Below are 144,179 nucleotides of genomic sequence, written 5' to 3'. Positions count from 1 at the left end.
CTCTTACTGTATGTTTCTGTGTCCTGAGTTCAGATCAGCTATTAGAGACGCCGACGGTCTTTTTGAAGATGCTCTTTTAGGAGTTTTGACTGAATGTTCATTTTCACGCGTGGGGCACATTGGACATAGACTGGCCCTGAGTCACATCAGACTCTTCCAGACACACACACACACACACTTGTCTTACTTCACATCTGAGGGATGATGCAAATTTTAATCCAAATGTATTTTCGCTGAGGGGGGTTTAGACTTTGACTGAGTCTAGCCATATCAGTGTATTAGTTCTGTCAGATGTCATGAACATGTGTGTGTGTGTGTGTGTGTGTGTGAGGTCATTTCAGTATTTGAGGTAAAGCTTGGGGTAGATGTAGATGGTGGTGGGCGGTGCGTCCGATAGAAATGGACTCATTATGCCATACTGGCCCTTTTCTTACACTGACACCCCCTCTCATCCCCCTATCATCTCCTGATAGACAGGCCTCATTCTCACCAGGAAATGAATAATCCCACCCCAGCGAGAATCCAATCAGAGAAAATAAAAGAAGTTTTAACCTACTTACGGGCTTGTCGGCTAGACGTAATAGGAATATGATTTAAGGAGTAATTTGCCGTGTTTGAAATCGGCATTCATTTTAATTTTCTTTTGCCTGGCCCGCGCCTGGACTTTATGGTGCTAATTACGTCCATTACTCTGTCATTTAGCTCCGAGCCACGCAGCGAATCCCTCCGGCGCAATAGAGAATTTCCTCGTTTTGCTTAGTAATGAGGAAAGTTGTTCCATCTCCAGGCCTTTTTACACCCGACCGGCCAACCCCCTTCACCACCCATCTACACTCTAATTTGCTTTTTAGATGATGCATTGGAGTGGGCCAGGAGAAAAGCGGATGTGATTAAATGAGAAAAGGAGCGTAAGAGAAAGTGAGAAAGAAAGAAGGAGAGGGAGAGAAAGAGAGAGAGAGAGAGAGAGAGAATGAAGAGAGTGAATGAAGCGAGGGGAAAGTTGAAGGTGAGAAGAACGTTGGTGACTGTGAGAGGGAGGCGGAGGAGGCTCAGGGAGAGGAAGTGAAGAAAAAAAGAGATTCTCTGAAGAAGAGCTAAAGAAGCCGCTGGAGCAGAAAGAACAGAGGAAGTTTTTTGGAAGAAAAAAATGGACAAGAGGAGAGTAAAAGAGTGTGTGAGAAAAGGACACCGAAAGTGAGAGAGAGAGAGAAAGGGAGAGGAAAGAGAGAGAAAGGAGGATGAAGTGAGTTCTGCATATGTTCCGCGGCGATAAGCTGTGCTCCATCCATATTCTTCTTAATGAGAACGTCTTGCGGAACCATCCGGGGTGTTGTGGGACCCCTTTGCCGCAAAAAAAAGATAGAGAGAAAGAAAGATGAAAAAAAAAAAAAACAGAAACCGGGGGACGGGGACACTCGGCAGTGCATCGCTTCATCGTGTTTAATTGCTGTCTCGTACATGCAGGTCCCTCTAGGCCTTGGCCACGTTCTAGTAGCAGCACTCGGGACCTTTCCCTCCTCCTTCTTCCTCACACTCCTCCTCCTCCTCCTCCTCTTCCTCGTGTTGTCCTTGTTTTTCCTTCTGGTTCATTCTGTTCAGATCGCTGCCTTTCTTTCACTCGTGGAAGCTACTCTCAGACGTCATTGTCAAGCACGACATTTAAAAAGAAACACACACACACACACACACACACACACACACTGACACTGGGTCTGTTGGTGTAGGGCTTCTGAATAGACAGTTGATTAGCTTGTGGGAGAAACAGGAAGTTTCTGTGAATAGAAAAATCTGCATCTGCTGCTGTAGGGAGGACAATAAAAGAGAGAGAGGGGGAGTCAGAAAGAAATAGAAAGAAAGGGAGTGAATCAAGAGAGAGAGAGGGAGGGAGTCAGAAAGAAATAGAAAGAAAGGGAGAGAGTCAGGAGAGAGAGAGAGAAGTCATTTTCAAAGCAAATACGAATACAGCGATGTGTCTATCAGCTCAACATAAAGTAAAGTCGCCACACTAAATCCTTTCGTACTGCAGAAGTAGCACACCCTTTAGCCATGTAGCCATCCCTTATCACTGATCTAAATGTGTGAGGGGCATAATGTGTGCTGCCGTCCACTCTTCCTCTTCATGTCAGCCGTGAAGAACGAGGCTCTCTGACCAGCCCGTGTGTGTCTTTATGACCCCTTCATCACACCTGTAAATATGACACACACACATGACAGCAGCATCCCACCTCTTTATGGCCCACACTCACGTGGTTCATAAAAATAAATATATATGTATATCTGTGTGCGTGTGTGTGTGTGTGAGAGAGAGAGAGAGAGAGAGAGAGATGTGTGTGTGTGATGTGAGAGAGAGAAAAAAAGAGAGAAAAAGGAGAGCGGGACTATGCCTTGGGTGTGTGTGTGTGTCTGTGTGTGTCAGTGTGCATGTGTCTATGTGGAGTGTGTGTGTTGACCAATCCAAAAAAGAAATGCGTGAAATGTGGCTGTGGCGGAGCCAGCGGGCCTGCAGCCTGGCGATGCCCTGGTCCGTTAGTGCTTCTCGGCCGCTGGCGCAGCATGGTGGTTGGGCAGCAGCAGTGTGACTGGCACCACTGGCGCGGCGGTTGGGCAGCAGCAGTGTGACTGGCACCCTGGTGAAAGCAAAGCCCAGACGGGTCCTACAGTGCCTCATACAGATGTTGAACCCGTAAACAAGGGTCTATCTCATGCCTGGCACCATAGAAACAGCAGTGGCAGACTGTTGTGTGTGTGTGTGTGTGGGATTGGGTGAACATGGCACCCTGGTCTGCAATCATGATGCCATGAGGGAAGTGAGAGAGAGAGAGTGTGAGAGAGAGAGTGTGTGAGAGATAGAGAGTGAGAGAGAGAGAGTGTGAGAGAGAGTGAGCAAGTAAGGGGTGTAAAGTGTGTTGGCACCTTGGCATCCCCAGAACGCCGACAGGGAAGCTCGACCAAAGCCAACCTTGGCAGGCGAGCAAACAGGCAATGCCGGGGCGAGAAGTTTAGAGGGCAAGCTGTAAAGAGCAGGGGATATGCTATGTCCTTGTGGGGTATTTACACTTGTTATAGCTTCAAGAGAACATACTGCAAGTTTTTTTTTGTGATATAGAGACCCCCATCCACCCACCAACCATATGGACATACAGTGGGGAAAATAAGTATTGAACACGTCAACATTTTTTTCAGTAAGTATACTTCCAGTGAGGCTATTTGCATGAAATTTTCACCAGACATTAGTATTAATTAAGGTAATCCACATATATAAAAAAAAATCCAAACATTAATGTCCATAAGTAGAGTTATGAGTAAAAAAGTGGAATGCCACAGGAAAAAAGTATTGAACACGCCGACTGAAATTTCTTAAATACTTTGTGGAAAACCCTTTATTTGTAATGAGAGCTTCAAGGCATTTCCTCTATGATGAAACTAATCAGTCGAAGTATTCAGGTGTGATTTTGGCCCATTCTTTTAAATAGATAGTCTTTTAATATTGAAGATTCCAGGGGTCCCTCTTGTAAATCCTGATCTTTAGGTAACTTCCAAAACTGTTCAATTGGATTTAAGTCAGGGCCTTGATTTCCTTTCTCTGAAACCAATTGAGAGTTTCCTTTGCTGAATGCGTTGGATCACTGTCCTGCTGGAAGGTCTAGCCATGTCTCATCCTCATTGTCCTGGTAGATGGCAAGATTCTCCCATAAAAAATGGCTCCATTCATCATTCCTTCAACTGTATGAAGTCTGACAGTACCATGAGATGAAAAACAGCCCCATACCATGATGCCTCCACCTCCAAACTTCACTGTTGGTATGGTAGTTTAACAGTGATGCAGAGTGCCATTTCTCCTCCAAATATGGTGTGTAGTATGACATCCAAAAAGTTACATTTTGCTCTCACCTGACCAGAATACATTCTCTCAGTATTTCATAGGCTTGTCAAAAGTAGCAAACTTTCAATGAGCTTCGACATGTTTTTCTTCAGTGATAGAGTCATGCGGGGTGAGTGTGCATAGAGGCCATGGCGGTAAAGTGCATTATTAGTGCATGATTTTCTCTGTAACAATTGAACCTGCTGCCTCCAAGTCTTTCTGGAGCTTTCTCCAAGTGGTCCTTGGCTCTTAGGCTACACTTCTGACTATCCTTCTGACTTCCTGGTCAGAAATCTTGTGAGGAGATCCTGTACATGGCCGATTGATGATGCAGTGATGTTCCTTCCACTTGCAGATAATGGCTCCAATACTGCTTACTGGATGATTCTGAAGTTTTGAAATGCATCTGTAACCAGTTCCATTGATATGTTTTGCAACAATAATGTTGCAAAGGTCTTGAAAGAGCTCTTTACTTTTACCCATCATGAAAAGTTTCTTGTGTAACAACTTGGTAATGAAAAACCTTTTTATAGCTCATCAATATGTACTAACCCAGCTTATATTCATTTGCACAGATAGGAGGGATAATTACTCTCTAACTATGTATAGATTCCAGCTCGTTCCTTGCCTTTATGTACTGCTTTTTCTTAGCGTGTTCAATACTTTTTCCCTGTGCCATTCCACTTTTTTACTCAACTCTACTTAGGGACATTAATGTTTGGATTTTTTAATGTGTGGATTACCTTAATTAATACTAATGTCTGTAGAAAATTTCATGCGAATAGCCTCACTGGAAGTATACTTACTGAAAAAAATGTTGACGTGTTCAATACTTATTTTCCCCCGCTGTATGCTAAACCTTATGAATATCCTAAACCATATGGACATACTAAACCATATGGACATATACTAAACTTTATGAATATATACTAAACCATATGGACATATACTAAACCTTATGAATATATACTCAACCATATGGACATACAGGGGCGTAGCACCAAATTCTGGGCCCTATGCACAAGTGGTGGCCATGCCCCCCCCCCACCAACCAACCACCGGCTGTAAGCATGAGGTTCACAACTAACTACTATCTAATCACACATTGAATTAATCTAACAACTCTTATATGTACTGTATAACAGAAAATAATCTTATTACCCAAGACTTCACTGAATTTCTGTTTTATTTGAAGAATGTTTAAAAGCATGACAGTGTTGCTAAATATACATTGCAGTATAGCCTTTTGTGTGATTTCATTTTAAACTATAGGCTCACCTTGTCTCAAGTCCACATCAGATGGTGAGAGGTCTGCTGCTGCTGCATCACCCTCTGTGACAGTTTCTGAAACTGAGTGTGATGCGTTTCACAAGTTAGCTTTGCTACTAATTTGACAGCCTTTCCTCATGAACCTATATAACATTGAGCCTACTAAGTTAAGCTATTAGCTCATAATAATTTTCGAATTAGTAGACTATTGAAATGTTGTGGTAGGCTATAAATCAGGCATCATGTTATTTCTAATTTTGTGTTAATGCTGTTTCAGCACTGATAATCGCGGATTCGCGGTGGTATTGAAGTGTTTTGTAACCTTCAGGAGTTCATTTCATTTGTAGACTATTGCTTTCACATTGGGCTTACCTTTCTTGGGAAAGAGGGCTGTTAACACTTGTTTTCCCTCATTTCTTTTTTTCTCCCTTTCTTGCCTCTTTTCTTTTCTGGGAACCGGATTTAGCTTTCTTAGACTTAGACATCTTCACACCGTGACCGTCTGCATTGCCGCTTCGGCAGAATGAACGTTACTTCAAAAATGCGCCTAGCTGGGGAAGGCGGACTGAACCATTTCATGCAAGGGAGAGGGTGCCTGCCCTCAAACAATGTTGGCTTGGACACAATTTAATACATCAATCAACTGATGCATTTACCCGAAATAGTTGCATCTATATTAGTTAATAACATTTATTAAGATGTTTAAATTAAGGAAATTATTTATTATTAAGGAAAATAAAATTCAACTCCTTAGGGGCCCTCCTCCCACTTGGGGCCCGGGTAATTTATTCCCACTTGTCCCCCCACTACGACGCCCTTGTGGACATATACTAAACCTTATGAATATATACTTAACCACATGGACATATACTAAACCTTATGAATATATACTCAACCACATGGACATATACTAAACCTTATGAATATATACTAAACCATATGGACATACTAAACCATATGGGCAGCCGTGGCCTACTGGTTAGCACTTCGGACCTGTAACTGGAGGGTTGCCAGTTCGAACCCCGACCAGTAGGCACGGCTGAAGTGCCCTTGAGCAAGGCACCTAACCCCTCACTGCTCCCCGAGCGCCGCTGTTGATGCAGGCAGCTCACTGCGCCAGGATTAGTATGTGCTTCACCTCACTGTGTGTTGGGTGCTGTGTCTGTTTCACTAATACACGGATTGGGATAAATGCAGAGACCAAACTTCCCTCACGGGATCAAAAGAGTATATATACTTATACTATACTATATACTAAACCTTATGAATATATACTAAACCATATGGACATTATGGACATGGACAACCATATGGCCCTTTGACATGCTAGCAGTGTTTTTCAAACAAAGCTACCAGTGGAACATAAAACAATTCTTCCCGTCATATATTGTAATCACTTACATACATTTACCATGATTCTTGACAGTCCTTCAGCAATATAGACCTCTGCCCATCACAATTCAATTCAGTTGTTTACCATCTATAAAAGAAAGACATAAACAACTTATATTAAACTTGCAATCACAAGCAGTAAAAGCTTTTTGAATGCTCCCAGAATGGGAAACCGTAATAATGTTTACAGGGCACATTAGGGTGTTGATGGGCAGTGTTGTAGCCAAGGCTGCTGCAGGAAGTGTTCCCTCCATTGGCTCGGGTGGTGCCTGGTGGAGAGGGCTTAACAAATGAGTGGGGTCACTTGTGCCAGCGTCATGTCGGCATGAAACAAAATGGATGGCCGTGGAGCGACACCACTCTGTCCTGGTCGGCCCTCTAGGAAAGCGAGGCACACGGCTGCCAAAATCCACTTCCGAAGCTGTTGCTTTTTCCACTCCCTTTAGAAAGCCATGTAGAGATTTAGCCTAGCAGAAATAGAAGAAGACAGGCCTGTTTCAGTTCTCCAACCTCCATTTTGTGTTTAAAATGGGATGGCGAAGGCAGATGAGAAATGGGGTTAATTGGTTGTCTGCGCTGGCTTTTCTTCATGGCTTCCTTCCATCCCATCTCAACATCTCTGCTTGCCCATGGAACACATTCATTTGACAGGATTCTGTTTCGAGTTGTGAGACTCGTGTTCCACCTCTCAGTGAGTAAGTAACTTTCTTCAAATGAGCGTATGTGCTCATTTTTAGACACTGTAGAGCTTCATGTCTTAAAGGCAAATGACCATTAGTTTCAATTACTCTGGACACCGCACTGTCATGGACGTTTCCTATGTGCCGTAGCGGTACCCTCAGGCGTCATGTCTTTGTGTCTGCACATGTACAGTAGATGTGCGGTAGTGCGCTGGCTGTTGGTGGAAGTCTGTTGGGTGTGAGAGTGAGTTTAATTGTGTGTGTGTGTGTGTGTGTGTGTGTGATGAGGTATGCACCCAGCTCACTGTGGGAGCGCACTGATGAAGAAAAAGGGCAGCTTTACGGGGGTTTGTGCTCGGTGCTGATTTACGCCCGTCGTGTTTGATACCTGATCCCTTTGTTGAAATTGCTGCGGCTGCCGCGCTCGCTGAACCATTAAATCCCAGCCACCCCGGCGCTACTGCTAACCGCTAACCACCCGCCTGCCCGCCCGCCCTCCTTCTCGCCGTAAAATGAAAAAGCGCTAAATGAATGAGGAGAGGAATTCCCGAGGCAGCAAGGTGCATGGCTGCTGTCTCTCTCTCTCTCGTGCCCACACACACACACACACACATTCTCTCTCTCTCTCTCGTGCCCACACACACACACACACACACACATTCTCTCTCTCTCTCTCTTTCTCTCTTCCTATCCCTCCTTGTGTCTCTCCTGCTCTTCTCCGTCTCCAAACTCCATGATTAATGAACGGCTTCATCAGCCATTCACGCGTGAGCTCGATTCGAAATCTGCCCCTGCCCCCTGCTAAAAGAACCCCCACACACACACACACACACACTCCCCCCTCTGCTCTCTGAATCAGCTGAGTTAGTCACTAACCTCCTGGCCTCCTCTACTACTTCCCCATACTGCCAGGCTTCCCTTTATCTTCCCTGAGTCCAAATGATGTCATTATTAATTTGACGTTATGTTGGCTCTTTCTTTTTTTAACGTGCAACAGCTTGACCTGGGATTAGCATAATTCAATTCAGAACGGGTGTGGCACGACCGGTTTAGCATAATGATCACCTCTTCTAATGTGGATGTTATATGATAAAAACTGGGCAAAGGCTTTTGTCACTTTTAATCAGCTATGTTTTGCCATTTACCTTCCTCATAATGTTTCTGAGGTGTTTATGACATTTTTGCTTTGCATGTCAAAGCTAAATAAGGCAATATGGATATTCCTTAGGCTGCACTTTGGCTGCCTGAGTAGAATGCTTGATATGTCCACCCATCCATGTGTGGAATGTGGAAGTGTGTTGCATGGCTTTGCTGGTTTGAAGAGGGAAACAAAATCTAACTACTTAACATGCCAAAACATTACAAACAGCACAGGTGGCACTGATAAAAGGCTTACAACTGTGCCAACCAATGCCATTTTTTATATAGTTGGTGCTGTGACAGCTTTTTAGACTTCATAATGCATTGTGTAGGCAGCTAGTACAACAGGTGTGTTTACTGGTTCTTGGCCTGATCATATACCATGAAAATGTATATGAGGATGATACACATGCTTATAAAAACGAATTGCTAGGTAACTAATTACTAGTTGCCTGGTGTTTATTTAAGATATGCATTTGAAAGGTTTGTCAAAGAACAACAAAGGGACATCTTACGAACTGCAGCTTTTAGGCCGTAAAGAAACATGGACCCTTTTCCCCTCATAACACGGCTCTGGCACTGTTCGCTTTCTGTCACCCTGCATTAATTTGACACCTGAACTAGACGAGGAGGGATGAGAGGCGCCCGGCCTGCCAAGAGCATAAGCTGGCCAATGAGGCGTAAAAAAAGCAGGAAGCCGCCGTCAAAATGACCGGTTCTGGGCCTGACCCTCCCAGGACCTTTCCGGGCGAGAGAACAACACCGGCAACACAGCGCAACCAGGACACCACGGCACCACACGTACGGAGAGGGAAGATGGAAAGAGAGAGAGAGAGAGCAAGAAAGAAAGAGACTGAGAAAATGATAGTGGAGTGCGGTAAATGAAGGAGGAGAGAACTGAGTGGGAGAGAGGACACAGCATTGCATGTTGCACGGATTGAAAAAAAGGAGGGAGAGAGAGAAAAAAAAGAACACAAAAGGAGAGGGGGAAGTAAGAGGAGGAGAAAGAGATGGAGACAGAGAAAAAGAGAGAGAGAGAGCGCGGGTGGAATGAAATCACGCAAATTGCAGGGTAGCAACTCCTCCAGACGCATGGCGAAGCGCCGGTCATGATCCCCACTCTGGCAATTAACCGGCGAGAGGCGAACGATTTCCTTTGAGTGCAGTGTTTAGCTAAACCAGCTGATCGGTGCGCGTGTTTGTCTCAGGGCGACAGTTAAATGGCAGGTTATGATGCAGGGGGATCATGAGAGTCGATCACTTGAGTGCGCGTGAATCAGGAAAAAGTCACTGGTCTGTAACTACGTTAAAGTGAGGTGATGAAGGGGAATGGAGAGGCTTTGTGGCAGAGGGACGGCTGTTCTCTGATTTGATGGGGACTCCAATGAACTGACCAAGACGTCCCAATGGAAACGATAAGAGGGAGAGAGTGTACTGTAGGGAGGAGTCTGAATGGGTAGACCGGAAGGGGAAAACATGTTGCATACAAACCTCGGGTTTGTGGTGGAAGGCAAAAACATGAAATGTGAATGAGTACCTGCACACAAGAACACACACACGCGCGCGCGTGCGAAGTTCAGTTCTGTTCGTGTCGAGCCAAGTCGAGATGCGACACGCCAAGCACAGCAAGCACTGCAGAGTGCTTGAAAAGATGCTTTGAAGCACAGCCGGGGAGACAAAAGACTGTCCTTCTCCTCCTCCTGCGTCTCTCCTCCCAACAAAGAAAAAGGAAAAGTGAAAAAAGAAAAAAGGGAAGAAAACCCAGGTAGGTCTAAACAATGACGGTGTGTCCTTGAGTAATAAATATGTAATACCTAGAGGTGCAGCCTGGAGACACAGCCCTGTTTGATTGGCTTTGGGCATAAATCATTCATCGCGCCTTTCATCAATAATTAATATTCTCCCAAAGCTGTAGTCCTCTATGTAAATAATGTCATACGTACGAAGGTTACGATTGTAAAAGCTGCACTGACAGCACTTTCCCAACTTTTGATTGTGCGCTCACGGCGCGACATTTCCTGTCCTCTTCCTTTATCCCCTCTCCTCCTCCTTCTCCTCCTCTCCTCCTCTCTCTCTCTCTCTCTCATCCCTCTCCACCTCCCTCCATTTCTCTAGGGCTTATGTTTTTTTAAACAGGACTTCAACGTGTATGCTTGATCAGGTTTGGATTATGAACGAGTCCGCCAGCGCCGATTGTGCTGCTCTGAGCCTTCCTGTTGTGCTCAACGCCAGCTTCTACCTTTCATTTGCAGTTCCATGTTATTTCTTTCCTACCCCCACCCCCCCTTCCTACCCCCACCCAACTGCCTCCACACAGGGCTTGCCGGCTCCTACGGAGGATGATGAATCTGGTTAGTTCTCACAATGGCACCCGGCACAATGGCCTCGGACATCGGTACAAGCCAATTTCTTTTACAAAAGCTCGCGGTCAGCAAAACTTCCCACGGAATTAATCTTTTCAGGCCTCCGAAGACAAGCAGCCCCCGCTCGCCTGTACATTTGTACAGCAACTCCCCGCGCCGCCACCCCTGCGCACACAAAGGGTTGAATTCAAATTGGAGCCAGCGTGCATAATGGGCTGTTTACAAAAGAAGCGACGCAGGCATAACAGCCTCACAGACGACAGGACACCTGTTTCTCAGCAAGGACGCACACGGGGGGAGGAACGAGGGAAAGCTTCTGCCACACGATCTGGTGTGTGTGTGTGTTTGTGTGTGTGTGTCTGTGTGGGTATGTGTGTGTGGGTATGTAGTTGGGTTAATGGTCACTTATGTCTGTGATTAGGGACTGTTGGGTTGAGGGGCATGGTAATGACAGGCAATGGCCAATCAATCATGGGTCATTACCAGGGTTCTAAATTAACTTTTTTGATCACCAGCCAATGTGGTTGGTAACTTTCTAAAGTTACTAGCCAATCAGAATTTCTACTAGCCAATTTTTTTCCGGTGAAAATAAGAGAATTATGAGTTTATGAGATGAGTGTCACTGAATGCATTTGATACATTGTTGGCATGGATACTATCTATATCTATTTCTCTGTCAATATCCTCATCCCCTGCTCCATTCCTCTTCTTGCCTCCATAAGTCTGTCCCAACCACCGCATTTAGTTTAATCTTAACTTAATAAAAAGTAGATATCTATTATGATCAACAATGACAAGCCAGCTGGAAGCTGCTACTCGTTTTCTCTCCCTCTCACGTGTGCTCAGACGCGTTCTCAATTAAATGCAGTAGCATAGGGCCTATACGTTCAAGTTAGATCTTTATAGAGAGGACCCGAAAAGCATCATCTTTATGTAGGGTTGGGCACCGAAACACGGTTCTAATATGGCACCGGTGTCGACGCAAACGGTAGTAACTGCATCAAATAACAACGTGGATTTCGGTGCCTCATTTCGGTGCTTAAATAGCGTTTTTTTTTATTTTTTTTTTCATAAGCGTTTTTTTTATCTCTAACGTTTTTGATAGCAACATCCAGATACAGTTAGCTAACATATGATAAACACTGGATATAAACCAGAGGGGTGCACCACATGGGCGAGTGGACAGTGTTTGACAGCTTCATGTGGAGCCCAAGTAGCTTACTTTTAAAGCGATATCGCGAGCTCCTGTCAAAATCTAGCAGTGGGCCTAACTACACACAAGCAAAAGGCTATGAAACAACATCAACAGTAGGCTAGCTTATATGTTACACAATATCCTTGCTAATGCGCTAACTGACATTTATTATCCTGCATTCTCTGGGGGTATGCCAAGTGTGTAGATTTAGTGACTGTACACTCATTGGCCTGTAGATGGCGGTGCACACATATAATGCACACACACACGGGCACCCACATACTATCGGTATTAGAACGGCTAATACATAATTACAAATTCAGTAGGATTAAAAGAAAGCCAAAATAAATATTCATCATCATCATCATGGCTGTATTTCCAGTATTGGCGATAAGTAGTCGTTTGTCCACTAGATGGCGCATCGTTGCAGTGAGACGTAATTTTGTTGGAAGTTAAAAGTGGGTTGGAAAAACAACGGACGCTTCCTACAAGGACAGTAGTTTACCGCAGAGAACGTCTAATACTACACACAAGCAAAAGGCTATGAAACAACATCAACAGTAGGCTAGCTTATATGTTACACAATATCCTTGCTAATGCGCTAACTGACATTTATTATCCTGCATTCTCTGGGGGTATGCCAAGTTTCGTAGAATTTCATCCATGGGGGGGTCTAAAAAAAATTAGGTTATGTGTAGATTTAGTGACTGTACACTCATTGGCCTGTAGATGGTGGTGCACACATATACACATGCACACACACACGGGCACCCACATACTATCGGTATTAGAACGGCCAATACATAATTACAAATTCAGTAGGATTAAAAGAAAGCCAAAATAAATATTCATCATCATCATCATGGCTGCATTTCCAGTATTGGCGATAAGTAGTCGTTTGTCCACTAGATGGCGCATCGTTGCAGTGAGACGTAATTTTGTTGGAATTATTCTGTGCAATGGAAGATTTACCAACGTTACACACTGGTCTGATACAGTTCTGCCTATACAGTACATGTGTGAGACTAAGACGCCTGTTTATTTTGTTTTAAGTGCGTGCAGGGTGTGAGAGGGGAATCGATGTGCTTTGATTCCAGCTTGGTAGTTGTAGTCTGTGAAATTAAAAAGCATGTGTGTGTGAAGTATCCAAACAATGACACCTTCATTTCATTATGGCTGCTTTAGCAACACACCTTAATCTACTGTGTAGTGGGTCCCATTTAGAAGTGGCTACTTCATTCACGCTTTCCTTGACTCATGGAGCTGCGTGAATTTTATTACAAACTTTTAAGCCGCGATATGGCAGTTAAAGTCCGCTTGATACTGTAAAGGCGTAAGCCATTGGTTTCAAAGGACATTTTATTTGTGTAAGCCAGCATAGCCTATTGACAATTTATGTTGTAAATAGGCCTACCTTTCGCCCTAAGCCTAGCTAACAGCTTTCTATTGGGGATCTAGTTTTGTTGGTTACAGTTTTGTCATAACTCCCTGATGCATTTTTGCATTTAGAATAGCCAGGCGTGGATATCTCAATCGGAAAATTAAACAATATTGGGTGCCTATGGACTAGGCTGGGTGAACCCAGCCTGATCTGCCCGCTATTTATTTTTTGATTTCTTTGTTTTTTTATTCTTCAAAGATTTAGCTTGGTCTGGTGAAAGCCAGACTAGCCATGGACCTCAGTTACACAATGCAAGGGAACATGAATCAGCCTATATATGCACGAACAATAACGGACAACAGCTCTTCAACTTTGGCCCGTTAAAAAGGCCCATTTGGACATGTCAGTTATTTGCACCACTGGTTAGATGTAAAACAGCATTTCGTTTCAGAATACTGTTACTTAATTTGTGCATTAACAATAATGTTTCAGACTACTGTTACTTAATTTGTGCATTGACAAGTATTACATGAACTAAAGATGACTAAAATCTTATGTAGAAGAAGAAACATTTACAAAAAATCCATCCCTCCAAAAATGACCTTTGTTTTTGATAGCTGTTGAAAAGGCATAGAACTGACAGATGTTTTTATATATAAATAAATAAATAACATGCTGATACCTTTTGCTTTTCCTAAATACAATGTAGCATACAGGTGTAAGTGACCTTTCATCAATCCAGTTGCAATGGATGAACTGTGATGAACTGCCCTACTTGTGATTGTTTAGCGATTTTAAAGGTTTTATAACAATGCTACATCTTCTTTGGCTATTCTACAATCTATTCACCTTTTCAGCACCAGTAGGGTACTTTCTGTGCAGCCGCACACACACACTCAGGCATGCCAAACAAGCATAAGTTTCAAGAGTGGGGGATGGAGTAAAATATGGAGACAAATTGAAGTGTGATTTATTTTCGCGGAACGGATGGACTGAGCGGCGGTCATATTTTGTACCGCTATGCTGTACATCTAGTTTGAAATGTTATCAGCAAAGTTGTAAGGTGAAAACTTTATTTCACGGTGTGTTAAACAACATACATAATGGCATGATATTAACAGGGCTCTCAAGTGTCACGCATTGAGCTTGACAGTCACTCATTTCAGTCTTTTGTCACGATCTCCCGCCACACATTGTATTTCTCGCGCAGAAAAACTATTTATATATTTAATATGCTGCGGCAGTGTCCAAAATGTCTCTGGCCGCGCGCTCTCACTATGGAACAATCAAGCGCGTCTCCCCTGGAGTTGAGCCTGCCACTTATCAGTCAATCAAAAATAACGAGAGGGGCTACACAATAGCCAATCAGAAAATAACTGTATTGTATCTGGGTAAGATTTAACGCAACAACCAATGAAAACGCGTATCCTGGGTTGTTGAACGTGAATTATTGAACGTGAACCTATTATCTACTTCTTTGCAAGTTTCGCTTCACCTTGGAGCTTGAGCATCAGTTCATGGTTTCAGCACAGAGTAGTCATCTTTTTAATGTTACAACAAATCCACAACTTGTTTGACACAAACAATGACAACGTACGGAGCCCGGGAGAGCTCACTTTAAGTGATATTTTTTCTGGTCGTGATCATTTGTAAAGCACGTTTTCCTTTAAGCCCTCGAATTAATGAAGCGTGAGCACGTTTTCCTTTAATTGAGCCTTCAATTAATACAACGTGACCCGTTGTAAGCCTAAATTGAGCTCGAAAATATGTATTTCGTGCTCACATTTAGTAATTCCCGACATTTTCACCGCGCTGTGCTGTGGTGGCAACTTCGTGGTACCTTGACATGGACTAGGCCTACAGCTGTCTGTAACAGTTCATATTGGTAATGTGATGATAACCGTAGGCAGCTAATTAAAGACTTTAGGTGGTCATGGTTTATAGCGGACTTCTACTCTTTGTAGCAGGGGTACTGTGGTGTCAACCGCCAGCTATGGAGACCCATAATGGGGAAATTCTAGCTACAAAGGCTACTCGGCTCTGTTGTAATGACCGGTTTCCACTATCTCCTGGATTGTTGACTTAACTGTGAGGTCTAGAAGTCAATCAAGCACATCACAGGGACAAGCTGTTGGTACAAAATAGGCTACTGCGTATTAGTAGTATAGCCTAATACCCACCCAATACAATAGATTCCCTCTAGCCCGATGGGCTTCACCAGATAACCCACGCCACACCAATGGTGCAATACAAACGAGGTAAGCTTTGATCTACGGACTATGAAACGGAGACATAAACAGTGGCGTTCGATGCTCAGCTCACACCGTTCGATAAACACCACAGCTCTGCATACACTTGGACCCTCAACAAACTCTCAAAACTTCGGCCAAACATTCAGCTGGGCGATGATGGCAAGGGCCTGTACAAACACACACAATCATCTGCTCTCCCACCTACAGCCTACCTAAGAACGGGTATATCAGGTGCACTGCAATCAATGAGATTCCCTCACGCCACTACAAGCGCACACCTCCCCACGCTACAAAATGACTGCTGCTATAGAGAATGTTTCCCAGATAATTAGCATCAGTTGTTCATGACTGTCTGTAACTTAGCCAACAGTTTCACAGCTTGTTCATTGACAACACTTGCTCAGAACAAGTAGCCTTTTAGTTCACAGCTTGATGACAACACTGACATATTGTCACATTCTAAACATCTCTCTCTCCCAAATAGGCTTAATCATTTTATTAGCACTAAACAAATTAAAGTGTATTGCATAGCCTATTGTTATAGGTCACTTTTAAAATCAGGTCATATTATATAATTATATCTAGCCTGGCTAGCGCCACCACTTCTCAATGAGACGTGGTCTGGGAACCAAACGTTCATTTTCTCGTATTTGAAGAAAATGCCCAGATCCGTTTATTGGGTGCCACGGATGTCTATCAAATGCGTCTGTGCATAGCTCATCATCGTCTTGCTTTCCCCCCTGTTCTGTGATTGGTTCCCTATCTCAGGTGAAAATTTGCTCCATGGTCTCCAGGCTGCCTTAGCAGCGTGAATCAAATCGCGCGCAAGGCAGCATGGGAACACCCAGGCTAAATTATATCCTGGCCATGGATGCATTAATCATTGCATCTGTATTCAAAAATGTCGGGTAAAAAGCAATTAAGCATCCTCTCATTCACCCTGAGAGGAAAGCCCCCTAAAAGGTCCAGGTTAGTGGATGCTCAGAGGTGGTGAAAAGGCCCATTATTGAATTGTCAGTGCCATGTGTCAAATCATTTCTTTTGCAAATCTGAGCAATTATAAATTATACTTTTGCCCCATTTTGACTTAGGAGGGCATTGCTCCTACATACTTTAGCCAATAATCAAACGTCTGCTCTCTTTTGGAAAGCTGAGACACTGTTGGAAAACAATTAGAATAACTGTGTGATTTACTGTCACAAAGTTACAAAGGCTAGATTATTCTTTTATTTTTCTACCAGATAACAAGCATCTTTGAACTGACCACATTTCAGCCCTCTAGGTCTTGACTTGATATGACTTGAGTCCTAGCATTAGGTCTTGTCATGCTGTGTGCAAAAGTAGATCAATATAGAATGACAACATGAGTACTTTAGACCAGGGGTCCCCAACCTTTTATGTACCATGGACCGGTTTGATCCCTATTTTTTTTTCACGGACCGGGGGGGGGGGGGGGGGGGGTTTGGGGGTTCCATGTTCCATATGTGTTGTGCATGCATTACTTGAAAAGAACTAGCTCCAGTTATGTATGAACAGTGAAGGTAAGATCTCTTGTGAAAAACGTGAAAAAGACTTGAAGAAGTGAAAGACTTGAAGAAAAAAAACTTGAAGAAGTGAAAATTGAACAATATGAACTATGAATATTGAACAACTTGAAGCTACATCTATAAGTGTGAACATGCTTAACAAAATATGGGAACAAAACATGGGAACTAAACGTGCATTACGAATATAATCAGTGGGAGCCCTGCTTGTTTCCCTGCAACAAGAAGCTTCCATCTGGGGTGATGGAAGACAGTGACACCCTCAGTGTGTTTGAAATGTCCAGTCGATTGCGCAATTTGTCTAGTTGCAGTCATTGCCGAAAACCCGGCCTTACATAGATACGTGGTGGGAAACGTTTTCAGCGCTTTTACGGCTATCTCGGGATATTGTGCTTTGGTTTTGATCCAAAAACCCGCCAGAGAGGTTTCCCTATACACACTCTTAAGACCACCGTCATTTGCAATTTTGATCAACTGCTCTTCCTCCTGCGCTGACAAGTTAGGACTATTCGGGATATTGACAAATGGGTTGCGGACCCACTCATTGGTTTGCCGTGAATCTTTGAAGGATGGGAAGTAACGCTCAAACTCATTTGAGAGCGCAACAAGGTGATCGCGCACCAGCTGCGAGAGAAAGGGTCCCTGCCTCAGTCTCTCCCAAAACCCCCACTACTTTTTGGAACATATCAAATACACCCCGGTCCACTCATCGTCCCTACAAATCAAGATTGGCTTTAAATGCAGCGACTTTATCTGCCAGTTTAAAGACAGTCGTCATTCTCCCCTGGAGTGACAGGTTGAGGTCATTAAGCAACCCAAATATGTCACACAGGTAAGCGAGTTTTGACACCCAGTCCTCATCACTAAAATGTGCAGCTAACGGTGACTTTTTTTCTGCTCTCGCAACTCAAACACTCTGGCCAGTGACCTGCTAAAGATGCTTGTTTTTTGTGGCTCATTCTAGCAGTTTAGCTAACTTCGTGTGACACTACAGTTTGCCAAGAACTGATCAAGTGAAGTGAGCTGACCTGAGGCTGCGCAGCGCTGAAGGCAATATGTAAAAGTGTTGAAGGCGGGACAGACAGACGTAAGAAAATAGACCTTGCAAAATGCAAACATGCGCGCAATCAAACAACTGCATATAGGCCTATGCCATGTAAAAACGTGACATTATTGCGAATTAAATTTAGTTTAGTTTGCATGCATTTTTTTTTTAACTCATGTCGTAGGCTACGGCCCGGTTAGGAATGTCCTGCGGCCCGGTGGTTGGGGACTGCTGCTTTAGACCATTATTTGCCAAGGTATGCTCATGCACTTGGTAAAATGCCCTATGAAAACTCCCCATAGGACTTTGGGTTATCCAAAATGCATACTGGCAATCAAATGCTTACTGCATATGAACCCCACATAAGCATAATCTTGGCCTCAAATGAAAGGTAATACTCTGAAGTTTCATGCTTGCATTTGGATTGTAGGCTACTTCAAGTTCTGATATGACTACACTAAATATGGAATAATTACAAAAAATACAAATCTTTACAATTTCTATTTCAATTCAATTGGTGTGTATAAGACGGGCTATATTTCTGCACAACTAATATTGGATCAACTGGTAACTGACCTGGGGCTGGTGTATGCTAGCTGGTGATGCTAGTTGCGCGTGTAAATCCTCACACCCCTAACCTTAAGAACGCTTCTAATCGCTGAGTTGGAAGCCTGGGCTTTTAGCTCAGTGGTTAGAGCGCTCGACTCCCATGCTAGTGTGTGATGACGTGGCGGGGACGGGGTGGGTTTGATTGTCGACGGGGAATGTCATTCTTGCCTGTCCTCAAAACTTGAGAGCCCTGAATTATTAATCTTTCATGTGCATGAGGCCCATATAGCATCACAATGAATATGAATATGTAGGTTACATACCCAGATGTCACTGAGCTGTCAAAGAGGCTACGAACCATCTCCGTACGTTATTGCTCAGCTGACTGGTGTTAGCGCATAGCCATAGTTGCTGTTAAAATGCCTACTAGACTAGCGCTGGGAATCTAAACACTTTAACACCGACATGTAGCCTAACATGTTCAAAACTACTGCGTGTTATGGGTTAAGACATGAAATTTCTTGAAGCATTTGGGAACACACTGGATTAACTGGAAAGTAGAGTCCCTGTTAGATAAGCTTGCTTGCAAATGCCGTTGTCCATGACCTGGCAGTTTTATGGCAAGCGGTTTCAAAGGTGCCATGTGCCCGACAGGTGTCATAATACCAGTTTCTGCCATGGGAGGCGGTATGCGGGCAACATACTGTAACCGCCAGCCAAACTGCAATACACGAATAACTCGCACGGCTTGTGGGCGTACTTGAACCAAAGAGTATACACCTGTCGGGCTGTGGCTAGTAATTTAGCATGCTAATTCAGGTTGATATCTCTGCAGCACTATACCTTGTGATTTTTTTTTAATGACATCAAGAATAATTCTCATTCTTTTGATGCTAATTTTTTTGATTTTTTTACCTCAGGGCACTGTTTAATATAAACTTGAAAGCAGAGCTTTACCATTGCATGCCAAGCTTTTTAAATTTACATTTATTATTCGTAAGAGCAATGAGATATTGATAGTAAATTGAATATAACAGTTAAATTTCATTTTCAAATGTGTCTTATCAATAAAAAAAAAAGCAATTCATGCTTTAGACCATTTTAATTTAAAACATTTTAAAACAAAGTACCGGTTCAGGCACTGTTTTGGCGGATAAAACCCAATAAAACCCAAACGAAAAACAGTTTGCAGTCCAGCTAGGCCTACTATTTATTGGCTAAATTCCCTCCTCTGTCTCTACGCACAGTGCGTGATGCGTGTGGTGGTGGTGATCACTGATCAGGCAACTTTTTAAAACTGATAATTTTCGCCTACAGTATACAAGCTCCTCACGTTCCTCTCCATCTTCAGCTATAGACAATAAAATAAATGATCTAGCTGCTTCAGGTTTTGCGGCCTCCGCTAAATGACATGAGCCTCCCACAAAGGAAATAGGCTAGGTAAACACAATGCGTTAATTGCGTTAATATTTCGTAACGTGTTATGTATTTGTGTTATGTACATGTGTAATGTACTTTTTACTTTACTGGCTAACTCCCTCCTCGTTCAGTCTATGCTCCCTGCTCTGGCTCCGTTCGTTCTTCTAATTCCTGGTAGACACTCCGTTCGTTTCAGTCTCTCGCGCTGGTTTCACTCCAAACAGCGCACAGTCAATGGGCGTATGAAACGTCATCACGTAGCATTACGGCACAGTGGTCATGGGGAATGTAGGAAGTACTGCCAGGGGGATATATGACCGAGAGCACGTAATGCCTCATGCATCACCACCAGCCAAACTGGCTAGTAAGTTTTTATTAACACCCGCCAAAATGAATTTTAACCCACCTTTGGCGGGTGTTAATTTAGAACCCTGGTCATTACAAACACTACCCTTTGCAAGCATTTATCAAGGAATCATATGTCCTTATACACCCTGAGTGTGTGTGTGTGTGGGAGAGAGAGAGAGAGTGGGTGAGAGTGTGTCTGTGTTAGACTAAGGGCCCGTCCCAATACCTCCCCTACCCCTAGATTTTTGCCCTAACTCTCGTTTTTGTGCGTGCACGTGTAGGGCTAGGGTGTCCCATTACTTTAGGGAGCAAGGTGAAGTGCTATTTTCCCCTTAAAATCAACCCTCAAAATATAGCCAGGAATGATGCAGGCTTAAAACGAAGTGGGAGATGAAATTAGCCAGGATACCGTGCGAGCTAAGCAAACTGGCCAAATTTTTCATATATTTTCGCAAATAAGCATATTAAAATTTCGAAATATGTTGGAATATGTTAGTTTGAGGCACATCTGATGGACTGTTGAGTTTTGAACACTAATGTTAGAAAATATCTCACGAAGCTATCTGACTATGTTCATGATATCTGCTGATATGATGCTGAGTGTTTTGAGAGAGTCTGCCCATCAAATAACGTTATATATCTGATCTGGGTAGTTTCGTCAATATTTAGGATGTGTGTTCTGGCGTTCACATGAACACGAATATCTTTGTTGATTAACCAGACGTAGATAAACCAGCACAGCCCACACAACAATGACCGCTGGAATGGGCATGTTCCTGAATGAAAATTGTAGCAGGCTACTACCGGTGACACGCCGGCATAATCGCGTGATGTGGTGAGCACGCTCACTACGCTAATTTGCATATAGTGGTGTCCCAATTCATAGGGAAAGATCTTAACCCCACTTCCCTTGTCGAGGGGGCTTTAATGTTGAGGGCAATCAAAACCAAGTGGAAGTTTTAAGAGGAGAGAAATAGGACGGGCCCTAAGACTAAGCAAAAGAAGGAGATCCCTAACACCAGACACATGTGAGAGTTCTTCGGGTGAGTTTTTGGCTGAAGTGGCGTCACATTCCAAAGGGCTGTCATCTTAAAAAAAAAAAGGCAGCACAAAGCACCTTGCACAGATGAATCTTTTAAAGTTAGTTTTTGTGCATCAGTGATGCGTTGGAGCAGACAGGACTTATGCAACTGGAAGGAACTCTACTTTCAGTTTTTGGCTTTTTGTTTTTTGCTCAGCTATCTTTTGCTGAATGTGCACCTCTTCTCCTCTCCTCTCCTCTCTCTCTCTCTCTGCTTTTTCAGCCTCGGTTCTGCGCCGCGAGCTGCTCCAAAAAAAGGCCGCTCTGCTTCGCCCGGCCACTGCTAAGTCAGGCTTTCTGGGAATTTGTGCTCCACTTCGGGCTACTTCCTGTTTCGAGGTGACGCCTCACTCCTCTAAGCTCAGCAGAGGACTAGCAGTGACCTTTCACCCCTCCAAGTTTCACGTCTATTTCTTACCAACTTCCTTTCTATAAACTTTAATCTTCTTTAATCATCTTTTTTTTTTATTTCGCTGCAGGTCTCCAAGGTAGAAACCCAGAACATTCCACCAATAAAAACCTCTCAAGGCCAAAAAAAGAGAGAAAAATCCCAACATCCCTCCATTTTTCTCTCTTGGCAACTTTTCTGGCCTGCATGTTATGTCATTATTTCTTAATGTGCTTTGGCTTTCCAGGGCGTGAAGCTCAGGCACACGTTGAACTACAGCAGACAACATTTTTCTCCAGCGTATTAGTCGGTGGTGCCTGTGGTGAGCGGCTATCACGTAGCGGCATGCCTTTTGCTCAGGGCAGGAGGGTGGACCTGCCTCTGTGGGTCTAGGGAGATGCTGCAGTGTGTGATGACTTGATGCAGCTGGAAGAGTATGTGATGGTGTGTATGTGTGTGTGTATGTGTGGGGTGGAGGTTGCAGTGGTCTTCCACGGGAGTAGCTTTGTCATGTTAATGTGGGGGTGTGTGGCGGCCCTACAAATAGGATTTACTGTACAGGGTCCCCGGCCCCCGGAACGAAATTGCAGTCTCATAAAATGTACTTTTAAAGAAATTGGAGCATGAGGGAAGGGAGGCAGAGAGAGAGGGAGAGGGAGGCAGAGAGAGAAAGAGAGAGAGGGAGGCAGAGAGAGAGATAGAGGGAGGGGGGAAATGCGGTGCACCGTAAATTAAACTTCCTGTCGAGCAGGGGATGAGATGGAGGGAGGGAGAATGGGAATGAGTGAGTCAGAGTCAGAAAGAGAGAGAGAGAGGGAGGGAGAGAGACAGTGAGAGGATGAGAGAAAGAGAAGGAGAGAAGGAATAATATGAGGGCGGCTGTTGGAGGCAGATTCCGCAGGAAGGGAGCATTGTATCTCCTGTGATGGAAAACCATTCACTTATGTCTGCTATATGAGATTGTAATGGTGTCTGTGTAAAAGTGTGTGTGTGTGTGTGTGTGTGTGAGAGAGAGAGAGTGTGTGTGTGTGTTTGTGTGTGTCTATGTTTGTCTGCAAATCTTTGTGTGTGTGTGTGTGTGTCACAAGCCAAAATGCATTGTTGACAAATAGCCCTGTTTGCCAACAACGTTTGATTTGCCAATGCTGATCATTGCTTACACATCACACATCATAATACGATCTTCATAGACAAACAACATGACCGCAAACGACAAGCCTGAATCCAGAATAAACACCATCAACAACAGTGCTTTCTTATCCAACCTGAGGGGACTCTGTCCTACTAGTCGTCTACAAAGGTATTGCAATTTACTAAAGGTACTCTACTAAACCACATACAGTTCACCTTATAGCATATACTTAAGCAATATAGCACAAGTGAGAGTAAGGTTGGTAAAGGGTATACCCATGGCTGTGGTTTGGCCTTAGGCACAAGGCCAGAAGCCGTGTTAAAGGTGCTCTAAGCGATGTCACACGTTTTTTTAGGCTAAAACATTTTTTGTCACTTACAGCAAACATCACCTCACCTTCTGCTAGCTGCCTGTGTCCTGAATACACTGTAAAAAAAACTCGATCTCTGTGGACAACCCAGGCTCCAAAAACGGCTCCAAAAACAACCGGCGATAAAAACACAACTAACTGTTCCAACAAATTACTAACGAGATGCACGTTTAGGAGAGTTTCAACGGGGGGGAGGGGGAGGGAGTAGCGATTTTGTTTGAATGTTAACAGAAGTGACGTTACCCAGCATTGCTTAGAGTGCCTTTTAAGTGTGAGTCTATATGTGCCCCATATTTTGTACTTGCTTTTTCTCATGTTACATATTAATTCATTATTCCATTTACTAAATTTTCTCACTCAATAACTCTCGAATGTGACTATGATGAAATCTCTGCTCTCCCGTTTTGAATGAAAGGAATGTTCGCGTCGGACAATTCAATTCGAAATGCGGAGCGATTACTAGCAATTAAGAGTCAAGAGTGGGGACACCCTGGGATATTGGCACTCATGGAATTGCCTCTTGTCTAATGAGATATGAATGATGAGTTTAACTGGACCCAATTGTTACATTAAGCGGGATATACGGCACTGGTGCTTCGGTATGTGATGCAAGCGATGTATTGGCAGCACACTATTTAACATGCAACGAATTTGTAAAAACCCATTTATACTGTACACTCGACATGGTCATTCAATTTAACACATGCATTTTAACACATGGATCTACTATGGGTGGTATTGTCAGCAGCTAACATCTGGTCAAGATCGGCATAATTCAGTGTTTATATTTGTGGAGAAGAGAAACAAACCAAAATATGGAACAAATATTTCACAGGTATGGCCTGACACCCATCCCTCTTTCACGCCTGTACACACACACACACACACACACTCACGCATGTACACACACACACACACACACACACACACACACCTCCCGGTGAGCGAAAGCCTATTTGTGGCATGGCACTGAGCTTGGGGAGCTGCGCTGAAATATGAAGTTGATTTAGAGCCGAAATCTCAACCCCCTCCCTCACCCATCGTCACCACACCGCACTGTTGCAGGGGCTGTTCAGGGGCAATTCTCCACACATCACATTCTTCAAGCCTACAGGGCCCACTGCCTCTCAGCTGCCCTCACTACCCCCACACCTACTCCTGTTAACCCCTCCTCTCACATTACGCCCCATTTAAAAGCCCTGGCCATCTTCCCTTTATTACAGAGCCACTTAATGTCCATCTCACACAACCCCCCACTGACCCCACCTCACCTGACCTCCACCACCACCCGTCCCACTGTGTCGTGGGTGCTGTGAAGGGTCTCATTCCACTGTTTCCACAGGCACATTCCACACCATCACTGGACTCCCAGCAAGGCCCCAGGAGACTATTTACCAGCCTAGGCTCAGTCTCATGAGTGTGGCGGTCAGGGCTGTTATGTGCTTAGAGGAAGTGCTGCTGCTGGTGGTGCTAATGTGGGATGGAGTGGAGCTGAATAGGTGCCACCGCTGGGAGTGGAATTGCCACTTTGGAATGTTAACGGGTTCCAATACACACACACACAAAGACACACACACACTTCACCCCTCTTTGATTCTCGTCGTAGCTTTGAGGATCAAACCCAAGGAGCCTGATTTGAGCCTGAACAGTGCGTCAACACACTCGCACAATTTTCCCCAGCACTTTTCCATGCAAAAAGTTCCTGTCAACGTCCGCCAAGAAACACTACCACAGCCTATTATCTCAACGCGCTCCACAAAATACCCCGCTGTTGCCCCAAACCCAACCGTCAACACCTCACCCAGCTTTCATCGTAATCTGCAAAGAGCCAAATCAAAGGCGTCTGTTTTTGTCACTCCGCTCCAGAAAACCGAACTGTAAAGACTCAACAACTTCGCTTGCCTTGTTTGTTTGTTACAGATTTTTTTTCCGCACATGTTTGTTTACATTGCACCTGACCCAAAAATAACAGAACGTAGAACTAATTGTCATAAACAAATTGTCATAAACAAGTTGCCACTGCGCTTTTGGCGTCTATGGGCCTGTGGAGCTTGGGGTGCGCTCACCATCTCACAGTCTATAGAGGCACCAGTGGGCTTTGCGACAGCGACAGGGCATTGGTGCACTGTACACAGACAAGCAATATGTGAACGTGTGAATGTTAAACAACTCGTTGAAATAGGAGCCCAAGTAAAAAACTGCATCGTCACTGACTCGATGGCGGTGGTGGTAGGGTGGGGGTGGGGTGGCCGACACCTGCCATCGTCGTCACCACCGTGATGGACGGACACAAGAAGTTGACAAGATCGACACCGGAGGGGAATGATGACAGGCTTTTCTTTTCCTCTCTTCTTTCCTTCATCTTTTCTCCACCCTGAAGGATCTGGAATCTCTTGAGGAGAATCCGAATCTGCCGAAGCACGAAGGGCAATCTCTGATGATGGCGCGACTTCAGAGGGACCTGAGACGTGCACAAAAGATCCTCCTCAAGTGCACAAGATAAGACTGTTCAGAGAAAGGACACTTTTTGAAGATGAGAACTTCAGATATAGTTTCAAAGCCCCCCCACCCCCACCACCACAAAATCACCAACCCAAATCACCCCCTTTCCCCTTAAGTTTTGAAATCCTGTCACAGTTGATGTGCTGACTGAGGCCTTGCACTGCATTTCTCTTTCTCTGCTCTCTCTCTCTCTCTCTCTCTCTCTCTCCCTCTCTCACTCACTCTATCTCTGTCATTTTCTTTAAGTCCATGCCACACTGCTAAAGTCAGCAGAGCTTTCTAACAAGCCATTTCTCTCTCGTTCTCTCTCTTCACTTGTTCGCTGTCTTCGGTCCCTGCTCTGTCGAACTGTCGGAGAGGCTCTTTGTCACTTTGCTCTCTCCGCGGCCCTCCGCTCAATCAATTTGCACGTTCTTATTCCCTACCAATCTTCGCTCTTGGAAAAGTACCCCAGCAAACTTCCTCTCTCTCTCTCTCTCTCTCTCTCCCCTCCCTGGTCGCTCACTGTCTGCATTGTCTCTCACCTTCTCCAAGGCTTTCCTTTTCTTCTGTCACTCTCTCTCAGGCCCTACTCTTTCATCCAAGTGTGCTCCTCTGCTCCTATGTCACTTCCCTCTTTAATCACCCCTTCCTAACTAACTTCACTGTCTCCATTGCTGCTGTACTTTCTTTTTCACATTTATTTCCTCTCTCTCTCCCTCTATCTCTCTCTCTCTCCCCCTTCTCTCTCTCTCACTTTGTGGGTCTGTTTCTCCTTTACTCACTTTACTCCATCATACTGCATTTTGGCACTTTTCTCTTTTTACAATTACCCCATGTATTTTCTCTCACCCTCTCTCTCTCTCTCTCTCTCTCTCTCTCTCTCTCTGCTATTTCATGCATCATTTCCCTGTTTAATTGCAGCTGGCTGGGAAAGTGCTATGCAGTCGCTGGTAGTTTGCTGCCTTCCTCCCTGTCTCCTGAAGCCAGCGCTATTCAATTAGCTCTTGCTAGAGAGTCTAGTCACGGGTGGCATAGGATGGACTGGGGAGGCTGTGGGTAGGTGAAGGGAGGATGTGTGTATGTGTGTGTGTGTGTATGTGTGTGTGGTGAGGGGGTTGTATGGGTGGGTGTGCTGGACCTCCTGTCCCTGTGCTGGGGGTGCCAATCCTCTACATCACACCACAAGGCAGCATGCCAGGACAGGCCGGCCGTGCCAATCCACTTCAGGAAGGCTCACGCACACACACATGCGCCCACGTGCACACACACACACACACACACACACACACATTCATGCGTAAACACTGACATTAACACATTAGCACACACATACACACACACATACACCTACACAAACAACACACATATACACACCCACATATTTTCCACCCACCCCCTTCAGAATGCTATCTTGCACAAAAACCTGTGCTCAGTGTGACCATAAAAACTATTCTGGATTATGGAGATTACAGAAACATTGTGGCTGCTCAGAAAAATAAACAAATAAAATAAAAATATATAAATTAAAACAAGCAAACAAAATACAACAGCCATTCCAATAAATAACGGCCAAACGGCCATTTTGTTGACTGAGCCTTTAGCTGATAGATCCTCGGAGAGCCACAGGGGGGCTTTTGTCTTCCAAAGAGGATGAGGGCCGCTCTTATGACAAACTACGCGCTTTTGGACAGTTTGGCTGCAACAGAGTCAGAAGGGCTTTGAAGATTGCTATTCTAATACACACATCAGCAGTGTGGGAGAGAGAGAGAGAGTAAAAAAGAGAGAGAAAGAGTGTGTGTGTGAGAGAGAGAGAGAGCACAGTTGCTTTCAGAGAGATACGGTACTCAAGTGCATCATTGTCTTGTCTCTGGTAAGTCTATTATACTCAGTTGGCAGGGAAACCCATCATATGGGCGTTTGTTGCCATAGAGACGTCGCATGCGGTAGCCAGGGAAGCTCACGGAGCAATCGCCGCTTGCTCTGTTAATATAGGCGTCCCCTAGCAGCTGGCCACATCTCATAAGTTACAGACGAGGGACGATACATCCACATCCTCAAAAACAGATTTCCTATCATGACTGAGGAGACACACACACAGTCCCTTAATTTATTTGTTTACTCACTATGGCTCACTTAGTCTCAGGGGAAGGTTTCTTTTTGGTCACTCACACCACTAATAACACCAGCAATACTGCATTGAATACGTTAGCTGACCGACTTCATGACTGAGGGCCACTCTTTAGAATCTGTGGTCACTAGTCTGACTAGAACCCAGAGGTGACAGCAGTGAGAGAAGCAGGAAAGATAGATACAGTTGTGCCTGATTGAGTGAAAGAAGGAGAGAAAATGAGGGGGAGAAAGAAAGAATGAAAGAGAGAGAGAGAAAGAGAGAAGGGGCAAAGTTGGGGAACTTTGAAAGAGAGTGAGAGACAGAGAGTAAAGCAGTGACATGGGGCCGAAGGAGATTAGGAAAAGATCCAGTGGGGTGTAGGAGAAGAGGATTACTCCCCAAGCCAACATCTCAGCACTCTTCTGCTTACATACTGTACACACACACACACACACACACACACACATGTCTGCAAAAACACACATCTTACAGTTTTGCCCCATTGCTTACACACTTAAATTGAATGCTTAGACCAAAACCGCAGTACCTTACTGTAACGTCTTGCAGCAAACTTTAAACATGTGTAACCATAGCGTAAACACATTCTCTGCTTTCCACTTTGTTTGCAATTCTGCAACACACTTACTGTGAAACATTTCACACGATTCCTTACATTAGACACTTTGTTCAAATGTGAAATCTTCTGTTATCACTGAGAAAACACTTCTATTCAAAATGCAAGTTATTGTGTATCTGTTCAAGTGTGTACTTTTACATTGAGTACCCGTGTACAGTTCTGTATTTGCCCCTTTACAGTACTATTGAAGAATTGGGCCAATGAAAAGTATATATATACAGTATATATGACGACCAGCCTATTTTGCAAGCAATGGAAGGGGCATGAGTATCACTTACAGTATTGTATTGATAAGTGTGATTCTACTTTTTTATTTTTGTAAGAATGTTTGTTTTTTATAAAAACTTGTGTTGCAAAAAATGTCAGTTGATTACTGCAGAAATTCTACTTTTGAGTTTCACAGAAGACAAAATGACAATAAAAATAGAAACACAAAGACTATAAAACACATCAGTGTGTTGCTGCTGATTTGAAAGAGTTATTCAAAGGGTGCATGTGTGTATGGTTTTGTTGCATTTATTTTTTTAGAAAGGATTGTTGAGTTTTGATTGTAGTCTTTCATTTTGACATAGATGTGAGTTGTTTATCTCCAAGTGCTGTCTTATTTGGCTGTGTGTAGAGTTTTGACATAATGAGCCAAATTCTGCAGGAAGTGTGTAAGCAAGAGGCATAAACTGTAAACATATGTGACACACAGCCAAATAAGACATTATGTATGTATACAAACACATACACACAGTCTTATAATCACACACACACACACATATACACGCACACACACACATATACACACACACACACACACACACACATGCACACATTTCTCTTCTCACACGTACATTGTGCCGAGATGCCCTGAGTAATTATCGACTGGCTGGCAATGCATGGCCGCTGCTCCAAGCGTTCATTAGGAGTGCTGGGGAAGTGCCGCCCCCTCCGGGCCCCTCATCCCAGTCCTTATCACTGCACAGGCCACTTGATGGGCTTAAATGAACCCTATTAACAAACAAAAGTGCACCAGGCGCTCCAAGATTAAGTTCAGAACCACCAAAGACGTGATGGGGAGCAAGGGAGAGCTGTGTGTGTGTGTGTGTGTGTGTGTGTGTGTGTGTTGTGTTTTGTCTGTGTGTGTGTGTGTTGTGTTTATCTCTGTGTACATGTGTTTAGAAGTGTCTTTATGTGTGTGTGTGTGTGTGCTTGTTTATTGTGTTGTGTTTTGTCTGTGTGTGTGTGTGTGTTGTGTTTATCTCTGTGTACATGTGTTTAGAAGTGTCTGTGTGTGTGTGTGTGTGTGTGTGTGTGTTGTTTATTGTGTTGTGTTTTGTCTGTGTGTGTGTATGTGTTGTGTTTATCTCTGTGTACATGTGTTTAGAAGTGTCTGTGCGTGTGTGTGTGTGTTTGACAGACTGATTGAGTAAGTGAGTGTGAGGGACATGTTTATTCATTTTCTCTCGTAACTTCCAATCCCCTCCAGTGGTGGGGAGTTGGACTTGTGATTTGTTTGCCGCGTCTGAAGATAAGCACACGCCGCTGTTCTGAGGCAAGGGAGCAGTGCTCTGTGCATTGTGTGCTCTTTGCACTGTGGTCTGTGCGTGCTTGTGTGTGTGTGTGTGTGTGTGTGTGTGTGTGTGTGTCTGTCTGAGTGAGATGAGAGTGAGAAAGTACATTTTCACTTTGCATTCATCCTTGTGTGTTCTGTAATTATTATAGTTATCATTACAAGACTTCAAACTGGGTCTGCAGGGCATTCTGCAGACAGTGTTTCTGTTGTTTACCTGCATACTATGTGTGTATGTGTGTCTGTGTTTGTATTAGTGAATCATAGTCTGTCTCTGGTGTGTGTGTGTGTGTGTGTGTGTCTGCTTCTGTGTGTGTATGTATGTGTATGTGACTGTGTGTGTGTCTTTGTGTGCGTGCGTGCGTGCCTGCGTGCGTGTGTGTACAGTACATGTGTGTGTGAGTGTGCGTGTGTTTGTGTCTGGTGCAGTGGGCTCAGCTTATACTGTTTGCTGGCTGTGCAGAGGTCAGATGAAGGTGAGCAGCTTGCCTCTAATCCACTGGCATCCGCCGCTCTTTGAAGAGCATTACCGTTAGACCTCTTCCTGGGTCCTGAGCCTCTGACTCCCACTCTTTTCTCTCTCCTCTCTCTCTCTTTCTCTCTCTCTCTCTGTCTCTGTGCTGCCAGGGAGGACGTGACTCCACGCTTCAGGATGTCTCTTCCCCCATGGTGACTCCTGTCAGTAAAGCTGGAGGCCTACTGCGTCTGGGGGGAAAGGATGGGGGCACACATCCTCCTGTCCCTTTCTCTGCATCTCTTTCTTTTCTTTATTTCCCTTTTCCTCCTCTCTTCTTTCTCTCTGAATCTCTCTCTTACTGCCCTGTGCTCAGTGATGGGTTCATCTCTGCTACCCCCCCCACACACACACACACGCACGCACACACACACACTTCCTGATTGGTGGCATCCCACCGTTTACGTGGTGAGCCGTGTCAGTATCCGCGCGGTGTGTGTGTGTGTGTGTGTGTGTGTGTGTGTGTGTGTGTGTGAGAGAGAGCAGGGGGGCCTTGTGCGTGGGTGAGCGGTGCTTTCACAGCGGGGTGCCTGTCAAATTGTCACCGTGCCCATCACAAGTAGGGCGACCTTTTCGCCGACGGGCGCTGTGCTCTGCTGGGGGGGTTGGCGCAGGTCCCGCCCGTGTCATCGAGCCTACCTGGTGAGGATATGTGTGACTATCTCTCTCTCTCTCTCTCTCTCTCTCTGTGTGTGTGTGTGTGTGTGTGTGTGTGTGTGTGTGTGTGTCAGACGGAAGAGTGTGCATGGCTGGAGCTGTGCAGACTGGCGGCCCTTTTGATACTCCTCCTCAATGGCGGGAAATGAAAAAGCTCAAGCAAAGTTGCCCTCCCACGCGGCTAATCATATCACTCGCACAAGCCGCAGTCTGCCGGCGCCCAGCAGCATTCATATTCATTAAACACTCTGGGGAGAGACGGAGAGAGAGAGAGAGAGGGAGAGGTAGAAAAGAAAGGCAGAGAGAGGGACAGAGAGAGAAGTGAAAGAGACAGACTGTCTCGCAGAGTTGCCGTGGAGTTTTAAGTTGTCACTCATAGACATTTTCTCCGCTGCTCAGTATGCCAATTACAGTAACATTATTTGGAGCTAAATGACAGTTTAATCCCGTCATTTCCCTGGTCTCAGTTCTGGATTGCTTACAAGCCACTTCAGCACTGCTTACAGCCAGATTAACCCCCTAAAGATGCCACGTACAAGAACAGGCTGAATATTAACTCTGCACCCCCACCCCCCAAATCACACGCTTGCTCAAAGTCTCCTCTTTCATCGTTTCACGCTTCCAACCCACCTCCCCGATTTCTCTCTCTTCCCGTTTCCTTTTTTGGGTCTGTGGCAGATTTTTGAAGATGTCATGTGTTTGCCAGGCAGCAGCCAGAGATATATGTAGTAAAGTTCATGAAGAGTTCATGTGCAGCCAGGTGGCCAGGCGGAAGCTGGGGAGGATGTCATGCATGTGGCAGAACGTGACACAGGCCTACTGGGATTATTTAATAATTTTGTGGCAGCTTGGTGAGCTCATCCACCAATATGATTTATTGAGTGTATACTGATTGGCTACAAGGGGTCTGCCATTTACACATAGGGGCAGACACCCGCCAGGGTTGGCCCATACAGAAAAAAGGAGGTGTTTTGATAACATACAAAAAAACTTTCCCTAAGAGGAAAAAACCTCAGAACGCGGCGCACCTTCTCCCCAAGGCCTGGGTCGTTGGATCTCCGCTGCAGAGGACATCCATCATTCCCGCGAACTCCTGCCTGGCAGCACTTAGTCTCTGTGCATTTTTCAGAGCTGTACCAGGAGGACTTGTGAATAAAGGCCACTGGCCACTTCTCATCTCAGACCATTCTCCGCTGGTTTTGTTCCAAAGTTAGAGTTAAAAGTTAGTGATTTTTCCACGACAGGTCTTTCACACTTCTTCATTCTGGCCCCATTATCCCCCTCTTCCCAGCGTATGTCTCTCTCTCTCTCACTCTCTCTTCCCAGCGTCTCTCTCTCACTCTCTCTTCCCAGCGTATCTCTCTCTCTCTCTAGCGTATCTCTATCTCTCTCTCTCTCTTCCCAGCGTATGTCTCTCTCTCACTCTCTCTTCCCAGCGTATGTCTCTCTCTCACTCTCTCTCCCAGGCGTATGTCTCTCTTTCTCTCTCTCTCTCTCTGGAGCTTTTGGGAGAAGGGGGGATACAGCGCTGTTCCTTCACACCTGAGCTCTGGGTGTGAGTGATAGATGTTTGAACAGCGGCTGACTTCTGTACGTGCGGAGGCCGACATGTGAGGGGGGGAGGGGGGTTGTGCTAAGGGGTGCAGGATAGGAGTCCATTTTTCACCAGCAAAGGGTGAGGTGATTGATGTGCTCCACACCCATTAGGTCTGGCTTTCAGGAGTGTGTGTGTGTGTGTGTGTGTGTGTGTGTGTTAGAGAGAGAGTTAGAGAGAAATAGAGAGATTGTGTCTCTGTGTGTGTCAGTCTGTGTGAAAGTGTGTGTGTGTGTGGGAGAGAGAGAGAGAGTTAGTCTTCTTTCTCTGTCTGTCTGTCTCTCTTTCACACACACTCAATGTGTGTGTGTGTGTGTGTGTGTGTGTGTGTGTGTGTGTGTGTGTGTGTGTGTTATTTAACCCACTCACATGGTGGAGACATTGAGAGAGGCCTGTGGAGGTGCCATCAGTCATCCTGCGGCCACTCACACCAGGAGTATTAGATGTGCAAACCAAATCATGAAACTTTAACGGCACAATGTCATAGGGGAACATGTGTATGCTAGCAACATAACCAGTGTGGGGAAACTAGTGCACTAATGTTCGTGTGTGCTTGTGTACTTATGCGTGTATGTGTCTTAGAAGTCAGACTCATGATCTCAATGTTTTAACCACACTAATCTAATAAATAGCTAACCCGCGGAGGCACTACCTGCATATATTTGGATTTGAAAAAGTGTTGGTGATTGACGGCATCTAGAGTGAGAGGGAGAAAATCAAACTTTAGATAAAGTTTGCTCTAGCAAGACATGGATCCTGACAATTTCTCTGCCTTTGGCAAGATAATCAAGCAACCTTGCATCATCACTTTTGAGCTAAGAGAAACCTGACACCTAAGGTAGTCCAAACTTACTTTAACAATAAAATTACAGTTAGACCCCGACCCTCCCTCTCGATTACTTGAACGTTTTTCTCCATAACTGCCTCCTGCACTGTGGCCATTGATCAGCTTTTATGGCCTCACATTCAGCGGGATCATAACGCGGCCCGTAAACAAGATTTGGGTCCGCGCTGCGCCGCTCTGCTCACATGTTTCATTCCTGCCGGTGCCGCAGTTTAGCGCGGGCAGGTGACGAAGCATCTGACGGACGATAATGGGCAACATGCAAGAGTGCTCTGGTGGTGGTCGGGTCTTACTGCACGGAGGGGGCCCACTCGTGAAATTACAAGGCCCACGTCCATCTGGTGGAGCTGGGGCCTCGTAAACTCCCCTGGATGGGCGCCACTTTTTCTTCTCTGTGTTTTTGTGTGTTTTCTTTTTTTTTGCAGCGCCACGCGCTTATTCAGCATAACGCACCACGGGCCACTACCCACTCAGCACCTGGCTCCCCCCATGTCTCTGGGAGTTAATGAATTTTTATTACTTGTGTCAGGGTGGGGGATTTTTTGGAGGGCGGTGGTGGTTGGGTGAGAGCGTCGGTATGCAAATTGACCTCTTTTTTTTTTTTTTTTTGGTCCTCTATTTCTTGGGGTTTCTTTGCTCACCTCACAGTTCTGAAAAAAAAAGCTGAGTGTCACATTATTGATTCCCTCCCGTTCTTTGGCGTCGCTTGTGTACTTGGCCGAGAAAAGTCGTGTCTCTCGGTTGATGTTTATCTAAAGTGAGAGAACTCCAGGGGAACCGGAGGAGCCCTATTAGTGCCCGTAGGCACCACTCTTCCCTTTGTTTTACCTCGCCTCTCTCTCTCGCCTCTTCGGGGCTCTCTGTGAACATGGAATATACTGTTAAGGATCAGCATATAAGTGACTGCTCAAAATAATGAGTGCCCAGCTCTTTCGTAGGTAAGCTATGCCCTGGAGGCTATACTGTGGGCTTAGGTCTGTGTTAGGGCAAAATTGCCACTGCACGGAGTTAGCCGTGGGCATGTTTGTCTTAATAACCTTGCCTTTATACGCTATGGATACAGCAATGCTGAGAGGACATTGTTTGTGAAGTGCTGCTGAATAAAAAATGTGTTTAGAAACTGGTGCCATGATAACAATTCTGCTGGATCTCGGCAACGCTACAACAAAGATGCATGTGAAGAAGAAGAAGTCTTGTGTAAAAGAAGTTGCATGATTCAATATTGTTTGCGAGGAGCTCAGAGATTGTCTTGGTGACTACTGTTACAGCCAAAATGGATCTTAAAAAAGGCTTACAGTGGGGCTTCTCCAGATGCACAACTCAACCGTTCCGTTCACTAAGCGTGTGCTGCAACAAGAAGCTTCCACTGTAATCTATGGAACTGAGAACACCAGATGAGGTAGCGGCGCACACATTCAAAAAAGTAAGATTAGTCTTCTAAAATCATTTTTACGCTCCACGAACGGAAAGCTTGAGCTCCTGGTGCAGACCAGCTGTTCATTGTTAAGTCATAGGCTTATTCAGTAAGTGCTTTCATAGTGCGTCCTTTGTTGTGAAATTGATAGGTGATTTCCATGATCAGTGGCTCAAAATCCATATAATACACCTAAAAGTCTTGCCCAAGCATGCTTGGACACGCCAGAGCGGCTTGCTTTGTGGGAAATATACAAGAATTATACAAGGCTATTACTGAAAAATGGTACGTCATACAAACTCTGTAAGGTGATTTCCATGATCAATAGCCACCCAAAAAACCTATAACATACATCAAGATCAAGATTTCGGGAAGCAAAATCTGTTGTGCAGTTTTTTTTATATAAAAAAAAAATCATTTTATGATTGCTCCATTGTGTTTCTAATACTACTGGGCAGGTAGTAGGACCATTCATGTTTCCAGCCTGCTTTCCAGGTCCCCATTATCTGTTTCATATCAAAACATTCTCCTCAGGGTACTCTGCTGTGCTTTGTGTTTTTACTCTGCAGTGAGTCAAACACCTCCTCACCATGCCACACTAGCACCCATTGGCTACATGGGGAGACCAGTGCCATTGGCTGGCAGAGATCCAGACCCGGTTCAGCTTGTGTGTGTGTGTGTGTGTGTGTGTGTGTGCGTGCGTGCGTGTGTGCGTGTTCAACACATGAAAATTGCAACCCTGCTGTGTCCAAATCTTGGTGCGTCCGGATGGATGGTGTTTGCTCAACAAGCAGCAACAGCTAACGACTGGTTCAAGGATCTGCCTACCGATTGATGAGGCCTGATGAGGGTGTTTGTGCAAACATCACGGAAGGGGTTGGTTCCATCCTGACACACATGCCCTCATGAATAAAGACACACACACAGAGAAACAGAAACACACAGTTGACTTTAGATGTGGGTTTCAGCTTGATTGCGTTTGTGCAAACGATACGGAAGGGGTTGGTTCCTGACACACATCCACTCATGAATAAAGACACACACACACACACACACACAGACTTTTAGATGCAGCTCTATGTTTCAGCTAGATTATTCCCCCTACCCTCCACCATCCTTTGTATTATTGCTGATGAAGGCCTAAAGCAGAGATTGTTTTTTAGTTGAAGTCCAAGCAGTCACCTTGTGCTGTCCTATTGTCAGAAGATGAGTCTGAAGACTTTCTGAGGCCTTTTCTTTCTTTTTCTTGTTATAACTCCACTTCCACTCTTGCCATTTAAAAAAAAATAGAATGTTTGGCACTGACCACTTGGTTCCATTACAGGACAAGTAAAGGATGAGAGGAGGAACATCGAGATGTGAAATGGAATTTCAGTGGGGTGAAATGAACGACAGGATCCCAGACATGGACAGGGCTTAGAGAACAGGAGTGAGAGTGTGAGACAGAGAGAGAGAGAGAAAGAGAATACAAGGATGAAGGAAAGGAAGGAAAATTGGGCCTATGTAAGAGAATGAGACAGAGATGGAGAGAAAAGAGAGGGAGAGAGAGAGAGAGAGCCATTGTCTGTCGGAGAGCCAGTGTCACCATTGATAAAATCTCTCGGTCTGAAGGTCAACCAGGGGCAGCTTTGTTCCATCGTTGAGCTAGATGAGAAAAGCGCCACAGAAAAAAAAAAACACTCATGGAATCCCTCTTCTACTGCTGGGTCAAAATCTTTTATTTCATTTATCCATTTGGTTCTTGGAGATGGTTAAATTCCTATCATCCAAAGACACAAAGACAAAACCTCTGACAGAATTGCCTGATACTGCTGATGGTTTCCAGCCCAAAAACCCTTCAAACAACACGTCATCAAATAGCCCAGATTTGATCAATACTTAGTTCAGTATGCCACGACTACCTACTGTACAAGCAACACACACCAGCAGCCAAAGCATACATTTTATAATCTTTTTTTTTTACAAAATTCAAGTGTAGATACACTGATAACAGATAACTACAGCATGACACTGAATATACACAACAGGAAATTGCTACAATGATAAGAAATAATAGACAGCATCTACTATAGAGACAGCAGCTGAAAAAAATCTATATTAACAGCAGCAGACAACCAGCACTATGGTGGTATAGTCCAAAGTAAGGGCTAATCTGACAGTGCTTTATAGTACTCCAGTAATGATCAGTCAAAAGCCTTTACAGTGATTGACTCATCATTTGCTTAATCATACACTCATGTGTGTCACTGTAATTACTTAATCATACATACATGTGTGTCACTGTAATTAGGTGATAAAATCACGCCTGTCATCACAACTCTTTTTTTCTAAAGTAGGACTGGTTATGCTATATTATCAACCAAAATAATCAAGCCACTGGAGAGGAATACAACCCTTACGTTTACTACTTTTCAGACAGTCTTAAGTTTCTACCACTGAAATTATAACTGAAGATGAGAGATAGTTAGGATATCATTGAACAGAATGCTGCTTGATTCTTTTGGGTCCCCTTTCCCCCGTTACGCTACCAACACGACTTATATTTCTGCAGGAAGGAACACATTCCTGCCTTGATGCTCTGTTTAATAAACTCTGGGCCAGAGAATACGTGTAATTAATATAATTCACCTCATTTAATATCAGGTGTCTCTCGTAATGAATGCTTGTGTTTGAAGGGGTACTTCATTAGTAGGAGTGAGTCCACCATTTGCAGCGCTTTGATGTGACTTCATACAGCAGGGCCGGACAGGGACAGCTAATGAAGTCTTGCAAACGATCGCCGAGTTTGCCAAATGTCAGCCCTCGCTTTGACCGCAGACCCCTTCAACCCCTTTGATGTGATGATCGCAGCCAAAAAAAGTTCTGCTCCCTCAACATTGAGCAACTTGCAGGAGCCCATGTAGTTTTTATCGGCGACAACAGCTAAACTTTCAGCGGTGGCGTTGTGCGAACACACACCCAGTGCTGTGCCCTTCTGCAGTCGGACACGTCAGCACTTGAATGCATCCGTTTACTCTAGTTGTTTTTGCTAGAGTTGCTCTTCGCTTTTCATTGACTTTTCTCTTTGACATAGGGATGAGTCTCCTTAAAATATCTGTTATTTCGGAATCAGGAACCACGGCTTCTTCCATTCTTGTGTGCAGTCCCGGATCTAGGCTGCTCAGATTGGGGGGGGGGCAAATAGAAATTTGGGGTGGGCACAATGAATACCCCCGCCATACACACACAACATTAAACTACGCAACAAAACCGCTCAGTTTCACCTACAAATGCCTTACTTTTTACCTTAAAACCCTTATTTAATAGCAAACATGATATATTACATAGAACTGTTAATCATAGAACTGATTTTAATATTTACAGATATCTAGGCTATATTTAACATTTATTTTGTATGTGGCCTGTTATGAAATCATGTATTGAACAATTTAAACACACTGTGAAACTTGAAGCCCAAAGTTGGAGACATGCATTTAGACATTGCTGCAAATGTAAAAACGGATTACTCTGGAATGGCTAAATGTACACCTTTGTATTCGGTAAGGTCTGCTGTTTCTTCTGATATATGGTTTGTCATGTGTTCAGGAAAAGTATTCCACTGAAATGAATGGAATGGGCGCAGAATGTAACATGAATAAATTAAGGGTAAGGCTATTTGCACCCCTGGTACAATTAGCAGTGTATGCTATTCGTACCCTGGTGCAATTAGAAGTGAATTCTATTCGTACCCCGGTGCACACAGCAATGTGTCCTATTTGTACCCTGTCTGGTACAAATATCAATGTATGGTATTTGTACCCCGCTGCACACAGCAATGTGTCCTATTAGTACTCCGTCTGGTACAAATATCAATGTATGCTATTCGTACCCTGGTGCACACAGAAATGTGTTCTAGTAATACCCCGTCTGGTACAAATATCAGTGTATGCTATTTGCACCCCTGTGATTTATTCTGGCATATTGATCACACAATGTAATAATAAAAAAAACAAGCATGTTTTTTTGTTGTTACGTAACAGGGTATGAATAGCTCAGCTGTGTAATAGACACTCTGAGTAAGGTATGCTATTTGCATCAATGTATAGTTAGAAGTGGATGCTATTCGTACCCTGGTGAATATAGTAGCCTACAGTATGCTATTTACACCTTGGTGCATGAACTAGCTAATTGTTGCAATCAAAACTTCCGTTTGAGAATCAATTTCTTGTTCAAATTGCGCACCTTCTCTCCAGAGACGTTGGTACACATGCACACTCACTCTGCCAAAATGCTTCACACAGAATTCAAACCCCGGTCTCCCACATGCTATCCCATGTATGTGACCACTGCACTATCCTCTTCCACATAATATTAATATATTATAGGAGGTGTTCGCGGGTAAACTTATAGTTTATAGGCCTGAATGTCATATTCACAAAATTTCTGTTAACTAACAAACTAACGGTTGTATGTGTTCACTGAACCAAGAGTATGAAAATAAAACACAACTTTTCAATCTAAAACTTTATCTGAACAGATATTAGTGCTGAAACCTTTCAGAATTCTTCACTTTCTGCTGACGAAAAAACAAATGTCCGCCATGTTTTTTGTGCACGTGAGCAACGTCTTTTTGTTGTTATGTCACGGGGTGTGAATAGCTCAGCTGTGTGGCCAAGGCTATTTGTACCAGGGATGTAAATAGACACTCTGATAAATTAAAGTTACTTTTCTCGCGAACCGTTTATCACAACAACTTGCGGCTAACATCGTTTAAAAGCTGAGAAAAAGCTCTTTCGTGTGATGTGATACATGTAATATCTTTGTGAAGAGTAAGCTATCGGGAGTATAGTTCAGCAAAGAATGGGTGAATTTGGACGCACTTCCTTTCTTGCCGTGCGCTGTCACATTCTCTACTGCGTAAAAAACATAGGCTAAATTAATTTGCGTTGTGAATGCTAATTTGACAGGCCATAGGCTAAATAAAAATGGCTAGTCGGATGCAAAGCAGAATATAGAAAGAAATGGGCACCAAGGCCACAGTGACCTGTGAACCTCCGATTTTCAAAGGGACATCATGGCCAACGCAAGGGGCAACGACGTGGCCGCCGTAAATTCCCACCCTGCTTATAACACAGTTAAGGAATGACCAATGTTAACAAACTAATTGGCTAGATCACCTTAGAAAGCTAACATGCATATTAGCTAAAAAACAAACCTTATTCAAAATGAGAATACAAACACTAACACTACAGTTAAAGGTCTTTATTTAAACCAGCAACAAGAATCTATATTTTATCGTAGTAGTCTATAACCTTTATGGAAATATAGCTAAGCCCTCTCTACTGAAGTATGAAACAGCAAGTGATGCACACAGTGTGGAATGGTAGGGGGAACGCTGCTGCTATTTATACTATCCAACCAGCCAATCAGCACCCTTGAAATTTAGACAGGACGAATTAGAAAAGTGTGATTGCCAGATTCAATAGCTGTCAATTAACATTGACCAATTAGGTGGGGCAGAAGAAATATTTGGGGGGGCATTGCCCCTCCCTGCCCTATTCTAGATCCGGCCATGCTGTGTGTGTGTGTGTGTGTGTGTGTGTGTGTATGTGTCTAGTATTTGTATGTTTGTTTGTGTCTGGCAACCTATTTGTGTTCTGCATAAAGCATTGACAGAGCCTTTTCGAACTTAAGAGAGAATACCTAAGATACCCAGTTTCTACGCATCTTTGTCGGCGCACAGCGTGCGCCATTACCTGCCTCGGATGGCTTTCCGAGCTAATTGTGTCCTACAAAGGGATGCCGCTGCGCACTCCAAAGGCAGTGATAACAGCAAAAAGACACAGGTAGGGCTCCTGCGCGCCGATGCTAATTGCGCTCCCTGTGAGTGCGTCTTTCCTTTAGACACCGTGGATTCTAATTAATTTTTGAGGCCTCACACTTTGATGTCTCTAATTGCTCATAGCTTCCTGGCTTCATTAGTCGGGAGGCTTTCTCCGTGGATGCTAAGGCAAGTCCCCGGTTGCTGTGAGCACATTTTTTTGTCTTGTCCCCCCCTTGCTACCTGTGTATTTTTAGGCACAGTATTATTAGACACTAGGCTAGCACTAAGCTTGCTGAGTGTTACCTTTCAAACTTTGTACCTAAAGTAAGCCACGTTCCCATTCATTCGGTCCTACTCTCACATGACATTCTCTCTCTCTCTGTTGTCCCCCTATCCTGGCTTATAGCCTCATTAGTGTAGGTGAAATAATTCAGTCTCAGATTGGTCAGGAGATGAAAGAGGATCTAAGAGCACAGTCTAACCAGTCTCCCTAGGGCACTGTGTAAACAAACAGGCGCTGAACCTTTGGTTACTGTATAAGAATTGTCCTTGAGCCAGCAGAGATTCCCTACTTAGTCTTCAATAACTGACAAATCCACACTTAAATCCTTGCTCCCAATACATTTGAAATGTCAGTGATCGCCTAGCCATTTTCGTTTTTTTTCAATCTATTCTAAGTAGCAAAAATTCATTGTTGACCACACATTTGGTTTTCCCTGAATTATGCAATGTACTTCCATTTGTCATAGTATATGACAAAGAATATGAAAATGTATACACTTTCAAACAGTTCCACTTCTTTTTAAATGGTTAGGGACCGTTCGTTATTTATAAACGGGGTCACCGGAGGGATTTTGAGTGCTTCAATCAAAAGTTGCATGACCCTCCCCAGCCTGCAAGAAAATTTTCAACGACCCTCCAGCAGTCTTTTTAAAAAAGACATGACCCTCCCCGGCCAATTGTCGATATCTTCCGCCCACGCTGTAAAGCGCTATGAAAAGACATCGACTTAAGCTGTCGTTCTAAACTCACCCTCTGCTTTCTGATCTTACACATCACACTTCACCAAGATGGTGGCCATTTCAGTAGATCTACTCACTAACATTGTTGTGGAAACACAATAAGCATGGAAACTAAATGCACACTTCCTGCAACTGCATTAGCCTACTTGAAATAAGTTACTCCTCTAGTAAGTATTCACATAAAATAAAACAATAAAACATTGAGACCATTCAACAAGCACACTGGTAATAACAAATTCAACACATGAACTTGTTGCTATGGACTCATCTCTAAAACTTCCTCAGTCATTGTAAAGTTGCCGGCTGAACATTATCCAAAGCTCAATTTCTCAGATCTAGCGTCAATTTGGGAGCTTGCTAAACTCCTTCCTTCTCAAATGACTTGAAAAGGCTGTTTGCACAATTTCACAAATAATCACAGGGACCGAAAAATACCTAACATGCCAACTTTTTCGGGTTTAGGCCTATCATTTTAACTTTTCCCCACTGTCTTGCCGTTTCTCTCTCGGCAGGAGAGACGATTGCACTTGTTGCTGGTTACCAATAAATAGGCCTACTATATATTTTTTGCAAACAACAAAAACAGAAAGGATGGAGACAGCAAAGCTAGAGATGGGCAGGAACAAGGTCAATTGGTAGAAATGCTTGTCAAAACGTTAGGAGCTGGATGTGTGGATGAATGAAGCACAAGTATGCTTTTATAAGCATGCACACTGTTTAAAGTTAGGCTAGGCTACACTGGTAAACTACAAGTAAACCAAAGTTAAATTTAGCTTTTTAGGGCTGAATAAAGTTGACCAAATGGATATAGGCTGTTAGGCGGAATAAAGTAGGCTACTTTGTTGCTCCAACCCTTCAACGTTAATGGGGACGGATGTTGACATTTTCCGTATTTTGCGTGGAGAAACCCGAAATCTCCTTATTTTCATTGTTCAATGTTGACAGAGCTATGGAACGAAAGAGAACGTTATATATGTAGTAGAAATCAACAATCAAACAAGCCACTTTGATTTTTGCTGTTTTCATTAATACAAAAGATGGGTGACCCCCTCCTAGACAAAAAAAAGTTAGGTGACCCTCCCTCAACAAAGAATAAAAAGACATGACCCTCCCTATTTTCCTCCGGTGGCCCCGCTTTATAAATAACGAACGGTCCCTTATGGGTCTAGTGTCACCGCTTCTGTCATTCTTCTCTATTAATGGAAAAGATAGAGATGAGAAGAATTGCTTAAAGGAGAATTCGTGTGATATTGACCTAAAGTGTATTGAAACATGATACCGAAAGAGTGAACGATGTCTCATAGCCCATCTTTGTCCCCTGCACTCCAAAATTGGCGCTAGTTAGCCGATGCTACCAACAGCTTTTTCAATAGTGGTGCTTCGGCATCGGGCTACATGCAAATAAATCAATGTTTTACACCCATTTACGAGGCTCAATGTATCTCCATACTTCATTGGTAGACTTCCGAGGGCCCTGACATTTAAAACGAGACATTAAGAACTTTGATAAAGCACTGGTAGTTTACTTTACAAGACGATTTATACAGACAGTACCTTCCATGAAGTTTAGCGCTTGCAGCCATCTTGAATTTAGTCACGATAAGTCGAAAGCAACGAGTAAGAATGAACAGGTATGATAAGGGATCAGATTCCAAAAATAATTCAGTGGAAATGCATGGATTCCAGTTGCTGCTACTGGAAGAAACTGGAATCAAGTGATTTATTTGCATGGCTAGCCCGATGCCGAAGCACCACTATTGAAAAAGCTGTTGGTAGCATCGGCTAACTAGCGCCAGATTTTGGAGTGCAGGGGACAAGCCGAGATGGGCTATGAGACATACGTTCACACTCGGTATCATGTTTCAATACACTTTAGGTCAATATCACACCGGAATTCTCCTTTAATATTTCTTAGACTGGGCAATGGTTGCCACACACACACACACACACACGCACACACACATTTATAAGGATTTCAAAAGTACACTTAACATTGAGCTGCATCCAAATGGTTCTTTCAGTTGATACTACATGACTGCACTTCAAAACAATATGGCAGTGGCTTAAGGGCCCTTGTCAACATTAGAGTTGCTGTGTCTGCAAAAAGAAAACCCAGATTGACAGATTTGCTCAAAAATAATATAATAGGCTTACACAGAGATGAACAAAAACAATTGAAAATCCACAGAAGAGCTACTTGTTGACTGAATTGCACAGGTGCTGGGAGGATAGTTGTAACTCAGACACTGTGGTACTCTAATGCATGCAGCAGATTCTGTAAATGAGGAGCAGTGATTCAGAGTGGCTCTCCTGCCGGAGACTTTTAGCGCTGAATTAATACCTGTTCATGTCACCCCCCTTCTTTTTTACTCCTCCGTCTCCTACTGTGTGTAAATATCTACAGAAATGGGAAAACAGGTGTGTGTGTGTGTGTGAGTGTGTTTCGGTGTGAGTGTGTGTGTGCATGTAAGGATGAGGGGATGGAGAGAGAGGGAGTGAGAGAGAGCGAGAGAGAAAAAGGTGGGAGGAAACAAACAGGAAAAATGCTGGTTTGGCCATTTTTCGTTGGGGTTGGTTGAGGTGCTGAATTTTTTGCCCACTAATGAGTTCCAGAGTTATTTTTTTTTTAGAATTCTTCAACGTTCTCTGTGGCCTCAGGACTTGCTGACACCTCCTTCTCTCCTCTCTCACCCCAACACACACACACACACACACACACACACACACACTTTTCTAAATTCCCATACATTTTTACCTCCAATATCCAATATCTGGCAACATGTGACTAGTGAGAACAAATGTGGCAGCTATTGACCTGTTCATCCTTGTCAGTGTCAGGCCGTGCATAATTGAATTGCTACTCCTGTGTGTGTGTGTGTGTGTGTGTTTGGCTAGCTGGGCATACAATCTGGAATCATCAGCATTTAATGACATGCACATTTAAAAAGTGACGAGGAGGCTGTTCTGAATCTATGACAATTAGTTGTATCAACACAGCCTTACTGCTATGCTGGACTGAATTCCCATAGTATTACCTTCACTGACTACCATATGCCCCCTTCCAGTCTAGTAAGTATTACTAACCTAGTTAGTATTAAGATACATCACATACCAAAACAACTGGCACACAATTTAGCAGCTGCTTATATAACTGACGGATGATTCAAATATTTTCTTCTCTAATCACATTCGTCCCCTGAAAATCCACAGATATTCCACAGATATTCATCCTGATATTCGCCTTATTCAGGCAGCGGCCATTGTAAACCAAAACGAGGCAAAACGAGGTTACAGCTAAAAGCTGCAATAATGATATAGTCAGTGTACCCTGTAATCTCGTTTTGGTTTACACAACGGGCTTGAATAAGGCAAATTGCATACTGCTTATCAGTTACTACATACTGTAGCAGTGTTATGACATGTTGCCTGTGACTTGCACTCAGTTAGACAGTACACACCTCATCCACAAGGGGGCACCAGCTTGCTTCTTTGACCTGGTGGCTACTGACTAGCTATCAAAAGTCATGAAGTAGCTTTAATGGTGGAATGGTTTGGCATGGTAGGATTGGCCTTCTTGTTGTGGGCCTACCAGTGCCTCTGTGGGTAGATCCCAAACATCTATTTGCGTGCAGCCTTTCTCCTCGGTCCTCCAGCTCGTGACCCGGATATTCTTCAAAGCTCGGCGTCATCGAAGATGTCTCATTTGTCTAATTGCAACCAGAGGAGGTGAGAACAAGAAGAGAGGTGGAAGGGCTGAATGGGGTTCACTACATAGGAAGTTACCGAGGATGGGCTGGATCAAGGATATGTCCTTTTGTAGCCTGACAAGCCAGACCCACATCAAGATGTAGGGTCTGGGAATTCACCATTCGCAGTGCTCAATGCAAGGGGCGGGATAAACGGTTGTCTTTCAAATTCCCTCTGCACGCAATAGGATAGCGCTACAACTCATGAGTCCCATGCGTTTTGGCTAGTTGATCCCACTTAAAAAAAGCTTAACTCGTGTCGCGCTGTTCACCAGCAGCAGCAGCATCCATCTCCTTTATTTTCAAGTAGCAGGGAATTCAAGCGGAACTGTCGCAAGCTGCCATCATTATGTTAAAGGATAATTCCGGTATTTAGCACTTTGAGTCCCTTTTCTGGTTTGTTTTGGATGAACTAGAGTGGTGGACACCGAAATTTTGATGATGGGTCCTGTCTTGACTTTCTAACCACATAACTTTCAGTGTCCCGTCGGCGGGACGGTTACCCCCCCTCCCCCAACATTCTAAATCAATTGTATGCACCATATTGCTATGTAGCATAGTAATGTTATACACCATTTCAAAGCTTTGACTCTTGGGAATCCAAAAATGACAACTTTTTTCATGTACAATCTCTATAGTGCTTTACATTCTTAGATTAATCTTATTATGTCTCAATTAAATTTGATCCAAAATGCCCCCCCCCCTCCCCCTTCCGCTTTTGGTGCTACCCTGACTTCTGGCTGCAGCACAATAAGTAGATGCAACATATTGGGTACTGAAATATTCACAAGAATCCATAGAAATTGAATCTTCATGTTGTGTTATCCAATATTAGTTGTACAGATGTATAGTCTATCTTATACACACTCCAATCATTCCATATTTAGTGTAGTCATTCCATATCAGAACCCCTGAAGTATAATCCAAATACAAGCATGAAACCTCAAAGTGTTACCTTTCATTTGAGACCAGGATTATGCTTCTACACAAAGGGGTTCATGTGCAGTAAGCATTTGATTGTCAGTATGCATTTTGGATAACAAAAAGTCCTATGGGGAGTATCCATATGCATTTTACAAAACGCATGGGCATACCTTGGCAAATAATAGTCTAAAGCACTCATATTTTCATTCTATATTGATCTACTTTTGCACACAACTTCACAAGACCTGGTGCTAAGGCTCAGTTGTGTTTCTAAGGGATATCAAGAGACCTAGAGGGCTGAAATGTGGTCAGTTCAGAGATGCTTGTAATCCGGCAGAAAGAAAAAACTATATTCTAGCCTCTGTTACTCTTTGTGAGTACATCACACATTTTTTTGACTGTTTCCTATGAAAACTAGAGGTTCTCAGCTTTGTATAGAGGTCCAACATTTGATGGTAGGCCCCAGAAGAGGTGGGAACAATGCCCTTGTAAATAGGCACAGTGCAATTTCAGGCAAAAACTTGAAATTCTTTTTGAGAGTTATGCTGTTTCTAACTCGTTTTTAATCGCCTTTGACTGTTTCAGAGTGGCTGGCTATGGGCATGCACAAACATGTCCTTAAAACAACCCTTAACATTGTTTTCAAAACTGTGCTTATTGTGTACAGGGGTAATAAGCCACGAGAAGTAGGCTATTTAAAACGACAGAGTAAAATATAAATATATATCCCCACTCTAGGATTACATGGAATACCATAGCTGTTTGGTGATCCATGTCCAATGTGCACAACATATGGGGCGTGGCACTATGAAATCAGTCCTATGTCACTGAAATCCATTTCAAGATATAGCGATTTGAATGCAGAGAGGGTCGACAAATTACTAATTATATTTCGAATTTTCCCACGAACCACATTCCAACCTCTTATCTGTCACTCATTGACGTATCTTACTGTAAAACAACCTAGAAATAATAATAAAGGCCAAATGGGTCCATATCAGTTCAATTTTCTAAACACAAACGGACATTTGGAAAAACAGAAAAATGGATTCAAATATTTATATTTTCCGCCTTGACAAGTTAAAAAATTGGATCTTGGAACTGTTTTTCCAATTTTCTGTTTTTATTCAGAGGATCAGAAATTTAGAAAATTACAAAATTGCGCCTGGGCTCCAATTATTCAATACCGCAATGATATTCTCTTCCTCGTTCCACCTAGTTACCAACGGTTGGTTGGCTAGTTATTGTGGGTGTGTCTGGATGTGTTTAGGCGGGCATTCAAGAAGACTTGGGGCAGTCATGTCGATGCTGGATAATTACCAGAATATAATTCTGGTATAATTTGAGGGTGTAAGGTACTTCTATAGGCTACTATTTGTCTTTGGTGAAGTTGCACATAGCTCTACAATGAAAGAGCTATGAAGTTATTATATATTTATTTATTTACTTGTAAAGTAACACGTGTATCGATTTTTGCACCGTTACAGCCCTAATATGTACACATTTACTGTAGTTATATGGGCAGAGCACAGCAGCTATAGAGTTCATGGTTTAAGATGAAAAAGCACTGCTAAGCTATGCTTTCAGGGGCAGTTGTACATCACCATTGTGAATGACCAACCACAGATGAAACTGACAAGGACCTGAAAATACACATCATTACAAAGGTAATTTAGAGTAAATAAAGGCCAGTGGCCACTCAGGTCCAGAAGGAATGACCATGCTCAGGTCTTTTAAAACCAAAGACCCTGCTTAATGTAGTGGATCCTGCTGTAGGGGCTATTGCAGGTACCCTGAAATCACTAGTCTGTGCCTCAAGTGGCTGAGGTGGCTGTCATTAGGAAGGACATCCGCACTGTCCCCCTGCAATTTCCTGTGCCATCCCATAATCTCTCCAAATAAGGGGCCTCGCTGCAGTGTGACCGAGGGGGAGTTGTTTTTGCTCCTCACCTCTCAAAGTCTGAGTGTGTGTGTGTGTGTGTGTGGTACAGGAGTTCTTGAATGAATGTGTGTATAGGAAGGGAGACTAAGATTGTGTGTGTGAGTCAGTGTGTAGAGGGAGGCTGGAAATAAGTCTTTTGCAACAGTGTGGAATACAGTAAGAGACTTGGGTAAATTGCTTGGATATGCATATTATAGTGTGTGTGTGTGTGTGTGTGTGTGTGTCATACTGCATACGTGTGTATGTGTCTCACGCGCGTCTGGTGTGTGCATAAAAATAAAGTTTGGGGAGTCTTCAGGTGCCAGCGCTCACACAGTAAGGTAAAGCGGCGTTCATGCTAAAAGGCAACAATGCGTGTTTAAGTTGTTAAAAGTACGAGTCCCTCAGCAAAAAAAAGATCACTTTTAATTTGACTCAGCCGCCTCGCCTTTAAAAGCCCTCTCCACTGATGATCCATAATTCAGGCTCATTAAGGCACATTAAACGCAGGGCCAAGAAACGGGAGATCTGCTGACAGTGGCGAACGGGAGGTCTTCATCAGCTGCTTGCTCTCTCTCTCTCTTTTTCTGTCTCTCTCTCCTCTCTGTGTTTTAATCACTAACGAGGAAGGAGAGCATTGGCCACCATTTAGATTCGGAAAAGGCCTGTGAACTTACTCAGAAACAATGAGGCAGACACAATCAACAATGTCTTTCACTTTCTAACTCAACATTCAAGGACACATATCACCATTCTTTCTTACAAACACACACACACACACATATGACATGATAGATAAAAGTGGAGGGCACAGTACATTCAAACAACTCATCACACCTAACTCACATAAAAGAAATAGAAGGCTATCCATCATAGGCCTAGAAAAGCCACAGAGATCCTTGGTCGTATGTTTTATCTCAGGAAGCATTTTTCCTGAGTGCTAGCCCTCAAGCACACCTCAGACCTCCACAAAACAAGCCAAGAAGGCAAAAGTCATCTGATGCATATGAAACAGCTAAAGCCCCCATTTTTCATGTTTTTTTCCCCAGTGCACCTCTATTACTGACCATAGCAATACACATGCTTGTTCTGTCCTCTTGCAGTGCTGCTTGTTCGGCACCAGATGGAAAATAAGTGTAAAGATGAAAGTCATTTTCTGCATTAAAAGAGTGCTGACCTATGGATTGCTGTTGACTTGTAAATCCCGAAGATGCACCAAAGTCATTTATGTATGTAAACGCACATGTTTGTGTGTGTGCGTGTGTGTGTGTGTGTGTGTGTGTGTGTTAGCATAATCTTCACAAATATCCAATTTTCAAGTTCCAGAAGGAACGGTGTCTTCTCTCTTAAATTGATCACTGATAAAAAGCAAACAAACAAGGCAAAAGGTCAGTTTTTTCACTTACAAGCTTAAAAGCTGCCGTGTTGTCCCTGGAAATAAAAAGGAAATGATTCAGCATTCATTGTACACCACAGCATTTCCACCAATTAAAACAAAACACAACAGAAACAAAACCAAACAGAAACCACAGATAAATAAAAAAAAACAATAAAAAAAAGAACCTTGCATATTTGACAAGGGAATCAAATGATGGAGGCCTGATATGAATCATTCTGGGCCATTTCCGGCTCTTTCCAAACATATTTTTCCATTTAGTTGGCTCTGGGCTTGTGTCTCTCCACTCTCATCTAGCTGTATTTACATTTGAAAACAGCGCCAGTCATTAATTAAAGGAGGGAGGATAGAGGAAAAAAAGAAAAGAAACAGACAGACGAGAAAAGAGGAAAAAGAGGGGAGAAATGTAGCAGTACTTTTTGGATTGAGGAGGGCTCTCTCTCTCTTTACATTCTCTCTCTTTTCTCATTCTCTCTCTCTCTCTCTGCCTCCCTCTCTCTCCCTGGATGCGCCCCACTGAACCAGCTCGGTCTCGCCCTTGGCCCGGCAGGAAGGGCTCGGCCCTATCTCCATAACGCGTTTGTTCCTGTCAACCCATGTGCCTCCATTAGACTTGCATTGTCATATATTTGCATCATAATTACCTGCAATTCTGCATGAATCAACCTGCTTCTCCAGAAATAATATGCCATGCAGACAAGCGTAAACATGTCCGTGTGTGTGTGTGTGTGTGTGTGTGTGTGTGTGTGTGTGTGTGCGTCATTTGCATGTGTGTATATGCATCCGTGGAAGTGGTTTATGTGCATGTTACGCTTTTTTGTGCGTGTGTATGTGTCTGACAGTTGCAATAGTGTAGTGTTTGTCTGCACCAATTGTACTTGCTATGATGTATGTTTGTGTGTTTGTGTGACAGTAAATAGAAAAGCATAGATGATGTGGTCTGTTTTTTTTTTGTGTGTGTTTATGTGCATTGACAATTGTGTTTGCAAATTTATTTTTTTTTTTGGTTGGGCACACGTGTCTGAGCTGCTGTGCGTTGGAGCGTGAACCGCTGTTTGTTGATGTGAGTATGCAAATGGAGGGATGAAAGGTATTTGTCTCTCCTTTGTTTGCACGGGGGGAAACTGTTAGTTGGAGGACTAATGGGATGCTGATGTATTGCCTATATTTAAATCACTGCAACATTGTGCGAATCTATTCATGTGCCCTGCTTGTTGGAGAGCTACGACTGTGTGTGTGTGTGTGTGTGTGTGTGTGTGTGCGTGGCGTGCGTGACTGCTCTCTGTGACAACAGGTGCTTGTTTGTTTGCACCTGTTTTGTGCGTATGTGCGTGCATCTCTGTCTGTTTGAAAATAAGTACACTTTATTTTTATTTTTCATGCCACTGTTTGCAATGTTTGCAATGGCACACACACACACAGGAACTCATAGTTACAAACACACACTTTGTGCAACACCCCCCTTTGGAAAGTGTGTCAAAACTGGTGAGGGAGACATGCAGGGCCAAACTGTACCTGAGTTGCACAAATCGACTTTGACACGTCAGAGACTTAACATGGGAAGAACAAAGCAGCCGATGACTGCGTCTGTGACCGTGACTCCTGATGAAACATTTAAAAGCCACTTCCGCTAACCTTAGCAACCCTTGACAATTTATTTAGCGGTCGGTTCTTAAAATTCTTGCGGGATGCATCGGAGTGGACGGCTTTGCAATGTGTGTTATTGTTGAGGCATGATGGCATCCGTCATGCCAGAAGTTGTATGTCTGTAAGTCAAGAATGAGAGATAAGAAAAAAAAAACAGAAAAACAAAGCATTCATAAATGTTTTAGCGTAAATGTCAGAAACACTTTATTTGGATAGCCCGTTTAGACGCTCTACAAATACTCATATATTATCAAGTCATGCATGAGCTATTAAATACCCGTCGGCTAAAGTTAATGCTTAACTACCTGTCAACTACACTCAACCTGTGCATGAGCTTCACCTCATTTGAGCACTAACCCAGGGGACAAACCATGAATACCACAAATCCTAATGTCTGTCCTATTTCCCAACTCAATGCACGCAGAGAGACAAGAGCCTGTGTGTGAAAAATAGAATGATATTGAAATCAGGACCAAACGGCCCTTTCTTACATGCTTCTTGTTATTAATACATTATAAAGTTTTCTTTTTTAAAATAATAATTGGAAGCATTCGTTGATCAAAACGTCTTTAAACAGACAATAAATAACCTTGACAAATCTGATGACTCACACAAATATCATTATGCAAACCCACCTTTGACACATACAGATACTGTATGGTCACCATGCACATCTACTACTCCTACCCCAGCCGCTGCCCTGGCCCTGGCCTCTATCACAGGGCCTGCACTGTACACACACACACCTGTGCTGTGGAGCATAAGGGCCTATTCATACTGCATGGGGCTCCATCAGCACCTGCATGCTGGAACAGGTGACGGGATACCTCAGGCTGCCGCTGCAGAACAGATGACGGCACTGCGGACAGATGGCGGTGTCCCAAGCAGTCCCCACCCAGATCCATTCAACATTTACCGCCATGTCTCCAGCTGTATTGAGAGATAGGTGTGTGTGTGTGTGTGTGTATGTATGTTGTGGCCGATAGCATCTGGGTGTCATCTGTGGTGATGTCTGCTACTAATGCCACTGTAATGAAAGTGAAGTTCCTGAGTCATATTTAAACGACTCATAATTTAAAAGCACAAACAGAGGCCTAATGAGGCAATAGTGGTCAAGGGTATTCAGCTATATGAATTATGAAGATATATTTTACAAATCCATGGAACATGAGTTTCATATTGCTCTTATACAACAGCTCCACTACCAACAGTGTGTGAAGAAACCTGGTTGTTTTCTTGCAGTCACAATCCAGCCCTGGACTCTAAATCCAGGTCCATGTGTTTTGTGTTCTGCCATGTTTTCTGTTTACTGTCATGTAGTGATGTGTTTGTGGGTGCCATGTCTCAAGTTAATTGAGTTCTCCACACCTCCACACCATATCCACTTGGCTCCTCAGTCACAGTATTTAAACCCGGTTCTGAGTTTCATTCCTTGCTGGATTATTATAGTGAATCTGAAGCACTCATGACACATTCTCTCTGTCCCTCTCCATTCAAGCCTAGCAAACTTCAGGAAATGCTTCTCTTGTTGCATATCATTTCTTAACCAAGTTCATGTTTCATGCTATGCTCATGTACGTTTCATGCTGTGTTTATGAGTGAGTTTTGTCAAAGTCTTTGTTAGATTCTTGCCTGGTCTCCTGTGATCTTTCTGCCTGATCTGTGGGTTCTCCCCCATTAAGAATAGTCTTTGGGAGTTTGGTAAAGTTGAACCCTCACTTTGGGTGTAGTTGAACCCTTGTTTGGATGAATTTTTTTTGGATCAGTAGCTCTGCTTTGTTGCCTGACAATCTCTTACCTTGACAACCTACTCAACTAAACTCCTGAGTCATCAACCCTTAAATGTGTATCGTCACGAGGGTGTGAACAAATGTTGGGAAAAGAAGGTTCTAAAAAATATCTGGGTTCATTGAATTCAACATGGAATATTAGAACCTCAACCTGAAAAATTGAATCTTTTGTTAGAATGCTCAAAAACTCACACCTTCCACCACCTTGTCTGCTCTTGGGTCCTAAATCTCCATTTCTGGCCTCAACACCCTGACACTTGTGTTTATTTCAGATCTCTTTATTCATTCACTGTACCAAAAAAAAGTTTCAAGCTGGGTTTTTGGCATCAATCATTTGGCAAAAATACTGTGACTCTGCAGCCAAATTTAGTCAGACAGGGCGCATATCTGTGCACATTTGTTTGTACACTCGCCTGTCTACATATTAATTTGTAAAACTAGCATTGGAGAATCTGAACAGGTTTGTGCTATGATATGCCCTCACATGGAATGCTTCTTGTCCAATCATACATTGATACATATTTATTTAGCTGGACCTAACTCATTTTCACTTTCACTGTCATTCGGTCTCCCTCCATATCCTGCTCTCCCATTCTCAGTGGTCAATTTTCATTTCCGTTGCTGTCTTGTTTTGGTCTGGTTTTCGCCTCCAGTCGACCACACCCTCCTTCAGCTGGGGGTGTGGGCCTTCAGCTCCCATTTGGTATTCCGCACCAACAGGCCAGGTCCTTGCTGAAGCCCCACCTTTCTGTGTCAACAGATAATTGTGACACAAATAGAACGTGCTGCCTCCATTTGCACTGAATTAAAAAGTAGGAGAGAGACAGATAGAGAGAGAGGGAGGGAGGGAGAGAGAGAGGAGAGAAAGAACAGAGGATGAGAAAAAAAACAGCGTGGCGATTAACATGCATTGCCACGCTTCTGTCGCCACAATTGGTTTTTCCTCAATTGGCTCGTGCGCCAGGTCTCCCCAGTAGCACTTATGTCATTACGGGAACAAAAGCACCCTGAAAGGGCGACACGTGTCAGAGCGACCGCCGCGCCTGCTGCTGCTCACGACATGTCACTGAAAGGCCCGCAATTATGGCAGTCGGGTGCAGTGTGTGTGTGTGTGTGTGCGTGCGTGCCAGTGTGCGTGTGTGTGTGCAGGCAGGCAAAGGGCAAGAATGCTACAGAACTAAGATCACACCTCTCACTCCTTTTGAGACCATATGCTGATGCTGTAATGTAAGACCACTTGCATAACAGCATGTGCTATATAAACAGACAGAAATGTGACGGGAGAGTGACAATGGCCCCACATTTTTGAGATACCCCTACCGGAGGTAGAACTAAACGCAACAATGTTTTTCCTTATCTCTAAGGTCTCCCATATATTAAATGGATTCTTAGCTACAAATATTTTACTACTAAGATTGTTAAATTAACAGATATTGTTATACACCCCAAAACCAAAAAAGGACTAAAATATAGGCTGTCCGTATGGGAGTTAAGGCATATAAACTAGTGCAGATCAATCACACAAGCTCTGAGAGCTTTGAAACTTGGCATGTTTATAGTCAGGAAGTTGCTTTACCTACTAGAAAAGACTGGATGTGAATATCTTGATGTATGGAATAAATAGAGACATGTAAAAATACACCTAAAATAAGCGGACATGCAAAAAAAGAATATCTATGCAGAATGTTTTCATTTACTTTGTAGCTGCTTTACCAGGGATTATCATAGAAACACAACATGGCTTATGGGAAAGGTGGGGTTGTATTGAATCCAACAATACCAAATATGTAAATATAGTATGACAAGTTAGGGTGTTCTGTCACTAAATGTATGAGGTGTCCAAAATGAAAGAAAACAGAACACTAGTAAAAAAGCAGTCTCAAGTCCAAATCACATTATCAGTGGTGAGAAGAATGTTGATAAATTCATTGTTACTGCAAGGCAAGTGCTGAACTATATTTACATTTAATAATGATACATTTCATATGAAACACAGATCCAATTAAATCAGGTTAACACTGGAATGGAACACCTTTATTAAAATATTTACATTCACTTGAATTTTGTTTTGGTCAAGTCATTACTGAATAATGGAAAATAATATTGTTAGCTTTTGTCTGTCCAGACCAGCAGTGGACAGTAGAGCCTACACTGCTTACTTCACCCCTAAGTAGCTGAACAGTTAGTTGTAGAAACTACTTTCCCTAGCTAAGAAAGTACTTAGCCCTCTGACTAATGTTACATGTGTAATTCAATTTTATTTGAATTATTAGGCCTTTTCACACAGAGATTACGCTAAATTTGCAGGAAGAGGAGACGTCTTTTTGCCGCAACGTGTGTCTGAAAATGAGGTGAAAATTTGCCGGCCTGCTGATCTGTTCACATCATGCGGCATTTTGGGGAGCCAGGAGAGCTAGCAAATTAAAATGTGTCGTGCAATAGGGGGCGTGTAGAGTGTAGAGAGTACCCTACAAATGCAAGTGAAGTTGCTTTGCTGTTGCTTAGAATGTTAGATTCTTGCGATCGATGTCTTCAGACAATAAAAAGTAATTTAGAAGGGAAATAGAAGACAAGATTGCCCCCTGCGTTGGCCGTGATTGCCCTTTGAAAATCAGAGGTTCACAGTCTACTGTGGCCTTGGTCAGTGGCGCCGCCAGCCTGTAATCCTGTATGCACTGTGCATATAATTTTTCAATGCTTTATTCATGAAATCATTCAATATTACAACAATAAAAATGGCTTGTGTAGGCTACTGTCTTAATTGAAACATGCTTTGCGCACAAATGATAGCCTAAGGCAAAGAGCATGGACATCTCGACATAAGGATACATTAGAAGATGATTGGTGTAAACTTTGTCTCACGACGTGAAGCAGTTCTGGCGCTTAAAAACGCAACGTTCCATTCAGTCATAAATCATTCAAGCTTAGTGCTCATCATGAAAAGAAAACAGCAGCTTAATATTTTTCAGGTGTTTAACAATAGGCACACTGTTAGCAGTTATGCCGAAGGCAGTGAGATTATTAGGCATTGCATCCTACAGTCACTCTGTTTGGAACATCGCAGTTCGGGTTGATGAGATTCAGTTAATGCGAGTATGGATCGTTTCAAAGTTTGGGACAACCAACCAGCAGTGTAGGCAAAGCAAATCATTTTTATGAAATAAAAATAACAGGCCAAATACAAAATACTCGGCAAAATGTGTAGGGGGTTTGGTAGTAAATTTGGCGAGACACTTTGACCCGCCTTTCCGCCTCGGTCTATGTGAAAGGGACAGTCGTTCCGCGATTCTGGTACATAAAATCGCGGCGATTTTGGCAGTGTGAAATGGACATTGGATCCAAAGCAAGGGTAAGTATGCGTTGGAGGCCTTCTACTGTGGGGTTTTGGACATAGGGATCTTTTTTCTTGCCCTTTTCAAAACGTTTCCCACAAATGATACAAAGCTTTGGATCCAATGCCTGTAAGACATTCTCCATAATTCAAAAGACTAGTGAAAAGGAAAAATGATATACATTTCAGAATTTTCATCGAAATGCAAATCAAGTTGAATTGCACATGAAACATTGGTCAGAGGGCTACTGTAAGTACTTTCTTAGCTAGGGAAAGTAGTTTCTACAACTAACTATTTAGCTACTTAGGGGTGAAGTAAGCAGTGTAGGCTCTACTGTCCACTGCTGGTCTGGACAGACAAAAGCTAACAATATTATTTTCCATTATTCAGTACCCAGGGGGCAAAACACCCGTTTTTTACTAAATCAGACATGGGCTGCTGTAAAAGGTTGTCATATAAAAATGAAATCTATGATGTCTGAGGATCACAACCTGGGTGGACAACCCGGTCAACAAGCTGCTGGAAACTTGTAGGATGTGTTCAAAGTATGCATGTCCCCCCACAAAAAAATGCGCTTTTGAAGCTCTTTGCAGTTCCCTATCAGGCAGCTAGCAGCCGCGATCAAATGCCATCATCCATAACTGCTTTCATATTTCTGCTGCTATATATAATTTTAGTTGTGAAATCTACAGCCCTACCAACACAACGGGAATACAGCTTTCAAACGATATCTTGATTGTACAAGCAGTATGAAATAAAGTTGTGATCATGTAACGTTACATTGAAAGTTGACTTTGAACTTCTGTTGCTAATTATCCATGTTTCTCCACTAGCAATAGTTCTAGCTTAGCCTGCTGCAAAGAAAATAGTTTTGATTGATCAAATAGTTTTCCGTAGCCTATACTAACCAAAAAGGTGATCTTGTAAAACAGTCCATGAATAAGATATCAGTCGGTTCTGTCTTTGTATCCTTGCACTTTTACTATGCACAAACTTATTAGTCCACAAACACATCAAAACACAACGTCTTCTTCTGCAGTGGTCCACGATTATGTTAACGCTACTTCCTGTATTGTTGGAAATCCCATGTAAAATAGGCTAGGCTACTTGGATTTTCATTTCACCACTAGAAGGCAATAAATAACCACTTATTGCTGCTGTGGACTGCAAAGACATTGGCAGCGATAAAATATCGAGAAGCTGGAGAAATTTCATGGTAGCCTAAGTGCTTTTCTACGGAGCCCGGGAGAGCTCACTTTAAGTGATATTTTTTCTGGTCGTGATAATTTGTGAGCACGTTTTCCTTTAATTGAGCCCTCGAATTAATACAACATGACCCCGTCGTAAATCCCGACATTTTCTCACCGCTCGCTGTGCTGTGGTGGCAACTTCGTGTTACCTTGGCATGGACTAGACCTTCAGCTGTCTGCAACAGTTCATATTGGTAATGTGATGATAACCGTGTGCAAACACACACAATCATCTGCTCTCCCACCTACAGCCTACCTAACGGGGCTATATCCAGGTGCACTGCAATCAATGAGATTCCCTCTACGTCACTACAAGCGACACACCTCCCGACGTCATTCCCGGGATACCCCTTGACACCACACTACGTTTTTGTGCACACAATATCTTCAAGCCCACGTTTTTATTATTCGTGGGTGCGTTTAAGTAGATCGAGATCTCGAATATACTATAACGTGCTCATGTTTACATGTGTCAAGACAATATTGAGTGCACGTTTTACAAATTGTGGCCACGTTTAAGTAGATCGTGCACACAATGTTCTATAACCATGTTCACAAATTGTGCTTTCGTTTTAATAAATCGTGCCCTCGCTTTTTAGTAAATCGCGGCGCTGCTTTTAGTAAATAGTGCACTGCTTTAATAAATTGTGCCCTCGCTTTTACTATGCTTAAAATGAGAGCTCAATTTAGTAAAATGAGCTCACACTATAGTAAAACGAGAGCACAATATAGTAAATTGTGCACACGATTTAGTAAAACCAAGCGCACAATTTAGTAAAACGAAATGCATTTATTTAGTAAAACGAAAGTACACAATATTGTTAAACGAGAGCACAATTTAGTTAAACGAGAGCACAATTTGGTAAAACGAGCACACAATGTAGTAAAATGAGCGCACATTCTCTCAACATGCAAAACATTTTGCGATGACACCTCTAGGGCTCCGTACTTTTCAGTTTTCATTATAAAACAATTACAACCCAAAACAGAAAAACTTGGGACGTTGTGTAAAATGTGAATAAAAACAGAATATAATAATCTGCAAATCTCTTAAACTCATATTTACTTGAAAAAAGGACACAGACAGCATATCAAATGTTGAAAATGACAAATTTGACTATTTCATGAAATATATATTTTAATTTTGAATTTGATACCAGCAACATGTTTCAAAAAAAGTTGGGACAGGGATAACAAAATGCTGGAAAAGGTGTGTAATGATAAAGAAAACAAAAGGAGGAATGTTTCAAAACTGATTAGGGTAACTGGCAACATGATTGGGTATGAAAAAGAGCATCCCAGCAGGGTCTCTTAGAAGTAAAGATGTATTCATCATTCTGTGTAAACCTGTGCACACAAATGATGAAACAATGCCATTTTAATGCTTCTTAAGATGAATTTGTGAAGTATTTGGGGGATCCATCATCTACAGGTCAAGGGAAGGAGCTGAAAAACACATTGGATGGTTGTGGTCTTCTGGACCTCAGATGGCACTGCATCAACACCAGACCTGTTTCCACACCTGTCATTGTATGGGCTCAGGACAACCTCTGATAACCATTGTCTATGTGCACAGTTTAATACTCAATTCAAAAACTGCAGCCAAAATTCTAACAACCAAAATTGTATTGAGACACAATACAGAAAATACCACCGTCTTATCTGGGCCTGAGCTTGTTTAAAATGAACTGAGGTAACGTGGAAAAAGGTCCTGTGGTTAGACCAATCAACATTTGCCATTGTTTTTGGAAATCATGGACTCATCTGGGCTAAAGAGGAGAGGGCCTATCCATGTATCCAACCTATCCAACTTGTTTTAGTGCTCAGTTCGAAACCCAACATCTATGACTGTGTGGAGGAGCATTAGTGCCTACAGCATGGGCATCTTGCACATTTGGCAAAGCACAATCAATTCTGAAAGATGTATACAGGTTTTGAGCAACATATACTGCCATCCAGGCAATATCTGTTCTAGAGAAGACCTTGAATATTTCAAGAAAACAATGGCCAAATGAATTCTGCACATATTTAAATAGTATAGTAAATAGTATAGTATAAAGAGTCCAGGTGCTAAAATGGCCTGTCTGCAGTTCAGATTTGTCAAATTAGGTGCATAATGGAATGGAAAGCATGACTAAGAATACCCCATACTGTTGAGCAACTGAAATTGTGTAGTAATGACCATTTGCTAGAGTTCATTCTCAAAACTCAAAAAATAGTCTCCTCAGTTCCTAAACATTTACAGAATTTTGTTAAATGAAGAGGTGAAGCAGTACAGTGATAAACATGCTCCCGTCCCAACTTTTTTTGAAACATGTTGCTGGCATCAAATTCAAAATGAACATATATTTTCCATGAAATAGTCAAAATTTTCATTTTCAACATTAGATATGTTGTCTGTGTCCTTTTTTCTGCTAAATATGGGTTTACGAGACTTGTATATTATCACATTTAGTTTTTATTATTTAGTTGCATTTTGCACAACGTCCCAACTTTTTTCTGTTTTGGGGTTGTATTTCAAGTCGCTAGTAATATGAACGAACTAGTAATCATGAATATGATGAATCGCTTGGGCAGTAAAAAATCAGACATTTTGGATGGTCTCTGGATGAGGGCTAAGCATTTTCAATTCCATCTACACAGCCTGCCTGGCCTGTGTCAATGGCCATGGCAATATCATGTGGTTGTGTTAAGGGTTGTCAGAAGAGCTGCTCCTGTGCAAAGAGGGCAATTCCATGCTACATAGGATGCCTTTGCCAGGGGCCTGAAGAAGAGCAGCAGCTCTGTTGAGGGGGACCTGGACAGGGCGAACCAGCTGAACCACTTCTACAACAGGTTTGACTGCCCTGCTCCAGCTCCAATGGCAGTGGTCTGTCCACCACCCCCTGCTGACTCAGACATTGCTCTTGTTTGTGTGCCTGCCCTACCCCACCTCCCAGCCTCCCAGTCTCTCCAGCTCTGCATCCCGGTGACACCCAACGACCTAAGCCACCATCACCTCATGCCCTGCCCCCACCTGACGCCTCCTTGCCTGTGCCTGTTGAGGTGTCCACGACTCTGGCAGCCTTGACAGGGACATCAAGGAGGTGGTCATTCCCCAGCCCCCATGTACCCCCACACCCCCTCAATACCAGTGCAACACTCACCTCCACATCACAGGCTATCGTACCCCCACCATCACTGGATATTGCACCCCTCCCCCACATAGCGATCACGAACAATGAGGTGACAATGACTTCAGTCAACAGCAATCACACACAGATCCCAGATGCACCCACACCCCCCATCATCACAGCAGATCAAGTAAGAGTTCAACTAAAGAAACTTCGCCCCAAGAAGGCCTGACAGACTGTGTCCAAGGCTACTCAAGACCTGTGCTGCTGAACTGGGGAAGCCACTGAAGCACATCTTTAAGTCTACGCCTCGGACAAGTTCCAACACTGTGAAAGACATCAAGACATCCCTTGATTTCTCAAGTGCTTTTAACACCATCCAACCCCTCAGACTAGGAGACAAGCTATTGCAGATGGGTGTGGATGCTCACCTGGTAACCTGGTACAGATTACCTGACCAGTCCTGTTCACCCTGCACACATCTGACTTCTGCTACAACACAGAGTCATGCCACATACAGAAGTTTTCTGACGCAGGTCTAAGCCCACTCTGCTACCAGTCTCCATTGATGGGGTCAATGTGGAGGTGGTAAGCACCTACAAGTATCTGGGTCTCCACCTGGACAATAAACTGGACTGGTCAGCCAACACAGACACACTCTACAAGAAAGGGCAGAGCAGGCTGTACTTCCTGAGGAGGCTGCGGTCCTTTAATGTGTGCAGCAAACTCCTCAGGATGTTCTACCAGTCTGTTGTTGCCAGCATCCTCTTCTATGCAGTGGTATGCTAGGGAGGAAGCACAAAGAAGAAGGATGCAGGGCGACTTGACAGGCTGGTAAGGAAAGCTGGCTAGTGGGAGCTGAACTGGAGTGCATCACTTCAATATCTGACAAAAGAACCCTGAACACTGATCAACATCTTGGACAATGAGTGTCATCCACTCCACAGCACTATTGTAAAGCAGAAGAGCCTGATCAGCTGGAGACTTTGCTCACTGCCTTGCACAACAGACAGACAAAGAAGTCATTTTCCCCAGGGCCATTGAACTGTTCAATGCTTCACCTAAGGGAAGAGGAGAGAGAGACTTCTCCGCATAGTCTGTCTGCCTCTCCACCCCCTCCATGTTTGGATACTGTCTGTCCACTAGCCACTTTTTACCACTGTCTTACTGCCTCACTGTTTGCGTGCTATATTAGCACATATGCATAACCCCTCCCTCCATGCCACAGCCAAATTTAGAATATCTAAATCTATCTTAATATCTAAATCTATCTATCTCTATATATATATAGATAGATAGATAGATAGATAGATAGATAGATAGATATAGTTTTTTCTATAGTTTTTTATATTACCTTGCCTACTCGCTGATATGTCCATACTTATTTTATGCTGGTGTCTAGATTTTATTCTTGCACTGTTGGACTTACTCATTTGCACCATGACACTCACTCACACAGAGCACCTTACCATACCTTACTATGCACAGAGAATCACAGGCTCAGTCCCTGCCTCAGTCATTGCAAGCGCCTGTTGATAAATCACCCACTATGTGGATACTGTTTTTAGAATTGATTTAGATTAACTGTTATTTAGTATAATTTGTATTTTAGTATATTCTTTATTTTCTACTGTCCTTATTGCTTAGTTGTTTTTTTTATATTATATACCATTAATTACTTTTTTCTGTTGTTAGTGAATGTGTGTGTGATGTCTGTATGCTACTGAGACCTTGAATTTCCCCTGGGGATCAATGAAGTATCAATCTATCTATCTATCTATCTATCTATCTGCTGAAACACTAGAGAGCAGTGACAGCAGCAGTGACTCTGAAAACAGCAAAACAAATTGTATAAACATTATTACAGAAATTAGTTATCACCCTGAATTGTTTGCCTGTTTCATTAATTGTTTTTGTTTTTTTGTTTTACAAATTGCTGCTTAATGTAACTGTTTTAATCAGTATTTAAAAAAAAAAAACTACTCCACACATGACTCCTGTGTGTTTTAGTCTTTCAAACACCTGGATTGAACTCCAGAATAACCCGCCTAACCCCAAATCCTGAAATCCTTTTTTTTTTATTTCAAGTATGGTATCCGTGAGAGTAGGAGAAGGGAGGGCAGGGAAGCCAGGAAATGACTGCGAACAAAATCTCTGACTTGCAAGTATCTAAAGAAATGAGTGGGCTGCAAATTGAAAACCTGAGTTAGCTGGCTGAAGGAAGCAAATATGCCACTAATGTAAAGCTGTTTTATTGACACAATACCTAGGTCTTTCCATATCAGAAAAGCCTTGTCAATAACTGATGGGGTGAACAGAGGGTAAGAATGTACTGGGGCTAAGACAGGTATTACCTGTAGCCTAAAGTGCCGCCTGAACTGATTCCAGATTCTAAGGCAGTTTTTCACTACAATACTACTAGAGTGTGCAGTTGGTGACGGGGGAGGCACAACAGGGACATCAGAGAGAAGGGACTACATGAGCCTTCCTCAACCTGCAGCCATGGTGGAGACTGGCTGTTGGTGTGGCACCAATGCAATAGTGTTCTAATGTTTGCAGCCCAATAGTAAAGCAAAAAATTGGGTAGAGCTAGGCCGCCCAACTGTTTAGGTTTTTGAAGAATATCTTTTTTGAGTCTAGGGGAGCTTTTGTTCCAAATAAATTGTGAGATTAAGCTATCAAGAGAATGGAAGAAGGGTTTAGGGAGGAAAATAGGTACGCACTGGAAAAGATACAAGAACTTGGGCAGTACATTCATTTTAATACAATTTATCCGACCAGCGAGAGACAGAGTGACCACCGGTGGACGTCTTGGGATAGCCTGGCTAAAAGAGGGGAGAAGTTACATTTAAATAGTTCTGAATAGTTTTTTGTTACACAGATACCCAGATATTTAAAGTGCTCCAGAGACGCTCTGAATGGTAACTTTGAGAGGGGATAGGATGAGGCCACCGCATTAACTGGCATAAGTTCGCTTTTATGCAGATTTAATTTATAACCTGAAATATGCCCAAAGTCTTTCAACACAGTTAGTACAAGGGGAATAGATGTGTCTGGACAAGAAAGAAAGACCAAGAGGTCATCGGTGTACAGGGATACCTTATGTTCTATGCCGCCTCTTGAGATGCCCTGCATCTGACTGGACCTGAGGGCTACTGCTAGAGGTTCAATGGCAATGGCGAACAGTAACGGAGAGAGTGGGCAGCCCTGACGGGTGCCACGTTTGAGGGAGAAATAGTCAGAAAAGTAATTATTTGTGCGGACACAAGCAAGAGGGGATGTATACAAAAGCCTAATCCATGATATAAATGTATTGCCAAAGCCAAAACGTTTTAATGTGTAAAACAGGTAGGGCCACTCCACACGGTCAAATGCCTTTTCGCCATCCATTGAAATGACCAGCTCAGGTTTGTCAGAGGTTGTGGGTGAATACAGAATGTCAAACAGTCGTCTGATATTATGAAAGGAATGTCTGTTTTTTACAAACCCTGTTTGGTCTGCGGCGATGATATTTGGAAGGACACACTCTAGACGTCTAGCCAGCATTTTAGCCAGTATTTTGACATCTGCACAGAGCAGAGAGATGGGGCGATAATTATTACAGGACAGGGGGTCTTTATCCTTTTTCAATATAAGAGAGATCGTAGCCTGATGTAATGTGAGAGGAAGAGAGCCACTTTTCAGCGATTCATTAAACATGTTAAGTAGCAGTGGGGACAGTGTATCTGCAAATGTTTTAAACATTTAAAAATATCATGACGTGTTTTTAAAAGAGACTCTGCCGTTTCATTGGAGGCCAGAATGTCATATTCTGCCTTCTTTGTGAGTAGTTCTTTGAAAACGTCAGCATCAGGTGTATCTACACACTTTGACTGCAGCTCTGCTATATCGTTGGAGAGAGAGACTTTCTTTTCCCTAGCAATCTTTTTCTGATAGGCAGAGTAAGATATTATTTCACCTCTTAAGTAAGCTTTACATGACTCCCATATAGCACCTGCAGATACATCTGGGTTGACATTAGTAGATATGAAAAGATCAATACGACTATTAATTGTGCTAATAAAGTTGGTGTCAGAGAGTAACAACGAATTAAAGCGCCAGGGAGAGCGGGAGAGAGATCTGCCTGGGAAGGAGACATCCATGACAACAGTTGCATGGTCTGAAATTACAATGGGATTGTAGGAATACGACGTGACAGAGGAGAGGAGCTTATTATCAATGAGAAAGAAATCTATTCGTGAGAACGTGCCATGGACAGGAGAGAAGAATGAGAACTGCTTGGTGCTAGGGTTAAAAAAGCGCCAGGCGTCTGAGACGGTGTACTGTTCCATGAATAGCTGGAAAGCTTTAGACGCCTTAGATGGAACACAAGGCTTATTAGATGAGCGATCAAGCGAGGGGTCAAGACAGCAGTTGAAGTCACCACCAAGGATAAGCTGGTGAGAGTTTAGGTCAGGGAGAGAGAAAAAAAAGTTCTTAAAGTTCTCATTATCCCAATTTGGGCCATACACATTTGCCAACACCAGGTTATTGGCTCCAATTCTACCTGTAACAAAATGTCCATTAGGGTCTGAAATGACAGTGGACACTGAGAAGGGAATTGATTTATGAATCAGAAGTGCCGCCCCCCGTACCTTGCTTGAAAATGAGGAGTGATAAAGTTGGCCCACCCAACCTCTATGAAGTTTAACATGATCTAATGACAAGAGGTGAGTCTCTTGTAAAAAGGCTATTTTAGTAAGGGTTTTAAGATGGTTAATCACTTTGTTACGCTTGACAGGAGAGTTCAGGCCTTTAACATTCCAACTAGTAAATCGAACAGCACCACTTGGTGCAGACAAGGAGACTGTACTAGCCATCATATAATGTAATTGACTGCATGAGTGGAAATGTAGCTTCTATAAATGTCAACGCCAAGTCCCGCCCACCAGAGAGAGGGAATAAAGCACCTGACTGAGTCTAACATTGTGGATAGCAGTAGCATAAAAATAATAGGAAAATACACTAACAAAACGCACAATAAAAGAAAACTTACAAAACAGTGACAAAAACACACCCCTCTCCCACCACACAAACCACCCCCCTCCCACCCCAAACCCTGTTGCTGCTGCTGCAAGAAACCGCAGCAGCATGAAACTCACTGATTCATTGATCAGCATATTTTGATACTTCCACAAATCTATCGCGCTGATTCCACTACTTAATCAGTGAAAACATCTTAAAAATCTCAATAAAAAACATAAACTAGTGCAATAAGCAAGTGCAGATATTATATTGAACACGCTATTGAAAACCTGTCAAACCCAAACAAACCCAAATTGCTAGCATCACTCTTAGCTGCAGCCAGCGCTAACGCACATTTAACAACAAGCCCGAGAACATGACTAAACTGGAAAGAGCACATCTCGCCTTCGCACACATTAAAGGCCATAACGATAACATTTAGTTTGCATAGGTTTGCTAAATTTTTGGTTTAAGTCCTGGACAAACTTGTTAGCCTCCAGAACAGACCAGATCCATGTCTTCTCGCCGCTGGGGAGGGTGATACGGAGCTTGGCTGGGTACAGGAGAGCCGGTTTGTACCCGTGTCTGTAAAGTTCCGCCATGGAGTTTTTGTACTCGGCTCGTTGCTTCAGTACATCGGGGCTGTAGTCTTCGTAGAGTCGAATCTTGTGCTCCTTGTAGAACAGGTCACCTCATCTACGAGCCTCCCGGACGAGCAGGTCCTTAGCTTGGAAGCGATGGAGGCGTATGATGACAGGTCGCGGCTTATCTCCTGTAGCAGGCTTGGGTGCGAGGCTCCGGTGGGCCCGATCGAGCTCAGGGGGGTGAAGAGAGGACTTCAGTGCACAAAGTAGAAGACATCCACAAGTAGTTGGGAAAAGAACGTGGTTGGACGTGACCCCTCCAGCGACTAAGGTACATTTAGGCCAATAATCCTGATGTTTTGGCGCCTACTGCGTCCCTCCAGGTCGGCTAGCTTCGTTCTAAGCGACATGTTGTCTTATTGGAGGGCTGCAGAGGCTTCCTCTAACTGCTGGAGATGATCGACCACCTCATTAGAGTTGTCTTCCAAAGAACTGATCCGCTGCCCATGGTCTGCAACAGTCGAGTGTAATCCGTCCAGTGTGGTTGTCAAAGCTTCAAAGGATGACTTAAAGTCTGCAGATAATGCTTTCCTGTGCTATTCTAACAGAGAGCTAAGTTCTGCTAGCGTGACGCCAGCAGATGAAGAAGAGGCATCTTTATCTTGCTTGCCCTTTTTTTTAGACATAGGCGAGACGTAAAAAATAGTCGGTATAGTTACACTAGCCTTTTGCAAACTACAATTTTTAGAAAAAGAGAGGTTTTAAAACTGAAAGTTAAGTCGTGGGAGCCAGTTGCCTAGGCATCTACTCCGCACACCTCATACCGGAAGTCCCCCACATCCAGTCTTTTCTAGTAGGTAAAGCAACTTCCTGACTATAAACATGCCAAGTTTCAAAGCTCTCAGAGCTTGTGTGATTGATCTGCACTAATTTATATGCCTTAACTCCAATACGGACAGGCTATATTTTAGTTCTTTTTTGGTTTTGGGGTGTATAACAATATCTGTTAATTTAACAATCTTAGCAGTAAAATATTTTTAGCTAAGAATACATTTCATAAATGGGAGACCTTAGAGATGAGGAAAAACATTGTTGGGTTTAGTTCTACCTCCGGTAGGGGTATCTCAAAAACTAAAGCCCTTTCTGACCATTTGTCCCTAGCCTAATGGTAATGTAGACATAGGGATGGGTAACTGTCATTCATTCAGACAGTTTGAAGAGGGGTCAGTGAGTTCTTTGAAAACCAAAAAAGAACTGATAAGGGAATTGATAAGAATCAGTTCACTTATCCGGCAGCTGGTTAAAGGATGATTGCAGTACTCTGTGATCGTATGTCTACATTATGTGAATACTATGGTGAGTATGACTGTGCCTGGATAGATCAGAGACTGAGACATTGAGACTGGACTTGAAAACTGAACTGTGGACAGTATTTCAACCAGTTTAGCATATCATATATGTGTTATAAAAGAGAATATAGGTGTTTGTTCTGATTTCCTCTTGGAACTCTTGGACCTACAGAAGTTTTTATGTCTGTATTTTATGTCTGTCTTTATATGAGGTAGAGTGAAAGAGAGATATACTGTAGACACACACACACACACACACACACACACAGTGAGAGAGAGCGAGAAAGAGAGAAAGAGCAAGAAAATGACCAGAGACAGTGTCTGGTCATTCTCTATCAACCTCCCTTCTGAGACTTTTATGGCTGCTGAACAAAAGAAGCCATTTTATGATGATTGTGTTTATGTAACTGTTTACTTTCCCTCCCCCGTTTTCACAGACTGATAAAAGTGGAAGGTTCAGCCTGCCAGCTTGCACCATACACACACACACACACACACACACACACACACACACACACACACACACACACACACAGATGCACAATAACACCCCAAAAGCTTATCTGTGTGCAGCCTCCCTGGCACAGACAGATTAACACAAGATGCAAGATTAAAAACTTAGAAAATAAATCTTCAAAACAAGGCAACCCATCCCAGAGGGATAGGGAAAGAGACAGGAGAGAGTGCAAGACAGAGAGAGAGAGTGAGGGGAAGGAGAGAAAGAAACGAATCAAGGGATTAGTAAACAAGTATCAGTGGCACATCGGTAGAAGGCCTTGCACTGTTTCTCATGAAGTCCTGGTGTTGAGGGACCACCCCTAAGCTATTCCCCGACTCGGAGCGATAATGAGCTCTTAGATTGTTTTTAGAAATGTCTCCTTCTCTTTCTTCCTCTCCCTCCCTCTTTTTTCCCTCTCTTTCACCCTTTCTCCACCTCTCTCTCCCCCTCTTGCCCTCTCCCTCCCCACAGTCTCTCTGGCCTGGATTAGCGCTCGATGCCTGCGGTAATGGCCGTTCGTGCCGCTCTTGTTAAATGGAGTGCTTGAAGTGCCCTCAGACCTCGTGGGAGAGCGAGGTTGCCGAGTCATTCCTCAGCTCACTTACGAGGCGGAGCCGCCATGCATGGCTTTTCCAAATGTGCCAATTTTCTCCCGTGTAAGACCGCTTAACAGATAATCTGACTTCCTGACCCCTCTCTTGCGCTTTTGTAATGGCTACAAGTGTGAGCCAAGCTGTCGTAGTGTCCAGCTCTGAAGTCTCTCTCTCTCCCTCCTTCAGATTCTCATCACACTCTTTCCTCTGATTTCTCTTTTTCTTTCCTTCTCTCTCTTTCTTTCTCGCCTTTTCTCCTCATGTCTCGCAATCAGGGAGCAGGTTCAAAGACCTTTGCGTCTTCGGCGAGCATTCAGAAAGCTCTCATGCAAAATGGATGGTCTGAAGGTTGCTTGAGGGCACACACAAACGCTCTCTCACTCACTCACTCTCTCTATGTCACACACACACACACACACCAGCACCGGGAGCAATGGACTGTGAAGATCAGTAACATGTCATAGAGGCAATCCCCGCAAGGCATCATCATCTTCAGTCACATTCTGTCTGGAGTGATGTCCGTGTCAAAGGTCAACCAAAGGCCCTGTGACAATCTAATATAAGTATAAGTATATATACTTTTTTGATCCCGTAAGGGAATTAGTGAAACTAATTCAGTGTGAACATGAATTAGTGAAACACAAACAGCACACAGTGATGATATGTGAATCATCATCAGTGATAATATGTGAACACACAGTGAGGTCAAGCACACACTAATCCCGGCGCAGTGAGCTGCCTGCAACAACAGCGGCGCTCGGGGAGCAGTGAGGGGTTAGGTGCCTTGCTCAAGGGCACTTCAGCCGTGGCCCACTGGTCGGGGCTCGAACCGGCAACCCTCCGGTTACAAGTCCAGAGTGCTAACCAGTGGGCCATGGCTGCCCCAGTATATATAATATAATATGTGTGGTTTACAAACACACATGAGCTCTATACACACACACACACACACACACACACACACACACACACACACACACACACACACACACACACACACACACACACACACACAGTAGAGTAGATATACAGTTAAGAGCCAAATTATTCATACCCCCTGGCAAATATTGACTTGTTCTGACCGAAAATTACACTGTCACATGGCTAAAGGTTGTAAGAGAATGTGGTAGAAACATTGAAAAAAATAAGTGTTTTGTTTTTTATCTTTTTTTAATATTTTTATGAAAAATTGCATGTCCAAAATTATTCATACCCTTTTGAAATAATCAGTGGAAACATCTTTATTTGCAATCACAGCTCTCAACATGGTTCTTATAATACCTACCAACCTTCATGTCTCCACAATGATTCTAGACCGCACCTTTTTAGCAGCAGTCCGGGTTTTAGCATTAAACCTCAATGATGCTATGTTCATTTCAGGTGTGGGGTTGAGAAAATTATTCTTTTTGGATGTTTTTCAACCAGGGGGACCTGGTGACTTTCTGAAAGTAAACAGAAACACTAAAACAAGGGGCTACATTATGATTCTGGAGGAAAAGATCAGGCAGTCTGCCAAGAGACCTGCCCCAATAGGCTGCATTGGACCATTCAACCACACAATGATCCAAAACATACAGCCAAACAAGGCTAAAAAATGGTTAACAGAGAACAATATCAATATTTTAGAGTGGCCCAGCCAGAGTCTAGACCTTAATCCATCAAAAAAAGTGAGCACAAGGCCAAGGCAAATATTCGTTCCTGCCTAAAAATCTGGATTGCTGCTAAAAAGATGCAGTCTAGAATCATTGTGGAGACATGGAGAGGCTTGGTAGGTATTATAAGAACCATTTTGAGAGTAAAGATGTTTTCATTGATTATTTACAAAGGGTATGAATAATTTTAGACACACCATTTTTCATAAATATGCAAAAAAAGATGATTTAATGTACAAAAGCCCCCATTCCTAATGTGGGTGTGAACAAAAGCCAATAGATGGATGCATATTCACCTGCATGCATGTGAGAGCAGGCAGGTGTTTCTCTGGCATGTCAATATCTATAACGTCAGGATCTGAGGTGGCTGGAAATCATGCTTTTCTTGGCCTGATACATGACACTGCTTTGATGAGCAGTCCCACTTTGTAACACATCCGGCGTTCTATTACAGGCCATTGAGATGCATTTATTGCTTTTTTGACTCTGAAAGATTAATGCTGAAATCCCACTGAATATTCAGCTGGTGTCAGAGGCAGAGTAGGTGCCCCCCACACACACACACACACACACACACACCACACACACACACACCATCAACACAAATCAGATGCCTTGCTACTGAAACAATTTCCCAAAATGCAAATGGAGAAAAGCAGGGTGACCTTGCATATGAGAGGAACATGGTGTTCACACAGCAGACATGCACACACACACACGTACATACACACACACACACACACACACACACACACACACACACACACACACACACACACACACACACACACACACACACACACACACACACCAACACACATACACACACACACACACATGTACATGCACTAACAAACAGACACATATTCACACACATCTTCATAGTCACAGACACTCGCACGTGTAGACACACACACATGCACAAACAAACAAACAAATGTATTCATACATAGAAAAAATGCATGAAATATGTCTCCTTACCTCACAGACAGACAAAAAGACAGACACACACCCATGACAAACAGACAGGCACACACACACATTAATTAGCGCTCTTGCATGTTATTTTCTCATATCAAAAACCCTATTTGAAACACTTCAAAATGCCAGACACAGGTCAGACTCTTAAATACATATTCAGAGCCTGTTTGTGGCAATCTCAACAAAATGAAAGTGTTTGTGTCCTCTCCCCCCTCCGGATGATCTCGTTCCCCAAAGAGCGGGATCAGAAGGTCAGCATCAACGCCGGCCACAGTGACATGCATATGGATGAAGATGAGGCGGGGTCACTTAACGTTTAAACAGCCGGATCCTCTGACTGACCTTGATGGAGGTTGTGTGATGTCAAACGCAGTGGCGTAACTATAGTAGGTGCAGCAAGTGCAGTCGCACCAGGGCCCATGACCTCCCGGGGCCGTGTTTTTTTTTTTTTTTTTTTAGAACTGTAGAATGTTAGAGCACAGAGAGTGAAGCGTCACTTTGACGATCTATCGGAAGATGAGCGCTTAACCGATGCAGAGAGATACTTCAAAGTGCAGGTATTTAATGCAACTCTGGACATCATAATCAGTCAGCTCTCCCAAAGATGTGCAAGTATGCGGGAAACTTGTTGTGTGTTTGAGTCTTTACGTCCTATGACCCTTCAACTCGCAGGTGATGATGAACTGCTTGAAAAGGCAGTACGTTTGTCAGACCATTATAGCAGGGACATTGCACCGACATTCCCAACACAACTCCTCTCATTCAGGTCTTGCGTTAAAGCAGAGATTTCACAGAAGTCATCTATTTTTCAACTTGCCAAAATGCTGGTGGTAGATTATGACAGTGTAACATCCACATTCGGGGAAGTGTGTACTCATGTTGTTTCTGACATTGCCTGTGACTGTGGCAACAGCTAAGCAATCTTTTTCCAAACTCAAACTTATTAAGACCTATACCTAAGGAGCAGCATGGGGCAGGAGAGGCTCCATGGGTTAGCTATCCTGTCCATTAAAAATACGAGAGCCAGAGCATTAAATATTGGGAACATTGTTGACGATTTTGCACAACGTAAGGCTCGTAAGATGGCCTTCTTCTAATGGCCTAATTCACGCATATTGGGGATTGTATGCATATGAATGATTTTATTTGGTTTCTGGACGGTTAAATAAGTTAGGCTACATTAAGTTTTGTTTCTGCGCAGTGCGAGTTTATAAGCAAGCAGTTTCAGCAGAGGGTTGAAGAGGCGCATTGAGTGTTAGGCTGTTACTGTAATAAAATTATTTTTTAATGTTTTCACATGTAATGGATATGTAGCCGTGTGTTTTTTATTTGAAATTGTAATCTGTAACTACTAAACTACTTCGGTGCCTCAGGCCCTTTGCATAAACAATTGAAGTCACCCTTAATGTGTATTGCATGTATCAGAGCTAATTCATCCTGGGCCAATGTTCGTCGGTATGAGGCCCGCGTAGCGCTCTCGCACCTGGGCCCCCCATTGGCTTGTTACGCCACTGGTCAAACGTCCCACTCAACTCCTATGAAAAGGAAGGGGGAAAAAGAGAGAAGAGGATGTTGAATTGCCATTGAATTCAAAAGAATGTACAGCACACAATATAGCCATGTCAGATTCTCACTTCTGCCACCTGATCCCATCAGGAAAGTGGGGAAATCAACTGGCACAAATGAACAAAGCAACGAATAACAGCCTGTTAAGTTTCTAAATTATACTGAATCCTAGGGTTGCCACCTTCTTTTTAATAACCTGTCCCGGGAAATGTATCCACTCTCCCGGGACACTGAATGTCACAGTTTTCGAAAGGCTATGTGAATATGTATGTTCAAATTACTATTTTCTCTCCACTTGAAATAGCCTATGTGTTGTGCACAGAGCGGCCGGTGTCTCTTGTGTGTAGAATGCGCTATCATTGGCTCTGTAGGGACGTGAAGTAGCCTATCTAGCGCGTCTGTCTTGGCAGCTACGAGGCCCACTACAGGCGGCAATTAGAGAAGTATTGAAGATTGAATAGTCTACCTAACGACAAAATCCTCAACGCCGTTCTTTATCATTAATATGGGTGGTGAGGCGGAGGACGAAGATGACCGTGTGTCCACAAGACTGACAGGCCAGTAAAAAAGAAAATGAAACGTTCAACATAATAAGTTATTCCAATGTCTGACTGAGATATACTAAATAAAATAGGCTATAGGTGTGGCTAAGGTATGGTAAATGTAAGTCTAATGTCATTCCTCTACTTATTTATTCAGCAAAGAAGGAGCAAAAGCAAGCACAAGCACCAGTATCTAGTTTGTTAACTACCACAGTCACGAGTTGGGTCGCGATAGTCTGTCATATTTAAAAAGTGGGTCCCCAGAAAAAAAGTTTGAGAAACACTGATCTAAGCAATCAGGTCTGCTAAGATTAGTTAAGTAAGATAAGGTTCTTCTCATGAGAATACTTGAGATGTTTAAAATATTCAGGGCTATGCACAATCTTACTGCACAAAAGCCAATTTTGTCTTGTGGGTCTAATGTCTAATGGCATTTTCACTTGTGAGCAAAGCGGTTGGTCGGGTCATTAATATGTCCAGGTGTTTTTATCAGACATAGGTGGCAACCCTACTGAATCCATAGGCTCATACAGGTGATTTGAATGTGATGAACCAAAATGTGGAACTGGTTGGACACATGACACAGGAAAGTAAAACATCTCTCAGTTGTCATGCCTATTTGGAGGACATGGTTTGGTTTAGCCATGAGCTGGTGTTGGTCAGGCTTGACTTTACGGAACTATTTATTGACATTCTATTTACTATGAGGAATAAAATAGGCTCAGATTTTAAGTTAAGGACAAGTTTACTTTCATTCAGACGTGACAGTTAAGCTACAGATTGTTCAATATTTGTTAGATATTTACACATAGCTCATAGTAATCTAATAATGGTTCATTGATTCGTGTGAAATGAGCCATCGCAGTGTGCTTCTGTCCCAAAACTGAATCATGTCTCAGAGGTGCATTTACAGCTCTGTCATAAATTGTTTTTATCATCAACTAACTCTTTGTCCTTACCAAAACGCTCATGTTGATGTCACATGCTGTCTAGCCTCTCCGAACCTCCGCAGAAGGTAAATACTGCACACACACTCATTGGCACACCACAGACACACAGCCGGGCCGCCGACATCCAACTAATTGCTTCAGGGTGAAAGCAAGAGACAAGACTGACAGAAATTAAAAAATATTCCACTAGACCATACACTAAATTGCCAATATGCAAAAGGAAGAGTAACAGAGAGAGAGAGAGAGAGAGAGAGAGAGAGAGAGAGAGAAATGACAGTGTAAGAGAGGAAATATGAAGCCTAAAGCAACATTGTCACATCTGGAGCAAGCTTATTATTCATAAATTATAAATAATCTTACAAACAATTACACCCTGTGTGAAGAGACATAAAAGGGAAATAAAGGAGTGAAACCAGGGGGAAGACCGAAGCGGAGCAGAGTCCAGTGAGTCCATTTGGACCATTGTGGAGGCGTTTAGGCCGTTTAGCATGGGAGCATGTGGAGCAGAATAATGCAGACCGGTCCATTGGCCAGGAGGACTACTGGCTCTGGAAAGATAAGATGTCTAATACACAAACGGATGGAGAGGATCCACCAGTGCGTCACCACTACGTCTTGATGGGCCCGCTTGCCGTGAGGAAGCTCAATGGCTGCAACATGAAATAGCAAAGCTGTGTGAGCCCAGGCGCTGCATAAAACTATCCCCTCTTTGTACCGAGCTGCACGGGAAGAACATACAGTACATATTGTAGGTAATTGTACATTCTAAAAAAGAGATGGGTAACCGGATGTACGTTAGAATGTTTACATACAAAGTATCCTTTAGGCTACTCCAGGCAGGCCCTCTAATGCGAACTTCTGGGTACTCCAATTAGGCAGGCCCTGCTTCCAGCAGTTATGCAGCAGTTATACCATGGCGAAAAGGCAGAGCAGATGCCCCAGAAAAAGGTCTGCGTAATGTTTAAACATGAGTGGCTAGATGAAATTCTCCAAATTGACACAAAAGATGGTCCATGTAGGAAAAACGTTCAGACATATAAATATTTGCCTCCTTTCTGCTCGGAGGCAAAAGTGAAAGGAGAGTTCGCTCGTGGGAAAACTTGGTCTGAGTGGAAGCTTGATTATCGAAGCTTGATTATCTGACACAGAAAGTCCATGTAGACGCATTGAAAACATTAAGACTTAGACATGGGGACTCTATCGATCAAATTCTACCCGAAATAAATAAATCCCGAGAGAGACGAATTCTGAGAGCACGATCCTAAACAAATACAATTATTAATCGACAATATGATGCTAGCAATTAACACCAACATGTCCATGTTATCAGTTCAGGATACACGATCATATGGCACAATGCTTGTGCTTTACCTTATGTTTCGGAAGCAAACTGATTTCAGTTAAGACAGTTTTTGCTGGAATCATTCAGCTTTCAGGATGCCCTGAAGAAAACATCCTTGATGCCATTACCAAGTTCTACGCAGACCATGCGCTAAACATGAACAAAATGGTAATGTTTACTTCAGATGGTGCTTAAAGGTTGTATCAGCGATTACGGCTGAACTTCACTTCTGTTTATGTTCAAACAAAACAGAGAGCTAGCTCGCTACTCCCTCCCGTGCAATTGAAACTCTCCTAAACGCATCTCGTCGGTTATTGGTTGGAACACTTTATTTTGCCTTTGAGTGGTTGCCAACACTGTTGGTAGCAATTGTTTTTGTGTACAGATCTCAGAGCCTAGGCTGCCTACAGAGACGCGTTTTTTTGACGGCTTGCTTATGAGGCAGGCAGCTAGCGGATAGTTAGGAAAGATCAGATGAATGTGATCATTTATGTTTGGGCCTTTTTTGTGCCTGAAATCGCTGATACAAGCCACATAGCCAGACAGGCCTACCTCCCTCAATGAAATTCAAATGACATCATGTTTTGTAGCCTAGTTTGTTGCAAACCACTCCAATTATAAAATTGTTTATATAGGCTACCTTTAGGAAAAATGACACCATGTCAATTTAATAGGCCTATTATTGTTAAGCACTGCATTGGCATTTTTCTTTCAATGAAGTTCCACTTAATGATGTTTTTCTAAACAAAGTTCGGGATGATTGACAAAAATTAACTTACCCACTGCCGCCGCAAGGTATTTAAGCCGACCTCCTTTTCCATCGTCCACACGCCCGGCGTTCAAGAAATCAGTCCGAGTATTGGTCTCATAGACAACACAGCTTTCATGGAACTAGAAATCCACGCCTCTTCCAGCGATCTGGAGGACAACTTCGTCCCACCAACACCCGACGCCCAGGGCCCCCCGCCAGGCGAAGATAATCCTATTCGTTCCCCATGCCGCCAGCATAGGGAACCCAGGACACAGGGTCGCAGAAGGCGCTCCTCTCCCGCCCCCGTCCGGGGCAGCATCTCCCGCTTAGCAGCCTCATCTCGCAGCAGCACCAGGACCCAGCGCCAGCAAGGCGATGACCCTATCCACTGGACAGTGGCTCGCATCCGCAGCACTCGCGTTCCGTAGGTCGGATAGGAAGTTCCATCTCCTTCGCCTGTTAACGCAGTCTGATAACCCGGTCTTTTCTCCCCCCCGCTCCTTCCCTCTGTTTTCCTCTCCGGACTCTTTCTGGCATCCTGGCACGGTTCCTTCCACAAAGCACACACCATCAGTCACCTCGCGAACCGGGCACGCCGACAGCACCTTCCGGCACCACACGCTTCAGAGCGCATCAGTCCGCTGCTTCAGCCACAGCTACTGCCACGTCAGCGGCTCAGGCTCCTTCTTTCTTCCCGCCGCATCTCCGCCGTAGTTCCAGATCCGACCCCACTCCTCCAGACGGCCCCGGTAGCGACCGCGTCGCTACTCCCCCCACCCCTTCCTTCCCTCCCCCATCCACCTCCCCTAGCCAGGACTCGGTCCAGGGCTGCCCCACCTCCAGTCGTTCCGGCGACTGCTCCCTCCCCTTTCCATTCCTTGAGCCACGTCTGTTGCACTCCACAACTCACGAAGAAGCGTCAGCTCGAAGATTCGTCTCGCTAGCTCCCCATCTCCCTCACAAGCAAGCACCTGGTCTCAGCCGGCTCCGACCGCGTCGCTACTCTCCCCTAACCCTCTTTCCTTTCCCATCCCATTTCCAGCGACCCTGTCCCAGGTTGCCCCACTTCCGGTCGCGTCAACGACCGCTCCCTCCCTCCCCCCTTTTCCCCCTCCCTATCTCTTCCCCGGCTCCGTGCTAGACCAGCCCGCCGCAGCGGGTCATCAGCATTCAGCGATTGCTTTGGAGCACGACGTACCACAGCAAAGGCGCCTCCTCACGCTGCAGCATTTGAACCACCACCCGTCACAGCGTCCACCAGGAGCCTCATTCTGTCAGGTGCAGACGTAGACCTTTCCCCTATTCTTCCCTCCCTTCCTATTCCCTCTCATAACCGGGATGTAGTTTGCGGCGAACTGGTTCTGTCTTTAAAACATTCTGGCACAGCATCCAAAATTCTGTCGTTCCCTGAGTTCACCGTAGCCTTTACAAATTACACAGAGGTCATCTGTTCCGTGTTCGCCAGCCGACGCAAATAACTAAATGATTATCTGGCCATCATCGCCGGCCTAGCCGTGTCTTACGGGGAGTACATTTTTACACATATCACCAGCTGTTTTCAGCAAAATGCGCTGCCAGAGTCAGCCACTGGAATCAAAACCCATACTGGGGTGCGCTCTATATGGAGCTCCATAACCGCGTTTTTCTAGGACTTACGCCATCTTGTCCCCTCTGAAATAGTCCCAGTCACGGTGCGCTCGAGTGTCCATTAGTCAGCCCCGACCATCAACTCCCCAGTACCAGCTCCACAGCCCCTAAATCCTCGTCTTATGTTCCCCGCATCCCCGATGCTATGGCAGGTGAAGCCAGGGAAGAGGACGAACGTTTCTGGAAAGGTCGGGAAATCTGCCAAAGATTTAATTTTGCTCAGTGCCGCCAATCCTCCTGCCGTTATCTTCATGTCTGCAGCTACTGCGCAGGCGCCCATGCCAAGTCCGTCTGTTCCGCACTCAAGAATATAAATAAAAAGTTTAAAAAGTACCTCTCTACTCCAATCATTGTTCCTGCTCTCCACTCAGAACTTCAGTCCGATCCAAATAGGGAATTTTGTGACTATTTGATTCCGGGGTTGACGTATGGGTTCCATCCAGGTGTTTTAGCAAGACCTACATAGTCTTTTGTCTTCAAACAAGAAGTCTTCTCCCTTCTAGGCCACCTCAATTTCGCGAATCATTCCCCAGGGTCGCCCTTTCGTCTCGCATCTCCTAAACTGCGCCTCAGCAACCCCATCTCTCGAAGACGTCGTATCTCTAGACGCCCAGTGTCTGGCTGATCTCAAACTCTGGAGGATGTTTTTAGACGAATGGAATGGTCTGTGCATGTTCTACGACGACTGCCAATCATCCCCAGAAGACCTCCAGTTATACACTGACACAGCCCCCTCAATAGGCTTCGGAGGCTTTTTCAAAGGGCGCTGGTTCGCATCCCCGTGGCCACTAGAGTTCAGAGAGCTAACAACCGAATCTTCAGCCGTGTTCGAACTCTACCCCGTAGTCATCGCAGCCCTCCTCTGGGGAAAGGAATGGACCTCAAGAGTGTGCTAATTCAGTGGTTTTCAAAGTGGGGGCCGCGAAGGGGAAGCGGTCCAGAGGCGGACCCATACCCTACTCCACTCCCCAGCTTTTCGGAGACCATCTTCCTATAAACCACCCCCTCAGCTATCACGGCCGACCTAGCCCTTCAAGCACTCGTACCAAGGACCATGCAGTCCTACTGGACTGTTTGGTCTTGCTTCAATCAGTTCCACGCAAAGCACTCACTACCTTTTCCCAGCTTCGACGCAGTCACCATATATCATCATTTATCACCTACGCCCACACTTCACTCAAGATCAGAGTCTCCTCCATTAGAGTCTAGCTGGCATCCATTTCTTCTATAAACTCCTCCACGGTTCAGAATGCCCTTCCTTCTCCGACACTAGGATAGGCTTGTTAATTAAAGGTATCCATAGGCAACTCCCAGTCCCCCAAGACTCCCGCCTTCCCATTACCCCAAACATTTTCGCCGCCTGCCTCGCTACCCTTCGCAAAGGGTTCATGTCACCGCATGTCGATTTCACCATCTCTGTTATGTTTCTACTGGCTTTTTTTGGGCTGCTGAGATGTAGTGAGTTTACGTCCCCCTCATCTCTCTTCATTCCCGATGTCCACCCGTGCATCGCAGACCTAGAGCAGCTAGACCAAGACACCATTAGATTTACCATCAAACAGAGTAAAAACGATCAGTTCAGAAAAGGACACTCCATATACATCTTTAACTCCGCCTCAGATCTTCAGCCTTTCCAATACTTATCTCACTACATCTCATATCGGTCAGCTCAAGCTTCGCTGACTAGCCCGCTCTTCGTGTCAGACGAAGGGCTACCCATCACTCGCCACAGGTTCCAGACACTTTAAAAAATCATTCTAGTCAAATCTGGTTTTCCCGCAGACCACTACTCCGCACACTCCTTCAGGATAGGAGCTGCCTCAACAGCTGCGTGCAACGGCTTATCAGAGCAACAAATTAAAATACTGGGCCGTTGGTCCTCGGATGCCTACCAGTCCTACATCCGCTCCAATCTAGCGAATTTACGACTCGCTCAGCTAGCACTATGTAATTGGTAGCGGCCCTTCTCTGTGATCCTTTGGGGTGCAAGCGGACATCGCTCTATCGCGATCACCGCTCCAGGCACTCCAGGACCACGGCCAGCTACCTTGCCAAACACGCACTTCTCCCATACGCTCTAGTCTAGCTTAAGCAAACATACCGAAGGGCGAACTAGTGAAATGATGTTTTTCTAAACAAAGTTCGGGAGAAGCCTTCGGAATGATTGACAGCAATTAACTCACCCACTGCCGCCGCAGGGTAGGCCTATTTAATCCGACCTCCTTTTCCATACACGCGGCGTTAGCAAAATCATCCCCTCCTCCCTACTCCTCCAAAAATCATCCTCCTTACCTCCCCCGCTCTATCGCGATCTCCGCTCCTCCATTTCACCACCTTGCCTGTTACTCATCCTCCTTACAGGGGGGGTAGTGAATACCTGCTGAGAAATGACTAAACACCTTGGATACTTTTATTTTATATATACAGTGTATATATATATACATTGTTATGCTACATGTGTCAATGAATGTACTCCGTGTTTTAAGATTTAGTAATGGTCCACTTCTGCCATCTATGGTGAAGTCTGGTAGTTCGAATACAAATGCGTACACTTGTCGTTGTCTGATGATGTCATATGCCTTGGACTTTTTCGTTTATTTCACACTGGTATGAAAAGCGTTGTGCTCCGCACTCTACTTGCTTAAGTCTTCTAAGCTTCAAGTTGGCCTCTGAAAGCATCGTTGGTATGTGTAAATTAAATGTTTATGAGAGAATGTTAATTCAAGCAAACTGCCAAACGAATTAGCATAACTTCTAGGCTATGTTCACGTTAGTCTTCTGGTGTAGCTGACAGTAGCTAGGCTATTTTATATGACTTGTTATTCCCTATTCTGAAATGTTGTACTTTCATTTCTCAGTTTTACCCTACTTCAAGAACTCCATGAAGAGTGAACTGGAATACGTTGTCTGCGTGGTTTGTTCCTGGAGAGGAGTTTACTATCTGTCGACCCTGGCAAGGCGTTGGGGGTAGAGGGCAGAACATATATATCATTATCAGTCATAACCAGTGAACCAGTCATAACCTCTCTAAACCTTATTGAAGTTCAACCAAAGATCCTTTAAGTTCAACTAAACTGACTGGTAAAACACCATCATTAAAATGTTCCACAAATCATAAATAATAAATATCAACCTTCTTAGACATATTGATGCATTTGCTGTGAATTCATTATGGATGGATTCATTGTATTTTGTTATACCAGCTTGGGGGAAAAAAAACTATTGTTTTGTGTTTGAGCTATCTAATTGTTGGGATTACAGACACTCATAGTGCAGTCAGAATACTATTGGGCTGGATTGAAAGGTCATCTATGGTCCATCTCACACATGTGATAAGCCCGGCCCCTAGGCACTGATGTGTTGCAGTAGGTGCAGTGTGGACCCCTATCTCATGCTGCATGGGAGGAAGTGGGGAGTTGGGTGGGGGAGGAGGAGGAGGAGCCGCACAGATCTGCTGGCTGCTTCTATCAGTACAATCAGTCTGGGAGCTATGATGGAGCTGCAGACACCTCAGCCTGAACTCATCCACGTGCACACACACACACACACACACAGCACAGCACAGCACAGCACAGCACAGCACAGCAGCAGAACTCAGGCAAGCACACACTCCAGCACATACACACACACACACACACACACACAACAGCACAGAAACAGAACACACACACACACACACACACACACACACACACACACACACACACACTGTTAACATTTCTCATTGCAGTAGCCTTACTCAGACTCCACACAGAGAGAAGCAGAACTCAGGCAAGCACAAACTCAAGCACATATACACACACCGGTGAGCCTGCATGGCGTTTGTGAGCCACCAGCCTCGTGCACCATTATGCAGCGTTCCATTACGTGTCCATGCAGACCTGCCTGCCACTGAGCCAAGTCCTGCTTACCGATTGATAAATTCCTCACCCTGGAAATAAGTCGTTTTTTTCTGTGTGTGTGTGTGTGAGAGAGAGAGAGAGGTACTGACAGTGTGGTAAGTCACTGTGTATATGTGTGAATATGACTTTGTGTGTGTGTGTGTTTACAGGTGCACTACTTTGCAATATCTCCCTCACTCATGCAGAACAGGGAGGAGACAAGGTGTGTGTGTGTGTGTGTGTGTGTCTGTGTGTAGGATTGGGGGAGGAATCAAACATCAATCCCCTCCACTGAGCCACCTTTTCCAAGCCAGTGCGTACAGATGCTTCCCCATCTGTGGACGGTTTAGCAGTGGCGCACACTGGGCCAGGGCGAGGCGAGGTATGGCACGGTGAGCCCAGCTCTCTCTCACTCTCTCTCGCTCTCTTTCTCTTGCTCTCTTTCTCTCTTTCTCTCCTCTCTTTCTATCCCTCTCTCTTTCTCTCTCTCTCTTTCTCTCTCTCCCCCATCAGTCCTCGATGTCTCCCAACAGGCCTGCCCCCCACCCCACCACACCATACATCTCTCCTCTTGGCCCAGGCCGACAGGAATTTACGTTGCACACACACACACACACACACACACACACACACACAATTTATCCATTCACCTGAGCAGCTACTTGATGGAGGGGAAAAGTGACTTGGAAGGAATGAAAAAAGAAAAAAGTGTATGATGTGTGTGTGTGTGTGTGTGTATGAGAGAGAAAAAAAAGTGAGAGAGAGGAAAAGGACAGAGAAAATAGAGAGAAAATAAGGATTTCTTTCCCCATGTTTGGCTTGTGTTCCTTTACCACACAGCCTCAATTTCTGAATCTGAACCACATCACCCATTTTGAGACAAATAGAGAGATCGATCTAAAAGTAAAGTATGGGCAGTTAGGGAAGGAAATAATCTGTGTAGATGCTGGGCCTGTCATGGCGGACTGTCTATTTTGTTGTTCCTTTTTCTTTCCCTGTGGTTATTTATTGTCTTCTTCTGTCTGCCCAGACGGTTTCCCAGACACCCAGTCTGTGAGTTTGCCAGCATACTGATCACTCTCAGCACATTTTAAGATCATGTCATTTTCCCTCACGCACACACATACTGTACACACCCCAAAACAACTCAACAATATTGCATTGCCAATTCAACTCTGAAGTTGACATCTGCTTTCTTCTTCAAGATGTCTTTCATGTTATGTTTTTGTGGCATTTTGAAAATAAGGTGAAAGGAAACACACACACACTCATAATGGGAATGAAGGAAACAAGAATTTGACGATCAGTGGCATTTTGAAAGTTGTGAAATGAAAGAAAAAAGTCATAATTATGAAAATGAATAAAAGCTTGAGCGACAGTTGAGAATTAGCTAGTCTGAGGCGAAACAAGTTTTTGTCACCAAACAGCTGCAAGATTGGTGGCGAGCTTCCTTTCGTCAGTGGATGTCAGTGACTTTCACAGCTCTTCGTCCCTGACAGACACAGATTTAATTATCATTGTTTAGGTTGCAGTGTTTCCATTCGACATGGCGTCCAATTTCGGGCTTAAAAACAGACATTGTCTTTTAGACGTTGTTTTCATGTTGTTGCCTTTTCTTCCCATGTCAGATTATTATTTATTTTGCGACGTGTCAGGCTTGACACGTTTATTTCGCAAATTGAACATCTCTTTGGCTTTTTAGTTTTCGAGACGTGTGTCATCTTGCGTTGGAGGTGCTGAAGCTGAGATGAATGAGACGCTGATGATCTCTCTCTCTCTCTCTCTTCATCTCTGCCTTGTTTTCTCTCTCACTCTTTCTCTATCCCCCTTTCTCTCCTGGGTTTCCTATGCACAAACACACAGATGCATCAACTACCATACGTAAACTTCTATGAACTCCACATTTCCCACTGAAGTTGTGCAGATCCCCTCTGGCGGAATGGAAGTATGCAACATGCGCTCGCTTGCCAGCATCGGGGCACTAGGAGAGCTGACTTTAATCTCCACGGCTGTTGTCTTGGCACTGTTGTCTTTTTGTATTGCGGTAAGATGTTTTCTCCACGGCACAACCTTTGACACGCGTCGAGAGTCACAAGGGAGCCAGAGCGTCAGATCGCAGAGCAGGCACCATTAACTCTGCACTCATGGGAGCACAGGCTTGTTACCCCCCTCCCTCCCTCCCCTCCCCAAAACCTGAATGAACATCCCTCAAAAGACGTGTGCAGATAAACACACACATACACACAAACATACAAATATGTGCATAGTGCCAGCACGCTCACTAACGCTCTCACACACAGACACACCAAGTGTATCATTCAGCTGTTTTCTCATTTTTTGGTGTGTACTCTCTCTCTCTCTCTCTCTCTCTCTCTCTCTCTCTCTCTCTCTCTCTCTCTCTCTCTGACAATATGAGTTGTCAGAGTATTTGCCCCTCATACTCTCTCAAATGTCCTCTCAGTCTTTTAATCACCATAGAGAGTCACACAGACAGACACACACTGGTTTATTCATTGGTACCTAGTAGGATTCAGCTCATCTTCAGTCATAGAATCGTTCTACTACCGTATGTCTATGAGCCACTTCTGCCAGCCAGGTATAAACTTTGGTCAGTAAACACACACTCTTCTGGCATTACTTTCTGGTCCAGGAGCACAAATCAGCGCTGTCTCTACTGAGATAATTCTCGCAGATAAGCGGCTTCTCGCTTCCAGTGAGTGAAATATGCACAGACAAAGCTAGCGAAAGTTATTTTGATGCTATCCAAACACACTTTAAAGGGAAGCAGCGTATTTCCTCAACTTTCTGAGAATTGCAAGTAAGCACAAAGAAAAGGGTTGTAAAGCAAAAAGAAGAGGGGAAAATAACAAGATTTCCAATAACCGCTCTGACTCCGATGAGGATAATCCAAAGCTAAAATGGAAACTAATTGCTAAGATCTCAGGCAAGGCGCTGCCTAACAACTCATACGCTTATCCATGGCAACAAGCACTCGGTTCATATTCCTCCTAGCCCTCAGTGGGAGGTAAAGTGCCATAACACATATTTCATAAACACATACTGTAATTTTAAAAAACTCGAAAAGCACAAAAGTGTATTCTAAGGAATGGATCTTGGATACTAGAGGCCTCTGACAAGCACCTTAGTTTAAATGAAGAGAAGCCTTGGAATTGGGTGGGAGTCAAGAACAACTGATATTATTCCCTTGGCCGTTGAACAAAAACTCATTAAGATGATAGGAAAGAATAAACGGGCTCCAAAGGTCGAAGTCTGGAGTTTATTTGTGAAGCTGTGATGATTGTGGGCTAATTTGAGGCAACAATGGGGTAATTTAAAACAGGCTTAAATCTGATCTCAGATCAGATTATCACTCTTTTGAGAGCAAGTGGTCAGTATCTGGGGACAATGTTGTTTCTCATTAAGAAAGCAAACCCCATGACACTATCATCCAATTTCAGGTCGAGGGCAATTCTTATAAAAATCCACCATTATTGCACTATTATTATAAGTGTAGTGCACATAAACAGCTTCAATGTAGACTCCTGAAGTTTCACAATATGTGTTGATTGCCCTTTCAGAATCCCCACACTCTCTCCCTCACACACACACACACTGTGTGGTGAAGGATACAAAAACATTTCTGCAGCATTGTAAGTGCCCAAGAGCACAGTAACCTCCATCATTATCAAATGGAAAAGTTTGGAACAACCAACAGTCTTCCTAGATCTGGCCGCTCAGCCAAACTGAATAATCCAAGACGGATGGCCTTGGTCAGACAGGTAACCAAGGACCCAATAGTCACTATAAGTGACATCCAGAGTTCCTTTAAGAGGATGAAAGAAGCGTTAAGGAGGACAAACATCAGTGCAGCTCAGTGCCTGGTTTATTCCACACACTGTTGGGAATTGTGGCCAAATAGTTCAGTCTTCGTTTCATCAGACCAGATGATTTTACTTCTCATGGTCTGAGAGTTGTTCAGGTACTTTTTTGGAAACCCCCGGCAAAAAATGGCTTCCATCTGTTCACTCTGCCATAAAGGCCTGATTGGTGGAATGATGCACTGATGTTTGTCCTTCTTTAAGCTTCTCTCATCCTCTCAAAGGTAATTCATAGTGACCATTGGGTCCTTGGTTACCTGTCTGACCAAGGCCATCTGTCTCGGATTACTCAGTTTGGCTGAGCGGACAGATCTAGGAAGACTGTTGGTTGTTCCAAACTTTTCCATTTGAGAATGATGGAGGCTACCGTGCTTTTGGGCACTTATAATGCTGCATAAATGTTTTTGTATCCTTCACCAGATCTGTGTCTTCACACAACCCTGTCTCGCAGGTCTACGGACAATTCTCTCGACCCTTGTGGCTTGCTTTTAACTCTCACATACACCATCAACTGTGAGACAAGGGATGTGTACAGTACCTCTCCTAATAAATTCCAGTGAATTCATTTAGGCACAGGTGGACTCCAATCAAGTTGTAGAAGCATCTCAAGGACCATTGATAGAAGTAGGAGGCACCAGAGCTCAATTGCAAGTGTCATAACAAAGGGTCTGAATACTTAAGTAAATGGAATATTTTATTTTTTATACATTTACGAAACACTCCAAACGCCTGCTTATTGGTGGAGTGTATTTTTTGTCTAGATTGATGAGAAAAAAAATAATGGAATCCATTTTAAGATGAGTCTGAAAAATAACAAAATGTGGAAAACTTGAAAGGGTCTGAAAACTTTCCGGTTGCACTGTATATAGGCTATATAAAGTGAAATATTTCAAGCAATATTTTGGGTAACACTTTATTTTAATGTGTCGCTGTTACAGTGTACCTACCTAATTAGGTACAGTGGTACAACCTGTGTAACAACATGTACTATCAGATACTATCATTGTACTTGCATTATGTATTTGTGGGTACCTACATATAGTTGTTACATTGTAATTGCTTTTACAAAAAAGCTTTTGTCAATTTGCCTAAATTTTCATCAGGCAAAGAGCTGACCTGAGACCTGCTGGATGGGGTAAAATCTGGTCATGATAGATTTGATAGACAAACCATTCTTAGCTCCAGTCAAGGCCTTATTGTCTTTGTATATCAAATCTATCATGACCAGATTTACCCCATCCAGCAGGTCTCAGGTCAGCTCTTTGCCTCTGATGAAAAAAGGCAAATTGGCAAAGTTTTGTAAAAGCACTCAGTATTAAATGTAACAATATTGGTACAATAAAATACATAATGGTACAATGATAGATTCATGTTGTTATTAACACTCCTAATTAAACTACACTACTTCAACAATTAAAATAAAGTGTTACCCAATAAAGAGGTTATGATTCATTATTATCTGGCTCTTCACAATGCTGGAACGCTCCATTGACTTGAATGGGATTTCCCAAAGTTCTACTGGTCAATTATATTCATGTAATTACCGCTGAAAACATATAATGACTGCTGTCAATGGCTTCTGATTCATGTCTTTCATATCACTCTGCAAGTAGTCCGGTCACTTCTTGCAATGTAACTTTATTCAAAAGTGAAAGCAGACGGTTGATCAGCTGTGTTTTAAAGAATGTTTGATTCAAGTTCACTAGTGTTACGAACTATTTGTCTCTTAGCAAAAGCCACAGTGAAACGGTAACAAATTAATGTAAAGAGACATACTGTATCATGTTTCTTTTTCTTGTGTTGGCAAGTAGCTGGATAAGTGGGATAATGTATAGAACGCCAGTCATTATCGGGAAAATAAGTCCCTTCAGGGCGAAGGAAGACTGGTTTGCCCTGGTGTTCTATACATTATCCCTAGCATAAATGTGGATGTTTTGAAAACTAATCTGACTATTCTGAAATAGTTCATTTATGCACTCAATACTTGGTTAGGCTCCTTTTGCACGAATGACTGCATCAATGTGATGTGGTATGGAGGCAATCAGTCTGTGGCACTGCTGATGTGTCACTTTTTCCATGATATTCAAATTTTTTTTTAGATGCACCTGTACTAGACCACTAAGGGTCATAGAATATTAAAGAGAAACTTGTTTTTAGCATTGAACAGTGTTTATTTTTCTTTCCTCTTCTGTCTGACATCTGTATTTGAACTAGCCCACTTTCATCTGTTAGGAAAAGAAAGGTTTTGCACCTCTTTCAACCGTCAGGGGAGTTTTAGTCAGGGGGCCTACAGTATGTGATTTCTGTGGGTTTGAAATGTTAATTTTTGGAGAGTGGTTGGACTGTCTTTAGAGGTCATTGAACATGGACAAAAATGAAGTCTCCATTTGTTTTACCTGTTTCAACCTGTTTTGTTTTTTTTATTGTATATTTCACTGTAATTAACACCATACATTTCACCTAAATCACTGGCTATGTTGAATAAAGTTCACAAAACAGTTATTTTCAACAGTATGATTGTATGTCAGTATTATGATTGTATGTCAAACAATTAGAGATAAGATCAATAACCAATCAGTTTCACCAAATACACATACTTCATTGCTGAAAGATAGCAAAAGCCTAACAGAATCACAGATGAGACCTCGAACAACATTTAATTCATTTACATATACACAACATATTAGATCTCACCTCCACAATTTCCTCATCAAAATCTACAACTAGTCTACTAGACCCTATTCCTACTCACCTTCTTAAGACTGCTCTCCCCTTCCTGGATAATGTTTTGCTCTAGATTAAAAATAATTGAATGCTATCAGGGCATGTACCGCAGTCGTTTAAGACATCTGTTATTAAGCCCTCCCTCAAAAAACCTAGCCTTGTATCAATACTGGTCCTCCTGGACCTCAGCGCTGCCTTTGACACCATAGACCATAACATACTACTTAGGCTTGAAAATTTGATAGGCATCAAAGATTCTGCACACACTTGGTTTAGATCCTACCTTCTTAACCGTCAACAATTTGTACAGGTCCATAAAAAAAACATCTACCCAGATTATGGTAACATATGGAGTGCCTCAAGGCTCAGTACTGGGGCCCCTGTTGTTTAGCAGATATACCTCAGATATACAAAACACCTCTCCATAAAACCTGATGAATTAACCCCGTTAGCCAAACTTGACACATGTATAAGAGATATAAAGACATGGATGACGAATAATTTCCTGCCTTTGAACTCAGATAAAACAGAAGTCATGGTTTTAGGTTCTAAAAAGATGAGGGATATCCTATCCACATCACAGGCTATATATTGATCTTCCACTGACCTCATCCACAAGTGTTAAAAACCTAGGAGTTATAATTGACCAGGGCCTAGCACTAAATAATCACATAAAACAGATCACCAAAACTTCATTTTACCATTTAAGGAACATTTCAAAGATAAGGAAGTCCTTATCCTTACCAAATGCCGAAAGTAAGGATAGACTATTGCAATGCTATTGCAATGCCATTACGCTGGCTGTAATAATACCTGTCTAAAGAGCTTACAGCTTATACAAAATGCAGCTGCTCACACACACAAAACATGTGAATATATTTCCCCATCCTAGTATCTTTACACTGGCTACCTGTTAAAAGTCATTGACTTCCAAATATTACTTTTATCTCTTGGTTGGTTGCCTGCATTGAAAGAGGACACCTCATGAAGACGCTCTTTTGTCTGCTTTTGACAGAAGAAGCACTTATCTATGCTGGCAGCAGCTGCTGCTGAACAAGTTTACAAAGTCCCTCTACTGTAGATGGACTTGCAGTTGTTGCTGCAGGTTCAGAAGATGGTCTACCACATCTTTTCTGAAGACACTAAGTCCTGCCTGCTTCACATGATTTCTAGTAGCGAATCAGCATGCTGCAGATGCTCACTGTTACAGGATTTGTAACAGTTCCTGTGCCAAACTGCTTTGTTCTGTTGTAAAATAACTGCACTGTAACGTAATCGTTGGCTGATCTGTGATCACCATCTCCATACTCTCATCGACAAAAACAAGAAATTTGGCATATGCCTAGTGATGGGTCATTCACCAGTCCACACATATCTGCCACTGGATACATAGCCTAAAATCTGTTTCTTTTAGAATATGTGTGCCATCACCTGACTAACAGAAAGACACACCTCAGAATATAACCTAACTAGACTGTGCCACCATGAACTATGAAAATGTGCTTGCTCAAATGTAGAAGGCTAGAAGGTCACTAATATCACCAACCATGAAGAACAGAGCACTATGTGCTTCAGGTTATTCGATATTCTAAATTCTAAATGTCTCTCTTTCTCTTTCTCTCTCTTACACACACACACACACACACACACAGACTCACCTGTCTGTTTGTCTATCTGATCCTTTTAGCCTTTCTTTTCTTCACACTTACATAGGCTACGGAAGGCCTTACAGACTTCAGCTGATACTAGCTATGTAAAAGTCTATTAAACTTGATTTAACAGAGATCTCTGCACTTTGTGGGTGTAGACAAGAACTGGCAGAGCAGGCTAGGCCTACACTCAAAGCACACTAATAGGCATGAATTGATGGTATTGATATTGAAGTATTATTTTTTTAAGCGGACAATTTTGAGAATTTTAGGCACAATTTCTTGTTAAAGAGATCATTCATCAGCCTAAAAATGTTTTAGAATAATAATGTTGTATTGTTTATTTGGTCCACTTTTGCACACTACCTTGTAGAATATCTTTGCTTTTTGGCACCAAACCCTATGCTATAATACCAGCAATGTGAGGTTTATGGACAAAACACCAAATTTGACCTTTGATGTCTTCTTCTTCAAAACCTTCAAAACCTTCAAAAAAACGGAGACATGTTTTATTTTACTCTTAAGAACCCCTAGAACAAAGATATAATACTCTCCAAAAATGAACATGCGAATCCCACAAGCCCCCAAATTAGACACATAGGCCCCCCTACTATTTGTTGGCAGATTGAAAAGAAGCCAGTCTGGGGATGTCCCAGAGGAGCTCGCTGATTGGTTGAGAGAGGCACACTGTGACCCTGCTGGTCAGCCATGTTGATTTGGGAAGAGCGGGTGGGAGGGTCTGATGGCTGAACACATTCAGAGAGTTGAGAAAGGTTCAACAAAACAAAACAAGAGCCATAAACCATTAGAGAGTTTGGAACACAAACGAGACATTTCAGGAGAAATTACACTACACTGTTGTGTTGCCAATTGTTGGTGTTTTGTTTTGTGTGTGTGTGTTAAACAGCAGGGGTCATTTGTCATATGTCATTTTGTTTTCTTCTGAATTTGTGCAACCCCACCCAAAACTTGAAACTAGTCTAAATAGTAATAGTGATGTTTATAATGTATCACAATCCAAATCACGCGTACACCCAGTGAACAGTTGGCTAAAGTGGCCACAGTTTCAATTTCCCCGGCTTTAAGTAAATATCTTTTTTTCCTGTAAAGGCACCTCTGGAATCCAGTACCAGCTTTTCAATGAAATCACTGTAGCCTTCCGTGCCCACTGTCAGACAAAGTTGGACAAGCTAAGGCATGTTAAGGCTAACCACTTCCCCATTATCACTTCTGATGCTCCAGTGTGCATCTGCAGGGCTTCCTCAGGGCTATTGTCCCCAGGTCTCTGGCCTCACCTTTCCCCTTCGACCAATCTGTGCTTAGTGGTGCTTTAGATGGTGTCAGGGTGGAAGGCAGGGTTAACAAAGTCAGGTCAAAGCGATTCAGTGCCAAAACGTGTCACTAACATTATGTCAAAGACTGCATTGCTAGCAATTAACCGATAAAATGGTCAGTACATGAAAGCAAGGCTCTGCTTAATATTTGGACTGATAAAGTGTGAGTGGGAAGAACCTAAATTAAATGGGAGTAAGAGCTATGAATTTTATATTTTGTACCACTATCAGGGCATTTTGGGAATACAACCACAAGACACGAATTTGAAGCAGGCAGGCTAACGCAAGATTCACAACAGTCATTAAATCCAGTCATTCAAGATTCACAACAGTCATTAAATCCTATTTCAATAGAAAACACAGCTTACTCAAATGAATATGCATGAAATTCAGAATGGTTCATACTGTAAGTAATGATATGATGATATTTAGCCAGCCAAGGTTGCTTTTGAGCCAGTGGTGTTTAGTACTAAATATGAATGATTTGCATGCTAGCTGTGGCCCTTTACTGTAAATAATTGAACTAATTACCGTCACTAAATAAATGTTAGGATTATGAATATAACCTCGGTTCCCTGAAGATCATGAGACGTCAACTAATGGGAAGTCATCTTTGGAGATCAGATCAATGATGTCATGCAATCACCCATCTCAGGGACACTTTCGCAGGCATTAGATTATATATGGCACACCGTGATGCACTAGTCCTCTTAAGACATTTTTGCGGCGTCCAATCTCAAGTTCAGGGAGTCAATGAAGCTAGGAAGGGATAACTCCTCATGTTGATCTTCAGAGAACCGAGGTTCTATTCATAACCCTACAGTCTCTTGCTGGAGTACAGTAGATGATGGAGCCGGAGCTGGAGTAGGAGAAGCCTTGGGCTGTTCCTGACCTGTTCAGTCAGGAGCGAGGCTGTCCAGGGCCCTTTGACGCAGATCTGGAGCACTGCTGTCCAGTCCCCCGAGACCGGGTCCTGGCCCTGGTGGACAGCGGAGGAGGTGGTGGGGGTGGCTCAGAGCGTGGTGGAGCAGACCGATTGGGCGTCTGCGATGTGGGGCACTGACGCGTGCGGGCGAAGTCGCTGAAGTCTGCGTCGGAGGCGGGGCTCTGCGAGGCAGAAGGACTGGAGGGCTGCTACCTCTTTCCTCTCTCTCAGGGCGGCCAGTCCTTGGCTGCAGAGGCCATCCGGGGACAGAGGGCCATCGAGGGGAGGGAGTCATGTGAGTGAGGTCCGGCAGGATTGGCCGCAGGTGCTGTACTACTCAGAAACCCAGCTCACGGACCTGGGCCAGTGCTGAGCACTTTATCGACTACAGCGCTGCTGTTGAAATGCTTTGCCAAATTAACTTCTAAAAGTTATCTTATTAAGGATGCTTTTTTGTTTGTTAGTGTAACTTTAACTGTAACTGTAAATTAACCCCCCCCCCTCTCTCTCAAATACATACAGACACACACACACAATTGAATTTTTGTCACAGGTCCCCTTTGATCAGTAACTTTGCTATTTGGCAATGTGCGCATTCAGATGGGCCCAAATGGCGTAATGAACCTGCCCAGTCTCCCCAGGTTCCCCTGAGTGTGCTCCCTGCCCTTGGGTCTGCCAACAAGAAGAAGGGGGAGGGGAACAGAACATAAAAGATGCCCAATGTTACATTTCACACTACAGTAAGTTGCTCTCAGGGCTGCATCATGAATCATGTATAATCTACCTCAGCTTTCTGTTTTCTCTCTCTCTTTCTCTCTCTCATGCAAAACCCCTCTCTCTCCTTTCTCTCCCCCCTCCAAGAATTTCAAATCAGATTTGCTTTTTCTGGGTCGTCTTCCAATTCTACAGCTTTGCTAATGTGTGAACACTTTCATGTCCTGTGTTGTGCCGTACAGATGACCATAAGGAAACCCAAACCCACCAACGTATTACCAATCTCATTGCTTGACACACATTGTATTCATTCAGTGACTCATCAAAGGGAAGGGCAAACAGTGATTCTACGTCCCCACCTCCCGCTGTGTTATATCTTGCATGGGGACATCACATGTGACATCTTCCTGTCAGCTCAGTAAAAATGGTTCCTGTTATTGAAAAATGTAGCGAATTCAATGTGCGAGTGGGTATTACGTTTAAACTCAGCTACTTCAAAAACAGTTTGAGAAAAAAAGAGATGAATAAACTCTATTTAAGAATCAGACGTTGTCTCGTAGAAAAACACTGTGTAGTGCCTTTAATACTTCTGAAACATTTACATGTTCTTAGCCCAGCAATCCTGGTCGAGAGTGAGGGGGAGACTACATTTCTCTCTTACATGCTTTGTTGCCCTAATTCCCCAGAGCTATTTGCAGTGTACTAACCGTGGGAAAATAATGCGACTTGACAATCCTTTAGCCCCACAGTTCAATTGTGAAATAAGTGTAATGTGCGTGCCACCATGCCACCGATGTTAATCGTTCGTGACAGAGAACCTGCTGCAGACTTTCCCCTCTAATGCGCTGGGAACTAGGCATAGTAAAAGTGCAGAGGCAATTTTTTTTTTTTTTTGGGGGGGGAAGAGAAGAAAAGAGACAGAGAAAGGGGGGAGCAGAGGTGGGGGTATATAATCATTACAATAGGAGGTGGGTGAGCAGGAGGCTGGTGGAAACCAGGGTGGGTTGTGGGGAGAAGGGCGGTTTCAAAACCGCTCATTTTACAATGCCTCCATTTTTAAACTACTGCCAGTGTGTTTTTTTTTGTCTTCTTAGAGCAGCGAAGAAAGAATGGATGTTTGGTTGAAGGAGGTGAAGGTAAAGAAAAGAACGATGAAGGGGTGGGTGAAAAAAGAGAGAGCACTTAGATCATCATTAGGACACAATTTACAAAATGTCGCTAATGGCGGCAGCGCAGTGGTGATGGCGTGCGCTACCTGCATATGCAGCACTTTCTCTCCCCCCTCCTCGCCGATCCCTCGCTTCCAGGAAGAAAGAGAGAGAGAGAGAGAGAGAGAGAGAGAGAGAGAGAGGTAGAAAAGCAGGGCAGAGCTTTACATGATGATGCCAAGGTGCTTTTTACTCCACCGGAGCGCTGTCACTACAAAGTGAAGGGAAAGTAGGCCATTAAAGAGAGTGTGGGGGAGAGCAAGAGAGAGAGAGATAATGGGGAGATACTTACATGGAGAGAGAGAGAGAGTGATCATAAAAAGGGGAACAGTATGGAGATTATCCCTCTGCCACTTAAATCATTCAGGTTGATTCAGGTTCAGGCTGATGACTGGTGCAAATTGCTGTGTTTGTCACAGTGCAAATAAAAGAGGAGATGGACAGTGCAGGCACTAGGGTCCAGGTTTCCCAGTAAGAAAACTGCTGCTGATCTTTTCCTACACTGAAGAGATCATATTGGTCTACAAGAAGGCCAGAGTGCACTTAACTCAGTACAACTTTAATGTTTAAAAAAATAAATAGCTATCAATCTGTCACATACCTGAAATATTTCAAAAATAGGAGTTGATTTGAAGGGCTGTAAGCTGGAGAGATAATTGTAATTTTAATTTTGTAATACGTTTTATCTCTTCTTTCTTTTACAGATATTGTATCCATTTTTTATTTTTTGTTAAAATAATATATGTTTGCTTAGGCAAAACTGCTTTCATGGAGAAAATTCAAGTTTACTTGAGTGTGGGTGGGGGGGGGGGGTGCCTGATGTATCCAGTTGAACAATTGACTTTGGTCATTCAGATGGATGGACAATGATTCTCACTCTCCAGTTTGAGCAAAACAAACATTGTGTTGAACCAGACTTTTTCACTTCTATTTGAAGGAGAGCAAACAGCCATCTAACCCTGATCAGCTTTCCTGCCACCCAATCACTTGGCATAGAAGCCACAGGGGCAGACCTTGACAGCTGAGTGAGGGACTGAGAGATGCAGAGGGAGAGAGGGAGAGAGAGAGAGAGAGAGAGAGTGTGAGGAGAAAGAGAGCAATCAATTCTCAATGCTAATGGGATAGAGCAAGACCCCCATACCACCACATACACACACACACACACACACACACACACACACACACACACACACACACACACTTCGATTCCACACTGCTTCTGACCTTTCCAGCTCTACTCATCTTTCGCCTGCTCTCCATGTCGCACTTTTTTCTCCCTCCCTCCCCTCTCTCTCTTTTCATCGTCCTCTCTCTCTTTCTCTCTTTTCATCTTCCTCTCTCTCCGGCTTGTCATTCAGCTCCCTGTGAAAGCAGGTTCAGATGTGTGTGAAGATATCATGACACGCATGTGAAGTTTCAATCTATGCTCTTGTGAACTTCAAACCTCCAGACAAAAAAACAACAAAAGTGGGAGAGAGGGAGGGAGCGAGAAAGAGAGCGATGGAAAATGGACAAGTCAGATGTTAGGAGGGACGTTTCAAAAGCATTGCGGCGGGGGCCTATGACCACAGGCTCTTGGCCTTCCACGGAGGCAGAGTGAGGGAGAGCCCTTTGACCCAGGCCTCGTGCCGGACTTCAAAAGGCAACGCGAAGGACCGATTGAAGTCAAACGATCATTTTCACATCAAACACTCTCCTCGCCCAGAATCCCGCTGTACCTCACAATCTCTCGATCTCTCTCCCCTGCATTGTATTTGTGAGTGTAGGAGGGGGAGAAAGAGCTTGATCTTTTTTGCCTCCTTTGTATTGCACACTTTATATGTAGAAGCGTGTGTGTGGTGTGGTGTGGGGTGTGTGTTTGTATGCATGTGTGCGTGTGGGTGGGTGGATGTGTGTGTGTGTGTGTGTGTGTGTGGGGTGATTCTCAGTCTGTCATGTGTTTTGTCGAGTCTTTTGAGCCGGGCGCCGCCAAGACAACAGGGGATGAGCAGAGGAGTGATGAGGGGAGAGGGCTGATCAAGTGAGATGAAAGAGGATCCCCAAATCTCTTCTCTTCTCTTCTCTTCTCTTCTCTCTCTCTCTCTCTCTCTTGCTCCCCCTCTCCTAAGCTCCTCTCACGCCAAGCGTTCTCCTCGCTGCTCACTTTGTAGTCGAGAGGGCCTTTGTAGCTCCGACTCCATGCACTCAAGTGTTCTTATGGGCCTCAAAGCCAGGATGCCAGGAGAAAGAAGACCGACAGGCATGGTGTGAGGTTAAGTCATGTATAGTCTCTCTCTCTCTCTCTCTCTCTCTCTCTCTCTGTATCTGAATGTGAGGTTAAGTCATGTATAGTCTCTCTCTCTCTCTCTGTGTCTGAATGTGAGGTTCAGTCATGTATAGTTTATTATCTATTCTCTCTGTGTGAATATATCTATACATTTCAGAGAGAGAGATACAGAATGAAAGAAAAAAAGATCTATAGATACAGAGAGAGAGAGAGAGAGGAAAGCGCTCTGGTGAAATCTGTGGTGTTGGTGGTAGTGGATGGGGATGGACAGTTGGAGAGACAGAGAAGAGGGTGAAGAGCTGGGTGGGTGGATAACACTACCCAGGGCTGTGTGAAAGGGTTGCGCTTTCTCAGGCTGTTCTGTCATTTTATCTAAGTGTCTCCCTCTGGCCAGTCCACGCCCCAATAAAGACAGACCAGAGAACTGCATGAAATACCCTCTACCACAGAATACAGAATTCTATCTTTCACAGCAGTGACTTGCATTGTTTACTCACTCAGGGGTATTTTGCAGGTATGTTTTTGTAGGTAACTGGTTTTGGCATTCTCAAATTCATTTTGATGGTGTACCATCATAGGGAGGATCGATAAACACACCAACCTATTAATATTCACTTTGTTGTTTGGTGACCAGGGTCTAAAATAACAGAAACATAAGAACAGCTCTCACAGTACACTGCCAAATCTCTCTTCCAAATATTATAATCAAAATACTTCAGTTAAAAAGCCACTCATTGTTTTTTTTCTCACACCTATTCTTCAACAAAATGGGATATTTATCAATAAATCAAACCCTTAAAAAGTCTTGTCCATTTCATTAACTTACCTACGGAACCTTGGAGGGGTCATTGCAAGATATTTTTAGTTGTACTGCATATCCAGAAAACATGCACTCATGGAGTCAGATAGCTGCCTTAATTATGCGAGCGCATAAAGAAAGTAATAGAGTGCAGATTCAGGAATTGAGAACTTAAATACAGAAACGGAGGGGTGAAAAATAATCTTGTGGTGAATAAACTGTAACAATTATGACAGAGATGACGCTAGCATCGGGCCTATTCATTCTTTATGCATTTGCATAATTAAGGCAGCTATCTGACTCCATATACTCATTTTACTAAATTGTGTGCACGTTTTACTAAATAGTGCACTCATTTTTCTAAATTGTGCTCTCAATTTAGTAAATCGTGTGCACATTTTACTTAATTGTGAGCATGATTTACTAATTTGTGTGCACATTTTACTAAATCGTGTGCACATTTTACTAAATAGTGTGCTCATTTTACTAAATTATGCACACAATCTGGTAAAATCAGACCACAATGTAGTAAAATGAGACCACAATTTACTAAAATGAGCAGACATTCTCTCGATATACAAAAATACGTTGCAACGTTCCACAGTCATTTCATAGTGGCGCAGCCCAACTTACTGGCAGGAACACAAGAGCAACAGCCTCTCTGTTTGGCTCAAGAACCCCAGGAGTGTTGTTAAAAATACATTTAATGATCTGCAAAATACATTTCTAAGATTTATAAATTATTTTTGAACAATTATTTTAACAAATGTTTTCAAGTAGTGTTTAAATGTAGTGCTACCCCATGAATTAGCTAAATCATGTAATACATTTAATGAATCACACTGCTGACTAGGAAAACATAGAGAAATTCGGTAGGCCTTGGTTGCATCCACACTAACTTCAATATTTACACTTTTTCATCTGGCTGACGCCTCTGTCCAAAGCCGGATAAATTACAATACATTTCATTAGCATTATGTGTGACATTGTTTGATGTTATGTTGTTGTTTACCTGTCACCAGTAAGAAACATGCCTTTGCTTAGACATGTGTAGGCACTGTTCAGTTTATCTCAGTGATTTGATAATGTAAAAAAACAGCTAAACTAAAAGCTACTTTAGTCATTTGTCATTTTTACGGCACAGAGCACTGCAGTAACACAAAATCCTCTTCCTCTGTTTGAGCAAACAGCAGCTCCAGTATCTCATTGCATTAGCATGTTGAAGAGTTACCCACTCAGGCTATTGAGAGAGCTGTAATAGCGCATATGTTGTGCTGGGGATTGGGGGACCCCGGTGTGCTTAGGCAGCTATGCTAATGTGTCGTTCTTCTGTCCAGCATCTGGCTAGCACACCCCCAGTCTCTCCACAGGAAATTAATGTTTTTCGAGGGCTTTTCAAGGATGTGTGTGTGTGTGTGTCGACACTAGTGTTTACATACGGCTTGTGTTCATCTGTGTGTGTGTGTGTGTGTGTGTGTGTGTGTGTGTGCGTATGCACTCGAAACAAATAGAAACAGATTGTTTATGTCTGTGCATGGGTGTGTGTGCTCAGGGTTGGACTCAAACTAATAGCTATTAAACAGTGAGCCACCTGCCGGCACACATGATTCACAACGCTCGGGCTCAGGCTGTGCTCTCACCTCAGGCAAAATAAACCCACCTTAATCGACTCTCAATATTATTTAATTACAGCCCCCCACAGAACGTCCCGAAAGCTTGTGCACCAATCCTGTCCTTCTCTGCCAGACCACCCTCGGACTCTGAGTGGGGCTCAGCTGAATGAAACAGAGAGAGAGAGAGAAATGACTGCAGATAACCTACATGAAAGCATATCTCCGATTATCAGAGTCGGAGAGAGAAGGAAAAGGTTATCTCGGTGCGAGTGCACTTGACTGTACAAGTGTGCTGCTGTACTGCACTTATGAGTGTGAAGGTTCAATGTCCTTGAGAGAATGTGCCAGTGGAGGGAAGAACAGAGACGTCATCAATTTAGGATAACTTTACTCCTACAGGACTCTGTGTGCGCTCCAGCTTATGTATGGATTGGCGTGCTGAGCTGAAGTGTCCAGTGTGTAAGGGGGATGTCTTGAAAACTGAAAGCCAAGCTGAATGTAGTTTTGACGTCCGCAGAGCAGAGGAGCGGCCTTGTATTTGCACTCATCATGAATTAGTTCTTCGGCTCTCGAGCCCAAAGCTGCGTAGCGTGACCTCCCAGTACCTAAACACACTGCTACTGCCGGTATCAGTGTAAGAAGAAAAAAAAAACGCAGCAATTCCTCATTTCCAGTCTGTTGGCTGACCACTCGGAGTCTAACCCTGGCCTCGAAGTCCTGTCTCCAGACAGCCTCAGCCGCTCAGCATTAAAATGCATATTGCGTGAGAAACACAAGTCGACGAATCCAGCCAGCACATTTTTCAATGATAATAATAATAATAATAATAATAATAATAATAAAACGCCTTTCAAAGGCTTTTAAAAAGTTATTCAGCTCTAATGGACTTTCTGAAAGCTGACAGCCACTGTGTCCTTTTGTCCCTGATGGATTCTGGGTAGGACGCAAGTCACTCACGTCAGAGCATGTTCTACCCGCTGGTGCATTTTCAGATAATTTATGCTCTTCATGAATATTCAAGAGATTATGTTCTAATTGTTTCATATGATGTCTTAACAATTAAGATCAAATTAGTTGAACTTGTATGCAAATGACAAGGCGAGCGGACAGTGGCTGGATCTTAATGGAGAGAAAGGGAGAAGAGATCTCAGCTATCAGGCATATACTGCAATATACATTAATGTCAGAAAAACTGGATTATAATCGTTATAGGAGTGTTGCCTCAATGTTAATTGAATTTGTGAAATGTTTTAATCAACCCAAAATGGCCTTTGCATCAGTAAGATGGAGTATTTTGTTGCTGGGTATATAAACTGCAGGCTATACAAAATGAGTCTGTGTTTGACATATATTCTGTATGTGCAATGTCAAGGCATGGCAGAATGTTTTAATTGTGGTTTATATAATAAAAGTTTATCTACAATCTCCTGGATGGATTACGGCAAGCCCTCAACCCTCTCCCTCTTGCTGCTTTTATCGGTATTGCAATGTCTGCCTCTTCTCTTCTGATGGCAACATTTAAGCCTGTTTAGAATTTCATTGCCCCCGCGAGACGCTCGGGTCTGAAAGCGCAGGAGACAGACTGACAGGCAGAGGCCACGGACACCCATGCCCCCAGGACCAAAGTTCAGGCCATGTTTGCTCTAACGCGCTGTGACGATGACGGACGGAGCATTTTCCACCCAGCTGCCTCGGAGCGTGGCCGGGCTTTAGTAAGCAGATCATCCATTCCGTGTGTCGAGCATGGTGGTATTCATTCGGCCCGAGGGTGGCATTGCAGGGGATTATCATTGGGCTGAGGAGGGGAGGTGGGGGGAGAACAGAAAATGTCTTCCACACCATCACTGCTGCTTTCTTTTTTCCCCTCTCTCTATTTTTCCACCCTGTTTCACACAGGCTTTTTCGTCCCTCTAGACAGCAGTATGGTTTTGACAGGAAAACACAGTGTGCTGAGCTCACTTTGAATTTGTCCACTGGAAAGGAAAGAGGAAGCAGCACAAATCGTCAGGCCTTTACCCAGCTGGTGGAAGCCAGTGTCTCAGTCCCTCCATCTAGTCCAGCGGGAGAGAGGAGGCTGAGGCCTTCCAAAAGCACCCTCAAAAGAGCAGCCAAGACCCCCTCAAACACCTCCCAAGCCTGTTCACATGCTAGACATCACATCAAACGCTCCCCTTGCCATACACGGCAATGGCAATAGCTATGATCCAAACACAAGGAAGCAAAGGGAAAACATCCACCCTCACCACCACCACCACACATTCACATCCTGATGGGGGAAGTCTTCAAGCACACTTGGCAGAGGGGGTGAGATGGACCAGGGGATCGCTCTCCCGCACACACCCCCAGCATTGTGCTCCAAAACACCTGGCAGCAGAGATGAGCAAAGAGCAATGCCATCATGCTGGCGTGCCCAGTTATCCGCTAACTATCACCCAAGCGAACATCATCAGAGCAAACAGATGGAGCCAGTGACATTTTTCGCACGGTGTCAACGCCAGCTTGGCGTCACCCTGAGTTGTCCGTCGTTTTCTTTTTTCGGCACCATCAAACACTTTTCTGGGTTGCTCATGCATTCCAACAAATTGCCAAACTCTCCACAAACAAACACCTTTTTTTTCTTGCCTGTCCGCACATTTCAGTAAATCAAAAAAAAAAAAAAAGCCACTATCAAACACTTTGTTTTGCATGTTCCAGTCCCCCATTTTCTGTTTGCTATAGGACTGCAAGACTGACACGTCAAAGCCAAAGGGTAATTGTCGATTTGTCATTTGTCAATTCTCCCCTGCCTCGGTCTGTGGTACCTGCTACCTCCGAAGTGATGACAGGCATGAGTTATTTGGCAAAGGCGAAGTGGCGTCTACATAAAAATGTAAATGTTTACCCTTTTTACTTGTCAGGCGGCCGTTATCGCCACTTTACAAGCGGCATCATCTAACGGCATGCCATATATCTCCGGCCCAGCTTGCCAGTTATTTCAGCACTCCTAAATGTTGTAAACCTTGGCTTAACTTGTTCAATTTGACTTTTCCTGGGTGATTTACAATCCTCAGAGAGCAGTTCAGGTCTCAAGCTGTCCCTCACTCAAGTTAAATATTTCATTTTTGAGGAAATGAAATATTGCTTTCGGTAGAAGTATGTGTAGGTTTTTCTCTCCTTCCATCTCAGACGTTCTCATTTCTCACATCGTTTGTGTCGAGATCGAGCCACCAAACTCTCAGGCTCTCTTTCCTTCATGTGCGAAAATGACACGGGTGAAACCGTGACAAAAGCAGAGATCCGTTTTTCCTTCTCTTGTTGAACACCAATTTAAGTCATTTGGTCGCTCAAAACGGCAAATAAATGGTAAAAAATAACACCACCAACCATTCCTCAAATATAAATAAAAAAGCAAAAGGAAGGTTAAAAGGCTTCCATTCTGTGCTCATCCTGGTGCCAATGTAGGTGCCATTCCAACATGGGCAGCTGTTATCAGCGCTGGCCACAGCAGGCTGCCTCAAAGCTGCAGAGACATTATTATGACCGCCGCAGCGAAGCGGCGGTCATATAGGTTTAGTCAGATTTTTTTTTTTTTTTTTTTTTTCGCATGTCCAAATTTCCGTCAATGATTCCCGGACACTGAAAGACCGGGGTAGACAAAACTTGGTGGGCATGTAACCCCATATGGATAGCATGGAACCATCGTTTTCGTTTTGATCTGTAGCCCCCACGCTGGACTGCACCCCGAAGGAGGGTAGGGCAGACACAGTTTTCTGTGAATATCTCGAGAACCGTAAGGTTTAGGAGGACCATTATTTTTGTATGTTGATCTCAAGGGGCCATGTCAACGCATTCCATAACCACTCATTTCATGTATAGCGCCACCTAGTTAAACACAAAAAGTAAAAATGAGGTGGTGTAATTGAAGGTATCTGTGACCTAACATAGTCAAAACTGCACGAAATTGGAAGTGTAGGATCATTATGACACCCTCTGTATGCACGCCAAGTTTTGTGGAATTCCGTTCATGGGGGCCACACAATAAATTAATTTATGTTACTATACACCAACTGGCCTGTAGGTGGCCGGAGACAGTTTTCTGTGAATATCTCGAGAACCGTAGGGCCTAGGAGGTCCACCTTTTTGTATGTTGGTCTTAAGGGGCATGTCAACCCATCCCATTACCACTTATTTCATGTATAGCGCCACCTAGTTAAAAATTAAAAGCATAAAATTAGGTGTTTTCATCTCAATATCTCTGGCTGACAAGGTCAAAACTGCACAAAATTAAAAGTGTAGGATCATTATGACACCCTCTGAATGCATGCCAAGTTTTGTGTACTTTCGTTCATGGGGGGCCTTACAATAAAATAATTTATGTGTACATTTAGTGACGATACACCAACAAGGATTCCCGGGACACTGAAAGACCGGGTACACAAAACTTGGTGAGCATGTACCCCATATGGATAGCATGGAACCGTCATTTTTTCGTTTTCATCTGCAGCCCCCGCTGGACTGGACCCCCGAAGGAGGGTAGGGCGAACACAGTTCTCTGTGAATCTTTATGGTATGTTGGTCTCAAGGGCCCACCTAAACCTGACCTTGAGTGATGGAGGCATTTGATTTATTGCATTTGTAGAAAACTATAAATGCGGTTATACCAAGCAAATGTATAGCAGCACTGTTTGTATCTTTCGACTGTCATTTATTGCACGTGCTACAAAATCATTCTGTGCAATGGAAGATTTACCAACGTTACACCGGTCTGATGCAGTTTTGCCTATACATGCGTGAGACTGAGACGCCTGTTTATTTTGTTTTAAGTGCGTGCAGGGTGTGAGAGGGGAATCGATGTGCTTTGATTACAGCTTGGTAGTTGTAGTCTGTGAAATTAAAAAGCACGTGTGTGTGAAGTATCCAAACAATGACACCTTCATTTCATTATGGCTGTTTTAGCAAAACACCTTAAGCTACTGTGTAGTAGGTCCCATTTAGAAGTGGCTACTTCATTTGCGCTTTCCTTGACTCATGGAGCTGCGTGAATGTTATTACAACTTTTCGCCACGATATGACAGTTTAAGTCCGGCTTGATACTGTAAGGCGTAAGCCATTGGTTTCAAAGGAGATTTTATTTGTGTCGCCAGGATAGCCTATTGACAATTTATGTTGTCAATAGGCCTACCTATAATCCTACCTGTAGCTACGGAAGCTAACAACTTTCTATTAGGATCTAGTTTGTTAGTTACCGTTTTGTCATAACTCCCTGATGCATTTTGCATTTAGAATAGCCAGAGCGTGTATATCTCAATCGAACATTAAACAATATCAGGTGCCTATGGACTAGGCTGGATTGAACCCAGCCTGATCTGCCCGCTATTTATTTTTTGATTTCTTAAAAGATTGAGCTTGGTCTGATGAAAGCCAGACTAGCCATGGACCTCAGTTAAACAATGCAAGGGAACATGAATCAGCCTATATTTGCACTAACAATAACGGACAAAAGCTCTTCAACTTTGGCCCGTTAAAATGTGTATGAACAGTCTAGCGACGCATTTCATCAAGGCCCATTTGGACATGTCAGTTATTTGCACCACTGGTTAGATGTAAAACAGCACTTCGTTTCAGACTAGGCTACTGTTACTTAATTTGTGCATTAACAATAACGTTTCAGACTACTGTTACTTAATTTGTGCATTGACAATAAAGTATTACATGAACTAAAGATGACTAAAATCTTATGTAGAAGAAGAAACATTCACAAAAAAATCCATCCATCCAAAAATGACCTTTGTTTTTGATAGCTGTTGAAAACGGCATGGAACTGACAGAGATGTTTTTGTTTAAAAATACATAAAAATAAATAAATAAATAACATTATGCTGATACCTTTTGCTTTTCCCAAATACAATGTAGCCTACAGGTGTAAGTGACCTTTCATCAATCCAGTTGCAATGGATGAACTGTGATGAACTGCCCTACTTGTGATTGTTTAGAGATTTTAAAGGTTTTATAAACAATTCTACATCTTCTTTGGCTATTCTACAATCTATTCACCTTTTCAGCACCAGTAGGGTACTTTCTGTGCAGCCGCATATTACACACTCAGGCATGCCAAACAAGCATACACAAAAGTTTCAAGAGTGGGGGATGGAGTAAAATATGGAGACAAATTGAAGTGTGATTTATTTTTGTGGAATGGATGTACAGGACTGAGCGGCGGTCATATTTTGTACCGCTATGCGGTACATCTAGTTTAATAAGATTTTGCCATGCCAAATGCACAGCCACATTGGGACACGGCATGGGGACAGCACAATATTTTTCAAAGTTCCACTAGTACAAAACAGAAAGCAAATCCTTCGTTATAATGAACTGTCAAGTGTTTTGCCTGGCGAGAGAGAGAGAGAGAGAGAGAGTGAGTTGCAAAGAGTCTGTCCATCCACAGGGTGATTGGAAAAAGAAGAGCTTTGTGTTTGTGTTGAAGGGCTCTAGTCTTGTGTTTCTCAAAATCTGAGCACTTACTTAAAGGCCACTTGATAAAATTGCACAGCCCAAAAGTTCCAGAATATTCTATTTGGGGTGTTGAATTTCTTTTTCATTGACTCTACCTCAGATACTCTTTTCAAGTTAAATGGTATTTTTGTGCTATCTGTAGTGCCAGATCATGCCTAATCCTTGACAACAGGGCTCAGGCAGGTAGGGGGGTTGGGGAACAAAAAGAAAAGGGAGAAAAAAAAAGAAAATCAGAGGGAGATCGTTTCATGGCTGTATGAACTCTGTGCTCGTTTTAGTCATGCTTGCCTTTGAGACTGTCATTTGCATTACTCTAAGCCACAGACTTCAAACAGCGGCAAAGGAGATTTGGGAATGCCACTGAAATTGAGTTGACCCGTTGGACGTCGTGGGGTGAGATGGGGGGGTGGACGATGAAATAACGCCACCCTCCAACTGTCAAGATTTCCTAATTAAACACATCAGTCAGTGGGTATCCACTGCGGGGTAAGCTCCTCTCTCATGGCACTTTAATAGTGCGCACTGCCTGCTCTGCCCCCACCCCCACCCTCCGTGCTCTAACGCAAGCGGTGGGTTTGAAGTGAAATTGTTTGGGTATTAGCCACCTGAACAATCGTCACACCGGAGTGACTAGCTCATTTGGGCCTCAGAGCACTTGCATATTGATCTGGCTTAAAGAGCAAAATGGAGGCCGAGGACGACATGGGGTAGTTTAGAGGCGAGAATGAGGCGTCTGATCTTCATACCAGCAAAGAGGGGTGAAAGTGGAAGCCTGTGAGCAAACAGAGCGAGAGAAGGGTAAAAAAACTGAATATGAACACTGTTTGACCCTGCCATGCTGCCAGCTCTGCTGTCTGTGTCTGTTGCCAGGCGGTGACCAGGCTCCCTCCTAGACCAGGCTATGACTATGAGGCTGTGATTATCGTGCCAGACTCTGACACTAAGTGACACCCCTGTGACTGCATTGAGTTTTGAGCCATTAATAAGTACAAGGCGATAATATAAAAGAATGAAACATGACATGTCAGCCCACACACGTAACATGCACATGGACACTCTTTTCTGTTGGGGATTTGGTCATCCTGTTATTTTAATTTCACAATTTATTTCATTTTCACAGTCAGTGGGACAGAGAATCATGTTTATTGACTCATTTTCTATCATGTTTTTTTATATCATTATTGGAAGCTGTTTAAAAAGTAAGCTTTATTTGAGAATGAGAAGAGTATAGTCAATCATCAATGAGTACAATGTTGCAAAATGCTCGATAAGCAATACTTTTATTTTAGCTCAAAAGCACTTTGAAATGCCCTGGTATGAAATGTGCTATATAAATAAATGTTGCCTTGCCTTGCCTGGTACAAAAGCTATCTGTGATTCCTCTTCTCACTAAAACACCATAATAGACATCTAACAGTGTCATATTTTAAGTTTAACTGATAAAAAATGGTTGTGCTCTACAGTGAATATCTGTAGTTGTTTCATGATGTATTTCAAGAGAGCATTACCTTCACATTTTGTTTCTGCATATGCACCAGAATAGAAAGGACTCCATAGTGGATTGTCATGTAGCCATAATGACGTCTCTGATATGCTGAGCATGTATTTCTCCAATTAGAATGAAAGGGTGTCGGTGGATACATTGGCAGACATAATCCATGAAGGTATTAAGTGCATGTTGCCACACGTTTCTGTTTAAAACATAACCAGGTAGAGGGTATCGATCAGACATGTTTTCCAGAAGGTGACTCTCTAGCCCTCATCATGCAAAGCCCATGTGGTCTGCAGGGTCAGGGGCGCATTAAGCATGTGCTTTAAATGCATTACATTTTGTGGAGCGCGCAGGGGATATGCACTGTGCATTTTTCGCCAGCTCTAATCTGCAAACGGATGCACCCAGCCATGTGAAAATCAGACTGGCGACGTTGTGTTTCGTGAAGGCACAGTGATTTGCCACAGAACCTTGTGTTTAATTCTTTCTCTTTTAAATGCCCATATCAGTTTGATTAACCCATTTTATACATGCTTTAGTAATGCACCAACTAGACCTGACACTGAAGCAGTGTGACAGCTTCATTTTTATTCCGAGGCATTGGCCATTCAGTGGGTTTGTTACCCGTGTCTTGTTAATGGAAAAGAGATTATTCTCCTGATGCAGTACCAAGGTGCAATGTGGTTAATGTGCTGAGATGTAACCGATGATATGGTGAAGAAAAATAGTGCAATCGTGATACGGGTTTGGAAAATCAATATAGATCATACAAAGAGCTTATAACATACATTATAAGGTCATCTTTATTTAAAGCAAGCAGATGCATTGGGCACCGGAGGTTTAATTATTTAAAGTAAATGCATATCAGTTTCTCAACAAATATTGTTGTTTGGATCAATATTTAAATCCTGAAAGGAGAAATACAGCATTTTTCAACTTCAGCCCTGTTGTTAGATACCTTAAAGCAGTGGCCTCCAACCCTTTTTATACCAGGAGCGGTTTCAGTTCAGACAGTATTTTCTGGACCTTGGGGCAGGGCAGGACACGACGACCAGGTAGTGATTGTCCCACAACAATATACTTTACTTTCTGCTTTACTTTACTTTCTGCCCGGCCCGGTAGCGATTGTTCACTTCAGTGGAAGGATGTGTAGGACGGCTGAACCCTTATGATAGCATTGTAGCAGCCTAGCCACCACGACCATGACAGCTACTTCAATGGTGCACTGTTATTTTTAACAAGAGTAGCCTACTCAAAGAAGTCTACAGAGCAGGGCCCAGGTTGAACAATTTCATTATTCTCTTTTAACAGAGTGAGACAGTGGAATTTTCTAAACTGAATAACACATTATATTGGATGAATCTATGACCTGATATTTAAGGGGAAAAAACACGCTATTTAAGAAAAAAAAACATGATTTCCAAACAGTTTGATTTATAACATTTAATGGAGTTCTCTACATCACATTCACCTATGTCCTGCATGTGTGAAAGTGGTTTATGCCAGCTTTCACTAATAAACTATCACTAATACACTATTATGCACACAGCGTTGCTGGAGACATAGCATAGTCTTGGAGGAGTAAACAATTTTTCCCAATCAGTTCATATTAAGTACAGTTGGAAGTGTTTAAGATAATTACACAATCTCAGTGATTTAGTGGCAAAGTGGATGTTGTTATGAAAACGATCACTAAAGTAGAATCTAGTGAAATTACCTTATTTTAGCATGCCATGCAACAATTTGCAGCTCATTGTGTTGCTCCTCATACTTAAAAGAGCCGTATGTAAGAAAAATATTTCAATTAATCATAAAATGGCCCTGATATTTCACTAGACATGAAGAAATGATGTTCATTTCAAATACTTATATCACTGACAACAGTAGTCCGGCCAGGATATTGTCATATAAAAAGTGGCAGTTGCAGCCCTCAACTGATGTTGATGTTGTGTTTTGTCATGTCATGTTGTGTTTTGGCCTGATGCGCCACCCTCCACCTATCTACTAATCACGAAGTCAGTAGTGTTTTGCCATCCGGGTTGGCAACCTCGAGTCAGGGGGGAGGGGGAGGGGATACACCGCTCTTCAGTATTTTGAAAGTGATTGCAGTACCAGTTTTGGCCACAATCTTACATATGGTTCCTTTAATTTACTTTTAAACTAAAGTCCACAGAAAAGACAAGCTGGTCAACTCTGCATCATTGAAGAGCAGTTGAAACACTTTGATGAAATACTTTTGAAAATGTTGTTGATCATGCTGCCCTGCCCCACCCCCTTTTTGTCTCCAACTTCTAAATTGTCATTATAGCTAACAGATATATTCTAACTACATACTGTGCATCTACAAATAAACTTTGTTTCCATATATAATGAGCACACAGGTATGTGTAGTGTGTAACCCACTACAATAAAATCAACAACTAAATGAGTTGCCAATTTAACTCAATGAAGTTTATCACTTATTGCGGCTCCATGACTCCAAGGCGAATGGATCTTTACACAATGTAATCAGTCTACTCTTCAGCTTCAGTGTTCTCTTTAACTTATGTGTTTGAGTTTTGCACTGGAACTGAGCAGAGACCAAAGCAATGGAGTGCAGAAAAAAGCAAACCCAAGTGAAAAGAAGAAGGCCTGCAAAAACAACAACAATGCAAAACACAATGGATGAGCCCTGTCACCCAGCGGGGCTCACATCTGCATTTATTAATGCATTGGAACATTAAGCTCTTTTTCTTTCTTTTGGGGCGGCGGCGGCTGATATTATTTCCAATCAGAGCTTTATGGTGAGGCTTAAAAGAGCCGTAGCCGCCACTGAGTAGAGACACGACGCCAAGAGAGCACTGCCATTCCCCTTCACTTCCCCCGCACTTAATTGACACACTGCTTATCTAATTGTAACTTATGCGGGGCGCACATAGAGCCATTGTTCCTGCTAAAATATGACTTCCCCTCCCCATTGATTCTCTACATTTGCATTTGCACTTAATCATTACCTCCCCCCACCCCCACCATCCTTATCGGGTGCTACACATTGGAGCCACTCCGACACTTTACAATAGTTTTGGAGACTGAGGAATGGGAAGAAATATTTCTGTTATTTTCCGTCAGGCTCTTGTGTCTCCCGAGATGGCTCTGTTTTGTCTCCTGTTTGCTCATATGTGTCCTTAGCCAAAGGCCAAAAGATGACGTGTGAACGTATAAGTGTGACTGTGTGTTTGGTTCTGGATTCTTTTATATAAGTGTGTGTGTGTGTGTGTGTGTGTGTCTGTGTCTGTGTGTATGTGTGAGTCGACTTCACTCAACTAAGGTGTTCTCCCCAGTGGATGCCCAGGATCATCACTTATCATGCTTGTCACTCATCAGGCAGACAATTTTCTCCTGGTATTCCGGAGTTTTCAAAGGAAAATGGCAGCCAATCTGTGCAATCACAGTGTCTCAAATCTGTGCTGATTCTTCCATCTAGCCTAGGTACCGCTCAGTAAGAAGAGTAGACACACCACTGCCCTTGTCTATGCTCTTAACCTGAAATCCACTTTCTCGTATCCTCTCTTATGTTCAATAAGGCCCTGTCTGTCTTCAGTTTCCCAGTGGCCTACTGTAGATCCAAAATGGCTCCCTGCACACAAAAGAGACTGGTGCTCACCCGTGTGCCATGCACTGATCCAACATGGCCACCGTCCCCAGTGACACCCACTGCTCTGTAGTTGATTGCGGTTCTTATTCTCCGCTGCCCGTCCGCCGAGGAACAGCCAAGTACATATGCCTGCGCGCCATGCCCACTCTTGGCATGTGGCGAAGCGGTCCGGCTTTGGACACTGCTTGCATGGTGTGGCTACAGGCTGTGTTTTTTGCTCGGGCACAGAGGCTGGGAGAAAGCCTGGGAGAATAGCTCACAAGTGTTTGCCATGCTGTCTGGGCCATGTGGCAACTGCGGCTTCCGTGGAGGGGAAAACAAACATGGAGCAGTCTATTTGCATAGTTAATCCCTTTTTTCGTTTCAAACTTTTATTTTAGGACTTTCACAGCGCGCTTGCTTCTGCAGTCAGTCATGTTATAGCGCCAGGCGGAGATGGTGGTATTTGTTTTTGTGTGAAAGACCATTGGTATGAACGGCAGAACCACCCATTTAAATGAAGTTTTGCTGAAAGCCACTGCACAGATGGGTGGTGAAAATTAATTTCTGCAAATTACATTTCATATGTAGATTGCAGCCGGTTTAGTATTTTGCGAGAAAACTGTGCCTGTGTGACCTGAGTGTATCTTTGTGTGTGCGCTTGTTTGTGTGAGTCTGTGCATGTGTGTGTGCATGCACTCTGTGTATGTGTGTGGGCATGCATACAAGTCTACGTGTGCTTCCAGAGAAGGCAGGGACTGTGTGTATGGTATATGCAAATTCATAACTGCATCATTCACACACACACACACGCACACACACCTAGACAGATGCAACCCTTGTCACTCTCATACCATGTATGGCCTGCTCAGCTTAGCCAAAAGCTGCTGGCGGATGGCACGGGGCCTGTAGCCCGCCCTGGAAAGTGTCCAGGCTGAATTACACAGAGCAGCAGCACAACCTCTCCCCTCCTCCCAAAACACTCCAATTTTCTGCCTCTTATGACACAGATGCAAGCTATACTTTTGGCTAGTGAAGACCACAATCTTCAAGTGCTCAGCGATGCCTGCCAGTCAGACAGACAGGCAGAGTGAGCGAGGGCAGCCTGAGACAGAGAAGGGGAGAGAGCAGAGACAAGAGAGGAAGACCTCATATATATGTGTGTGTGTGTGTGTGTGTCTGTGGGAGTGTATGGGTGTGGGTACTGTATGTGTATGTTTGAGGGGCAGCCGTGGCCTACTGGTTAGCGCTTCAGACTTGTAACCGGAGGGTTGCGGGTTCAACCCCCGACCAGTAGGCACGGCTGAAGTGCCCTTGAGCAAGGCACCTAACCCCTCACTGCTCCCCGAGCGCCGCTGTTGTTGCAGGCAGCTTACTGCGCCGGGATTAGTGTGTGCTTCACCTCACTGTGTGCTGAGTGTGTTTCACTAATTCAGGGATTGGGATAAATGCTGAGACCAAATTTCCCTCATGGGATCAAAAGAGGGGCATTTGGGGCATTGGACTCAACCAGCAGGTAGGCAGGTAAAGTACTGTAGGTGCAGGGACTGCCAATGTAATTGCCCTCTGTCATTGACTGTGTTGACAGTGTCAGTAGTGTTTCTTAGTGTGATTCACAATGCCAATCTAATACACTTTTTAGTCTGAATCAAATGATATTTATGCACACCAAAGCTTTGTTTACCTGAATATTCAGTTGCTCCTTGGAGGCTGTTTTGTGTCTGTTGGGTTTAGTGAAGGCTGCGTGGATGCATCCCTCAGCTTTTGTCTTCCCAATTGCAGATGAGACGCATTAGCATTTAAACCTGGCTACTAATTGGCTAATTAATTCAAGCTGCTTGCCTTGTCTTGCTTGTAAGTGTAAGCTATTGCTTGCGAAAGGGGTGGGGGTAGGGGGGCACTCTTTGGGTCGGTTAACTACCCCCACCCATCCATCTATTGCTAGCGGTAGAGGAGCATAATATTGTTTTGCATGTCGAGAAAGGACTGGCTGTCCCTACTGCGACTAATTAATCACGACCGAAACATCTAGTAAGGAATGGAAAAAGAAATGGAAACTGACTTGGTAATGAACTAGCCGGCACTAATAAACGCCTCCGTGTCATTACGAGCCTAGAGGAACTCGCCGCTCCACTCGGCGATGAAAGGAAATCCTTACGATTCCTTCAAGTTCAATTTGTCTAAAGGCTGGACCTCTCTTTCTGTAACACAATGAAGCAAGCCTAGTGAGCTGCTTACCAGTTAGACTGTGCACTGTTCGAATATGGCATGAACAGATGTGTGTATGTACACACACATGTAGACATATCCACATAGGCCTAAACATGCATACCGACAAAGATAGAGCTCAAACCAGCTGTTTGCAGACTCTTTGGGGTTTTTGGAGCAGATCAGACGACGTTACCAGGGCTTAATTTGAGCCGGAACATGCCGGAACATGTTCCGGCACATCCGACGTTGGATCCGGAACCTTTTTTATTGGATCCGTCAACTCTAACGTCAATATAAAAAAATAAATCGCTTAAACGAAAAAAAAATAAATTACTGTGTGTGTAGTGTTCAATGTTGATATCTTTCTTATTAGTCTTTAGAAATAGGGAAAAGACCAAACAGGATACAACAAGCTAATCGAGGATTTGAAAGTGCTTTATCCACAGTATTGGCCACAGGAGGGTGACGCGCTGTTCGGGAGAGAGACGCTCTGCCAGCAGTTTTGCATCGATAGCCCGCGGAATGTCATCAGGGCTTTCAGGGAATACCACCTCTACCATCTCCTCCCCATTTGCCTTGTCGGCCCGCCGCTTGCCCGGTTCAACCCCTTTCCTTACGTGAGGTCATGGATTTATAATAGACATAGGTGTAGAGAAAGAAGCAGGGTAATGGAGGCCGGGTGTCTGGATGCTGTATGGCCCATTTTGGACAAGTAGGCCTAGGCTACGGTAGGAAGAAATCACGCTTCCACGCTGTATCTAGTTGATCATTGATTACTGGGTGTGGGTGGCCATCATTGCAATACTGTATATAGCATACTGTAACGTCGGCGCACAAGACATTGTTAGCGTTCTCCCAAGCAGGGCATGCTGGGCTACGGGAGCGAACAATTGGGGTTTATGTCTGTATTTTTCCTAAGTTATAGTGTAATGTTAGCGTCTTTATTGTAACATGTTTCCCTTTTAGTTCTCCCTCGTGTGTGATCCTTTTTGTGTGGGGGGCTGCGTCCTCTCCTGTATGTGTAGTGTGTGTGTGTGTGTGTGTGTACTTGACCTGCCCCGTGTGTATTGTGATCTGTGTCCGTGTCTCTGCTCTCGTTCTCAGCTAATAAACCTTTTGATTGGACAACTGTGTGTGTCGCTATCTATCGTTACATTGGTGTCAGAAGCGACTTTCGAACATGGCCTCCGCCCAGCGAGATAAGCTGGGAATGGAAGACCATACCACTGGGTGGAGGCCCACGCAAGAGGATCCGGAGAGAGCCCTTGTAAGGGCTGCTAGAGAGCTTGAGGCCTTCTATCGTTACTGCCGCCGGAGGAGAGGAGCTGTCGTCTGGACCTGCCTGCTGCCATGGGAGGAGATCTTGCCGGAAGAGGGGCCTGATGAAGCGGTCGCGGAGAAGATGACGCTGGCCTGGGCGCTGATTCCGCTGCGAGCCGCGACGCGTGAGCAGAGCCGAGGGAGAGCAGCGAGGAAGAGGTTCCTGGACGACGGACGGTTGGCAGAGATGCTGGGGGCAGCGAACTCACGACGGTGGGGCAGCTTCAACGGAAAGGCCCTCTGAACTCTGAACTTTAAAACTTTTGGGTGGGTGTGTGAGGCACCGTGCTGTGTGGGCGCCCGTTCTAGTTGGCCTGTTGGCCGGCGCCTTTAAAAAAGTTTGTTGTGTGGAGTTCGATAGCATGGCCATCTCGGGGGTCATGCCTTCGCTGAGGCTGCAAGGGAGTGGAACGGGCCGGGAGCAGAGCAGGATTGCTCTGCGAGGAGGCAACACGAGGAAGGACACCGAAGACGGACATTTGTGTGTTGCGAGTTCTGAAGTTAATAAACATTGCCCTGGTGTACACACGGCGTTGTTTAGTTTTTTTTAGTCAGAACTATGTACGCAGGTTTTTTGTTGCTCAAATCCCCGTTTTGAGTCGCCGGATCCACGCCGCCTTTGCACTCCGGCACCTCCCACTTTACAAATTAAGCACTGGAATTACACAACTGGAACAGCACACTAAGAACAGAACACACACAGAACCTACCCTTACAAAAATCTAATCTAATTTGCATGTAAAAATATGACCAAATTTGCGGCAACTTCACCAGAAACCTGAAATTTCTGTAAGGGTAGCCCTACTCACCCTCCTTTGGCCAAAGGGACAGTAGACATATCTTCCTTCTGGCTCGGGCAGTTGTTATGTGTAGGGAAGAACGTGATAAGATGAGCCATTTTTTACATTTTTCATCATTCTAATGTGTCAAAGAGATTTTGTTTTGTAACCTTCACACCAAACAAAAAATCAAGGTGTTCTACAACTTCTGTAACCAACCACTCTTTGATAACTTATAAGGGTAAAGAGATATGCTCTCTGCAAAAAGTTAGTCTTCTGGCACAACTTACCCAATATATGGGCTAAGATGAGCCTAGGTGTGAGGTAAGTTGTTCCAAAACAAAGACTTCAAGTAAAACATTTTTATTTTCTTAAAACAATGATTTAATTTCTACAAACAGTAACAAAGACCAACATATAACTGAGAATTTAACTATAGCTGCGCTCGGGGAGCAGTGAGGGGTTAGGTGCCTTGCTCAAGGGTACTTCAGCCGTTCCTACTGGTTGGGGTTCGAACCGGCAACTCTCCGGTTACAGGTCCGAAGTGCTAACTAGTAGGCCACGGCTGCCCCATACCCCATTCTCCCCTAATACATTTTTAGTCCTGGCTGAAAAAACTGATGGAGCTATAGATTGATTGATGAAGAGGAGCTTATTTTTGTTTCCCCATTAAAACGTCAGAGGACTTACAAAATGTCCTCTGTTATATGATTCGAGAGAGCATTGGAACAGTGCTTTGGCTTACCAACCTCCTTGTCATGATCACTTTCTCCTTATTTTCTTTCTTTTGCTCTTTTCTTTTCAGAGAAATCTCCAGGGATGTTGTTGTGGTTCATTTTGTTCCTGGACCTCCTAACTCAGGGAGAGAGGTGGTTGTCATGGTTATTGCAGTTGTTATCCTCACTGCGCTAATAGCCTCGCTTCTAGGGCAATGATGAAATGCTTTTACCGGTACTTCCTGAGCCCTGTGTCACCCCTGGTCTTGGCACACACACATAGATGCATGCGCGCACACACACACACACACACACACACACACCCCACACACACACACACACACACAGACACACAGGAAGCAGTCTCGTGACTGTCCGTATTGACTCTTTCTGCACAATTATTTTGCCTAAGGGAACTGCGGCTGTTCGGAGACAACAACAAATTATGGCTGAAGAGTTTGCTTGTGACTGTGAGGGCTGTGTATCGATTGTCTGGTGTGTGATTTTGTGTACGTGTGTGTGCGCATGTGTGCGTGTGTGTGTGTGTGTGTGTGTATGCGTGTGGGGTGTGTGTGTGTGGGGGGGGAACTGAGCAATTTGATGCCAAAATGCAAAGCCACGATAACAAATCACTGTCAAAAGTATCACTGTGGAGTTTTTAAATTACACAAGACGTTTGATACCACAGGTCAGTGCTTTGAAGTGAACAGCCTTCCTCCTACCCTCACTACCTCCACTACTCATGCAAATGCATCTGGAAAAAATAACATCACCCGCCCCCACTGTTATGAGTCAGGTTGGCCTTTTATGAGTCTCTTTTTAGGTGGTACAGAGATATCCTAATTGGTTTTAGCTGATTTTACATTCATTTTAGTGTAATATCGCGTAGTTTTTTTTGCACTCTTTTTTTTTTCCCCCTGTCTCCTGATACTGGTGTGACTCATGCTGGCACAGGCAGATATAAACATACACACACACACACACACACACACACACACACACACACACACACACACACAGACACTGCTGTGATTCTTAACTGGAGTTATGCCACCCCCCCCCCGTTATCTCCCAAATGTCCCTCTGACCCCTTCATGTCATCTAAGCTGTCAGAGATGTCTCCTCTCCTCCATCTCCCCTTCCCTCCGACCTCTCCTCTCTACAAATCCTTTCTTCCTGTGGTCCCCTGTGGTGGCTGAGGCTGAAGCATCAGCTGCCCTGGCCTTTCTGTGGAACCACCTTCGGCTTTCGGAGAAAACCCATCAACTCTGTTTGAACTGCCGAACCTCGACAATACCCACGCAGCCCCCCCCCCCTCTTGGCCCAGAGTCGACTGGGCTTTCGTGGGGTTCTGCGACCTCAAACAGTTGGCACGGGACAGATTTTTTGATGGTGCTCTGAGCTTGATTTCTATTCACTTCACCCTCTGACCCACCCACCCCACCGGTGAGTTCTGATGGTGTGTGTGTGTGTGTGTGTGAGGGGCTGTGAGTGCTTATGCCTTGTATATGTGTGGATATGTGTTGTATGGAGTTGGCCATGAATATATAATTTACAGAATGCATCTGTGTGTGTGTGCTTGCAGTTGTGCTTGTGTGTACACATATGGTGTGTGTGTGTGTGTGTGTGTGTGTGTGATTTTGTGTAATGTGTGTGGCGCATGTGCGTGTGTGTGTGTATGCGTGTGGGGTGTGTGTGTGTGGGGAACTGAGCAATTTGATGCCAAAATGCAAAGCCACGATAATAAATCCCTGTCAAAAGTATCACTGTGGAGTTTTTAAATTACACAAGACGTTTGATACCACAGGTCAGTGCTTTGAAGTGAACAGCCTTCCTCCTACCCTCACTACCTCCACTACTCATGCAAATGCATCTGGAAAAAATAACATCACCCGCCCCCACTGTTATGAGTCAGGTTGGCCTTTTATGAGTCTCTTTTTAGGTGGTACAGAGATATCCTAATTGGTTTAGCGACTGTATATTTATTTTAGTGTAATATCGCCGTAGTTTTTATTTGCACTCTTTTTTCCCCCTGTCTCCTGATACTAGTGTGACTCATGCTGGCACAGGCAGATATAAACATACACACACACACACACACACACACACACACACACACACACACACACACACAGACACTGCTGTGATTCTTAACTGGAGTTATGCCACCCCCCCTCCCCGTTATCTCCCAAATGTCCCTCTGACCCCTTCATGTCATCTCGCTGTCAGAGATGTCTCCTCTCCTCCATCTCCCCTTCCCTCCGACCTCTCCTCTCTCGCTCCTTTCTTCCTGTGGTCCCCTGTGGTGGCTCTGAAATGAACGCCTCAGCTGCCCTGCGCCTTTCTGTCGACCACCTTCCGGCGCTTTCCGGAGAAACCCATCAACTCTGTTTGAACTGCCGAACCTCGACAATACCCACGCAACCCCCACCCCCCTCTTCGCCAGAGTCGACCGGGCTCGTGGGGTTGCGACCTCAAACAGTTGGCACGGCCAGATTTTTGATGGTGCTCTGAGCTTGATTTCTATTCACTTCACCCTCTGACCCACCCACCCCACCCGGTGAGTTCTGATGGTGTGTGTGTGTGTGTGTGTGTGTGGGGCTGTGAGTGCTTATGCCTTGTATATGTGTGGATATGTGTGTATGGAGTTGGCCATGAATATATAATTTACAGAATGCATCTGTGTGTGTGTGCTTGCAGTTGTGCTTGTGTGTACACATATGGTGTGTGTGTGTGTGTGTGTGTGTATGTTAGTACTCATAAACTTGTGCACAAATGTGTACGCTTTTCATATGTGTCCATTATAATTATGTGTACATGCTAAACAGGCAGTATGTTTTTAATGCAATTACAGCGACTTTCAAAAATGACAAACAGCTACATAATGTGCCTTTACCTGTATTGAGAGGAATATCCTATTTCATTACATTATCTTATTTCATTACAAGTTTCCATGGAGTTTAGCCTCATCACATACATTGGTACAGTAGCCTAGCTCCCGAGCAGCTAGCCAGATACTTCAAATAATATAGAGAAGGAATGACAATCTTGAGTTTAAAAAGGAATCTTTTAAACTCACCTCAGCAATCAAATGGAATTTCGCCAATTGGCAGTGGAAATGTTGGGTTACTGTTGTACAGAGTGCAAGGAGCGACACTGTCACTGAGTTCTAGTCTATTGGCAGCTGTACTCTTTAGGGTAAAAAGCGTAATTACTTTTTTGGGGGGGAGACTCTGCCATTGCCCTGCAAGATACTGTGCCCAATGGATATCTTAATGAAAGAGAGAAGTTGTCTTCGAAGCTCGTCCATAGAGTAAACTGATAGGTAACTCTTAAAAAATAACCAATCAGAGACCAATCTGGAAGCTCTCCCTGTAATTCTCTCACTGCATTTGTCACTTTGCTCTCTCTGTCTGTAGAAATATGCGTGATGGCGCAATTTGCTTGAGATTGTACAGCATGTAATTCACAGGCATCAGGGAGCTGCTGTCGATATGCAGGAGACTCCTGGAGCTTCCATGACGGTGGGGATGTCTGTGGAGGGCATTTGGCTGCCGTGCGCTACTGGCCTGTGTGTGCGTCAGCTGCAGAGGGCGTCAGGTGAGCATTCCTGCTGCTGGGCTTTTAATAAGCACAGCACAGACTTTCTCTGACCACACGGGATTGTTGTACATGTGTGCAGAATGTGTTCACACTTTGGCGTGAGTGGCCTGTAATACAAATGCACCTCCAATCGATTGCAGCAACATGTTAGAGAACACACAGACACACACACACACACACACACACACACACACACACACATTGAGGAGTCTATCGGGGGACAGAAATCAGTGACGGGATACACAGACAAGTGGACGAGGAGGCCTGGACAGCAGAGATGAGGACAAGAAAGAGAAAGGAGAGATGAGAAGAGAGGACAAGCAAGGAAAAGAGGAGAGATGAGAAGAGATTGTAGTTAATTGGTGCATCATCATCTGTATTTTCTGTTTTGTGTAAGTGTGGAGACACTTTTGTATACAGTAGGTTCAGCGAAGAGCTTTGGTTTGATTTATCAGTGTGACCATTTAAATGACGGAATTCGAATGTAATATGAGGGTTTTTTAAGAACCCTGATAGATAGATAGATAGATAGATAGATAGATAGATAGATAGATAGATAGATACTTTATTGATCCCCAAGGGGAAATTCAGGAAAGATAGAGGAAAGACACAAAGACAAAAGTGTGTGTGTGTGTGTGTGCGTGCGTGCGTGCGTGCGTGCGTGCGTGCGTGCGGTGGGGGTACAGAATGGGTGAAATACTTAATGAGTTGTTTGCAAATCCAGACATCGTGCTTCAAGCTTTCAACAAAATACTTACAAGCACCAATTGTTGGGTCAAACATTCTCAGTTGTTCATCATCAATACTGAGCGTAGGCCGAAAATAACCGTGCCCGCCTTTGACACTACATGCAGGAATGCAGTAAAACAGAATCATTGTAATTAGTGTAAACGAGGCGCAAATAGTAGCCACTAACACTCTAACACGGCAAACATGACTGTATTCAGTTTCTCCGCATGCCTGTGAACTCACACATGGCTCATGTGAACTCAAGCAAAAAAAACAAAAAACAAAAATCCAATATGCAGTGTTTGAGTTATTATCTTGCCCTACCTCTTTTTTTCCATCCCTTATTAATTAATATTACAGAGCAGCCTGCGCTGATGAGGAGCTCGTAATGAGGATGGCAAAGTAATGATATCTCATTATTTCGCCGGATTCCTCCTGGACGCCTGGATCTGCCAGCACCGCAGTATACGTGCCGTGTCGACAAGAGATTTGAGCATACACACACACACACACACACACACACACACACACACACACACACATATGCCCACTTTCTCCCATAAATACTGATACATACAGTCCAGGCATACACTCAAAGATGAACCCAACAGATATTCACTAATCCTCTCATGCACACAAACTATGTGTTGTTACCAAGCACTACTCATGCACACACACACACACACACACACACACACACACACACACACACATACACAATGCACACCCTTCTACACATACACACACACACTCACCACACACATCTCACTACACCCCAGATGGACACCTCTGCATCACCTGCGACTCAATTTAACATGTCAATATGACAAAAGGGGACATGGAGGTTAGGTTGGACGGGGGCCCACTAATTTAACACAGCAATCTCGTCTGGCCCGATCATTATGGGCTGCAGGTAATGTCTCCAGGGCCTGTTCATAAGCACACAGCCGAGGAGATTGATTTCTGGGATATGAGGGGGTATAACGACGCTTTAGTTGCCAATACAGAGGCGTCTTGGAAGGGAGTTGTTGCCGGGTCACTGGGGGTTGTTGTTTGTGCCTGCTATTAGACAGAGACTGCCACATGGGAATGAAGATAGATCATTAGGAAGGGAGGTTCCAATTGGTTGGAAAATTGCTTCACATGTGTAGCTATATGTGTGAATGATTTTCTGTATGTGCATCTCTCTCTCTGTGTGTGTGTGTGTGTGTGTGTGTGTGTGTGTCTATGTCTGTGTGTGTGTGTGTGTCCCTGCCTGTGTGGCGAGACTCCATTATCCCCTCGTGAGAATACGAGGCAGGCCAATGGCCATCCATTCTCATTGACTCTGTGCTGATGGGCGTCGGGGGAGGAGGGGGAGGTGGAGAAGGCCACTGGGGGGTCAGCTGTCCCTATGCCAGGTGGTGGAGGTGGAGGTCTGCAGAGCCAGCAGGTGTTACTGGTACTGCTGCTTGGAGGTAAGCCATGGGGGAGCAGCCAGGGAGCAGGTGCAACACCTACATGGTGGACCACAGTGTACTGTTAACGCTTTTTTACTCACATCTGCTACCACGGACAACTGCACTTCTGCACTGCCAATTAAGCGTGTGGCCAATGAATTTAATGAGTTATTAACTGTAAAAACTGTAGATGGTTACAATTTTACAAGGTGCTATTTTTGTATGTGGCAATTAAAAAAACACATTCTGAAATGTATTTGATGTTATGTTATGTTAGGCCATGAGGAGGATAAACCCACCTGTCATTCCAGTGATTGCCCACGGGCTATTTACTATTTTGTTTTGTGCTACAGGTGGTGAAAGTGTAACAGCAGCTTTTTATCAATGTCAGCTATGCCGTTGATGTTTGCAAGGGAAGTCTTTTACTGCAGGTCTGTTAAGTCTGTCAGTTAGAACTAAGCTAGTTTTTAGACAAAAACTCATTCTTGCCAACTTAGCGGGTCTATTTCTGTAATGTTTCACGGGATATTTTCATTTCCACAATGTCTTAATTTGATTATGAAACTGGATTAGTTCTTTTGTAAACATTAGCTACTTTAACACACACACACACACACACACACACACACACACACACACACACACAAACACAAAGACAGACAGGGCCCTCATGCAGTATTGACTGGGAATTCCAGCTTTAAAGCGATGTGTTTTGGAAATGCCCAGAAGAGCGAAGAGACTCTCGGAGTGTTAATGTTTTATTCCGTTGCGCTTCCCGTGATCCAAGCAAAGCCCTAAAGTCAGTTTGTGTAGCGTCAGCCAGACAGTTGAGGCAAGGGAGACACGCTGCCTCTCCACTGTATATCTGAGGGTCAGAGGGCTGAGCCTTGGGTTGTGCTCTGGTCCCACGGAGCATTAGTGTGTTTTAGTAATTGAGACTCGCTGCCAAAATAGTGCCTTCCTTGGTACCTAAGTGTATTGTTTGGAAGAAATACAAAACTGAAAATATGGAATGTTGTTCATGGATGGAGATTATAGGTTATATTTATGTCCATATCATAGCAATTAATTACATTAATCCACCCTTCTCCTTGTTGAGAGAGAACCATAAATAGTCCTTTTGTTTTTGCAATGGCATGCCTGGCTAACACAATCATTGATAAAACTGTCTCCAATACTATTCTGATATATTCCTGCGTGCCCGTCATGTAAGTTGCTCAAGTTGCTCCTAGAAAAACATTGCAGAGAAACACTGAAACACATTCAGAGAATTAGGAGTGAAGCCTATACCCCTAAACACAAATGCATACACACATTCAATAGACTGTAAGTGAATGAAGCCTATAATTGGGTTTGTGGCCTTAATCTTGCCTCCTGTTGTTGTAAAGGGCCAGTAGTGTTTTTGAAGCATGGTACAGTATTTCATTGCTGAAAGGCATCTCTCTGTGAAAGCAACACACACAGCTAGAGCAGTGTGTGTGTGTGTGTGTGTGTGTGTGTCTGTGTGTGTGTCTGAGAGAGAGAAAGAGAGAGGGCATGTGTGCCAGTGTGTGTGTGCATGTGTGTGAGACTGCGGAAGAAGCCCTGCTGTCGACGCAACAATCATGCTGGATTCCGGCGTGTAAGTGGGCGCCTTTGAGCGGGTAGTCCGGGGAGGTGATTGCACTGGGGAAACGACGTGGATGATGAATGCGAGAGATCTTCAGATTCCACGCACGGTGCCCATGTTCAGGCTATTTAGACAGGAGACTGTCAGCTACATCAACAAGGATGTTATCAGACATCAATCTCACACACGCACACACACACACACACACACACACACACACACACACACACACACACACACACACACACATGCATACACGCACCCACACACATGCTCACAGGGTCACACACACACACACACACAGACACACACACAGACACACACACACACATGCAGTCAGGGACACACACACACACACACAAAGAAACAGGATTAAGATTTAAGACGGATCTGGAGATAGAATGTGCCCTTGGTTACTTTTACTACAAACTGAAAGCACATCCATATATGGATACAGAGATGAACCACACACACACACATTCTCTCTCTCTCTCTCTCTCTTACTCTCTCTCTCTCACTCTCACTGACATACACACACTTTACAATAATACCATCAAAAATATAGTTATCCTCGGCAGGATGCTAGTTGTGTTTTTTACAGTGCTTCCGCTTTATGGAGTTTTTTTACACAGACATCTTATCTAGAGAGGTCATGGCTAGCCGGGTCCAATGCTGGGCTTTGATTTGCAATCATACAAGACTGGCACGGAAGCTCGTAAGTCATTGGTATCACCACAATACACCCACACACACAGACACACCCACACACATGGACACACACAAATAACTCACAGATACATAGATATGTATTCTCATTCTCTCCCAGATACACAGTCAGGATGAGTGCACATACCACTGGGAGACATACATGGACACAGACAAACACTGCACAGTCTGACCCGTCTCTGTCCTTTTGGAATCTAGGAATTTAGGTCTTTCTGCCTCACCTTCTGTGTTAAATGCGCACACACACAAAAACACACACACACACACACACACACACACACACACACAGATACAAAAGCATTGCAGCTGGGAAAGATGCCTCTCATTAGATTAACTCGTGTCTGACGGGAGGACGCATAATTAAAGATAAAAAGCCCTTGCATCTCATCATCGTCTGCATTCTCTCTCTCTCTCTCTCTCTCTCTCTCTCTCTCTCTCTCTCTCTCTCTCTCTCAATTCAATTCAATTCAATTCAAGAAAGCTTTATTGGCATGAACGTTTCAATAACATTATTGCCAAAGCTCAATTGCATGTACACAAAAATATAAATAAATGAATGTTTAACAGAACTGCAAATTAATTAAGTAAGACATAAAAGTTAAACGACAATTCTAATAATAATAACAATCCTATAACATTGTTTATAGCTGTGGCCTCACCGGCTGTCCCTCAGGTTATGGCAGGCTGCTACAAATCTTGCAGCCACAATGGCCACATCCTCGTTCTCTCCGAGGATCTAAGGCAATTTACCCTCATTTGTCAAAGTTCGAAACTCTGGGAGGATTGAGTTTAATTTACTGAATGACAGTGTTCGTATTTCCTCATATTTCGGGCATTCTGTTAAGAAGTGCAGTTCTGTCTCCACAGCCCCCAAGCTGCAGTGTGAGCATAGCCTCTCCTCTCTGGGCAGCCAGGTCTGCCTGTGTCTGCCTTTTTCTATGGAGAGGCTGTGCTAACTGAGTCTGTACATAGTCATGGTTTTCCTGAGTTTGTGATGTAATTTTCCTTTTCATTGTTTGTAATTTGGTTGGGTCTAATTTTCTTGCTACTGTAACATTGTCCTGGGCCTCAGTGATGTGGGATGGTGTTACATCACTGAGTCTCAGGACAAGTTGGCTAAGTGGTCCCATGTTTTGCTCTTGGCTTTTCAGAGCTAGATGGTGGAGTGAATCGGGGTTGCTCATTTTAATGTGTTGCCAGAATTGAAGAGCTCTTTTTTGAATGTTGATTATTAGAGGGTATTGGCCTAATTCTGCCCTGCATGCATTGTTCGGCATCTTCCTCTGCAGCCGGAGGATACTTCTGCAGAACTCTGTATGCAGGGATGTTTATCCCAGCTTGAAAACTCATACCCCAAGCCCCATACCTCACAGCCATATAATGCTATTGGCTCAATTACAGTTTTAAATATTTTTAATCCAGATTCTAATTGGTAATTCCAATTTAATTGATCTTTTGATGGCATAAAATGCTTTTTTGCCTTTTCTTTTAGTTCCTTCACAGCCAAGCCAAAGTGTCCTGTTGAAGTTAGGGTTATACCTAAATAGGTATAGTTGTTTGTATGATCAATTTTGATGTTGCCTATTTTTTTTTTTTTTGCTGTTTCCCTGTAGCCTGGAACCCCCCTCTCTCTCTCTCTCACCAATCCTCTCTCTCCCTTTCTCTTCCTGGCTGAGGTCCACTAACACTCTACTTTTGCACCTCCAATAGTAGCCATTTGTTCAGATCTTGAGGTTACACAAGCAGCTGCATGTAAAGCCCTCTATAACCACACACACACATGGTGAATGTTTTCAGTATGTTTTCAAAATAGATGGTTGAGGGACTCGAAAAAGGCCTTTCATGAGCAGTTTAGACTTTATTGTTGACTTTATTGTTGAGGCATATTACTGTAAGCCTTTTCTTCAAGGCTTAGGAAGAAAAGGTGAGAATGCATGACACAAACTATAGCCTACTGGTAAAGTGTATTTCAAAGTTGTTGAACTGTGTAGAGACTCCCCAATTCTGGGGTGTTCTCACTGTATTCTGATGTGTTACTCCTCTGTATAGTATACAACGGGGAAAGTTACAATGGTATAGACCTCTCCCCGTTGTATACTACATAGAGGAAGGAGTAAGATAACAGAATATGATCAGAATACAGCGAGAATACCCCAGAATTCTACAAGGTTCTCTGAGATGGTATATCCAGCAATTGTGTGCAAACTAAATGCACAATTAGAGAATGATAGGGTGAGAACTGCAGTGAGGTATAGTGAAAGGGTTCGAGAGTAAGAGAGTGACTGAAAGAGTTGCACTGAGAGAACGAAAGTGAAAAGATATCTCAATTTACAAGGAGAGAAAGAGAAACAGAGATGTGGGATGCCAGAGACAGAGAGAGTGATAAACAGCGGTGAACCTGCACAGTAGGAAAGAGAGAGAGATGGCTCAGGCTGTCAGAGTGAGAGAAAGAGTCAGTGATAAAGACAGTTAGACTTAGTAAAGAAGAGAGAGTTGTGTGAAAAAGATACAGTAGAAAGAAAGGGAGAGAGTCAGAGATAGAGAGAAAGCCCTACACAGTGAGAGAGAGAGAAAGAGTCAGTGATAAAGATAGTTAGACTTAAAGGGACACCAGGCAACGTTTTCGTGTTAATTAATCATCTTCGTAAGTCGGTATGGTAATGGTTAAATGACTCATTACAGTGCGAATGAAGACTCTCTCACCCGCCCCTACTGCCTGTAGGAAGAAGCACAGAGGCACAGCACAGAGGCAGGCTAACGAAACCCGGCTAACGATTGTTAAAAACGTGTGTATAATGGCAGAGCCGGCGAAGAAGCAGCGAAAACCCTTGACGGAAGATGCAAAGAGAAGGAAAACACCTTCAGACCGAAGCGGGGGCGATCCGTATCGACATTACAGGCAGGCTTAGGGGAGCTTCGTAGAGAAAAAGCATCAGGCTTGCCTGGTGTCCCTTTAACAAGAAAGAGAGAGTTGTGTGAAAAAGAGAGATAGAAAGAAAGAGAGAGAGTCAGAGATTGATAGAGAGGAAGCCCTACACAGTGAGAGAGAGAGAGAGAGAGAGAGAGAGAGAGAGAGAGAGAGAGAGCATTATAGGGTGAGAGATGAAGAGAGCGGTGGAGGGAGGTTGTGCTGATTGATGTGGACTGACAGCACAGTGGCGGGAGTCTGATATTAGTGCATCTAAACGTGGCGTTGTCTCCATTACTCCCGCGTTTAGATCCATACCATTCGCTTTCATGTGTGAGACTCCGGCGTCCACAGGGACGGCCACACTCAATCTGTGTTAATTGGCCGAACTTTGATCTCCTCTCCAGCACTTCGTGAAATCAGAGGAGGGAAAACAGCTGGCTCATGCAAAAAATATGGGTAAATGTGTGTTTGCAATACTCAAGAGTGCCATATTCATCCACAGCATGCCGAGAGCGTTTGACCTCCTAACTGAATGTGTTTGCTGTAACTTTTAGGATTTGTGCAATCAGTAAATTGGAGATGTATTTATGTATTGGGAATGTGTTGATGTGTGTCTCTCTGGGTTGAAATGAAACTTCATTGAGAACACTGAAATCATTCAAAGATATTTCTTCTTTATCTATCACGAGGTCTGGGATTGTGCTGTGTTGTTTTTTTTTAAGCATGATGACATTGCGGCATCGCTGTCGTGAGTAATAGTGACTGATTTACGTTGGTGGATGTAAATTCATTCCTTCACATGTGATGATGAAACCTGATCCATGTTCTTATCAAACACAGTTTGACATGCTTATCACACAACAAGGAAATAAGTAAATAGATATACAGATTTATTCTCCTTTTTGATGGAAGTTACATTGATTTCATCCTTGTAGTCCCCCACTCCCCATCTATCAAACTTATACCAGGATATCTTTCCACACACACAAACACAAGGTATTGGTAGTCATACTGTTCTTGTGTGCTGTTTTCAAATTTTCAAGTAACTAGAAGTACTGCCTACTGACTGATTAACAAATGCCATGCTATTTGAAAGATGTATCAAGATGATGATGATGTATCAAGATGAATATGACCATAGTAAGTATTCATGATGCCATAGGGCAATTCCGTGAAAAACTGTCACATCCATAACGCCAACTAAATACCATGGCATTGTGTTGGCGTTATGGATGTGACAGTTTTGCACGAAATTGCCCCATACATTTAATTTGATCTTTGACCTTTCTGTGAGCAGGACTGGTCCACATCCACATGCTGTTCTCCACAATGGCTGTGAAGGCCAGTCCTTACCAGAGCAGCGGAACGGAACAGTTGGAGAGGGCTTTGGCACTTCAGAACGCAACAGTGGGCAGCGCGTTGGACAGCGCTGTGAGTGCTGTCAGAGGGACATTGAGAATTAAGCACCAAGTGAAGTGGACAGAAGATTTTTGAAATAATGCCTTCAGTGTGTGTGTGTGTGTGTGTGTGTTTGTGTGAGAGAGAAACACTTATGGAAAGCAGTGGGGCTTGTGATTTATTCTTTTCATACTGTTTGAAAGGGACGAGAGGATAAATGCTCTGTGTGGTATATATGACTGAGTGAGTGTGTGTGTGTGTACACATACTTTGCATGCATACACTTCTGTGATTGTGTGTGTGTGTGTGCGCGCGCGCGCATGCGCAGACGTGCACATGCTCATCCTCTGCACAATAATGACACCGAGATATGTGGCTTTGATCCCGGCCAGTGTGTCCTCTAGAAAAAGGATGCACAACGCGCGTCAGCCTGCTGACATTATCGACGTAGGAGGCCTAAGCTCTCCACTTCACTCTGCATTCCCCCCGTAGAGTGAATACAAATCTGACAAGCCGCCCAAGATGAGAGCAAGGCAGAGAGAGAGAGAGAGAGAGGAAAAAAGGAAGAACAGAAGGGAGAGGATCAGTGGATGTGTTGGAGGAGGGAGAGTAGAAAGACACAGGCCATTTGCATGGACCCATGACACCCCATTGAATGTGAGAGAACTATAAAGGGGAAGAGCCAGTGAGTGAGAGCCTGCTGGTGCGGGCCTTCCGCAGTGTCGATGTCTGACTGACGATTCAACAGAGGCAGATTATCCGCCATTCTGGGACCAGTCTTTTTGATTGCTTTGGAGTCCACGAGTCGGACATTAATATGAGTTCCTGTGGATTGGATTACCCTTTTGACAGACAAAAAACACACATACACACACAATTCACAGACCGATAAATAGACACAATTTAGCACTGCAACACTGCAGAGCACATCTGATAGGGCACGGACACACCCCCACTGCATTCTGCATGCAAACCTGCATCCATTTTAAATCCTGTGCTTTTATCATCACCATCTTTGCCTATCATCCTATCCAGTATTGCCTCAAAAATAAGACTGGTCATATTTGATTTCGGCGCAGCACAAGTGGGTGTATTTTTGTTTTTTTTCATGTGGCAGGGAGCTTTGAGGCTTTTGCGTTGCACGGCAACAGCCCAGTGAGGGTGGCAGGTGCAAGTGTTCCCAGGAAGTGGAGCTCTGCCTTGCAGTTTTATAATTAGGAGAACCCTTCAGGGTTTGCGGTACCAGTATGTTTCTTTCTATGTTTGTGTGTGTGTGTGTGTGTGTGTGTGTGTGTGTGTGTGTGTGTGTGTGTGTGTGTGTGTGTGTGTGTGTGTGTTTGTGTGTGTGTGTGTGTGTGCGTGTGTGTGTTTAAGAAGGGGCTGCCCCTGACTCCACTGTGCTATTAACTCTCTAAGCCTCCCCCAAAATGAAAGCATATGGATGCATGTCTGCTTTTCGATGTCAGTCAGGAAATGTGTTTCTGTGGTAACAAGGATGAGAAGAGACCAGGAGGAGATGGAAGAGAGAGGAGACAGTGATGGCCAAGAGGAGAGATGGAGAGGAAAAGAGAAGACCGTTAGATGACATTTCTCTCTATTTTTTCTATTTCTGAACACACGTAGATTAAAATAATTATGACAAAAATGGAGGCCGTAAAAACCCTTTTAAAGCCAGAAGCACTGCAGCACTGAGTTCTCACAGAATGACCAATGCTGACAACTTCAAAAGCTCTCTTTGTGCACATGATCCTGGATAATAATGCCACTGATGTGTTGATCACTCTGTACAGCTGAGCATTGAGCGTGGGCCATTAGTTCGACTGCAACTTACACACACTTGATGCCTAGTGCTTATATTCCCCGCCACGTCGATATTAGCATTGTAGGCAGTGGTCAGCATACATCTTTTGCATAGCTAGCAGGAGCCGAACAAATTAATTTCCTCAGGGAAATTATCTTTCTCGCCCTCCTAGCACATAAATACCGGTGTAGTAAATAGTGAATTGAATTACAGAGACCCCCACCCCCATCAGTATTTACTGGGAACAATATATTTAATAGGTTTGCCAATTAAAATATTTTGAATTATGGACCGACTTCCTTAAAAGGGCGACCATGGAGGCAATTTACAGCCAACCTGTCATTATTTTTGAGCAATGGGTATGACATTTTAATTTCAGATGTGTTTTAAACAACAGGCCCTCATTTGGTTTGGATTGCCGCTTTAAATCAGAGTTCAAGTGCATTAGGGTATAATGGAAGAGGCTATTGGTGGTGGCTATGGCTGGCAGTGACAGACAGTAAGGACTACGTTCAGATAAATCAGTGTTACACAAATAGTCTGACACCGAGCCATAGTCACAGTGTGATTTACAAAGATAAATTGTCCAAGTCCATAGAAAAAATAACGGCTATTATTTTTTTGCCTCTTACATTTCCAAAAGTGCAGAAGGTACCTAGACATTTTTGAAAGTAATTTGACAAGCGTGACAAGAAAAAGATGGCTGTAGTAGCGCCACATTTTTCATTGGTAGATCCACCTGCACCCGGACACGTTTTGGATGGAAATCACTCTTCGGGGCACACTGTCTTTTGTTGCGTCCCACAAAAAGATCACCTAAGCCCTGTTTAATCAGTCATTTCTGTTTGTGTCAGCAACTGAACAGACATCCACTTCGGATGGAGAATGAATTTTTATGAGTACACCGCGAGTGCTTGTTCTCAAACCGGCATTTCTGGAGAGCACTGAGGGCACTGTTATCAACCAAGCTTTATGGCTTTAATTTGAATTTAATCTATATATTATATTAAACAGAAGCTACAGTTCTAGTTTCCTTTCTAATAGAACTTTAAAAGTCAAACCCCCATCTTCCTCCCCTCCCTCCCTCCCTCCCTTCATCTCCTCCTCCTCCTCCTCATTTTCTAATGCTCTGCCCTTCTCATTGTTTCCGCTGTGTTGTAACGATATGCTATTTCAATCAAATTACGGTAATTAAGTTAGTCCTTTGTCTTTATCAAGCAAACACAAAATTGGTTAATTGAATCATTGTTTTTTTGGGCCATGATTCACCTCTTAGAGTGGGGATGTAATTAGTAGTAAGTGAGCGTGCCGATATCTCTGGCCCTCTGTAAGGTTTGGACAGAGATATCTCCACACACAGACGACTCCACCGAGCTCCACTAACACAATGAGTTCAAAAGGTACATGTGAGGGGAAAAACACCTCATAAACTAAAACATCACATGGAAGAATACAAAATGAAGAAAGGTTATCAAAATTAAGTAAACATTACATCTGATACACCTGCAGAGCAAATCACAAATTTGCCGAAAGTTCGTATGGGTATTCCCAGCTACAGGATCTGGCTAATTTACTGTGAATAAAGAATTGTCATCAGCTTCTTGTGTGCTTGGGTTACCCCCCTTGATAATTGGTGACATTTGTATGTTAAAGATGCACAAAGTCTGCATGGTCTCACGTTTACATATTGGCTGCCCCCGCCAAATGCAGTATTTAAACAGGGAAAGATACAATTGAAGTTGTTCATCCCCACGTGTTGATCTCCACAGTTGGTCATCGTATTCTCCCATTTACACCCATTCATGGGGAAATATGCTTAATAAGCCAGTCGAGAAAATTTGGAACAGCCGCTGAGCATGGAGCCTCAGTTTTTATGGCATGTAAGCAAATCCCATTTCCCTGCGCCAAGTCCCAATTTGTTGCAGAAAGCATCCTCACAGAGATGTGAATGTTTGCACATATTCGTTTGATGTCTCTGGCGAAGCAGCTTGCCACAGACAAATCCAAAGGATCGCCCGATTAAGCGAGAGCGCTCCTCTGCCATCTGTGGCCCAGTCTTCCTGAGACTGGGAGATGGAAACGCCTGACAGTTGATGTCTTCAGATCATTCAAGGAATTCTTCTATGTTTTTACCTGGAAAAGTATACAAGGGAAATGTTTGGTGCCACTTCATCAAGTTCCCATCAAGTTGTGAGTAATAGCTTGGACTTCTTATATAACATCACATACATACAGTACATATTACGTACATATTATAAAACATCACTACACAAGTGTGGTACAATGAAAAAGGCTTTGTGTTTATGAACTGTTAAAGGATTATGTACAATGAACCTCAGAGAATTAAGAATAAAATGGGTTGATTGTTGTTGGGGAAAGGCAGGAAATAGACACAGGCAACTCTAATCTAGAGTGTGAATGAGAAATATTAGACATAATCACACGTAGGCCTACCCCACGTGCAGCATTCTGAAAATGCCCAATGTTTCCTTATTATGGGATGTGATACACACAGCCCAATATGGCCGGTACACAGTAATATTGTGACTAATGGCCTCCTTACACCAAACAACTTAAACAAGATTTGGGAAAGATTTTTGAAAGATTGTAGTCTTTTAACTAATACCCTCCATTTAAGCTTCACTCAAAAGACTACAATCTTGCAAGAATCTTTCCCAAATCTTGTCAAAGTTGTTTAGTGTAAGGAGGCCATTAGGTAATTTTACCACATATTAGAACTTGGTGGAACTTCAGCTGTTCATCAAAACTGATTATACCATGGTCTAGGTTGAAAAGGGTGTCTTTTAAAAAGTGATATAGCCTACTACACCTATGAAGTAGATCTGGTAAAAAAAAAGTTTAATCGCCGTTCCATATCAATGCTTATGAATAGTACTGTAACTATAACAACGATAGGACGACAGTTGAGCCTGGAGGCAGGCTTCGCAACAATGGAATCAACTGTAAACTGCTGAAAAAACTAACGATTTTAGCTCTAAAACTCATTTAGTATTAATAATTGATTTCATTCCGCTTTGCGTCTGACGGTTCACGCCTCCACGTCGTCCATTTATTTCTGATAATGGACACCTCGTCGGGCATTTTCCCTAAACTGCGGTCTCTGCTTATTTGTTTAAACTGGTGGTATGATTCTGTCCTGCAAAACAAGCGTTCGTTTGATTAAGAATATATTTTAAAAAATCTTCCAAAATTAGACAGATTTCTGTGAGCCTGTCAAACAGTAGGCCTATGTTCTGCCGAGAAATATGTCTGGCGGGAGAACACCCTGATGGGACAGAGCTGATTAAAGGGAGAGACCAACTGCTAATAGAGATTTGTTTGTTCCAGGGATATGCGACAACACTCCTGATTACACCTCCTTGTTAAGCTACAACAGGCATCAAAGTCTAGATCAAAGTGATTTTCTGGAAATAAGATACATTTGATTTAAAAATAACTTAATTACCTCAAATGCAGTGAAATTAGACCAACAAATTCAGACACATGCCACTGACATCTCTCCCTATAAAAATATAGGGCCATGTTGTAAATTGTGTGTGGCATTGATGGCATAGATAACATAAGCAGCCTGTATATGTGAAGCCTCAGACCAACTTGTACTGTACCTGCCTTAGAGGAGTTTTCCACATGACCTATTACATATCAAGCTGTCAGCTCACCATCAGGGACCAATGACATATCAGGTGTGAGCTGACCATAGTGTGCACTGCAGACAATGTGCAATTCAAATTTAACAAAACTGTAAAATTGTAGGCCAGTGTAGGCCTCTGCCCACTTTGCTTCACAGAATTTTCAACACCCTTGAAAAACTGGCCCATAAACTTTCACACCAATGTTGCATCATGTGCTAAAGTTAGTTGCTTAGCTTAAGTTATGTCTGTAGGCTACATAAGCCTATTTGCAAGTCCCTTCATCTGTGGATACAGTTTGTTTTTGTTTACTGGTGTTGGAATGTGCATCTTTGCAAGAATGTCTAAAATGTTTGCCTGCCTCCCTGACCTCTAAAATTAGTTCATAATTGATATAAGTTAAACCTCCAACTTGTGAAGGAAGAAAGGGTTCCACTGAAGCATTGCAGCTCCTCTTCACTGCTCCCCGATGTGTTCCCGTTAGACACTTCTGCTGACACAACGGGATCGCGAGGATGTTAAGTTGGTTTGTTTGTTTGTTTGCTCGTTTGTCAGCGCCCCGGAACAAGCGCCCTGCGTGGTGCCGTCTCCTCTGTCGGAACCAAACTTGTTCCCTCGCGCAGCGCGCGCGCCAGACTCGTTTGCCACCTATTCTTGAGCGGTAATAATTCTCATGGTGCCTGACCTCAGAAACTAAATCGAGGTGAAGCAAAGTCACATACCACTGCGAGCGACGCAACAAAAACAAGTTGGCTGCTGATTTGGCTATCCTGAGGTAAGTGGTCTCAAAAGGGAGTTACAGTAGGTCCAAGTAAACAGAAAACAACAAAGGCTAGGGTGTTGTCAAAGGACTAATAGTAAAGATGAATGCTAGAGGTTCACTCAAACTTGACTTCGCACTGTTTTTGTTTTCATGTTTGCCATGCTGCTGAATTGTAATTGAAAGTTTTGTTTGCAGCTTGGTGTGAAATATTTTTCTGCCCGCCCTGTGGTTTGATCTTAAATGCTGTTTGTAGTAGGCCTACTCTCTTCAAATGATTTCCATTTTGTATTAAAGGCACTTTTAAATGGCTAATGTCTGACAGTTAGCAAACAAGCCAGAGCTAAGTTATGTTTATGTGTTAAGATTTAAATTGACAAGGGAATTACATCCACTGTTTATAATCAATTTTCATTCATATTTCAGATATAGTCGTGGGGCATATTTTCATTTTCATCATATCATGCAGTCATTGCTAATGATTTGTTTTTGTTTCATTGTTTTGGTAGTGATTCTTTGTCTCTTCTTTTTCTCTCAGTGCCAGTTATTTTAGAAACTGAACTGTCAACTCTAATGCCATTAGAAAGGTTATATGCAAAGCAAGCAAGACACTGATGTGGATGTATGGACTCTGTCATAAAAAGGTACTGTTTAGACATAAATATAAACTATCATGGAGACAAAAAAATCTTTGCAGTGCAGTTAAAGTCATTACTGCTCATTTAGTTGTGATAGCACATGGATGGAGATGCTTGCTTATAAATGCAGAGGTACACGTCAGGCCTAAGATCAGCCCTTTGGGGAACTGGTACTGTCACATATGCAGATGTGATTGGTATTGGTCGGTTAAAAGGGGCGCCTGCAGAGGGGAGGGGAGGGGGTGGACGGGGCCAAGAGAGCCTGGGCTGGGGGGCACATCGATGGAGAGGCTGAGTCGTCTGACAGCAGTGATAAGTTACCATGGCTCAGGGTAATATAAACATCCACAGAAAGAGATATGGAGGTGGGGTAGATGGAGGATAGAGAGGGAGGGGAGGAGGGACAGAGAGAGAGAGAGAGAGAGAGAGTAACACAACTCCCTTGCCTGTAGAGACACAACTTGACTTTCTGAGATAACCTAGCATTCTGATCAGCTTGGCAGAGAGAGAGAGAGAGAGAGAGAGAGAGAGAGAGAGATGGAACAAGCAAGGGAGGGAGGAAGATCAAGATAGAAAGCCACACAGCGAATGAAAGACGGTGCACGAGACTGAAAGTGTGGCAAGAGAGTTAAGATGGTATCACTTTAAAGACAATCCCGGTGTCCATGAAGACATGCAAGTCCTTGGCATTTTTGTCGTACTTATACTGAAGAAGATGAATTTCCTCCTGCATACATCTGTGTTTGGCAGAGGCTGAATGTGTTCTTTGCATGTATGGTGACCGTGTTGGAGTGTTGGTCTGTGTGTGAGTGTAAGCTTTCGGCTGGCCAGTTTGTGTAAACAGCAAGCTGGTTTTGTGTGTATGTATTGTGTTTTGATCTGTTTAATTATAGCTGTGTCTGTGTTTGTGACCATGTGTGCCGGTCTCTGTGTGTGAGCATTTGTGCAGAGACGCGTGTGGCTTGCAGGCTGATTAATATCTCCCTTTTGATTGCCATGTCATCAGCTTCCATTTATAAGCAAGACAATTGCCACAGCCGGACGGTGGTTATTTTTTAAATAGCAGCCCATTGTCCTATTCATTTTCCACGCTTGGCAGTGAGAAATTGTCATTTGGTGGTGGGGAAGTGGCACCTGGGGCCACACTGTCCCCTTCAAATGGACAGGGGAATGGAGGGTGGCGCCTGGGCCTCGGCCGAAATAACTGATTACGACGGCCTTTTGTGGTTATAAAATTAGAACTGGAGGCCCATGCGATCGCACATTCTCTTTTATTACACTGTTTACACATAACAACATTTCACAGCAGTTCTGAGGTGCCCTCAAGGGGAATATTGCATTATTATGAAGACTATTATGTTTAAATTGAGCCGTGATTGGTCCTAGTCCGTTCATTGCATTATGCGCTATTTTTTTTTAATATATAAAAGTGCAGTATCTTCATATCCTCCAGGACTTGGGCTTTCTATGCTGATTCTATGCTGATTTTTTAAAGCAAATTTAATGTCTTTTACCTGGAATGGGTGAGTTGCTCAGCTGTGTTTTTTGTAGATACTTGCCTTGCTTGTATTTCAAACCTCTCAGATTCAAAAGAACATGCATATCAATCGGTGTTTACTCACAATCCCTCACAATCCATTGTTCCAGAAACTGCTTAAATGAAGAGTTGTTTTGGACTTTTGGAGTGCTCACAAATCTTTTTGGATTCTTTGGGAGCCTCAGCTTAAGGCGGCCTGGTGAAACACACACTGGCTACAAAATGAAATAGTGCTTAATTTCTTCAGTTTGCTTGTTTGTCTTCTTTGGCAGGTATCTTGGCACAGTGTTCTTAACCTATTGGACCAGACCAGGAAAGGCCTAAGCCTGATATAGAGGGGAACTGTGGCTCTCTGGAAGTGACTGATAAAGAAAGCAGTCTGTTTTTCTTTTCAGTCGAGTCTAAAGCTCTATAAAAGTCTAAAGCCTTAAAAGGCGAAAAACTGTGACAACATGTTCTGCTTCAGTTATCATTCACATCTCTAACTTTCTCTCCATCCCCCCTCTCTCTCTCTCTAGTGTGTTACTCATACAACAAGAATGTTACTTTTCACTAGAGATGTTTTGCAGAATCAGAAACCCTGAAAACATTTCAGTTGTATGAATCTAATGTCTAGACACTTGTGTGGTTTAAAAGCACAGTGGCTGTCAAACAAGTTGGCTGCTCTCTGCTGCAGTTACACTTTTCGCTTTGAGTTTAGTGACCTCAAAAGCAAAGATGAAAGCTGAATCTCCACTTAAAAAAGGGTAGATATTACCTTTCCTCTGCTGGAAGAGAAACTTATGCAGATATCCAATTTAATGCTCTAATATTTCTTTCAATCTGGGTGGCATAACTTGTCACTGTGGATGAAAGATCTGGGGTTAATTTACTTAAATGCCAAGGTCTCCACCTGGTATTACTGGCAGGTCCACTTCAAACCGCATTGTAGCGGGCGAATCTGAGGTTTGGAACTGTGCCCTTGCTAGTTTTTGATCGTGTGCCTCTCCTTTTTTCAAGATGAGTAGCCTTGTGTGCGCCATGCAGGGCAGCAAGAGAAACAAATCAAGCAGAAACTTGCCCTTCGTTTTTTCCCTCTGCCCTTTTTTGAAGTCAGTTGAAAATGCCTTAGCCCCCATCCTGCTACTCCTCATCTCGCTCTCCTCTCTGCCTTCCCTAGACGCCCGCGAGACGGAGTAACGATGAGCATCCCCACCTGTCATGAGCCTGTGCATCTGTGACAGATGTTGGGAGGGTTGTGTCTCAAAGCGAGCGGAAATAAAAAGGCCGCATCCCCCATCATGCACCATTCCTCCCCGCTCCCCATTACATCCCTGGAGAGGTCGCTGCTTAATGGTGCCTCAGCCCACCTTGAGTGGAGGCAGGCAGGGAGGGAGGAAGGGGTAAAGGGGAAGTGCCTGGCTCTCGTCACTGCATGCTGCTGCTCCTTGGGCCATCTGTTACCACTGTGGTGCATCACAGCAAAAGGACTCCCCCACCCACACTTCCCCCAGAGGGGTCGCGGTTTAAGCCCTCCCCTCTGGTGTATGGAGCCACAGAGGTATTGGTTCCCGCTGTCTTTGTTGGTGTCTGTGGAAGCTCCATGGAGTGGCGAGGGAACAGTGTGTGCGTGCGTGCGTTAGCAAGAGGACAGAAGAACGTCTCAGTGGACACCCTAATGATTCCCCCTGGAGTAAGCAGCTTGGAAACTATCTTCTCCAGGGACAGCGAGAAATGGATAAACTTGACAGAGCGATAGCAAAGCAGAAAAAATAAATGTTTTGTCACTTATGCTGTATATTTAGTCTGTCTGTTTGGTTCAGGTGTAGTTTTGGAAAGTAGGCCCAGTTTCGAGAGGGCTGTGACATTAGCATATTCTCAGAAACAAAGTGTTTGCTTTAGTTCCTATCTGCCTGTTTCTCTTTTACTCTTGCAGCTTCAGCACTTGCATTCCCTCCAGGCTCCTCCAGGTTTTATGAGAATCCCAGGTAGCTCCTGCTTGTAGCCATGACCTAGTCCAGACTCGGCAGGTCCGTCTGATATCAGGGCCAAGAGCCAGGCCTGCACCACAGTTTGCAGCTATTATGGACGGTCATGCCATATCAGGGGCTTAATATCAGTGGCTTCATCAGCTTATCCAAGCGCTGATAACATTACAGTAACATTACGATGGAAAGGAGCGGCATCAGCCACCCTGACAGTGAGGTCCCTCTCGGTTCTGTGATGGATGACTCTGGAACTAATAAACTATATGAACGTGTAATTGAATTGCGTGTAATAGGTGCTCAAGTCAAATTGCTCATTTGTGCACTAAGCAGATTCAGAGTGCCTCACTCGTAGGGACACATCCATTGTGTATCAACCCCATCAAAACCAATTTAAGCTCTATTATATTTTCTGCCGGGGTTGTTTGGTTTGCATGGGAGGCCGTTGGCTGTATATGCGATATATACCCCTAGTGGAAAGAGTGAAGGGTTTCCTTTAGTATGGACTGGTAGGATTTATCTTTTCTAAAAAAAAAACCTGCCGCCCTGACAGTCTTTGTCTCAAATGGCAAACACATGTCACAGTAGAATGTTTAATTCTGATTCACAGAATGTACTGTACCAAGCAGGGCAATAGCTGTAAACTTTGAGTGTATGCAACGGATGTTCAGCCACCTCGGTTTGGTTTTATGGATATATGGAAAATTGGCTCGGGCAATCCTGGTCCCCAAGACTTTGACAGCACTGCCAGAAGCTAACAGCAGCAGGGGTTCAGTCCCAGTCCACAGTTAGAGGGGCTCCCCAACAGGGATGCTTTCCTGAGGGTCCAGGGACCCATAGGATTGATGGTTTGGTAGTTCACTCACAGCTACGCCTGGACAGCTTGGGTGATGGCTTTTGGCCTTTTCCAGGCTCTGTTAGACACCTGTGAAGACCTGAGTCCAGACAATCGTTTTGGCCAAGGCCATCACAGCATTTTTAGAGAAGGATGTATGCCATGGCACCCCTTCAGAGAGCAGGCTAAATGTCGGGCTGTACCTGACCCACTCAGGACACAGTTCAGTCCTCGGGCTTTAGGGTGGACTTCAAGAAGGGCAGGCTGGGGAGCAATCTGAGAACCATTCTGCCAGAGTGGTTTGAGGCCAGGAGACCCTGAATGCAATGCCCTGAGCTCCAGCTAGTGCTGGGCGGCATACCGGTTCACACCGTATACCAGTGTATTTTCGTTATGATATGAATTTTTAATATACCGCCATACTTGTGTATTTGATTACACAACGTTTGGAACGCTGCGCCGCGCGACAGTGTTTCAGACAGGACTTTCTTCACACGCTCGCATGGTGCCAATGCGAGGCATAGTGAGGGTAAACACAAAACACCTTAAGTTTTTCCCCTGAAGTATGACCCTTAAGGCTTAATTTCTCCTTAGGTAGGGGGTTTATTTAAGGGTGTTGCACAGAATACCTTAAATTGTTTCTTTAGTTAAGAAAAAACGTTAAGGGATACTGCATTGAAAGGGATTTACCGTCACGAAAATTCTATTGAGATTGTTTAACAGCTGTAACTACAGTAGCTGGATAGTAGCTAGTTACAGCTGTAGCTGTAGCTGTAGATGTTAGTTAGCAACCTACCGAACACAGTGAAGTTTAATGTTCTTATCATTCATCTCACCTTAAGAATATTCGCTGAAATTATCCAGGTAGCAAGTAAAGCATGTTATAGACATGCACTGAGCAATACTAGCTGGCTAGTTAGAAATGACTGTCATCAGTGAACCAAAACAAACTTTTTTGTTAATGTTTTGCCTAGCGAACCGAACCGAAGCTCATGGTAGGCTAACAAGACATCCACATCCACATGAAGTTAACGTTAGCCTACCACTAACGTCATGTAAACCACACAATAACAATAAGACATGTTTCTGATAGGCCTATTTGACAGAGTAAGCATATTAGCAGAGAGGTTTTATTTTAAATTGTATAATTTTCAAATAAGTATAATTATTGCAAGTTGCACTACTTTTTGTATTGGTTTTATACACATTTTTTGTGAAATTTGCACAGTAAAAGTTCTGTATTTTGACTGCAATTGTCTTTGCATTCTGATTAGATTCTTCATTAGAATCATGAGTGGCTCTTTGTAAACAGCATAATTTTCCGGGGCCATGCAAAACTGCATTACCACTAGTCAGTGTGGAGTTATTCTACATCATGACCGTAAAATAGACCATGCTGTGAACATCTGATTATGCATGGAAAAAAATACCGTCATATACCGTGAAACCGTAAGAAGTTTGAAAAATACCGTGATATACATTTTTGGTCATACCGCCCAGCACTAGCTCCAGCACATCAGTGTAATAGAGCTCTTCCTCCTTTCATACATGGCAGGCATGTCTGTGGTAGAAAAGACCATATCAGTTATCAAGGGAGTAATAAAGTCTGTGTTAAAGTCATGGTTTGGGCCTTCACCCGGATATGGCCTCTGGAGGTCAGTCACATGACTTTGTTGTTGTAATAGTCTCCAGAGATGTAGGATGATGGTATCATTCAGTAAATAAGACTGTGGTGACAGTGAGGTCGAAATGGATGCATGTTTTCAAGGACATAATTTGATGGAGACCTGTGTGTTCTCCAAATTCTCAACTCCCTTGGCAAAGCTGTGTACTGAATATGCCAATAAATATGTGTGTGTGTGTGTGTGTGTTTGTGTATGTTATCAATACTTTCCCTTTTATACCTTTGCAAGAATCTGAATCTGACCTTGAGTGGGTTTTGTTGATCGTTTCTTTAAATGCATGCAAAGGGAGAGAAGTCAATTTCAAACACTGGAAGCTCATTGTTAATCAAGGCCAGAGTGGTGCATTCTCAACAATCTCCCACGGTTCTCAAGGAAGTCTGCTTCTTACCAGCACTTCCAACTCATCCCTATCGATCATTCTCCTGGTGTTGTGTACAATTCTGTGTGTGTGTGTTTCTGTGTGTTCTTTTGTGTGTGTGTGTGTGTGTGTGTGTGTGTGTGTGTGTGTGTGTGAGTTTGAAAATGTGAGGGGGAAAAAAGACGGCGGGAAAATGAATGAGCGAAGAAAAAAAGAAGAGTTGGAGTGAGAAGGAAGAAAGAAATAGATTCTTGGCTTTCCCCCGCATTTGCATTTCGGCTAATCCCCCGTAGTCTAATCAATGTGAAAATAGCTGGAATCAGCAGTGTGCTAGCGTGGAGCTGAGCGGCGCTAGCGCAGCAGCTGCATGCCTACTGAAAAGACACAGGCGAGGCAGAGGGGCTGGGGAAATGGGGAAGTGGGGTATTTGGCGAAGGGATGGGGTGGAGGGCTGGCGGAATGTGAAAGGCTCGATACTGCCTATCAATGAATGTGTCAAGTGTCCTCATCCTAACTCTTCTTTCTTTTCTCACTGACTCCCACCTTCAATCTCTTTTTCCTCCAGGCACACTCCCACCCACCTCTCTCTCTCTCTCTCTCTCTCTCTCTCTCTCTCTCTCTCTCTCTCTCTCTCTCCCTCTCTCTCTCTCTCTCTCTCTCTCTCTCCCCCCGGTCTCTGTTATGGTTTTTAACAAGTAGACTGCGTCTGGGTATAGTTGTGTTAGCCTCTGTACGTCCTTGGGAACTTTTGAGTTGAGTTGGAAGAGGCAAATTGTATGCATACATGTACAAGCCTTCTCGTGTGGACACATATATACACACACACACACACACACACACACACACACACACACACACACACACACACACACACACACACAGACTTGTGTATGCATCTACTCAAGCATAGACACATACACCCTCACATTCATGCCTGCGTCTACTCAAATGCGCACACACACACACACACACACACACACACACACACACACACACACACACACACACACACACACACACACACAGCCACTCACATTATATGCTCTCACACTGGCATTAGAGAAAGCTGTCAGGAGCGAGAGTCCGCCGCTTGGATCAATCGGAGGAAGGATGACTACCCATTTGCTGTTTGCAGCACAATATGAGATCTCTTTCTCTCCCTGTCTCTCGGCACAGCCCCATTAAGGCCAGTGATATGAGACCCCTGGATATTATCTTGTGACAAAGTGTACATCCTCCTCTGAGCCTCTCTGAATGTCCTGCTTGTTTATGTCCTCTTTCTCTCTCTCTCTCTCTCTCTCTCTCTCTCTCTCTCTCTGTCTCTCTTGAAAAGTATCTGTTTGGCTCTAATGTCTGAATAAAGCTTTTGTTTTTGCCACACAGCAGATCTGCTCAAAGGCTGTTCTTTCATTTCTGTTCATCAGACAAGTAAATAAGTCAAGCGAGAGAAAGGAGGGGAGAGAAGATTGATCTTGGCATACGAGTCTTAAAGAGGTTAGCATATGAGGAGTCTGCATTCAAAGGCAAACAGTGAGTAGGGAGGGCAATGAAAGAGATGGAGAAATGTAAGACTGATAGAAAGGAGAAAAGCCAAGAATTGTCTTTTATCTATTTGTTTTCTCAGCACCATTGTACATTCAAATCAGGTGTGTGTGTGTGTGTGTGTGTGTGTGTGTGTGTGTGTGTTTTGTCCTTTTGTCTTTTCCATCTGTGTCCCGGAGATGTAACAAGACAGTACTTTGGCACTGAACTCTCTGCCCACTCCAGAGGTCACTTAAAGCAGCAGTGCTTTTGTCCCTCTGGCAGGATAACTGACTTGGCAAAAAAAGGGAGAGAAGGTAAAAAGAAATAACCCCTAAAACAGAAAGAGAGAGAGAGAGAGGAGTGAAGAAGCTGGAAGAAAAAGAGAGAGAGAGAGAGGAGTGAAGAAGCTGGCAAGAGAGAGAGAGAGAGAGAGAGGAGTGAAGAAGCTGGCAAGAGAAAGAGAGAGAGAGAGAGAGGAGTGAAGAAGCTGGCAAGAAAAAGAGAGAGAGAGAGAGAGAGGAGTGAAGAAGCTGGCAAGAGAAAGAGAGAGAGAGAGAGGAGTGAAGAAGCTGGCAAGAGAGAGAGAGAGAGAGAAAATGAGCTTGGAGAATCCATCAGAACATTAACTGCTGCGTCTTTTGGTCTCGCTGGGCCTCCATCTTGTCTGTGTCTCCTGCCCTCTCGTCTCTCTTCCCCCACTTCCCCATCGGGGTGGCTAATCCTTGTGAAAGCGGCGTCCTCTCTGACGCTAATGGGGTCACGAGTGTCTCGC

The sequence above is a fragment of the Alosa alosa genome, chromosome 24 (assembly GCF_017589495.1).
Source record: "Alosa alosa isolate M-15738 ecotype Scorff River chromosome 24, AALO_Geno_1.1, whole genome shotgun sequence".
Lineage (NCBI taxonomy): Eukaryota > Metazoa > Chordata > Actinopteri > Clupeiformes > Clupeidae > Alosa > Alosa alosa.
The sequence above is the reverse complement of the archived record's forward strand: the minus strand, read 5'-3'. Positions refer to the sequence as shown.